The sequence below is a fragment of the Corvus cornix genome, chromosome 4 (genome assembly GCF_000738735.6).
Source record: "Corvus cornix cornix isolate S_Up_H32 chromosome 4, ASM73873v5, whole genome shotgun sequence".
NCBI classification, from domain to species: Eukaryota; Metazoa; Chordata; class Aves; order Passeriformes; family Corvidae; genus Corvus; species Corvus cornix.
This window is the reverse complement of record NC_046334.1, coordinates 14,870,153-15,014,331: the sequence shown is the minus strand read 5'-3', so window position 1 is coordinate 15,014,331 and position 144,179 is coordinate 14,870,153. Positions and strand designations below refer to the sequence as shown.

General features: G+C 42.0%; 2 protein-coding genes across 7 annotated transcripts; one reads left to right on the top strand and one right to left on the bottom strand.

The window, feature by feature from the left end:
* Positions 1–15,337: 15,337 nt before the first annotated feature.
* On the top strand, positions 15,338–24,688 carry MMAA (metabolism of cobalamin associated A). Of its 2 annotated transcripts, none has more exons than XM_039551426.1 (7): positions 15,338–15,412; positions 16,036–16,506; positions 17,549–17,671; positions 18,755–18,925; positions 19,231–19,316; positions 19,678–19,827; positions 21,110–24,688. In XM_039551426.1, exons 2-7 carry the CDS (start codon positions 16,092–16,094, stop codon positions 21,395–21,397), a joined length of 1,233 nt encoding a protein of 410 aa, XP_039407360.1. In that variant the 5' UTR covers positions 15,338–15,412; positions 16,036–16,091; the 3' UTR covers positions 21,398–24,688. The 2 variants fall into 2 exon arrangements, with proteins under 2 accessions (XP_039407360.1, XP_010410294.3); XM_010411992.4 differs by lacking the exon at positions 15,338–15,412 and adding an exon at positions 15,419–15,757.
* Positions 24,689–42,065: 17,377 nt separating this feature from the next.
* ZNF827 (zinc finger protein 827) lies at positions 42,066–142,695 on the bottom strand. 5 transcript variants are annotated; one of them, XR_005601757.1, is made up of 15 exons: positions 142,450–142,695; positions 117,617–118,627; positions 112,824–112,996; positions 102,647–103,118; positions 91,659–91,892; positions 80,315–80,563; positions 79,560–79,617; positions 74,980–75,083; positions 55,669–55,806; positions 53,981–54,152; positions 52,335–52,501; positions 49,247–49,438; positions 48,975–49,152; positions 47,534–47,678; positions 46,096–46,182 (listed from the first exon to the last, which is right to left on the bottom strand). XR_005601757.1 is itself a non-coding variant. In XM_039550850.1 (14 exons), the coding sequence occupies exons 1-14, from the start codon at positions 142,490–142,492 to the stop codon at positions 45,375–45,377; spliced, it is 3,999 nt and encodes a 1,332-aa protein (XP_039406784.1). In that variant the 5' UTR covers positions 142,493–142,695; the 3' UTR covers positions 42,066–45,374. The 5 variants fall into 5 exon arrangements, 4 of the variants coding, with proteins under 4 accessions (XP_039406784.1, XP_039406785.1, XP_019148952.3 ...); XM_039550850.1 differs by lacking the exon at positions 47,534–47,678 and having other exon boundaries at positions 42,066–46,182; XM_039550851.1 differs by lacking the exon at positions 47,534–47,678 and having other exon boundaries at positions 42,066–46,182; positions 112,824–112,990.
* Positions 142,696–144,179: the final 1,484 nt, after the last annotated feature.

The following is a 144,179-nucleotide window of genomic DNA, read 5'->3' as shown; positions in this document are numbered from 1 at the left end:
GGGAACAAGCCTGACCAGGGGCTAGGGAAACCCCATGCCTCCCCCCCAGGGCGCCTCTTCCAGGACCACATGGCAGGGGGGAAGGGACCCCGACATTTCACCTGTTTATTTTTAACAAAAAGAGATTTTAAACTTAACATTGAAAACAACTGGATAATCATAACAAGAAGAGTTTCAAAACAAAATAAGCCTCCCTCCTGAGTCTTTAAATGTCCAAACAGATTCTCTGGAACATCTTAAGGCTGACAGAAGGGAGACAGGACTCTCTGGGCATGTTTTGTGGGGAAACTGATGCAGGAGAGGGTTTAATTTCTTCCCTCCCCCTTTTCATCCCCCACTCGGCATTGGAAAGGGATTTTTGGGGAAACAATTGGCAAAGGTATGGTTTTGTGAGGGAAACCATGGATGAAAAAACAGATTGGGAATACACTGGGGGTAGTAAGATATAGGATAAAGAGGAAAGGTGGGATTAGGAAAGGGAGACTGTAGGGGGGGGGCTTATAATGGAGATACTGTTCTAACATGACTATGATTTTTAGCATATATACTGCCTTTTACAGGAGCACCATCAGGCCCAGTGACCTCTGATGCTTGTAACCCTTTTCTACCTACTACAATTTTGAACTCTACCACTTCCCCATCTCCCAAGCTTAGGATGCATTTTTCAGGGTTTGATGCGATGTTTTTATTGTGTTTTTATATGTTCTTTGTATATTCTTTGTACCCTAATGGTTCATCCCTACCTTCCCTACTTCCATTCCCTGTTGGTTTGTCCCAGATCCAAGCCGCTCCCCCGGTGTTCCCTATATGGTTGTTCTCCTCCCCTTGTTCTAGTTGGTTCCCCATCAATCACCCAAACCCCTCCCATTATTCCCGAAGATTCAGTGTCTATCACCTAAGCCCTCCCTGTTTATCCTTATAAATAAGTCCTTGTCCTTGTCAATCCCCTGAGATCTTGCCCCTTCTGATACCTCCCCTCTGGGAATCCCCTAAACCTCGAGGCCCCATTGGGGCATGTGACCCCTCTCCCTCCACCCACCGAAACCATTGGACCAAATGTGAGTCCATCCCTCCAGCATCCCTCCCTCCGAATCTGCTTATTGGTCCCTAGTTAGGTTACTCCCCTTGTTCAACCCTCCTTTATAAGGCATGGTCATGTTGCAACTGTTGCTTGTGCTCTGTGGATACCCTTCAATAAAGTTGGATTACCAACCTTGCAAGCCTCCTTGCTACTTTTTATCTCTCCCTTCGTCGAGGGCTGCTGGCTGCTACAGTGCCTGGAGCCTGTGCTCCGCAGGGTAGAGCAGAGGCTTCAGAGGAGTAGCTTTAAAGCTCCGTGCCTCCAGCTGCTCCCCACTCCTGCCGCACACCGCTGGAGCTAGCCTGGGCAGTGGACAGTAGTGGTCACTGCGACAAGGGTTATTCTTTTTAATAGCAGTTCTATGAACAAATATGTCTTGCTGGTTGTCACATCTTGTTATAAAACCATAATTTTGTTTAACATTTTACCATTTTACTATTCCTAAAACCTTAGCTACGGTGATTTTTTTCCTTTTTCTGAGTGGCTGCTCTTTTCTGTCTTGCTGTGTTTTTGCTTTCTCTTTTGCTTTTGCTTGCTCCCGCGTTGGAGCTACCGGGGCCGTTGGGGCTGCTCGTGCCTGCGCGCTCTTCCCGGGGTTGCATCTGGGGCCGTGCGGGCTGGGCCGCTCGGCTCCCCACACGCTGCTGCCTCTGCTCTCAGCTGCGCTGCCGCAGCCTGGGGCTGCACCCATCTCTCAGCTGGGCCCCCAAGCACCCCCTGCTCCAGCACACATTTCGGCCAGGTGCAACTCCACTCCGCAGCCATCGCCGCCGGCCGCCACCCATGTGCCGCCACTCTTGGTCGGGCGTTCACGGGGCTCGCTCCACCACGCGCTGCGCGGGGCCGGCCGGGTGGGCACCGCCAGGTCACGCCACTCCCACCGTGCCTCGCTCCGCTGCCGACACTGCAGCTTGCGTGGCTCCACCCACGCGTGGGAATTGCCTCGCTCCTGCTCACAGAGGGCTCGGCGCACATGGTCTGGGTCGCGTGGTCCCTGAAGCACGCTTCCCTTTGCCGAGACACAGCTGACATTGCTCAACAGTCATAATATTCACCAAAATATTCTTCCATCAGCATATATTTTGACTCAGAAATTAACTGTGTCCAAATGGTCTTCCAAAAGTCTTTGGTAAGAATTAAATCCCCAGAAATGTAGAAAAAGTTCTTAAACAACCATGCCAGGAAGTGTTTCAGTTCCTTTTGAGCTTGAATTAAGCTAAAATTTACAAATCGTTGTTCAAGAATCTTTTCAAGTTTAAGATAAATGTCCATATGCGGCTCTGAGAGCCAAGAGTCTTTCCACAGTTCCTCCATAGTTTAGAGATGGAACAGCAAAACAAAAACAAGAAGAGAAATCCAGAGTTTACTCACAAATCAGTTGCTGTCCTTAGGGATCGGGGATCGTTCTGCTTGCATTATCCACCATTTGTTACAGTGCGGATACTGCAACACGTGTATCAGACAACAAGGCCCGTGGAAAAGAAATATATATGGACCAATTCTTGATAGATGTTTCAGAGAGATGTTTATTTCTCCAGCCACATGGCTGAGGCTCTGCCGCAGAACTGCTGCAATCACGGGACCCGAGGGTCCTTGCCTGCGCAGGAGAACACAAAACAACCGATGGGGAATGAGGCTAACCAGGGGCTAGGGAAACCCTGTGTCTCCCCCCCAGGGCCCCTCTCCCAGGACCACATGGCAGGGGGGGAAGGGACCCCGACACTGGAGTATGAATGCCTCATACAAGACATCTGGAGAAGAGCTTTTCTTGAAGCTTATCAATATTCCTACACAGAATCTGCTCTCAGAGCAGCAAGACTGAAGAAGCAGTGACAGCTCTAATGGCAGGGCACTAATGACTTTGGAGAAATGGTACTTGTGTAATTGGAAATGATACAAATGGTGCCATTAAAACAGATTGTTGATGCCACCTTTATTCTTTTCATAGGCTTAGTTACAAGAATGGATTCAGTCTCAGGAGATGGTATCAGAATTTTTATGCTTTCCACAACTAGATGGATAGATCATGAGGCTTTAACATATGAAATGCTGTTTTTCCAGAACACCAGCTAAAGGGAGTGTGGATTTGAATGACTGCTTACTTTTCCTTCCCTGGAACAGGAGCACCGGGAAGGTGAAATGTCATTCTGAATGTGATTCTGAAATGTGGAGTAAGAGCTGAGAGCTCTGACTTGAGCTCTAATTTTCTTGCATTTTTTGATTTGCTGTTAGCAAAAAATTCTTTAGAGCTCAGCATATAAAATATGAGAAGCTTTTATAAAAACAAAATCAATATCCCTTCCCTTCAAGAAACATCTCATTCTGGAAGTAACTTCTATTTTAGTCCTTTGAGTCTCCACTCATTCTATCTTTTTTAGAAGTAGGTATGACAATTCAGCAGCAGAGAGGCATGGTGATGGGGAGAGACACTGCAATACAATCCTAGAATACTTTTACTGCAACACAATCAATTTTTTACTTATAATTTTCGGTTATTTTTAAGATCTAATGAGCATATCAGGCCTTCTGTCAGACCTCCACTGTTGGTGACTGCACCCTCATTGATGTACTTCGCATCTGTTTATCATATTTCAGTATCAGTCTTGTTTCATGAGGAAAAATAGCACAAGTGGCAAACAGGGACAACGGATGGTTGTGTGTGTGTGTGTGTGTGTGTGTGTATTCCAGCCTTGTATTCAGGAGTTCCCATGATCATTTTTTAATGTTTCATCCACTGACAATTTGAATAGTCTGCCTCTGGCTGAGAAGAGAGCATTCCTGGAAGTTCCTGGAAGTGAAGTATTCCTGGAAGTTTCCTTCAGAAATGGCAGAAAGTCTGAGTGTAGGCCAGACTGGAGACATGCAGATAGATACAAAACTAGAAATTTTGGACATACCTAAATACAGCTTTTGGCATCTGACTGCTGCTGTTTCTTTCCACACCACTGTGGGAAGGGCCATCTAACATGTCTGATTAGCTTAAGTCAAATAAACAGCTGGGTTTTTAATGATGAGAAACTGAAATGGAATAGCTGATGAGAAAAAAACCCCTCAGTCAGTCTACCCCATTCGCTACTAGAATTGCAAAACATCAAATAAACACAACTGAATGTGCTCTGAAAAGGATGAAGGATGCTGATGACCACAAGCTGTGTGAGCTGTGAGTACTGCAGATTTCTTGTCTTCATGCTAAACAAAAACCCAAAATCCTTTAATATTGATTAATTCAACAAGGCAACTCCTCATATGTTTCCTAGGAAGTTTTCTGTTCGTTTCCCACACTGATGCTCTAAACAGGTGTCTTAACACAGCAGCAGAATTACTGGTTAAAATGTATGTTTTGTATTTTGTTCCTGGTTTAGATGGGTAAATAAGATGACATTCCTGTGTAAGCCTTATGTTACACAGAGATCCCTGACTTGCTGCAGTGACCAGAGATAGGGAAACAGCAAAATTCTGCTGGGAAGTCAGAAACTTGCTGTAAAGGACTCCTAAACAGGGTTACAGCCACTTGCTGCTGGTCTTCTGTGAGTAATTCTCCAAACAAAACTGAGATGGAACCTGTGGGAACCGACAGCTGGACTGAAGGCCTCACAGATTTCGACTTGGACACAATCACTTTGTACCCGTGAGAATTCGGTTTGTACCCTTGAGAATTTTAGCATCAACTGGAGCAAAAATCCAAAACAACAGAAGAATGCACAGCTGTTTGCGGGAGGCTGGTTTATGGGTTTCGAATGGGTGTTAGTTGTAGGTAACCAATAATTTGTAAAGTAGTAACTTAGGAGCCAATGGACACGCAGCACAAGTGCCAAGAAAGTGTATAAAAGAGGCTTTGTAGAATTAAAGATGCTTTTTGCCTGGAGTTGTTGGTGTGGTTTGTGCGTGTCGCATCTGTCTCAACAGCGACATCTGGTGCCTCCGACGGGATACAACTCCACAGGCGGCTGCCTGTCGGGCAGCCAAGCCACAGGGGAGAACGGCCGGAGGCAGACAGGAAAAAACCCTGGTGGACGAAGGTTCGGACCGATTACAGCCTTTTAAGGTGAGCTGCTAGGGGAAAAATGGGTGCTCATGTATCCCAAGAAGAAAAGGCTATAATTTATATATGGACGCTTACGTTAGGCAAGCGCGGTATTAAGTACTATAAGCATACCTTGGAAGTCCTGTTACTATGGTGCAAGAGTCAGGGTTTGGAACCTACCTCAGCGAATACATTTAGTGTGACAGTCTGGGAGAAAGCTGGGCAACTTATTTTTGACGCTGCCTCCCGCGGTGACAAAACCACAAAGACAGTACTTACTACCTCGAGGGTGCTACTGGACACTTTGAAAACTGTGAAAAAGAAGCGGGACTTGCAGCGGCAGAATTCTGCGGATGTGGAGGGTCTGAGCGGGGTGGAGAACAAGAAGGGAGGGGTCGATGGCTCTGCACCAACACACACAGCTGAAACCGGCGGTGAACCGTGTAGTGGGGTGCCGGCCGCCCTTGTTTGTGAGCCTGGTGCAAGCTGCCCTGCCCCTCCTGACTTCACAGATCCTGTTTGTTCACCTTTGCCTGCAGACGGGTGGAGCGATAGTGAAGGCGAGCCCATGCCTATGGTTTCCCCCACTCCCAATGTTCCGGACATGCCTGCGCCACTACAGCGGCCGCCATTGCCATCAGCACCAACCCTGGCGGCGCTGCCCCACCACTGCCCGCTGGACGCGGCGATGCCTGTGCAGTTCCCAAGCGGACTCGCGTCTGTGCAGTCCTCGGGCGCCCGGAAGCGGCCGCATGGCCCCTCAGCTGCCACTCACTGTGCCGGGGCAAAAGCTTTATACACAGTTTTAGCTTCCTTTTTTGTCCCAGGAGTAGTGTCTGGAAAAGCATTGAGATTGTTAAATAAGTTAGGTTGGTTTCTTGCTAAACAGACTAATGCCACTTTGCTTGCTCCATCAGGATTGCTAACTGATGGTGATTCTATTAGACACGCCACCCTGCAAAATCGAGCAGCCATTGAGTTTTTGCTGCTGGCACATGGACACAAGTTGCGAAGAATTTGATGGCATGTGCTGCATAAATCTTTCTGACCAAGTGTAGTAGTTTGAAAACAAACCAGTGGGAGGCACCAAGTCAGAATAACAATTTAATAGTGTAATTAAAAAAAGAAAAAAAAAGGCAGAAAACACTGGGTTAAACTGACAGAGTCGGATACAACCTGACACCCTGTTAGTCAGGGTGGCGCTGGCAGTCCGATAAGATGGTGGCTGCAGTCCTCCTGAAGTGGCGGATGTGGTTCTGTTGAAGCGGTGATCCTGTAGAAGGGTCTGGTCTTCCTTGGAAGTTCCAGTGGTGGCTATGTAGCTCTTGTCCTCTGGGAATCCAGTGGAAAGGGTGTTTGTGGTGGTTGGGATCTCAGATTATATCCAGGATGGAATGCTTGGTTCCTCCCTCTGGGTGGAGCATCTCACAATGGGATGATGAGTCATGAGGCAAGGCATTGATGGGCCCATTAAGCAGTAAATAGTCTGGAGGGAGTTATCTATGAGCCATGCAGCAGGGCATTGATGGGCCAATTAACAGAAGACAGTCTGGAGGGAGGCGGCAAGGAAACACTGCCCCACCTGGGTTCAACAGCTCATGAGGATGGTAACAGAACACTGCAACCCAGGACACTGCTCTAAATCAGTGTTTGCTAATATCAAAGAATTACAAATAAGTGTTTCAAAGTTAAGAGAAGAAAATGTGTCTGGCTGGTCAAAGGCTTTGTTTTGTAATTGGCAACTTGCTAAATGGGTCAAAGACCTCATGAAAATGGGATGTTTAATTGTAATTGTTATCCTTCTTATTTTACTCCTTGTGCTGTGTTTATTATCCTTTCTGCAAAGGGCCCTGCAGAGGACCATAAATGCTGCATTTATAGTTCAGAAACAAAAAGGGGGAACTGTGGGAACCAACAGCTGGACTGAAGGTCTCACAGATTTCGACTTGGACACAATCACTTTTTACCCGTGAGAATTCAGTTTGTACCCTTGAGAATTTTAGCATCAACAGAAGCAAAAAACCAAAACAACAGAAGAAGAATGCACAGCTGTTCGCGGGAGGCTGGTTTTGGGTTTAGAATGGGTGTAGGTAACCAATAATTTGTAAAGTAGTAACTTAGGAGCCAATGGATACACAGCATGGGTGCCAAGAAAGTGTATAAAAGAGGCTTTGTAGAATTAAAGATGCTTTTTGCCTGGAGTTGTTGGTGTGGTTTGTGCCTGTCACATCTGTCTCAACAGCAACAGAACCCGTGCTCGCAGAGAGGCTTTTATATTTTACATTCTGAAGCCTCCTGAATGCACTCTCAATAAATGTTCAGTGTGTGTAAGTTCCTCAGGTAGTTAAACTCCGCCGTGGCCGAACAGGGCAGGTTTACGACGGTGAAATGAATGCTCACGTGTTCAGAATCCATCCAGGCTGTATCAACCATATAGCGCTAGCTTCCCCTTCTGGCCAGAAGAAGTAAGGGAGCCTCAAGGCAAGAATCACAGGAATTATTTCTCAATTTTATTCCTCTGCTGTTGCAGTGGGGGGGATGGTATGGTGCCGCAACCTTCCAGAAGCGCCGCCAGCAAGGGAGCCACTCGGCAGGCCACTTCACACACACAATCACACACGCATGCCAGGGAGTTTGTAATCCACAAGAGGGTTGACAACAAGGAGCAGGGAAGGGTCCTTCATATAGAGTTCCACAAGTGAGGTTTATTGGGGTCTCAAAGGGGAAGGGGTCCAGGGACGAAGAACAAAGGATAGTGGAGGGTCCAGGGGTTTTATGTGGGGCTGGATTAAGGGCGGAGACAACATCAGGGACCAATGGATGGAGGGTGCCAGGGAGGAGCATAGGCGGGTCTAAGGTCCAGGAACCAATGGGGAGACCCTGGGCGAGGAGCCATGGCACATGGGCCAATAGGGAGACAGGGAAGTGAGAGCTTTCTAGAAGGGAGACATAGAGGGTAAAAAAGGGGTAGGGAGGCCCATGAGCCAACCAGGGAGACAGAACTCTGGTACATTTACATAATTAACATAATCAATGCAAAGCCCCTTGGGAGAGTTGCCCTAACCTAAGAGAGCCCTATGGCTCATCCTTCCAGGGGGCCGTTGTGGTTCCTTCGATAGACCCACCAGCCTCCACACTCTGCACTAATGATAAACACAAATTTTCAGACAACAAATTAATGGCTAATTGCCAGTGGTGGGGAAGTGCAGGCAGAACATCTTTGATTCTTGCAACACAATATAATGGTATATCGAGATGGGGCTGCTACTTGAATCTACAGTTCTTTTCTAAACATGGACCTAGTCTGGAAAGCAATTAGATGAAACTACCAACTTCTGAACAAAAAGACTCCAAGTTACCCTTCTGGACCTCTGTTAGCTGGTCCTAGAAACAAATATTTTACTTCTTTTCATACGCTCTGTGCTAATTTTCCCCATGCAACTGCATCAGTTACGATTGTAATGGGGTTTGTTGTTTGGACTTTGGAGTTTTTTGCTTCCCTTTTTGTCTAATTTAAGGATTCTTCTTTCATCTTAATTCTGTGGTACAATATTTTGTATTGTTAGGCTAAGCTTTGTAAATGTACTTACATGAAGGTTTACTTTGTGGTGTAAAGCAATGACACAGTATGATCCAATGGGCTTTTTAACAAGCCCTTTCTAAGTTAGTCAGCCTTCTAGAATGTTGTTTTGCTGTTTTTCTGGATGGGTTGATCATACAACAATGAATCTTAGCAAAATATTCCCTTTTTGTCATTTTCATGCCCATCTGCTCCAGCTGCCTGGAAAAATGGGACATTTAGCTCGCACACAATTTTGGATTATAAGACCAAAGTCTTGCTTTTGTGGGCATGTTGGAGAGTAAGCAAGAAAACACAACGTGTATGCGCACACCTACTGTCTTAGTTTGAAAGACAGATGTCTGCCAAGGAAGGCAGGAGCCTCCCTCGAAATGGAAAATGTAACCCTCTTCCCTCCGAATTAATATAATTTTGAAATTAAGGGGCTTTCAGGCAAAGATATGAGGAATAGGAATAACAGTTCTTTACTAATACATACATATATATATATATGTATAACAAACAAACAACAGTAACTATGGCAGTAACAGCAAACAATCACAAACCCAGTCCCAGCCTTCTCGGCTGTCAGGCCCTTTCCCCTCGGGTGCAGTTCCGCTCGCAGCCGGCAGGGGCGCTGGCGGCTCCCGGTGAGCAGGGCAGGTGCGATGGTTCCCCCGCGGCTGCAGGGGGCGCTCCGGAGCGAGCTCGGGGAGCACGTGGCAATGGAAGGGATGGAAGCAAGGCTTCACAAACCCCTGGGCAGCCGATCCCAGTGTCCGGCTGGACCCTCGGGAACAGCAGGCTGGAATGGCAGGGACGAGCACAAATCCCGGGTGGCAAATGAGATGTATCCAAACTGCGGAGCTGCAGTGGGAACCCCCAGAGGTCTCAGCAGGCAGGGCATGCGGAGCTACAGTAGCGAAGGCTTGAAGCAACAGTGGGGGCAGGGCAGCCGCAGCCCGGCTCCCACTGGGGCAGGGAAAGGCTTGGGATCCCGGGGTTTCTCTCTGAGGCACACGAGCAGATGGTGAAAAGGTCCCTCTTTTAGTGAGATAGGGTGTTAGGGTCCCAGTGCAACAGCCGCTCCAGCGAGCATGCTCCACTCATGGTAGAAGGACGGCAGCCGAAAGCAGAAACTTGCAGCGGCAACGAACTCTCTCCACAATGACGGCAGCCCTCCTCTCCCTCCAAATGCTGGGAGAACAAGAGAGCTAGGGAGTGTACCCAACCCCTTTTTCCCAGTTCAAATCTCACAGCATCCCCCCCCTACACGAGAAGACCCCAGGTGAAAGAGAGTAGCCAATTGGATCCCTCCCCCTGTGGCCAGGTCTTTTGTCTCTCTCAAGTAAACAGTAATTTGTCCCCCTGGAAACATGTATGGGGAAAATTCTTTAAGAGAAAAAGAAAACAAAAGGAGAACTCCTAAAACCCCAACATCCACACAGCAGAGAAACAGAAGACTTCCAGCATGATAAACAGTAGCCTCGTGTTTAAGGCACTTGGGTGGCCTGCCAGAAACATCCTTCCCTGTTCACACCATGGGTTTGGTCCCAACTGGAAACACTCAGGTTTTCCTACATCTCAGTCTTGAATCCTGACTATCAGATTTACCATGGGCTTGGTCTTCACCTTGGCTGTGTCTTCCTGGAGCAGAAAATGTCTTGATATGTTTTGCTGCAATGTTATGTTCCTATGGATAATTCTCACCATCTCACTTCCATCAATTGTGGTTTTCACAGGCTAGTGAGGCACTCAGTGTGGAACAAAGAACTCTGAGCACCAATGCTGTTGCAGATGCAGGGAAAAACACCTGAATGTGTGGCAGTGGTGAGCGGTGGTAAGGTGCTGTGACCTTCCCAGAAGCATCCCCTGTGGAGCCGTCTAGCGAGACCTCCATACACACGCAGGACCACAAGAGTCACTCAAAGCTGGACAACTTGGTAAATCCACTGGCAGCAAAGAGATGAGAAGGGTTCTTGTATGGAGTTCCACCGGAAGGTTTATTCCACACAGGTGAAGGGGGGTCCAGGGACAAGAACCAAGAACATGTGAGGGTCCAGGATTAAATATGAGGTTGGTAGGGGCGGAGAGTGCACCAGGACCAATGGCTGGAGGGCATCGGGGCGGTACACCGGTGGTGTCAAGGCGCAGGAACCAATAGGGAAACGCAAGGGGAGTGGTGAGGGAACAAGGGCCAATGGGAGAGTAAGGAAGGGAGAACTTTCTGGATCAGGGACACATAGGGTAGAAAGGGGCAGGGAGGCCAATGGGCCAATCAGGGGAACACAACTAGGATACATTTTCATAACAGAACAGGGTATCCTGGGAGAGGCCTTTTTGGTCACTCTAACCTGGGGTATGTCTCTCCTCCTAAGGTACCTTCCTCCAAGGGGCTCTGATGTTCCCCAGTGCCACGGGCCCACTGGCTGCCACATGAATGCATGAGAGATTTATGCTTTCACTCTCAATGCTCAGATTGTCTTCAGTGGTACATGGAGTTGTGCATTCATCATTGATTCCTTGCCCCAGTGTATGCTTCACCTTGTAAACTGCAGTATCACTTATGGTGTATAAGATCATGCTCATTTCAAACTGACATAATAAACCCTTAGCACCCCGGGCTGGAGGGAAGGAGGATTGTATTTAGTCACTTGAAAGTCTCAGTCCTCTGCTCAGGACTGAGTCTTTGGCAACTACAGAACTTAAAAATTGCAGCCAATCAAGCCTTTCCGTAAGCAAAAAGTAGCTGGGAATGAGGGTGTCTCGGCAAAGTCAAGTGCCAGATTGTATTACACTTTTTATGTTTACTAATATGCTTGCTAGGGTTTCATTGCTGTATTGAAAAAAGCCAGGAAGAGGCAATTAATGATTTCCTTTTCAGCTGTGCAATAATGAACTACATGAGAAATATTTTGGTACCATGAGTCATTGGTGGCCATGGAGAAAAACATATTCTTTAAGCCAAGCTTTTAAATACATTTTTAATTGAAAGAAAAAAAAAAATTTACTGGCAAATGACTTGCTATTCCAGGTTTATAATTTTAACAATGAATCAGTCCTGGAGAACATTATTTAACTTGCTTTTACAAGCAGTAGTAGTATATGAATAATGTTCGGCGGTTTTGCCTATCTTGTCTAGTAAATGTCTTTTTTTCCTTTTGTTACAGAAAAGATAGTTGCTTTTGTAAGAAAAGATGGTTTTATCTGTTCCCTTTAAAATTATTTTACATCAGGCAGTTCATCATTAACAATTTAAAAACTTGTATTTAAGCAGTAGAAAACTCTCCTGTAATGGCTGGTGTCATTTCTCACTAATGTGCCAACAAGGAAATGTTGAAGTCACTGCTCTAAGGTTTTGTGAAAAAACTTCAGCTCCCTTGTTTATAAAAACATTACACAAATATAAACCATAGTTATTTAAGATCTTTTTTCCTCTTCTTTCTTCAGATGCTGTCTTGTAGGTCTCAGCCAAAGCTCAAGGAGCAAATATCTTTTTCCAGGTTCTGGAGCTCTAGCAGCCCTGACAACCTTATGGCTCCTCACCAGCACAAGTACGGAGAATCTGCTCAGCCATGGAGTTGTCCCCTCTGTGTAGGTGGCTGAACCTGGGAAGCTGTGGTAAGGCTGTGTTCTCCACACCTAGCCAGACAGCTGACTTGCTGCTCTGTCCCAGCCTTTGTAGTAAAACCTTGGGATGCTCACAGTCACCAAACACCTGTTGGTATAGCTGTTGGTGAGCCTTTGGGGAGATGGACTTCTTATGTGCTATGTCCTTGCTTGAGTCGCAATTGCAGATCTGAGGCCTGGGCTCAAGTTGCATTTCAACAGGCAAACTTTCAGCTGTGAATATGCTTCCTAGTGGTTTCATTTCAGCTGTCCAATTATCCATTAAGATAAGGCAGGAGGTATATTTTGTCTAGAGTGCTAAATCTGTCCTTGAAAGGCTTAGCCTTTCTTCTTGAAAGGAAGGCTGTAATCAGTGGTTACCTTGCTTCATGTTTTGCTGTAAAGAGGAGGTTGCATCAAAGTTCTTTCTCTTCTTCTGTGAAAACTGAAATGAATTGAGGGGTGTCTTCTGAAATAAAGGACAAATGGTCATTCGGTCATCAGTATAGTTTCAGTTTGTACCATGGCAGGGACTATGGTTTTGTATTGGCCTCTACAGCACACAGCTGTAAAGAAGTGTCTATGACTACATTAAGTACCGTTGTATCAATTACATGCACAAAGATTACTTTGGGGTTTCTTAAAGAGGAGGTGAACAGAGCAAGGAAATCAGTGCTGCCAGAGAAAGAAAGAATGAACTAATCCAACGAAAACTGCAAGGGGAAGCCAGTTAGGCTGAATTTAAATTTGCATGGTTGAATTTGGCAGATTCTAATGTTAATACTAATCCTGCTGTGAGAGGTTACAGAAGGGTCTTTTTCTATTCTTTTGTAATGATCTGGATTCGGCTGCACACTTTGCCTGAGTATCTGTGCCTCCCTGTACCTTCAGCTTATGGCACAGTATTTACACCACTTTACAGGATGTTTGATTGAGTATTGGCTCAGAAGGAAGACTGCCATTTCATGAGTTAACAGAAGTACCTTTTTCTTTAACACTGGGATCAATTTGCAGTAAGGAGGTTAGAACAGATAATTTTCTTAAATCCTGGACAGCTTTTCAGACTGTGATGAAATACCTATGGGGTGCACATTTTTATTCTTCTGACATCCTTGGGGAAAAGAAGAAGCAAAGAGAACAAAGAATATGAGTTTAATTTGAAATAAAAAAAACCCCAAATCCACAAACACACTCCTCCCACTCCAAATTTGAAAGACAATATGAAAAAAAAAAAGGAGAAACAGAGCCTGATGTGGAAAATTACTGAACTACCCTCCTCAATAGCTCAGCAACAATGTTAAGTAAATGAATGATGAACAGATAAAGAATACAGAAGCCAAGAGAAATCTGTATGTTGGAGACCAGAAAGCACAAATACAGTGAGTCTGACCAAAATTCATTGGGCTGTGCGTAATAGCGACAAAAAAACCCCTTTTTACCTGCATACATTAAATGACCATAGCAGGAACACAAGAGCACCGTATAGTACGGCAGGATGTAGATTAAGGAGACTGTAGATATGGTCCAGCTTCTAAGGGAGTATTTTGCTTATTTTGGATGAGGTTAGAGGAACAGAAAATCAGAGGTGGTAGAAGAGCTCTCAGTACTAGAAGACCTGTGTTACCTCTATTCCAGAATATTGAAAGAAAGGGTGTATATAATTGACAAGGCAATAGGAAGTCTTCCTCTCATTCTGGCATTTGAAGACTGTAGTCTGTGACTGGTGAAAAGCAAACTTGTTGAATAACCGAGTTGGGGGGAAAGGGGAACAAACAAGAGGTGACTTGAGCAATTTGGATTTCCAGACCTCACGAGTGTGCAAAGTCTTGAAAACAGTTCTTGCAGGAAGACAACTCTAAACCACATACATGCCTGTTGGTGGCCTTATCAGATTGGCAGTACAACTGGTGGGCTGTGTAAAAGAGCAGCAGTTTTGTTCTGAACTGCTGAGTGCACGCTTTAATCTCACTTCTATTATTCCGGTACACAAGGTTATCATAGACAGAGAACTGAACAATCCCCTCTCCTCTATAGCGTTGATGAAATGTGCAATTTTGCAAGCCTGTTCATCGAGGTCACTGAAAAAAGTATTCAAGTTGGGAGAACAGAAAGGGGCATAAACTGAACGATCAATTAAGCAGTAGTAGAATGGGGTTTTTTTTGTTTCTGCTGTTATTAAAATAATAGTGGGGATATGCTACCTAGGCGTAAGCAAACAGAGAGCCTTAGAAAGCTTGTTAATGAAGAGATACAGTGATCCACGCTAACTGTGGCAAATAAAGACCTGGTTAAACAGAAAGACCTCACAAGGCTATTTTGAAATGGGACTTCTTGTCTCTTTCTGCCGTGGTTTCATCCCATGCTGACAGGGACACAAAATGGCCTATTTTCTTAGCCCTGAACTGTTTAGTTCTCTGTGTGTCATAATCTTCTGGACTGGAATAACAGCAGTGAGACTAAATCATGCATTCAGCAGTTCAGAAGAAAACTTTTGCTATTTTACAGTCCGTCATTTTCCCTGCCCGTGTGGTGACACTGTGAAAAATTCTTTGAAGGACAGTGCAAGGCATTGGGAACAGCTCAATCAGTGGATTCTGTGCATTTACATTTGTTGTGAATAAATCTGTGTACTTTAAGAAGATGAGCAGAAAGGAGATGGCAAGATGGAGATATTAAAAAAAAAAAAGAGCGAAACAAACCCCACCCCACAATAAACAAACATTCCATGCAGGAAACTTTAAAGAGGAGGTTTAATGAGGCTGGAAATAACCGTGATTTAATAAGCACAAGTGGATATTTAAGCTTTTCTTCTCCCTTCCGAGTGAATGAAACGAAGTGGGAGGACTCGTAAATCGCCATGCACGGCTTCAGAGTGGAAATTGCTATGATTTCAGGAGAGAAACGATGATTTGAAACATCATTCACTGTAAGGGTACAGCAGGGAGACTATGACTCCATGGCCATGGAAGTTTGCGTGCTCATGGAATGGCCAGCCCTGAGCCTTGAAGCCCTCACCCCCCGCTCTGAGGGGGATGGCGGGGACACCCCGCGCCTGCCCCGCCGCTCCCTTCCCCGCCGGGCAGCGGGTTCCGGCTCAGCCTGAGGGCGTCACTTCCCGGGGCGGAGCGGGGCGGCTCCGGTAGGTGCCGGGAATGGTGGGCAGCGACCGGGAATGGCGGGGAGTGGCGGCTTTTCCCGTGCCTTCATCCCCTCAGCGACCGCCCCGGGCTGAGGCGGCGGAGCGGGAGCGGGGCTGGGGCAGCCCGGGCGCTTCGGGGAGGCCTCAGCTCCTCCAATTTATTTCTAAATGCTATTGTGTCTGAAATCCCGCCCTACCAGACCTTTTTTTCCTCTTTCTGATGAAAATAAGTGCAAATATAACCTCATCCCGAATAATTGCTTAAAAAAGCCCGTCAAACTAGAATATACCGCCATTTCCGTAGGCATAAGGATTGATTGTTCCTCGATTTGTAGTGTGCTGCAGGTGCGCTCAGAGGCTTATTTAAAAGTACTTTTTTTTTACCTGCCTATCTATAAAAATAATATTTTGATTTATGAAGTATGATAATAAAGAGGTACTGTGCTATTGATTATATAGCTTGTTTTTACTGCATCTGTTCAACGGGGAAAGGGAACTAATTTTTTTATTCATGGCAGCAGGTGCAGATAAAATAAAAGCTGATGATCATGGGTGTGCATAAATTTCATTTGAGTCCTCACAAGTGCTTTGAAGAAAGTAAAAATGTTTTGCTTTCTTTTTAGGGTGTCTGCAAACAGAAGTGAACTGACAACTCTGGTAGTTTTTAATTCCAAAAAATATGAAGATTCTCACTTTGCTGCTGAGATTCCCTCATTGTTACTTCTCCAGAAGAACTTACTTCACGAACTTTGCGTCCCGAGCAGATTTCCTGGGCATTGAATCTCTTGGGCCAGCGCACTGCTGTCGTACAAAATGGATTTGTTCATCAAATGGTTTGAGGAGAGAGCTGTGCCAGCAAGCAGCCCCTGAGCAGCAAGTAGAGAGACTTTCTGACTGGGAACAGAGACTCATAGACAGACTTTACCATGGACTAATCCAGGGTCATAGAGCTTGTTTAGCTGAAGCCATTACACTTATAGAATCAACTCAGAGTAGGAAGAAGAAAATAGCCCAGGTGCTCCTTCAGAAGGTATTATCCTATCACAGGGAACAAGAAAAGTTAAATCAAGGAAAGCCACTTGCCTTTAGAGTGGGTTAGTCCTTTTATGTCTTGTCTAGTAGTTGCTTACATGTGATTACAGTCCTCACCTTTTATCATCACTGCTGTTTGTGGTCTGTAGTCTTGTATTGTTATTCTTTTGTGGTTTATAACCAACCTAGATTACTTCTGTTGTCCAGTGGAATTATGCCTTGAGATGAAAAATGATTTGAAAATGCTTTAGAAATTAGTGTTACTTCCTGGGGGTCTGTCACTCGGAGTGTTTTTGGTAACCATTATAAGCTGAAACGTTAGTTAGTTTGCAGACTGATGCAGATGTTATCTACACTTAGGGAAAGATGTAGTCAAGCAGATGTGGTCTTTTCCCAAAGCAGGTGTTTTCTTGAATACTTCCTGAATCCCTTTTTTAGTCTGCAGAAGGAAAAGCATGCACCTTCCTGTTTTATGGCCCTCCTTTAAAGCAGCGTACTTTTCAGCTGAAGGAGACTTGAACCTGCTTCTCTTGGAAGCTGTAAAATATTTTTCCCTTACAAAGAGATGGACTGCTAACGTGTCATGCCCAGCTGTCATCTCTGCTGTCTGTACAAAGGTAGTAAGAACAAGAACTGGGGCATGGGAGCGAGAAAAGTTTGGTGCTAATCTTAGTTTGGGAGCTTTGACATGCAAATAAGTGGCCTCATTTTTTTGAAAAAACAGCTCTTCAAGGTAAGGGCTTGCTTTTGCTTTAAGAGTGTTTCTTTTATAGTAAATCTGAAAGATCCAGTTCTAGTATATAACATTTTGAAAGTTCTGAAGGATAAGTCTTATGGCATAAATAATTTTATTTGGAGGGAAGGAAATAGGTGTGGATAAACCCAGTGTTATACTGGTGTGAATAGGATGAGGAGTGATGAAGTGCTGCTATGTTGGGTGAACCAAACTACAGTTTTATAGTTTTGGCATAGCTTTTATTTGCTTTTGTTGTGATGCTGTGTTAAAGTATGAATTGTTATCAACTTAGATGTTGTTGGTATTCATGAGATGTATTACTTATTTGACTAACAAAATGCTTTTTTCTTCCTAATATGATCATTTAGGGTTGTCTGGTCCTCCTGGTGCTGGAAAATCAAGCTTCATAGAATGCTTTGGGAAAATGCTTACAGAAAGAAAACACAAAGTGTCTGTGTTGGCTGTAGACCCTTCCTCTAGTACAAGTGGTGGTGAGTGTGAATTAAAGTTTGAGTCAGGTTTCTAATACCTTGTCAGCTACAGAAGTATCTCTTTGGGCCAAGTGGAGGAAAATTTGGTGCCTATAACAGTAAAATATAAAAAAATAAATAAATCAAGTTTTCATATTTTTTTCCTATGTGATACGAAATTGGGAAACAGGTGTCAGTGTTGTAATTCTTCCAGATTTCCTCTTTTCCAGGGTTCAAATGTTGCCTTGCAATTTTATTTTTCTGAATTTGAATTTCTTCGAAGTTGTGCAGGATTACTGATTACAGGCTGTAATCTGTAACTCTCCAGTAAAAAATTATAGGGAAATTACAAGCTGACCATGCCTGATTCATGGTTTCTCTGATACTAATAATGCAATCTCGATCTTTTCATAATGGGTAGCTGCCAGGCAGCATCATTAATTTTTCCAGCTTCTGTGCTGTTAGAGGTGTGTAACTATTTATAAAGAAAACAACTAGAGCATTGCAATGGCGTGGAGCTAAGACAGACTATGTTCTTGAATGCGTGCCTTCAGGATGCATCAGTAGAATAGCAAAATGTGACAGCAAGGCTGCAGCAGTTGGAAGAATTGAGCATCCCTTATCTTTTGGGGTGTGTATCGAGTGCATAGATCTCACTGAATCTGATTTACAGTTTGTTTGAGTAGAAGGAAGGCAGGACATGTGTCAGCTCTCTTAAAACGAAAAATCCACCATCAGGGAGTGTCAGAATCATAATGTCCCTTTGGATGGGAACAGACAAGATTCAGCTGTCTGGCCCGATGTGTATAGGCCTCAAAAAGCCATTCAGGAATTCTGGAATTCTTTCTGACCTAGCACAAATTCTTCATGTTTGTTAACAGTAAGGTCTGCCTGTCAGGCCTTTCCAGCTTCTGAGAAGTGGAAGAACCAGGCAGTAACTTCTAGCCCTCAGCTAAGCCTTGAGCAACCATTACTGGGATATTCATTTGACTGACATTGCCCAAGAGATCTGTCTTTTCTCACTCTTTTATTGGTGGGGCGGGGGGAAAAGGGGAAGTTTGGCTGTGTTGCACTTTTGAAATAATTTAACGTTAAACATTCAAGGTTCTCTACTGGGGGACAAAACACGGATGACTGAGTTGTCAAGAGACATGAATGCATACATCAGGCCATCTCCAACCAGTGGGACCCTGGGAGGTGTCACAAGGACCACAAATGAAGCCATTCTGCTGTGTGAAGGAGGAGGCTATGATGTTGTTCTTGTGGAAACAGTAGGTATGTGCTTAAGGTTTTCTTTTAATTGTCCTGCTGTGACATGAAAGTAAGGTGTGCTAATAATTGCATACTTTCTGCCTTGATTTTGCCCATGTTTTCATACATGGTCACCGGTTGAACATGAATGCTCGTTCTGTCTGTTTTCTAGTCCTGTATGTCTTTTACAAAACTAATGTGTTTCCAGTTGTCTTTGTTTTGTTAATGGGATTTGTTGATGGGGCAGTGCTGGGATCTGTTGTAGTTACTTGTCATTAATGTGACTGAAAGTTTGTAGTAAATGGTAAACTCTGAATTTTATTTTTTAGGTGTGGGCCAGTCAGAATTTGCTGTGGCTGATATGGTTGATATGTTTATATTACTGCTACCACCTGCGGGTGGAGATGAATTACAGGTATTTTTTGATTTCTCTTATTGGTTACTACCTGGGACTAGAAAGAGAAACTTAAATTCAACATGTAGTATCTGAGCAGAAAGTCCATATCAATAGTATTTTGTCCATTTTACTGTTATTATTAAGTATTTTCAGTGTAATCTACTTAGTGCAGAGTTAATCTCCCTTTTCTTTTGGTTTTTAAAGTATTAGGATGTAAACTTTTGATACTCTGTGGCTTAACTTTGACATGTTTACTAGTTGCATATATTTTTGGGGCGAAAACTAGAAACTAACAAAGCCCTTTGACCTGCTTTTTGTGATGAATCAGTGTATCACACCCCCTCTGGGTACTCCTGGTTTCTTTCCCTGTTGCATTTAGGGCATCAAACGGGGCATCATTGAGATGGCAGATCTCGTTGCCATCAATAAGGCTGATGGTGATTTAGTTGTGCCTGCCCGGAGAATCCAGGCTGAGTACATCAGTGCTATGAAGCTGCTTCGCAAGCGTTCAAAGGTTTGGAGGCCAAAGGTTTGTGCACTTCGCTGTGCTTTGTGGGGCTCTTTGGGTCTGGTTTGGGTTTTGGTGGTGTGTTTGGGTTTTTTTGTATTTTTTCCTCCCAGAAAAAGTGCTGAATGAGTTAGGATTGGTTTCTTCTCATCTGGCTGTCCCAGTCTCCCTGGGCTCTTTTATAAAAATTGCAGTTGGTTGTTCAGTCTCACAGTGTGCTGGAGAGGTGATTGCTGCTGTCTGTGCTTCACCTCTGATCTCAAGGGGAGTCACATGAAACACTGCAAAGCCAGTCCTCCTCCCCAGGACTTCTGCCCTGAGCTACAATCTCTGCACTAGCAGAACTATTACTGACATCAGGAGTTTACTTTTTTCAAACTATGCATATCTAAAAATGTCTCTTAATCTACTTCTCCCTCTGTTATAACTCTGAAGCCTGTGATTATCTTTGTTCTTTCACTAGTTCATGTGTGTCCTTTACTGCTTTAATTTTTTTGTTTGTTTGTGTCTCACATAATGAAATTGTCTAGATAATTGGAATTTTCATCCTCTGGGTCTTCAGTTTTAGTGCTGTATTTTGTCTACTAAAAGGTTATGGTGGATTTTTAAGGAGAAGATTCAGTACTAATTTTTAATATGTGTATATAGAATAAGCAAACGCACACACTCTCACTTCCTTTATAAATAAACTTCTGTCTGTAAAGGAGGTTTGTTCTACCCTGGTATTGAAATTGACCCATGAAGTTGAGTTTAAATCAGCTGGGCTGACTGAGGTTTAGCCTTTCTTTTCTAAGTGTGGAAAGAGAGAGAAGCTTTTTTAAAAAAACAGGCTGTTCAATTTGAAAGACTGTGCTGGATGTCTGAAATATTATTGGCAAAATTAATTCCTGTTCTGGAAAGCAAAGGCAAAAAAATAGTCAAAATACCTCATTTCTGGCATATTTTAAGTACAAAAGAATAGCTACCAAAATACGCACTTAACTTTACATTTAAGTAAAAGAGCAATAATGTACCTTTTAGCTGAAGGACTTACTAAAAATGATTCTCATTATACAAGCTGTTGGACAAGGCCTATTTATCCCAAATACTATGGATCTTAGGATCTACTTTTAGTTAGTAGAATCCTACATTTTTTGGAGGGGAAAAGAAAAAGGCACAGAAATGCTTAGAGCCTCATGAAGTGAGTATTGAAGGAAGTTTCCCTCACACATTTCTTAATTCCCCTGCAGTCTACCTGATCCAGTAATTGAAACCTCAAGGCCAGCAGCTAACTTGGCTTTAACAATTCCTCTGGATCCGACAGGTACTGCGCATCTCTGCCAAAACCGGGGAAGGGATCTCGGATATGTGGGATAAAATGACTGAGTTCCGTGACCTCATGCTCACAAGTGGCGAGCTGGTTGCCAAACGACGCAAACAGCAGAAAGTGTGGATGTGGAACCTTATCCAAGAAAACATGCTGGAGCATTTCCGGAGTCACTTGGCAGTCAAGGATAAGATCCCACTTCTGGAAGAAAAAGTTCTTAGTGGAGTCTTGTCTCCTGGACTGGCAGCTGACCTGCTGCTGAAGGCATTCAAAGATGGTCTCTAAGCATTGTTTTCTACTCTGTTCTTGCTAAGGGCACATTTATGTAAATGTGAACATTAAATACACTTTTTCTATGTGTGGATTCAAATGTTTTACTGCAGCAGACATGAATAGAATACCTATCCAGTACTCTGCAAAAGAATTCTGTTGGATTCTGTATATGCAGCGATCATGACAAATCCAAAGGCTCACTCTCAGATTACTATACACTATATTGGAAAAAAAATTAATTTCCGAATCTCCAATTTGTACATGCCATAGATCTGTTGATGAAAACTGGATGCCCATGTAAAATGGTTGGTTTTGGGAGGGTGGGAGAGTGAGGTTTGTGGTGGTGCAAGGTTTGATTCTGGTTGTGGGGTCATCTCAGTGCAGTTGACACTGCAGCTTTCCATTCTAATATAGCAGCAGCTGTTGCCATAATGGATTGCATTTTCTTTCCTCACCTTGAGTGACAGCAAGAACATTGGACTGCCTGACAGCACCAGACCACAGCCTTAGTTTTAAATAAATTGTATACATATAAATAGAACATAGTGGTGTTTGGTCCCTCTTTGGAAGCTGTAGTTAGTTATTATACACTGTACAGTAGGAGAAGGGAATTTTAACCATCCCAGTTTCAAAATAGACGCTTTATTAAAAAGCAAAATTTAGTTAAGACTTTTTTTTACATGCAGACATCAGATGGAACAAATGTTACCCATAATGTTTTAATAGCAAATGTCTTTATACTAGAATAATTTATCTCTAAAAATAATGTTTTATGGTTTTCTGATCTGACATGTTTTTTGGATTCAAACAAAATGGCCAGGTGTGTTTGGTATTTTTTCTTTATCTCTTGCAGAAGACAGGACTGCTTCCAACCAAAAGCACTTTTATTTTTTTATTTTCCCGTGAGAAAAATCTGGGCGAAACATTTTCCTGATCTGTGTTCTAGAAAGCAGAGCTCATCTGGTACCCACTAAATGTGAAGGATAAAGTGGAAAAGTGCTGATTTTTGGAGACCTGACAGTAAAGCCAGTAACACAGGAGAATTTGGTGAGCCTGTTGGTGCTTAGATGAATTAATTTTTAAAGAAATATAATAGAAGTGATGAGTTTCTCAGTTTTGATTTTCCAGACATGTACATGAAAGGTATGGTGACTTTAGCTCAGTTTCACCTGTTTGGGCTCTGGCAACCCAGTTCTAGTATAGCACTGAATTGGGTTACTTAAATCCTCTTTTTACCTTCAGGGTGTTTTCATTCGGACTTTCTTCCCATCAATATATTTTTTTCTCTTCTTTCCCCTTGTCCCAGTTATTATATTTTGTTCCCAACTTTTTCCTGCTAGACACTGTTTGCAGTGAAATACTACAGAAGGACATTGTGGTGTTTTGGGGCTGAGGCATTTCTTAGTTAAGACATTTTGCACTGGGGTAGCTGGTATTAGTGGTTTCCACCACATAAATTGTCAGAACTTCTCTGACCACTTATTCTTGTTTCTTAATCAGTACTTTGGGATTGCTGCAATCAATCAACAAAGAAGCAGCTATAGGAATGTATGGAGTGGAATGTATGGAGAAGCACAGTGACTGTTATGACCATGCTGAGTTGTGAGAGAAATGCAGTGCTTACAGTTTCTTTTTTCTTTAAACAGCCTCTGTTGAATGTGACAGAGAGTGCCCCAAACCAAAAGCAATGTCTTGTGTCCTTGTGTCCTTTCATCTTTAAATATTGACTGTATTTTATGGTACCTTGTAGAAGAAATGACAGTCAGCTGGGAAATTAATTAATGAGAGCAGCAGCATTTTAACCAGTGAGTTCTCAACTTTTTGATAGTCCATTTGTTTCAGGTGGCAGTTTTTGAGGTGACCTCATTTGTGTTTATCTGTTAGATCAAACCCTTATTATGGTCATTACTTTGTCTTCTGTCAGGGACCACTGTTCTTGTCTGTTATACACAAGCTGCCAAGCAAGTAAAACTAAAACCTGCAGCTTTGTTTAAATGAGAACTGCTCAAGCAGATTATGTTTTACAGCTTCTTCAGTGTTTGTTTTCTGGGTGCAGATCTGCTGATCCACTCAAGCCATGGGCTATCATTATTTTCTCATTTTGTTGCTTCTTTTACAGTATTGTTAATTTACAAATGAACTCTTAGCAGAAGTGCAATGGCTTAAGCAGGTTCTTTGAACTGCATTTTCCTCTTAAAGCAGAGCATTAAATGAAAATCAGCTTTGCCTTCTTTATGTGTTCAGTTGTGCCTCATGCTTCAGTAGATGGAGAAATCCCTTCTATTCAAAAGGGTCTTTGGAAACGAAATGGTAAATGAGGGTCCCTGCTTAGTTTTTCAGTGATTCCCTACCAAACCGAAAGGCTGTACTGTGCAAACTGTGAACTGAGCCTTCCATGTGAGAATCAGATAGTTTTTTTTATAGCCTGTAAAATTTTGCTGTGATGTGTTTTGGAATCAACTGGTATTCAATTAACTGTGCAGTTTTGTTCATGCTCTCATGGGCTGGCAGATGCATTGTCCTCAGAAAGACTGCAGAGCTTCAGCTGGTAGGCTACAACTCGGTAAACAATCCAGTATGTCCCAAGATAGGGAAGAACATTTCCAGCTTGTCATTTTTAGCTCTGTGGGATTAAGTTGGCTAAAATGCATTAAAATATTGCTATACAAGTAAACAGGCTTCTGAAAAAAGATAGTAAACAAATCTGTTGAGTAGGATGTTGACATATTCTTAGTTTCTGGAGTTGTCAAGCTGCTCTCATGTTAACACTTAAACCCAGAACTATTGCAGAATAGTACGGGGAAATAATATAACTTCATGAGAATACAATAGCAAGATGAAGTTTGTAGCTGGAGGTATGATAAACTGTTAGACAAATGAGTATGGGAGGTAAAGAATAAACTCTTCAAATACACAAACTTGTTTCCTACAAAGTCTTGCAGTTGTCTGTAAGTGTGAAACTTTTCCCTAGGTCCCTGTGTAATGGATGTTGCTGGTGTTTCACAGCTGGAGAAAACAAGTGTGGTGAGATCAAGTGATTTATCCAGGACTCTGAAACAGGTCAGAGAGTGTAAGGGTTACAGTTCAGTAATCTTTACTCTGAGCCCCATGTATATTTACAGCCACGTTACTTAAGGTTGAAAAAATGCTCTTAGCAAGTTCATGCTCTTAGTGTGACTTATTCCCTTTATATCTAATCTCTCTGTTTTCAGTGACAGGACCCAGTGACCCCTTCTTGATTACTGCTCTGTTGTAATGTCCTGCTTTAAGTAATAAAAAACTTCTCTTTGATATCTAATCTGCCCTCGCCTTCTGTAAATGCATTACTTCCTGTTGTGCATGCTGCTTCAAGCCTTTATGTTCTCCTCGCATATATTGCTTTTTTGTGAAGTCTGCAATGTGTTGGCTATTTGAGATTTTTGGGAATGGGAGTTGAGTAAAGCTAAAGAATACCAAGGAACTTTTTTTTTTTTTAAACTGTATGCAGTTCCCTTCCTGAAGTTTTCTTTCTTAATATGGCAAGATTCAATTACTGACTTGCTCTGTATTGGTGTAAACACACTTATTTCCCCTTTATTTTCCTTTCTCAGAGCGCTCTATTGCTCCCCCTTGGATGCACAGTCAATAAGTAACATACTCCATGAGTTAAAATGAGAAAAACACTTTCAAGAGCTTAGTGCTTCTGTAACTATTCCTGCTGGACTATTCTAAAACATTTATAATTTGATGAATGATTAAACAGATGTTGATAAGGAGTGTATTTAAGGAAAAATTAGTATGTTCCCCTGAAACTTAAGATTTGGAGAGTCATCAGTGCACAGACTGACTAGCGACAGGATTCCTTTTCCAAAACCAGTTCAGCTACTCCACAGTCATTCTCCACACTCCACACATTCCTTACAGTTTATTTAAAAGTAACCCACCCACCCCATAATGGAACATTAACAGCATTTTAAAATTGAGAATAACAATTTCAAAAGTAAAAACTTATAAGCAATTAGAGTACATACTTAGAATGGAAGGATGACAGGCATACTCTCTTCTCTCCTGTCATACTAAAGCGTGGTTTAGATGGTGAGCAAGGAAGGAAAAGAGGAGCTGACATTCATGACAGTGTATGGAGAAGGTACATTATGGAGCAGCAAGAAGAATGCCTATTTTTTTTCTATTCTTTCCTCCCATGGGAGCATAAGAATTATCTTGGATAATTTACTGTGAAGCCACAGAAACTGTATGACCCACAGTGTTTGCCATGTGAGGCTTACAAAAATTGTAAATTCAATTCCCTTTCCTATCTTTTGGATTTGTATGTTGCATGGGACCATGTGACACTTGTCCTTTTGCACTAGGTAGGTTTGTTTGTAATTGTGCTCTAAATGGGGACTAGTTATAAGTTCTTGTAGTTTGAGTAAATGATTGTTTACTTGTAACAAGTTAAAAGCTTCACCTTTCAGAATGCATGGTAAGATTCCTGTATTTTTCCTTAAAATACTATGGCAAAGTGAGTTCCTGCTCTGTGTTGTTTATTATGTCTCCATTTCCTCTTGCAGCTCTTCCACTGGTGGAGTAGCCTATAAAAGCTTTAGTAGTGCACCTTTTAACATGACTCAAATATTCATGAAGTTAATCAGGGACTGACAACACTTTTGCTTTGTTTCTTCAATTGAAAGTGACTAGTACAACCTAAAGATTACAACATATGAGAACCCAAAGGCTATTTTACAGCTTCAGAGGCCTGGGCTGACCTGCCCTGTGCAGGCTGCAATGGCTGGGGATGCGGAATGTATGTCTAATGAGAAGATGCTGCACGGGCTCTGTGGCTCGGAGCAGTACACACTCACACTGCTAAAGGTTTTCTCCTGGCCCTGAATCTGTGATCCTGTTTGTAGTTCTCTAATTGCAACCAGCAGAAGACAAGAGGAATGTTGGTTTTTATGACGTGTTGCTTAGCAGCGTTGATCAACAAAAGTACAGCCTTTTCTTTTCCTGTAACCTCGGTGAACCCGGGCTCAGACAGAGCTCACCAGCGGAGAACAAGGGTTTCTGAAGTCATGTCAAACTCCTGTGCTGTACCTTGTTAGCAGCATCTGAGGGAAACCGTCTCTTCTTGACCTCTTGGTTACCTTTGCCCTTTACTCCTCTTTCTCTCTCTCATCAAATCTTAGAAGAAAGCAGGCACCGTCCTAGGAAGATGTGGAGGATGGGAAATACAGGGACAAGTCAACTATGCTAAGATGTATCCTGCCTCTTTTCAGAAAAAGAGCTGAGCTGGTTCCCGGACTGTGATGTCAGATCCTTCTCTCATGGAAGGAGAAACAGACTTCAGCCATCACAGTAAGGTCTATATTTAGAGAAGCTTTCCTAGTATTTTGAAGTAGGCAAAATAATCCACAGAGGAAAGGGAAATTGGGGCGCTAAGAATTTCCTGGTTTACATCTTTTAGAAGGGATTTCACAAACTGAACTAGAAGGGGTATTGAATGTGTTTGAAAATGATTAAGGATCTGCACTGAATGTGTGCTTTTATCTGATCAAATCTGGCAAAGCCTGTAAAATAAGTGCAAGGAATAAGTTGATTGTTTCACCTTAACTCTAAACTGTAAATTGTTAGTCTGACTGGACAAAGGCTCTTTAGTGACACCAGAAGCTGCAGCAATTAATGTGCCTTATGACATCTGAAGCTTAGACTAGGAGCTTTTACTGTTGCTCAGATGCTTGTCTTTTAGTCCTAGATCTGAGTAAGAAACAGCTGACTATTTGTATAGTTCTTCTGCCAGAAATGTTGTTCCTGAGTCACCTGTACATTTGTGGACATTAGGTGGAAAATAATGCCTTGTCAGTGTGCTGGTTTTCTCCTTTCCCCCGTGTCACCTCCACCACTGACTCCTCCCCTCTATTCATTGGTAGCTTTTCAGAGCACTACAGGTCACTGTATTGAAAGGTCAGCATGTGTTTCACAAGCCTGTTATGCTCTGGTGTCCCTTCTGTTTTGAAGTTTAAAGAGAAACTCTGCTGTTCAGCTATCCCAATCTTGTAAAATTCATGTAGAGGATTAATATTGCTGTAATTGCTTAATTGTCATCAGATAGATCAGATATTCATTCCAGAACAGGCAGCTGCATAGGAAACTGGCTTCTGCCCTACATGCCATGTCAAAAGCATGGCAAGTGCATGGCATCTGGCAGAGCTCAATCAAGTAAAATAATCAGCAAATGGGAATGTGAATTATTTTGCAAATATTGTTCTTTTTTTTTAGATTGCATAAATCTTAACGAAATGATCTACCTCGAAATCCTGACTGCTATCTGAGGCTGAGAGGAATGACTTTTTGTGCCCTTGCTTGCTGAATAGAGCAAATTGTGTTCACCCAAACAGATTTCTTTATTTTGAGCTGCGAGTACAATTTGTCTGTCTTCACTGAACAGCAGCTGCTAATACTTGATACCTGTGGGACTCAAAACAAGTGGCTGAAGCCGTGTTCTTGTGATTTACAGGAGAAGTTGAGAACTCTGAACAAGATCAATAAGCTTTCAAAAACAGTTTCAGTAAAAGTAAAAAAACCTTTTTTGTTGAGTGCTATGATACAGCACTTACAACCTGACTGGTTCTTTCTGCATGCAGTGGCAATATAAACTGATTAGATTTGAAAATTAATGTCTCAGACTTCAATTCAAATATTGTTATCCTTCACTTTTCCTTTTCACTATGCATTGGAATGTGACATTCTTAGAAATGAAAATGTCTTTAATGTGGGACTCTTTAGTACTGTCATTTCCACACCTGCAACAATGGAGCAGACCACGGCCACTGTACAGTGCCAGTACAACTAAAAGCCACTGAATGCTTTATTTCTGTACTGACATAAAACAGTTATTTTGAATTACGATGTGTTGAAAGTCCCAGTTGCATGTTTTGCATGATGCACATGGCTTTCAGTTTAGCTGGAGACACTGCTCCAGACACTCATTTTCACCACACACAATTCTTTCCATGTTAGAAATGCTGCTGATTCTCCACACCCTGAGGTCAGGAGAAGTCAGAGAAGTCAGCATTGGAGCATGTGCCTACACGTGATGGAATAAGGTCCTAGAATAAAGGCTGCCTTAGGTTTGTCCTGCTAGGAGGGTCAGTTTTCCATTTTTGGGGTGGTATACTTCATATGCAATGAGACAGGAAATTTCAGAGGGAAACTGGGATAATTAAAATAATCTTGTTTGGCCCACTGCAAATTCTTTCATCTCAGAAAACATTACTGTGGAGACAGGCACAGATCCTGTAAATTAGTCTAGTCTGAATAGCTCTCATCTAACATTTTTGAACATTGAACCTTAGTGAACATCTAAAATGCAAGGGCATTTCTGTGGGACAGTTCGAATACTTTTGGTTTCCTAATTAATTTTTTTTTCTTTATTGGCTGTTCCTTGAGATTAAGGCTGGACTAAGTGGATCTTCAGGTTAGTGTGGTATTTCCTCATGTAGATTGCATCACAAAACCACTCCAGAAGAAGATATTTTCATAAGCAAGACTTGTGTAAATTAAGAAGAGAAAAAAATGTGCCTGGAAAAGCTGAAATAGAGATTTAAATATTGCACAAGCTGGATCGAATTAAAGCTACTCTTGTTTCTCAGCTAAATCTAGAAGCCGTAACATTTTCTTCTCCTGTGCTTAATCTAGAGTGTTTGTAATAAACCACCTTGTCTGCATGCCAAGAGATCACCACAGAGAGAAACAAATTGCTGCTGCTAACAGAAGTAGATATTGTTAGTCTGAAAATTATTCCTCAGGCAGCTTCTCGGTAACTTTGTTTTCCAGATGATTCCTGATGAATCAGTGGCATCGACTCCCAGAGGAAACAGTTGCTCAGAGAATTCTGCTGCGGTGACACTGGTGTAAGGGCAGGGAGTGTGCCTGGGAGCCTGGCAGCTGGCTGGGAGCATCCACAGGCCAGTCCATAGGTCTCCTTCCATACATCCCCTCAGCAGTACTTATGGAGAGCCCTTAGATGGTGCTGTATGGCAGCGCTTGGCCCGTCGGCACCTCCGCTGCCTTAGGGATGCCTGTGCCCCACCTCAGGGCTAAAATTTGGCTATTATCAGTCTAAAGAAAAAGCAGGTTCTGGGCACTGTTAATTAGGATGAGTAAATGAAATCTGTCAGTAGATACATATTAAATATTAAATTCAAACGCAGATTTTAATAGCTGCCGTAATTTAATTCTTAAAAACTTGAATCATGTCATGCTTGAACATCCATGCCAAATGTATTGCTCTCTTTGAAACAAAGGGCTTTTAAATAATAGTTGAGGAGTTTTTGAGGGCATTTGACAATCATCCTGATGGAAGAATAGTGTTCACCCTGGAAAATTCCTCATGTAAATATGGGTGTGGTGGTGTGGCTTTCAGGTTAAGTCTTCCATGCTGTGAAACTCACTTCATTTGTGAAGAATTAGAGATGCAGATTTAGGAATTTGAGCTGTGCTGTCAATTACAAAGGAATTGAAATGGAATTTCCTCTAGCAGGATGAGTTTCAAGCCACAAAGTGAATTTTATTTGGAAACTGTTGGTTAAATTATTAAAGAGAGTTATTGGACAACTCTCAAATACTGATAGTATCTTTTGTAACAACACAGGAGAGAAGTGAGGTGTTGAAAACAAATTGATCGCAGCCCCTTGGAAAAGAGTTATGTGACTGGTTTTTCCCAAGTTGGGAATATAGCCTTCCTATAGTTTTGCTGCGTGCTTATGCATGTTCCTGTATTTTTTAAGTGTTTTCCACCTGTTCCTGCAACTTGAGGGGGTTAAGCCTGGGAATATTCTGCCAAAGCAAATGAAATATGCACATGAAATAGTTCATGTTTTCAGAATGACTTCATTTAGTCATGACTTTTATTTATTTATTTAGAGAGAGAGAGAGAAAGAGCTGGTGTTTTTACAGTCTCTGCTTTCTCTGCTCTATTTTTTAATCTCTGAAACTTCCTATAACTCTTTTTTTTTTTTGACATTTGAAATGTCCCAGGCTGCATAAACTGAGTATCCTCTATGCCTTCCTCTTGTCCCAGTAGTTCTCATCCTGTGGTCCCTGCATGCTGTTATTTTAGGTGTACCCTTTACCATTATGTGTGTTGCTAACATTACCCTAAATTCTGCTGCCATGTAGGTGGGACCAAGAACTGAGATTTTCTTTCTTGTGAGTTGAGAAAGAAACTAGCTTGAAAACACTGACAAGTTAAATGTTACTGGGTGGTGATTTGTAGCCTAAAGCTGGTGGCTATAAATTCTCACCTGTGAAAAGAGAATCTTGTAGCTCTGCACAATATGTTCTTCCAGCTGCAGCTGAATTTCTGCTCTGTTAATATCCTTAAGCAGCTGCAGCAATGTGTCACACTGATCTGGCATTTTGCATCCCCACAGCTCTGCTCAAATATTTGAACTTAGTAAGGCACTCCGCTGAGCCGAGAGGGAGGCGAATGTTGCTACGACTTTACAGAAAAAGAAACAGCACCTGGGAGGTTAAAGCAACTTTCCCTCACCATGCAGCAAGTCAATGGTGGAGCTGGAATTACAGCTCAGGAGGTTCCTGGCTCATGCTACACCACGCTGTGGAGAAAGGTCATTTCCCAAAATAGTGCAGAAGGTTTGTTATTGATAATAGGGCAACAAAGGGCTCTAGATGTATTAATAGGTCACTGTGTGCTGTCCTTAGTGATACATAATTCAGCAACCTTGCAAAACGGGCTACATCATATTTTTCTGCAGCAGTATCAATTTCACAGTTGGTTTTGTCTGCTATACTCTTGATAGGTATTTTTGTTTTGGCTTTTCTAACACAGTTTTATTTAAGGTAAGTAGGGACATTTACTAAGTAGGCATGAAAAGCCTCCTGGTTAGCGGCCACATTAAACTGCAATATCCAGCTCACCTTTTAGGTCAGCACAGCTCCTCTGCCACTTGGAATCCACTGAGCAGAGCTCTGCCTGCCTGAGGAGAACACAGAGGTGACAGAGGATTTTGGTGACAATCATGCCTGGCAGTGCAGGAGCTGAGCTGCAAAGATGGGAGCCCACAGAGCTGCCAGGTTTGGTGATGGCCTAAGGCCTCCCGGGGAGGAAGGCAAACTTCATCCCCACCCAGTGGGACTGAGTAGAGGGTGCTGGTACTTGTGAAGGGGTTTTCATTGAGATTTGGTCCCAGCTGTTCCTCAAATCACCTTGGGCAAGGGGTATTTGGTAGCTATTGTTGGAGCTTGCAGATTTTTATTTCAATCTGCCTTTTATAAAATGCTGTTGATCCCCTTCAAACTTTTTTACTTTGGCAATGCACTTACTGAAGGATTTTGTTTCTTCTCAAAATGAATTATTTGACCTGCTAGGTTATTCAGCAAATTCAAAAGTACTGAGTACGAAATAAGTTAATTTTTTCACTAAGCACACAGATCTATGCATCTGCAATTGAAAGAACAAAATGGTGTTTTGCCTTCGCCAGGTCTGAAGAATTGCAGTGAATAATGGTGGGAAGAATGACATTCAAAAGCAAATTTATTCAGTCTCATTATGGTTTGAGTTTGGGTGAAGAGTCTCCAACAGGGAACACCTGGGGAGAAAATGTGGAAGCCAAAATGTGTAAGGAAAGTTACGCAGAGCACATACAGCATACAGAGATGGCAAGGGAGCTGTTCTCTCATCTTCATTTCTGTGCATATATGTATTTGAATTAATGAAGCAATGTGAGCTTTATGTGCTGCATTTGCTTTTTAATGCATGTTGGTTGAAGTAATTGGATCTATTGTTGTGGGCACTGGGAATGCTCTTACGGTCACTGACTTGTGAACATGACCTTCTGGAGGTCAAAACACTGGAGAGCTTGCTCTGTTTCATTCTCAGAGGTACCAGTCGTAACAGTTAGTGCTTTGAAAAAGCAATGTAGATGTTCCCTGCCTTTATCTAGTTTGTTGTTTGTACTGAACTGTGGTGTGTTTTTCCTAGTGTTTTGTTTTGGGTTTGTTTTACTAATTCATCTCTTTAACTATCTTCTAGTGAATTCAGAGTTTTTGAAGTTTGGTTGCCTTTTTTTTCCCCCTTTGTGTGTGTTTTGGTTTGTTTTTTTCCAGCCACAGTTGAGTTTTCACAACTGAAACTGGTTGATAAGAGATTGAATTGTAAATGTTAGTGGTTTTTAGTGATGTTTGGTGATGTTTACTTGACTGGGCATCCTGCTTTCATTCTTCCTGATGATCAAGTCAACCAGATGTAGTTAAACAATCCCACATAGGAAAAACAGGGTACTTTCAGGCAGAGGCAAAAAACCCCTCTTGCGATTGATGCCAAATGATTCATGGCAAATGCTAATGGATACGTAATTTCAGCATTGACTGCATCTGCCTTCCCTACTAGGGAACTCAAGAGAGACCTGAATAAAACATCCTATAAAAAAAATAGACAAATGGTCTCTCTAAAGAGTGTTTCAGTTCATCCTCCTGGTCTGGGCAGTGCAAAGCTTGAGTCCTTGTGGCAGAAAGGGAGGTTTCAAGGTCTGTGTGGTTTGTATTTTCTGGCATCAGATGGCTTTGTGGTTCTTCATGGTATGAATCCTTTCCAGGAGCTCGGGGAGCTGCTGTCAGTCCTCAACTTTCCTCATACAAACCTGTCCAAATATACAGGATTAAAGCACCAAGCATGGCATGAAACAACCAATAGATTTTGTGCCCATTACTGGATCTGCTGGACTTAGAGCAAAGCAATCATGGTACTGGTGATTAGATTGCCTACCATAAAATTCCTGGATGGCTCACATGGGGATAGTTGTGCTTCCTCAGAATCTCTTTATTTCTCCGTAAAAGCTCACCAGGATATAAATATCATGTTGTCCCTGTCAAAGATTCAGTTTTATCTGATTTGAATATGTTTTTTCCCAGTCTTTAGCCTTCTTGCACCACACTGCTCCTTAAAAATGCTCCCATTACCAGCTGCAATCTGCATCTGCTATAGGGATTCTGTTTGGGGTCTTGGGTAGGCTTACTCTGTCTAGGTAGTGGTATTGTTTTTCCTGGGAGTTAGGAGAGTTTAGACCTCCTTAAAACTGAACTCCTGCTTACAACAGATTTGAGTATTTTTATGTCTTGCTAGAGAGCCTTATTTTTTTTTGTGCTGCTCTGTGGCTTGATCGGGGCAAGCAGCATGTTGTATATCTGCCTGCACTTGTTTGGAATTGATGGTGTGCCCTGGGTGTTGTGCTCAGATTTACAGCTGAGGTAAAAAGAACAACCACTTGTTGCCATCTTTTTTTCCCCCTCTTCAATGTGTCAAACTGCTCCATGGTCCTTTGGAAGCATATTGGGCTGCTTAGAACCTGGGAAAATGTGCTAAACAAAGTGGTGAGCAGAGTCCTAAATCAATTGTCTCAGGTCTCATTTCCTTCAGGGTTCTGCATTTCTGACTCTTTGGCAAGGGTTTTTTCACTGCTTTGCAACAGGCAAGAGCTACTGAGGATATAAAATGTTTTGTAGCTGGAGAAGAAGCAGGGCTGGGAAAATCAGGAGTCCCAGCTGTTGCGTAAATAGCTTTAAGGGCACAACTTCTTTGAAAAGGCCTGTTTGTGGTTAAGTCATTCAAGGCATTGCTCTTAGTCAGGAAACCTGTTTTCTGTAGCCCAAACAGATTAAAATCCATTTGGATCATCCCACACACACTTTTTTTTTTTGCCTTGATATCTTTTGTTTATGTGGTATGGCCTTGCTAAAACTAGCCATCCCTCAAAGATTCCTTCTGCTCATACTTTTAGATTCTCATGAAGGTGTATTGTATAATTCACACAGTGAATTGTATTGTGTATTGTTCTCCTTTTCCTTATTTGTAGATTGAAAGCTGCTAGGGCTGGGGTGAAATCCATGCTACCTTTAATTACTGAGGGCAAAGTTCCACTTTTGCAAAGCACGTTTCTTTCATTTCTTTCCAATCTGTGTCTTTGCATCTCTGTCTTCTGACTTGTTTGGCAAAGGCTGACAGACCCCTCTCTAGCCTGAGAGGGCAGTGCTGGCAGAGGCACCTCACAGGTGCAGCCCTCTTCACCAGTGTAAGATAAGGGAAAATGCATTTTTCAGCTGGAGTTAGAAAATTATCCACACTATAGTCCCTTGCCCAAAATCCTGGCTGTTTCTCTTCAAGAGATGCTGAGCTTATATCATGCATCTGACTGGCTGATGCCACAGTATAGAGCCTTTATTTATAGATGTGTATAAATAAAATCAATCTTCCTCTACAAACTGTCAAATTGTATTTCCCAGAAGCTGAGGAATCTGCAGTCCATTAAATCTGGAGGTAATGAATAAGCCCACTCTCTAGAAAGAGCACCTTTTGTTCAGAAAGACTGGTTTGTTTTAATCTGGCTGCTGAGTTGTCTGCAGTTTCTTCCTGCAGCAAAAAATGAAAATATTGGTTTGATGTTTAAAAAAGTTGCTGCACTGTGGTATTTAGTGTAATTAGGTTAATTTACGTTTTGAGTTAAAGAGATCCTGAATAGTTAAGGGGGTCTATTATATGAGCACAGACAAACCAAGATGTGCAGACAGGGGATGAGGAAGGATAATTACTTAAAGAAGGTGTTCCTATTCTGACATTACTTGTGCAGGGGAGAGGGTAGATCATTGGCAGCAGGTGCCCTGAGCACTTGGTATGGCTGGCTGCTGATCACCTTTTCAGGATGTGGGTTTGAATTACAGTGTTCTGTTTGATCATCATCAGGAAAAAAGAACATTTTGAACTGAAGTAGCTTGAGGTTAACTTCCATGCCTTATAAATTAAGAAAAAAACAGTTGCTTGTCTTTGTGGCCAGCCTATGAGACATGAAGGATGCATTACCCATTTCCAAGTTAAGCTGCATTAGTCTGTTTTCTGACACCTCTCATATCCAAATAACCTCCTGGCTCTGTCAGGGCACAGCCATGTTGAGCTTGCTGATGAGAAAGGGTTGGTTTCAGGACCTTCCTACAGGTCTTTGATTAGAGTCTCAAACTCCTGCCTCTCCATTCCTGGAGAGTTTTTTTGCCAATCTCAGGTCCTCCCTGTAATGAGCCGAAGACTGGATTGGCTTTGTCACATTCTTGATGTTCCATTAGCAAGAGAAACTGTGCTAATTGCCAAGAACCCCACAAGATACATTGGGCTGTGCCCAATCGATGGATGGTGTGAGGACAGGCTGCTGTCTTCTCGTGCCTGTGCCCAGTGTCCCAGATTGCCTGCTGGAGTTGAAGAGGGTGAGACTTTTCCCCTGCACTTAGCAGCAGTCTCAGTCTGTGGCTGGAAGGTTTCACTCTGTTCACTCACCTTCCTGGGAGATCTTTCAAAGACCTTTGAAAGAGGTGGGACAGTATCTCTCCTTGAGGGTAGCTTCTTCCTGGCTGTTCTCTTTATAGCCAGGAAGGAAAGGGTAAACAAGGACACCATCAGCATTCGAGTTGAATGGATCCTTGGGATGGTGTAAGATATCCGATTTCACTTGGCTTGACTGACAGTATTGATTGTGTTGGGTGTTGGAAGTGCTTTTTCCTTTTTTGTTTACAGGAAAGAAGTCTTCAGAAAGTCCCTTGCAGAAAGCTTGTGATGAGATGATGTGAGGGACTTGGCAGTCTTACATTGGAAGCAAGATAATTGGTCTGAGTTTTTTATGACCCTGCAACATGTTACTACGAGCAGTCCACCCTCTGCAAGAGTAGAGCAAGAGGAGATCAGGTATGTGCACTTCTGCTGGGGTGGAAGTTCTCTGGCTTTCAGCATTTGCACAGTAAATTCAGTGTCAACAAACCTACAGACAGCAGATCTCAGAGGAGTCAGAGGTAAATAGCCTGGCTTTTTTGAGGTTACTAGAAAGAGCTGCAGAGCTAAGGGATTTCTTCCGAGTTTTTGGCCTGTCATGAATTGGCAGATGACTGGGGAGGAGGTAGTCCCTGGTCATTTGGCAGTGCCAAGAGCAAGCTTTGAACCATGCAAGCTTCTGGCAGGTTAGGAAACATTCCCACTAGACATTTCAGAGTCCTGGCCTCTTGGCTGCCAGTGACAGTTTTGGGTGATCTTTTTTATTTGTATCTGGTCACTACCTCAGTTCCTCTCTTAGACTAGCCCAGGAAACAAAAAAAGTTCAATGGGAAACAGATTTTTCTGAACAGTACAAAACCATACCCCATCCGTTTTCTTCTGGCTCTCTAAATGTGGAGGATTCTTGAAATCTCTACCACCAAATAAGAGCCTGGATCCTTAACAAGCTATTGATTAGGTGGCAGAAAATACTAATGACAACACTCATGTGACTTGGGCTGCCAGTGGCCAATACAAAAGTTGAGGAACTGGCTATTAAAATGACAATCAGAAATCCTGATGGAGAGTGTCTAGTTTCTAAAGAATGCCCAGGAAAAATGCTCTGTGTACAGGATTTTGGGAACCAGATCCAAAGGCAGTCAGTCAGAACATAGCCAGTAGCCAGTTTGTCAGGAACCACAAAATCTGCTCCAGAGCAAATTCCTAGGTCTTTTAAAACTTGTCTGACAGCAAAACATTCCGCTGGAAGAAACCTCTGAGCAATCCCAGTTTATGGACTTTAATTTTTTAATTCTGCTTTCTTCTGAAGTTTAGTCAGTAGCATTTACCTGGAGAGCAGGATACTGGCTGGAAATGAGAAATGGAAGGGCTGATCTAGCAAGGTCAAAACCCCTTTACCACCTGTGGAAGTGAATTGTGAGCAGAATGAGCTTTTCATGAAAGGCCTAGAGGAAGGTAACAGCAATGTTCACAAGTACGAAGTGGTTGTAAAGCAGAGCTGCTCAGCCAAGTAAAAGCAGGTGCTTGGGAGAGCTTTAGATGGTGGTACACACATGCAGATGTGCACAAGAACCTTTTGCAGTGCACATGGCATTGTTTTCCTGTTAAAATTAACTGTGAATAAATATTTAATATGCAGTTGTTACCTTTAATAGACTTGCCACGGAAAAGTAACAATGTGAAAATGGGGAAGAAGACTGGCCTGGCTGAATAGGGAGGTTTTGGTGAACTCAGGGAAGAAAAAGAATTTCTGACCTTTGGAAGAAGGGGCAGGCAACTCGGGAAAAGTACAAGGATGTCATTAGGTCATGAAGACAGAAAATTAGAAAGGTGAAAGCTCAGCTACATCTCAACCTGGTCACCTCTGTGAAAGATAATAAATAAGTGTCTTTACTAATTCATTAATAACAGGGGGGCCTTGGAGGTCTTGTCCAAACAATGATTCTATGATTCTGTAAAGTACATTTATCCATAAAATATGATAGCCCAACTTCTGTGAAGTGCTTAAATTCACCCTTAATATTTTCCTGGTTTGAGTTGCTGGCTCTGTCTTAGAGAAATCTGTCACTTTGAGTAGGAATGAAACTTGACTGATGCAATCTTATCACAGTATCACCATATAAATGGATCTTATTTATTTTTAATTGAAATGTCAACTTAAAAGATGCAGTGCATATTTTTAAATCACACTGACATTATATTTAGATCTTTTCATTAAGTTCTGGGTATGCAGTCCCATTAAAAATAGGGAGCTAAGTATAAAAACATGAAGTCTTAATGCTTACTTACTAAATATTCTGAGTGCAAGTGGGCATTGCTCTGGTAACACCTGTGAATAGAGCTATTCTGGTACATTTTAAAAGTGTCATTGGCATGAGTGACAGCCACCAATGTATTAATATTATTTCAGAATCCTGCTGATGGAAGGAGCTTTCCTGCAACTATTTATCTTTACTTGCAATCCCATCCCATTTAAAATGTTTTTCCTGAGTTTCAGGAAAGAAAGAGCCAGTGATTTTTATTGCTAAAACAAGCACTGCTTGTAACTGTGCTGGAATGCAATTGCACACTACGTACTCAAAGTCTAGATACCAGGGAAGTGTTAATCCCTGCAGTCGAGGAATACCAGATGGGGATAGTTCATCTTAATTTATTTTGCTGGTTCTAGCCCTGAGCAGGGCCTAGCCCGGGCTCGTGTGGCAATTTGTGGCAACTCGAGGCAGTGAGAGCAAACTGGGAGAAACCTGCTCCTGTTCACTGATGCATACTTGCACCTATGGCTCCGAAGTCCTACTCACCCATGTGTGAGCACCTTAGTCACAGCTTTGACCCTCCCAACTGGCTTCCTGTTCAATCTCTTAAAAAACAAATTCTTCGGCCTGGCATGTGAATGAACATTCCAGGCTTAAATAGCAGGGAAAGAATCAAGAAGGTATTTGTTGCTTTGTTGACCAGCCAGGAAGCAAGGCCTATTTTTGGTTTTGGTCACTTTAGGCAGTGCTGCGAACATTGGCATGAAGGTCTAGGGCTCAGCGAGAGAACATTTTTCTCTTCTTTATTTAAACAGGCACATTGCCAGAAGAGTAACAATCCAAAGTTTACACTTGCAGTGAAATGCTGTCTGAGAAGTGCTGGAAAAAGAAAGGTGTGTGATAGAAAGTAGAGGTCCTAAAAGTAAAGCAGAGCAGAACTAAATGCAAACAGAAGAGGAACTTCTGCTACAGAAACTTGAAGCATTTTTTAATTAACTATAGCCTAAATTGGAAAAAAAAAGGGGGACGGGGAGCAGGTTGACTTTTTTTTTTTTCAGTTGTGCCATATGTTGGTTTTAATCATGGTTAAGGTGGAGGAAAATGAAATGATTAAAAAAAACCCAAATGAAAACAAAGCAAAACCAAGCATGGAAAGCCCTTCCCCATTTTAAGCAGGGAAATAGGCTGCCAGAGGCTGCAAAAATAGTGCCATACTATCACTTGATGCTCTGCTCTTCTCCTGTACAGTTGTTGGGTTTTTGGGGGGGTTGCTTTCTTTTTCTTTTTTTCTTTTTAACTTAATAAAACATTTCCAATCAGTACATTCCCCTACTCCTGCTACTGCTCAGCTCCAGCTCTAACTTTCCTTTCTCTGTCATATATGTAAATCAAGCCACTGCCAGGTTGGTCAAAGACAGGTGTGGAAGCCGAACAGCTGCATTTCCAGTGTAGTGCCTGGCATCCAGCAACTGGATGGCTTTCTATGGTATGTTCCCAAGAGCTCTGCAAAGAGCCCAGCAGCCAGGTACAATCCTGGTCTTTGGTTCAGATGGAACCTGTGATCTCAGCCAAGGTCTGCCCCCACCCTTTTCCCAAGGGCTCCGGCTGGACACTGAGGCATCGGCTGCCCCATGTTCAAGGTAAGCTGTCACTTCAGGCATTTTTTCATTGCTTCTCTGGGAGTTTCTAAAACTTTGGTGCAAGAGAAGATGCCTTTTTCTTTTGCAGACTCCTTGAGTGCCCTGTGCTGGGCAGATGAGGTACCATTTGCTGCAGCTCCACAGACATCATGGTGGCTGACAGACTCCAGGCAGGAGTGATTGCCCTGGTGTTTTATTAGCTCCCAGAAAATATACAGCAGGGAAAGAGGCCATGCAGGCTCCAGCACCGTCTGTCTGAGCTCTGACCCCTCGGGCAAGAGGCTACATTGCTTTTACAGCCAGCACTTAACCTTGCTGCTTAGACTTGTCAACAAGGAGGCCAATTAGCAGCAGATAAGATGGTGGATGATATAATGCAGATGTCTGTCTGTTAGGAGCATAACTGGTGTATTTTTAACACAACAAGGATCTGAAAACACGACTCTGCATAAATGATGCTGTCCCCTCCACTGTAGAGAAGCACTCGCTACAGTAAAGTGTTACAGAAAATTGTAGGTTTGTTGGTTTGGCTTTTTCCCCCCACCCCAAAATTCTCTCTTAAAGCCTTGTTCTGCTGGGCTCATGATGACTGTGGCATGTGTAGGATAGTAAGAAATAACTGCTTGAAAAAATGCCAATTTTATTTTTTAAAACATATATTAAAAATGTACATAGATTCAGAATGAAAACAGGGCACTTCTTGTTTTGCTGAAAGGGTCAGTACACAACTGGAGCTGTTTTCTATAATCACACATGGAAATTGGAATATCAGAAAACACAGACTAGGGAAGGTTGAGTTAATTGATTAAAATCATGCAGGTCTACAAGCATGTTATAGCCACCTGCTGCAAAGGACTGGGGCTACTTATCACATCTCAGCATGTCACACTAATACCCCTAATTTGGATGCACACTGGGGTTTTCTGTCAGACTAAAGCTACAGAGGCTGATTGCAGGCAGTTTATGTTTTGGTTGAGACTGGGCCTGATCTTTTAAACAAAAGCTTATCACATATGGCTCAAGGGCTGAAGCTACTACAAGACTTGCACTTAACTGCTAGCTGACTACTTAGGCAGTCAGGATAATTCAGTAGGATAATTCATCCCCCTCCCAGCTTAGTTTAAGTAATTCTGCAGTCTGGTTTTGGTGATTTAGAACTTACTTAAACAATTAAGCCACTTCTGCAGAGAATCACAGAATGGTTTGCATTGGAAGGGACCTTAAAGTCATCCAGTTCCAACCCTCCAGCCACGAACAGGGACACCTTCCACTAGACCAGATTGCTCAGAGTCCCCTTCAGGCTGGCCTTGAACATTTACAGGGATGGGGCTGCTCTGAGCATGATTTGCATGATTGCCTTTTAATTGCTAGGATAACTATTTATGTCTAGTGCAAAAAACTCCACAGAGAATATCACTGTATATTTTCTATTACAGATACAGTGTGGGAGGGAAGAGAAAGAGAGACACCACCTCCTCTTGAGAGACACCATGACTTACCAACTCTGTCAAAGCTTTTCTTTCAGCTAAGGAGTCAGCAGCAGAAGAGGAGCAGTGAATTCCAACACCCAGCCTGTTAACATCAACATGTACAAGGTACTGTTAAAGACCCTGAAAATTAGTATCCACACCTCAGTAGAAGTAACTGTAAGAAGTTTTTTCAGTTGATTAGACCTTAACACTGCTCTGAGGGAAAAAGGCAGTCCACATGTATTTAATGTTAACATTCATATAGGTGAGGATAATTCTTACCTAATGAACACCCAGATCTTTTCTTTCCTTGGTTAGTGTGTAAGTAGTCTAATTCCTTTTAGGATGTTGAGCATCTTTCCTTGTTCAGTTGAGTCAATAGTACCTTTGCTTCCTGGAAATTTGTCTGCCCTTAGGGTTTCTTTCTTTAGTGCCCTCTGTGCATTTTAATTATTCCAATAATTTCTGGTTAGAAACCCAGGTTTTTCAAAAATGCTGGTAAAATGAGGACACAATATTTTTACAATTAAAAAAAAATTATTTTCATGACAATGTTTTAGTGCACTGTGTTCTTTTATTCACTGCTTAGCTCATCTTTAAGGAAGTTTCCCTGAGTTCCTTTGGGCTACTTCCAAGCAAGAGCAAGTCCACCAAACTACTGCTTAAGGAGCTGATTTTTTTGAAATGCATGACTGAGCAGAGTGCATGGAAGAGGAATTATCCCCATTGCAGAACTGACCTGGAAGGTTGCTACAAGCACAGAGCCCACCGAGTAAAGTCCTGCAGCTGTCTTAGGGACTATTTGCTGTATTTCTTCATCAGGAGTGAGAGCCAGAGCTTTCCTTTTCAATTTCTAATTGAATTGAAGATTTGATTTTTATTGGTAAGAAGAAAAAAGGGAGGATGTTATCTTCTTGTCTTGTAAGAGAACCCTTTCCCTTCCCCCTCCAAATCAACTCTAGCTATATTTAAGGTGAAAAAAAGAGAGGAAGGAAAACCAAAAAGAAACCAGAATATAGCCAACCTTTTTAATTAGAGTATATTGTACTTCCAAACTGGATACACTAGAAATTGGCAATGCAACATAAGATGCAAAGAAATATACCAGTTACTGTCAAAATGACCCTGTACAGCCTTATAATGCAAAAAGCTTTATACAATACAAATTTTTTATTAATGTACACAAACCTTGACAGAATGATATTTGAACATAATACAACAAATAAAAAAAAAAAAAAAAAAGGAAAGAAAAAAGTGCTGAGAACTTCAACTGAATTACTGAATGGAAAAACACGCTAGTTTCATTAAAGAATGCATAGTGAAAACCAGTATGAAATTACCTTTATGGTGGGGGGGAATTTATCAGAACTGTTGGTCATTAATCAGTAGGGAGAACCTCTGAAGAACATTTCCTGTCTTTAGTCTTGAACTGCAAACCAATCATTTTAATATGCAAGAGCTCTGATAAATAGTGTATTTTTTTTTTCTTAAAAAAATAAAAACCTCCTAACACACTTTTCCTTACAGAGAAAACTTCTGTAACTTGCCAGAAAGAATGAATTTATCCTTTCCAAAGTGCTAAACAAATTTCCCAGGTACACTAAACATTGCCAGGTCAGATACTGGTGCAGTGGAACATGGTTGAAACATGTGGCGGTCGCATGCGTGCAGTTCATTCTTGGAAGTTCCAGCCCTATTTAAATTGCCATTTGGTTTAGATACAGTGGCCTACAATAATATTCCTACTACTTCTTCCTCCTGGACAGCTGTACTTTACCTGTAGTTGGTGTGAAAAATAAGCTTTTTGATTTGGGAGTGTTTGGTTTTCTGTGGTGTGGTCAGAGATGCGTGTGTGGAGTGTTTTACAGAACTGGTAGAGCTGCTGGATACAGATTACAGATTTCATGCTGTCGAGATAGTAACTATTTTATGCTCTGAGTACTTACCAACACAGTATTTTCTATTTTGTCTGTACTCCCAGGGAGGCGTGCCCAGGAGTTCTGATGGAGTAAAGCATGGTGAGCAGGGCCCTGAGTTAGGTAAGTTTACAAAGGTTTACACACAGTTTGGAGCAGATGGGTTTTCTTCACTGCAAAGACAGAACCGCCACGTGCTCGCTAGAACCAAAACTGTCTGCTGGAATGTAAACAAATGGTGACACTTTTCTGTCCTGTAATTAATAATGCCAAATGATAACCTGCTATGATTTTGGGTATTTCCCCCTTGTAACTAGCTTCCAGTATGTTAACAGGAGTGCAGAGATTAGGATGTCCTCCCCGAACAGGAAGAATTTGGTCATGACAGTGGAGAATGTTTGGCCATCTCTGTACAAAACAAATGTAGGAATCTTGCAAATAGGTTAAAGTGATGCAAGTTTTGCATCCAAAAAGTCTTTCTACACAAGCTTCATTTAAGAACTAATGAAGACTGAGTTACATTTCTAGTTGTCCATATGGCTAAGAGCCCTTGTGGACAAGAAATGCCTTCCTGAACTCGGTCGTTGCTTTCCTGCTGTCACGAACAAGGGGTGGTTGGATGCCCCCATCCCACAACAACCTGCAGAGGAAGTTCCTTCAGGACAGCACGAGGGTGGGTGGGTAGATAGCATGAAAGATGTGACTCAGGGCACCTTCTACAGTGGCTTGGCCAAGGGACAGGGATGGGACTGTGGCAAAAGCTAGGTCAGACACTTCTAATAGCTGGTGAAAGACAGCCAGATCCAAATCCAAGAGACACCATGGAAAACAATAATTCAGTATGAAGGCATTCCTGTACATCACATGATCATTTGGAAATGCTTCACATTTTATACTTCCAATTGTAGAACAGTGTTTTTAATCCCAATCTTTCTTCCCGCATATTAAGTTGTCTAAGGAACAGAAATCAATTAACAGTCAGTTAGCTTCTCTTACATTAGGATCACTCTTGGCATTTTGAGATTAACAAAGATACAACCAATCTGCATTTGCTTCTTCCTGCAATAAAGTGCTACATATAACATGTCATTTTAATGACCACGAGTAGGAGCATTAAATAAGTACAAAATTAGCTTCCTAGCAGGACACACTCTATCTGCCATCAACAGAAAGGAATAAAGTATTACTGATGACATGGAGGGGAGGGAGAGGACTGTCAAATTTGCAAGTACAGTTGAAATACTGAGGGTATAAAAGAGAACTGGATGGTTCCAAAAGCATTTTTTTATAGCTTTATATTTCAAAGAAGTTACTGGTACCTTTTCAAATAAACAGTCTTAATAACTTCAGCCCACAATTAGTTTTTTTCTTTTTTTTTTTTGCAAGTGAGAAACAAACTAGTGCAAGACTAAAGCACTGTGCAAAACTGCCTTTTTTTTTTTTTAGTCTGAGTATTTATACCCAGAATTTATCCATACCCTTTTTTAAATCCCCTTGTTGGATTTTTTTTTCCACCATAGAATTCTAGTTATACAAGTTGTTCCTGCAAACTAAAAGGTAACCACTGCATAATACAGTATATATATAATATTTATATGCCCTTTTAAAACAAAAGATGTATGCTGTGGCCCAGAGGCAGGTGTTTGTCACACCTGTGTAAGAGCTGAGAATTGGGCCTGCTGTGTGGGTGTGTGGGCTGCACACACTGCTTGTGTGTGTGGACTGACACACACTTTTCATTGTCATGCTCTCATCCTGCAGTGCTGAAAGCAACTTTTTTCCTCATCAGTTCTACCCCAAATTCTCAAACCTTGACAACTGAGTACAAGGCATCAAACAACTAAAGGAAGCTGCAAACAGCACTGAAATAATACACCAGTCCTCCCCCTGCCCTGCCCCAAACATGGCTCCTTCTACAGCTCCACAGTCCAGGGGGAGGCAGGGGGAAGGCAGGGAGCGAGTGTGTGAAAAGGGGAAAAGAAGAATGATTAAATAAGCCAGTCCAAGGGATGTGCAAAAGCAATGTCATGGCACACTACAGGCAGACTCTCTTCCACACACCCGCACGCACACAAAGCCCAAAAATAAAATGCATCAATATGTCATCTTACAAGTGCTGATTGCCAATAAGGACACTCTTCTTTTTTCAGCTTAACAAGACAAAATAGTTTCTTAGATAAGAGTACTGGGAACATGCCTCTGAAGGTAGAAGTATGCAGTAGATCACCTCTTGGAGATTTAATAAAGCAGCTTTCATGTCAATGCAATAAGTATACACACAGAGCCATTTGCTAAACCTTACTAATGATATAGTACAAGTGTTCGTTACCTCTTGGGGCTACGTTTTGCAGCAATATGTAACCTGCTGGGTTTGTTGGGGGATTTTTGGTACAGAATGCAACTGCCCTCAGACAGTTTCTGCCCTTTCTGTTAGTCCAAGGTAGGCAAGGAAGGAGTGTTTAGGTGAAGAGGCACCTCCCGGTGCAGTCTGAGGTCTGGGTGGATGGAATGTGAGATCGTAGTGGTTTTTGGGGAAAAACATTGTTAAAGGAATAAGGTGGGCAAACTCTGAGTTCCAGTATTTATCAAAGCACAGGGAAGTGCCGTTGATGGCCAAGGCTTTCACTGCCAGGTTTGGCTCTGCCCCACTGCCGTGTGCGGCTGACATAGCTACTGTTTGCAGAGCCTGGGAGGCAGACATAACTGAGAGGGGTGACAGAAGGTTCCTGGAGCTGTTCACTGGTAGGAGTGGACTGGCTTCCTTGGAGGTTGAATACTGGCCCTTCTTCTCCTCTTCGGAGCAGTCCCCATTCTGGTGCTTCTTCACGTGGCGGCTGAAGACAAAAGGGTGGGTAGTCTTGAACAGGCACTCGTCGCAGCTGAAGGTCTGGCGTGGAGCGTGCTTCAGTTTCTTGTGCAAGTTGAGATTGTCTTTGCGTTTGCAGCTGTAGCTGCACTGGTCACAGTGAAAAGGGCGCTCGCCGGTGTGGACACGCACGTGCTCGATCAGCTTGTTGGCCGTCTTGGACAGGTAGCCACACTGGTCGCACTTGTAATGGTTGCCAAGGCGGTGCTCACGGATGTGCATCTCCAGCTCCAGCTGGTTGGCTTTCACTGTCTGGCAGATCCGACACTTGTACTCCATCTTGTAGTGAGTCTTCAGGTGGCACTCCATGGCTGCGGGGCGGTTCGTGGAGTAGATGCAGAACGGGCACCTGGTAACACAGCAAGGAAGGGCAGGGACAAAGAAAAGAGGAGTTACTCAGCTGGCAGACCTGCATTCCTGCTTTAACCCTGTCACTCACCCCTTTCTGACCTACTAAGGAAGAGAAAAAGGCACTCAGTTCTCCCTGTGAAGCCTCTTTCCAATATTTGCTTCACCTTGACACATCTCTGTTTAGAGGAGGTTTGCCCATTTAATGGCATTCCTAGGGAAACACTGATTCACTCTGAAGAAACATCCCTTTAACCTTCTGGCTTACCTTGATGGGGTCTTCCCCCAAAGCAGGCTGGGGAGTGCAGGGTGGGTGACTGATGCACAGGTACCTTGTGTAACGATTCCTAGTGTTTGCATGAAGTCACTTTGGCCATTTTTTCCATTAAGAAGTGGTTTAAAGTGAGTGTTTACAAATGAGTATGAAAGCAGCTGTTTAAGTAAAGATGGAATAAACTTGTAATACCACATGTACAGTGAAGGCTTAGGAAATCCCTTTTATGCGACCTTGAACAACAAGCTCGCTGGGTATCCTGCTACAGGAACAGCTGAAAGCCAGGCTGTTAGGATGATTTGTAGGGACTTCCATTTCTGGGAGATGAGCTAGCCATGCTGAAAGGGGTGTGTGCCTGGCAGTGTTTGCCTACAGCCGCCTCTGCCATGGCAGGAATGGCTCCTGTGTAGGAACAGGATGTGGGTTCTGCTTACTCACAGCAGCAAGCATCCGGCCCAGGGTGGACACGGCAAAGGGCCTCACCCCAGTTCCTGAGTCAGGAGGGGCTGAGAAGGGTAGAGGAGGGAATCATGGAAGCTTGGAAAGAAGCCTGAGCTGCACGCTGAACAAGCCTGGACACACCCGCTGTTGCTTGGTGCAGCTGAGAGGAAGTTGGTGGGGACAGCTCCCTGCCAGGGATCTCTGCTGTACTGAAGCAAGCATACAGCCTTCCACGTGGAATTGGTGAGCTCAGAGAGCAGGGCTGGATAAAAACTTACAACTAAGGAACCTGGCTACTGTCTTCCAACATCCCAGCTGCCACGCATCTGCATTCACTGTTTAGCAGGTCTGCTAATTGTGTTCTGTCATTTTGGAAAATTTCTAAGCAGAGATCCACTCTATGTGTGTTTTCCTTGCTACATTTGGGTGCACATACAGGTTTAATATTAATCTACAAGCTAATCAAGAGATTTTTTAGGAAAGTGAGTAATAACAGGAGGACAAAGAGATACTAAAACACCTGGACAGTTCTCCTGATGCACATCAAGCACTCTGATCCAGAGAGGGAGCCTGTCACTGAGGTTTCTAATATGATTATCTCTTGCACCAGAGGACTTGGCTGTCAATGCACACATACCTCTCCTGGGCTGGGTGCTCTCTGGATCAGAATCTCAGATTTTGACCTGGAGCTGGAAGAATCATGTTTTTTTTCTCTTCCCCCACAGCAAACAGGAGACAGAAAAATACAATTTACTTAGATCTCTTCAGGCTCTTCTGGATGCCTTAAAAAAAAATAAATCAGAGCTTTTTCTTAGATGCAGCTTTCAAGGTACCTAATTATCACTTGAGTTGGGCAGGAATACAGACTGAGAAACCCATTCTGTCAGGAAGACTTGAGTCATAGGTCATGGTTTTTCCTTGGTAAATAGAAGAGATTTTATGCAGCTTAAACCAAATGTGCATTAGACAACTGGTCTGTATGTCCAAGGCAGACATCTCATCGTTCTGGCACACTATTTGTTTCTCAATCTGGTCTTCTTCCCAGATTCAGTCATCTCATCTCAAGTGACCACAGATCCCAGTCTGTGGAACTACTGAGCTGGAGACCAGAGGCTGCCTGGCAAACAGGACCAGTTTTCCAAAGCTGCAGGGCAAACCAAGGGAGCTGTGCGCGGTAACATTGAACGTGGCGCGCTCCTCATGTCCCAGCCACAGTGCACTGAAAACATCAGCTGCTCAGCAAGAGCAACAGAAGCTGGGAGCCCTGTGCTGAACCCTAGCTGGGCTCCAAGTGGTTCCAGCTTTTTTTCCTGCAGCAGCTAGAACAAACAGAGACCATGGCCGTGCCTCTTTCATAACGTCACACTGCCTGCCCAGAGAGCAAGCATATGGCCCCAGCAATCCCTCCTTCCCCTCAGGGGTCTGACTTTGACATGAGGGCATTCTCTAGAAACACTGCTCTGCACCAAAAGACCTTAAAGGACACCACCACAGCCAAAACCAAAGGGCTTTTTTTCTTAAAAGACTGTATTACTCATTACATGTTAATTTATACAGTAGTGATTATTGTGGGGCATGCAAACAAAGCAGAAAGCATCCAAGTTCTTCATTCTTGGAGAGAAATGACTTTGCATTTGAGTACACAAAGGCTATAACCTTTAAGGTTGTAACTTCATACCTAGTTGCAGAGGCTGTACAGGATTTAGTTTCTTTGAGCCAGGTGCAAAACAGAGCCTGTGCTGGGTGCTTCTTTTTTGCTTCGATGCTTTGAAAAAAACCCCTTAGTCTGCCTAAAGCTCTTTGTAGTGCTGCCTCATTCTCTGTAGGACCCATCACACACTGTCTCCTCTTTGACTTGAAAACGGGAAGGACCATAGTTTGTTACAGCTCCTCTGCTGCTAGTTTACCAATCTGCTGTAATGATGCAAGCCTGACAGGCCTTGGGTCATCTAAATACAAGGAAGCCCCAAATCTGGATTCTTAATTAACCAACCCTTTCTGACTGACTTCCTTTTGTCCTATTCCCACAGTATTAAGGTGCTTAACACAGTAAAAGTTTGTGTACTTGCTTTCCTTACTTGAGCCCACCGGTGGGGACAGTATGGCATTTCTTGTGCTCCAGTAATTGCTCAGGTGTCTTCATGAACTTGTGGCACACATCACACTCAAACATTCGTGTGATCAGGTGGATTTGCAGGTGACGTTCAAACATGTTTTTTGTTTTGCAGACAAAGTTACAGAAAACACATTCAAAGCCTGAAAAATAGAACAGGGAAACTCAGTCCTTACACTGTGGCCAGGTCAACTGCATAGAGAGTGAAAGCCTGTATTTGTTAAAGAGTGTTTTTACCTTTCTCTGACTTCTCTTCAGTGTTCACTGAGGTCTGACTACCAGGCACTACAGAAATGACCAGCAGGTTGTTTGACCCCTTGTTTTTTGGGGTTATATCTGCATCTTCTTTGCTGTTGGCAGAGTCGCTTAGTGCTGACAGCGAAGATGAAGATGGACTGTTAGATTCACTGGGTGTCTTCCTCTCTTCAGCTGTAAAACAAAGAGCAAATAACTAATTCAGCAGATTAGATGGAGTCTCCATGATTCTGTTTTAAATTTCAGGAAGACTTACCTTTAAAGTTAATTCAAAACAGGTCTGAAATTAATTGAAATGATTAAAAAAAACATTGTTGGGCCTCCTTCCTTTATATTAGTGTTTAACCACAGTACATCTCTCAGTTTATCCTGCAATTGAGTGTTTCTGTGATGGTAGTGGGAAGGGATCATGCAATTCTACCTTATTACTGGACTGAGAAAAACGTCAAGAAAACACTTTGACTACTATAGTTCAAAAACTATGAAAACTTGTCACTTAGGAAACAGAATTTCTGTAGGTTTGGGGTGCAAAAACCTACCAATCCAAGCTAAACTTCCCCCACCTTTCCATTTATGTGGGTCCAGTGGGTAAATCTGGGATGAAGGGTGAAGGAGAATAATCTCAGTCATTGTACTGAAGAGCATCCTCAGTAATCATTGCAGAGGTTACAGCATGGTCTCAAGATTCATGTGTTTTTATTAGGATCTCCTTCTAAAGATAATTGAAAAGCATGTTATTTAACTGGACCTAGAGATAAAGGTTCATTATGAAAGAAAGCATCAGAGCTTCCTTATGTGTGCAATAAATGTATGAAGTCTAAGTCCCAAACCCTATCACACACTAAAACTGAGCAAGAGGGAGAGTTCCCATATGAGAACTGCCATGAGCCAAAGAGGCAATGATGGGCAAATTATTCCCTCCCACCCGTGTCCTGGTTCAATCAGAGCTGTGTTAAAAGGAGACTTCACTAAAACTTCAAATTCTCCATGTGATACAGATCGAGGCCTCTGCAAACACCAGCACCTGTGTACTTAACTTTAAACTGACGAGTGGCACCTTTAAGATAAAAACCTAGGAATGCACTAATGAAATCTGATGACCTGAGCTGCCAATAGGGAGGATGACTGGATATCATACAGAAAGATTCACTGACTTTGGGGACCAGAGTAATAGAAATGGAATGAAATTTAATAGCACAGAGGACAAGGTTATGACCTAAAGGACCAGTAACAAGAACTTTTGCTACAAATGAGAAGTGCTTAAGATGGAAACAGTCCAGGAAAACAAAAGTAGAATTTGAGCAGAACACGGGATGAACATGAACAATCAGTGTTGGGGAGCTTTCAAGGAAGGTAAATGTGATCACAGAAAGTTATTGTGTGACCTATTCCCAGTAGCTGCTGTTGGTTTGCACTGCCACCACTGCTTATTTCATTTCACCATGTACAGCTGTGATTGCATATGTCCAGAGCAGGCATTCCAACAAGAACATATGCAGTGAGGGATTGGTACAGCAGGAAAACTGTGTTCTGTATAGGAAAAGGCTCAGTGTACATTTAGAGGGGAGAGTGGTGCTCTCCAGAAATGTACGAAGGGAATAAATACTGTGGAAGGAAGGATGAAAGGTGGACTGCTGTTTCAGATAAAGGGCAGTTCTGGCGCAAGAACAACGTACGTGTATTCTGATTATCACTAAGACACACACTGGAAATTTTAAAAAGGTCCCTAATCTTTAATGCAAGAAAGTCTACAGCTGCCTGGCTCTAGTTTTTTAAAACAATGATACTTCTTAGAAGGCATATGTCATATCCTCACAAACAGTCCCTTTATGACCTGGTAACATCACAGGGTAAGGAACTGGAGTCAAGTGACCCAGAAAACCCATTCTATTTTTTACTCTGTATTTGCCATATGTGTGAGCATTTGGCTGAATCACCAGCTGAGTGGCTCAGTTGGGCAGGGTGAAGGAAGAACAAGGGGGTTTTGCCTATCTTCAAAAGACAAGTAGCAGTTTCAATCTTTTTGCCACAACAGGAAAATACAGCAGAGCACAGCTCACTTTTGAGCTCTGAGGCTTTTTGCATAGCTATGGGTGGTGTTTCTCATTTGCCTTGAACTCCTCTTTATGAAATGAAGTAGTGCTGAGAGCTATACTGGCATAAAATCCCTTGAGAGCTTTCCAGTAGTTCATATGTCTGTAGTTACATTTAAATTATATATCTGTGAACACAACCAATTGTATTCTTCTTCCCCTTCTTCATCCCTCCTGTTTTCCCAATTTTATTCCTGGTAGGACAGGAAAAGCAATTTAGCGATGGAAAAGTTGTGCTGGATGCAATTCAGGTTCTGTATTGTAAACACAACAGTGAGTAGTTTGTGGCAGAAAAATGCTTCTACCTGGTCTTATAAGAGAAATTAATTAAAAGGATTCCCATTTTCTTCTCCTTTAATTATGCCAGACTTCATTAGTTGGACTAAGCATATGGACCTTGTTTGAAACATCCTTGGCTATTAAGTGAGCAGGACCAGGGAGCGAGCACGACCTGTTCTGCTGTTTAATATACAGTTACATTTATGGTATTGCTGAATCACAGTGTCAACTAAACATCAGCATGAAATTCCAAACTGATGGGACTGTGGGGGCAAACACAGCGAAGAGCAAACGCTCAAAATAATGTTTATTTCAGACTTACAGCCAGGTATGCACAATTAGGCCCTCAAAGTCACCTTACCATCGCTGAAGTCAAAGCAGGATTTTGATGAAATAGTAAACCAGTCAGAAAAACACATGAAATATGCTGACTCCAACAGGGGAGGAGATTTGGGGGATAAGAAGAATAGGAAGAAGAAGGGCTAAGTAGTCCTTCATTTATTTCACTCAGCTTGAAAATTGATCTGCACTACCAGATTATTTGCCTGGCTGGAGTCCAATTCACTTCAACTTTGAGAGATCAGGCCTTAATTAGCAAGCATTTCAGTGAAAGTAGAGTGCTAATGGGAAGTGTGAAGGTTGCACCTAAAAAGCAAGGAAGAGAGAGATCACTGCAGCTAGGAGAGAGGGATCATCACCTGTGTGCTTGTTGTTGACATGAGCCTTCATATCTGCCTCTTCCATAGTGACAAAATCGCATGCCGTGCAGCAAATGGAGAACATCCACTGCTCCTTATCCACGTGGAGGGACATATGACTGACAAACTGGACATTCATCTCTGTCTCAAACCCACACACATGGCAGCTGCAGGCAGAAGAGAATTCAAGAGTCAGAAACATTAAAAAAGAAACCACAAACAGAAGCCTATTGCCTTTCCCCAAATTTGCAAGAGGAAACTCATGACACAGTTTTCCGCTCTTCCTCGCTGCTCAATGTTCACTGCAAAATTCTTTTGTCTGCTGAACTGCCTTTGAACTGATAGCCATGCCAATGTGATTAAGGGCAGGCACAATGCAACAATCCTGTACGTGCTATAATGATGCTAAATAATCATAAAGTTAATTAAAAACTACAGATTCCAGATGCTGTGCATCACCTAACCGATTCCTTTGGGCAATAAGAGGCACTGCAGCTTTGCCAAGATGTTTAGTACAGCTGATACACTGACACACAGAGAGCTTGCTGCACACTCCAGGAATGATTTTTGAGCCCTGGAATGGTTCCCATGCCAAACTGGGATCTTGTGCAAAACTGCCTGGCAGTTCCAGTGTAAGCAAGTAAAAATGGGTTCAAACATTTCTTATGCTTGACTGGAAAACAGCAGTCTTCAGCTATGCGAATAATTAGCAGGGATACAGATTTTGCAGCCAGCACATAAACAGAGTGATACTGAGAGGCAGTGGAAAGGACCCTTTAATTTAACTTTCTTTGCAGCGTCCTCCTCTTGCTTTGATTAGGCCATTAACACTTAAAACAAGCCAGAAAGATTGGAAAAGGCATATACTCCAGGGCACTATTTTGCTTTCCCACGGCGAAGGACTAGATAATCTAATCCAGCAGGTCTCATTTATTTCTTACTTCTATGATTTTGTAATTAAATCTGCTCTTGGCACTTTGACTAAAAGTGAGAGTGATTTGGTAATCTGCTTGGCCACTAGAGTGCACATCACAGTTTGCAGAGTGCACAACAGTGCATACAACAAGAAGAATGTCTGAATATCCATTTTATCTGGGCAGTTCCTTTCAATTTTTCAGGCAAGTTCTCATTAAGGTTTTCTTTCTTTGATCATGTTGTTCACAGAATGTATAAACCTCTAGCAAACAGAGGAAATGTGTAGACTGATTTAACAAGTCTTGATACAGTTTTGGACTATTTGATTTCACGGATTTGGCTGAAGACAAGGGAACTATTGGAGGCAACTGGAAGAACAGGGCTTTAGATTTGCTATGAATCCGTGTACATGACGGGATGTTTCCAAACACAAAACTTAAAGGAACACTGCTTAAAAAGTTAGAGAGGCTTCTAAGAGCACAGCTGCCTCACAAAGCCATTTAAAAAAACCAACCCCACAGCAAACCCCTGAGTCCTTCCCAATGGCCAGCCAAGTCAAACAGCACACGGCAGCCAGCCGGGGTTCACTGCTCAGCCTAAGCCAGATACGGGCAAGACAAATACTTCAATCAAGGCTCCAACCCTGCAGCACCAGAAGCGTGGCCCTGTCACATGTCCTCAGCAGGCACACGAGACAGTACGTAGTGCACAGCCCTCGTCTGAGTGCTCACCTGTAGTAATAAGGGTGCTTCTTTCCATCGCTGCCCTCGGCCGTGACGGCGCTGACGATGTCCTCGGTGTCAGTGCTCACCAGCTTCACAGAGTGCACAGTCAGGTGCTGGTTCAGGTTAGCACGGCACTTAGCAGCATAGGGGCACAAGTGGCATTTGTATTTTCTCTCTTCTGAAAAAAGGAGCAGAGAGATGTGAGTGTGTACCTCAGTCTGAAGCCAGCTTCTTTGAAAGCTGCCAGTAACCAAGCGTGCGTTCCTTTGGGTTTCTCCAAGCGGCTTTCAGGATGAGGTACTTGGGAAGCTCGACATTTTAGAAGTTTATAGGAGTTCACAGCAATTACTAAAAAAAAAAAACCCAGATAAAAATAAAAACCCAAACTATTTGAAGATAGTTTAGGACAAGCTTTTTTAATTTGTTCTACCACTTATAGTCAGATAATATAAAGCCTTTATAAACTGGAAAACTGGGACAACTGCTGTTCTGGGAGCTGCAGCAAAGCCAGTAGAGAAACAGGTCAATAGTCTACAACTACCTCCTTTACCCAGCATCTTCTATTTGATTTTTGGGCTTGTTGAGGTTGCCCATATGACCACTTGCAGAGAGCTGGTAGTTGATGATTTTATATTAAAATCTGAGAGTAGAAGGAAGTGGAACATTGTATGTCGTTAGTCCAGTTCCAAAAATAAACTAATGAAAAAGCTCATTCAAAGAGCAGTTGAAAGAAATAAACTAATTCCTTGTGAGTTTCTGATGCTTTACAATTTTTAATATTCCTCCTTTTTATTTTAAATTAAACATTTTTAGATCCTGGCAGCACAGTTTTGTGTGCATGCCAGGCTGCATTTTGGGAAGGGTTGATTAAAATAACCAAACATTACATCAGCTTTTACAACCTTTTCTTTGAGGACCTGCTGCTCTAAAATTGAAATATAATGCTACAAAGCAGCTTAGGACTAAGGAAACCCCACTAGACCATGGAGCATCCTGAGCCTTTTCAGGATGGCTCTGCTGGATGGCTCAACATACAGTGGCATTATACCAACAGGATTTCTCAGCACTACATGGGAAATTCTTGCTTCCAAGTGTTATTTTGTGCAGTGCACCTCAGCAGGCTGACAGAGTGCATCTTCCATATAAAAACTCTGTTTGTGTCAGCTGATTTGAAGCTGATTTGCTTTAAGAAAGTTGATATGTTGTTGAACAACTCCTGTTCCTCTCAGCACTGTATGATGAGAGCAAAGATGAATGAGTTATTCAATCCTTTCAGTTTCACAAATCTGAAACACCAAGGCCAAATCTTCTGTTGTTCAGTGACATTTAAAAAGTTCATCAGGTGAACGATGTTTTTGTCCAAAAAACCCCTAAATCCATCCAAAAAAAAGGCTGTGCCTTCTCTTCAGAACTCCATTATCAAGCTTGGTTACCAGTTGGTGTCTGCAGTCTGGTGTGCTGGAACCCGGACAAACTTGAATTTGTAAGGAGAAATTTCACGTAGGCTGCGAAGAAATAAAACATTACCTCCCTGATGCTGCTCTGACATTGTGTCCTGTTCCTGCGCTTGGCTCTGCTCCAGGTGAGCCAGGGATGGCTCACACATTCCTCTCCTTACCATCTTGTTCCTCCCTAAAACAAACCCCACGGAATTCCTGAGTGCTGTAACAACCACCCAGCAAGCCCTGCCTTACCTGTGTGCAGCGAGAGATGCCGGGACAGAGTCTGCTGGCGACCAAACACTTTTCCACACACATCACAGGGAAACAGCTGGTCGTTAAATTTCCAAGGTGGCAATCCATTTCCCACCTCCAGCCCCAGCTTTTCTGTTTCTATGCCAAAAAACACAAAGTCATCTTAAGAACTCTGAAGACTTGCAGATTTCATTCAGTAGAGCCCTGTAGGCGTCATATAAAATGCAGCACTTCGGGTGCACGCTGTGTGATCTGGCACATGAGTCCATTTAAAAAGGAAACTCCCAATGCTGGAAGGAAATGAATCTTTCATACAGCATCTCTCATACACGCTCTAAAGCAGAACACTGAGCCAAAGTGTTCTGGACATAGGCACAGCCAAAGGCTTAAACCAGGTCATATACAGAGAGAAAGTCAAGAGTGAGCAGGGCAAGCATTAATCTCCAATTATGGTTTTGTGGAACAACCACTTCTTTGGCTTTTTCAGTCACCCACCTCTGTCTGGTGCATGAAGAAGCCTGGTCTGAGATGGTGGTCTGTCTAACACTGGATTATTATTCAGGGCTGAAGAAAGATTTCCAGATAGTTTCTTTTCTACCGAGGCAGGAATTTTTGTTACATAGAATCATTTAGGTTGGAAAAGACCTCTAAGATCCAGCGCACCCATTAACCTAACACTGCCAGGTCCATCACTAAAGCCATGTTCTAAAGTGCAAATCTACACACACATGGGTAGTCTGACTCTGAACACCAGAAGACTGCTCAGACAAACATTAAAACAAAAGGACACAGCACCCCAGAATGTGGCTGGCATCCAAGGTAAGCTCTACCCAGCACTACTGTCCTCTGGCATCAAAATCCCCAGCAGCTTAGAGGGCCATCCATTGAAAAACTGTGACCCAAAGTGAACTATTATCTTTTAATAAGTGGTTTGAATTGTTTCAGGAACAGAGAATACAGAAATACAGACAAAAAGAAATCCCACAGAGCATAGAGCACAGATATGAAGGCACTTTGTAAGGAAGTTGAGAGAAAGGGACTGGGAATAAGGAAGAGGAAAAAACGTACACAATGCTTCAAGAAGTTGAAAGCATGGCCGGTTTTGATTTGGACAGAATGGAGCAAAAAGCAGGTACTTTGGGGAGAGCAGTGTACTACTTAAATCAGCAAGAGAAAGAGCATCAGCAAGTCTTGAGTAAAAAAATACTCTGTGCAAGGGTCCTGTTCCCTGAGAAGGGACTGCTTTTGTAAGAGGTGCACAGAACTACCAGGGTACTCTGCAGGTCTCTAAACACAGCAGCCAGCAGTGAGGGGGCTTGCTGTAATTCTTCTAGTTCCACTGGAATGAAAGATGCCACAGGCAGAGCACCCTTTCCCAAACCGCCACCGCCTCTGGGATTGCTGCCCAGAACAAGCTCCACCACTGCATGTGAACATGCCCTGATGGAGGAAAACCACTTGGCTGGGATTTCCAGGTAAATGGGAGGGGAGGAGCTGGGGACAGGAGTTCAAAAACGTAGTGAGTGTAAGTTAACATTGTGGAGTTTGGCACAAACAGCAAAATCCTCATCCCATGAAGCACTGAGGAATAAACACCCCCCCCTCTTGTACTAGCAGCCCCTCACTGACAGTCACCTACCACTGCAGATGTGACTGCCATGGCTGAGAGAGTCTCTCCTTCAGAGAGAACTTTTCAGACAACTCCACTGTGGTTTAGGCAAAGAGCTGTCAAATACTGTATTTAATTTAAGCAATAATAAAAACAATGCCTCATTTGAGGCAGAGAATCCACATAGAAATCTCAGCAAATTTAGGGCTGGCCATACTTGCCAGTCCCCTCTCCACTGTACGTTCTCCTGTGACCCTGTAATATGTACAATATTCACACCAGAGGAATTCTGAGCCACCTCTGAGTGCTACCATCCAACAACACATTTTTCTTAAAAGAATTTCTAATTAGAAAACAAGGTCTGCCTATTCAAAATAGTCATTTTGTGAAATTAAAAAGGAAGACAACCCCCCCCATCCCCTAAGGGCTGTAAGTGACCCATAACCTCCAAGAACTTCAATAAAGAAGGATTCTTTTTATTGCTATCCTTGAGTTCCAAACAATAGAAAAATCTGACTCCGTGGAAGTGCTACAGATGTTTCAGCAGAGCTTTTTGAGTACATAACCAAAACAGTGCTTCAAATGAGGATAATAGTAATAATTATAAGAGAAGGTCACAAGGGTGTAGGTTACTTCAGTATGGTCACAACAAAAATGAATTAATTGGGACACATACCAAACAAGCAGGCTCAATTAAGTAAATAAGTCTCTTAACAATTCACTTCAGCATTAGTCATCAGCCCTCTTTTATCTCTGAAGAAAAAGAAATATAGTATCATCTTCCCTATGAAGGACTGTCCTGGGAAGCTCACGGGAAGCTGGAAAAACAGCAGCTTTCTGATTATCTCAAGCTGGTGACAGCCAGTCAGTCCCTTGCAAAGGAGCTGCATATTTTCCATTGATGCAAAGGAGAACGCTGAGGTGTTTTGGAAGTATTTCTGTTTACTTTAAGGGTGTCTTTCTGGACTCCTTACTACAGTGCTTCTTTCTTCTCTTTTGACTGAATCTTCTCTCTGCAGCAAAGTGCTTTTTCTGTTCAGCAGCTTCTTAGCTTGCTCATGGCAAACCAGAACTGGTCTCTTGCAACAGAAGCCTCAACACTTTGTGAAAGATTTCTCAGCTCCAAGGAAAACCACCTACGTCCACCCATCTCACCCTCTGGGCAAGTTTTGACTGCATCCTGAAAACTGGAGCTCTGTGTCCATACAAGGGTCCAGAAATCTTCCCAGAACATGCCCAGCACCTGACCTCACCAGTGACCTGAAAAGTCATGTGAATCAACTTCCACACTCAATCCTTGGGCTCTGGCTCTAATTAATGCCAAAGAATGGTGTTTTCTGGGAAGTGAGTACAGGCCCAGCGACTCCAAGGCCAGAACACTGGGCTGCGTACAGCATTCTCTGTGCATCCCTAAGCTCTGATCCAAGGCAGTCAGAATTGTCAGCCTTTAAGAACACCTTACACGCTGGCCAGGAAGAAGATGGACTGAGACCAAGTAAATGTTAAATAATAAATCACTGTTGTGAAAAGTGTCTCACAGAAATCCATCTTTCACCATGACACCCCCTATACTAAAACGAAGAGGAAAACAAAAAGAGAAAAAAAAAATGAAGGACTTGATACAAGATTTCTACTTTAAATGAATAATCCATAGCAAATTCCCGAACTCCTATGTTAGGAAATCATAATGACAAAATTGAAATTATTAAGCAACAGACTGTATTTCTGTGTGGGTTTTGGAATTTAAAACAAAATACGCTCAATAAAGTGAAGGGCCTCCAAGTTCTCCAGTACAACATTAAAAAGAAACAGAAGGATTAAGACTCAGGATATTACAGGCTAGTGATAAAAATATTTTGAAATAATTTTGCATAGAATTCTTAAGTGCTAAGAATCTTATGTAAAGGTAAAACAATTAAATATAGTGAAATACATCTTTCTGGACACCTGTACATCTTTATGGACACCTTTCCTGCCCTCCTGCATAACCTGGTATCACTCCCCTTCTAGCCACAAGTCAACTTCATAATGAGTAGCTGTGTAAAGCTGATCATCTAAGAAGGGGTTAGGAACTGCCACCATCTGTATTTTCTCTGAGGTGAGGACAACTGCGGAAACATTGTTCTGTGCCTCCTCTTCTCCCTCCAAACAGATTTCATTTCTGGCAAACAAAGCACTGCAGCTTGGAAGAGTCACCATTTAACCCTTTCCTGAGGTGTTGGGCATAGTTCTGCACAAGTATGTATTTTCAGTTTTCACATTTAGGGATTAATCTTTTCCTCTCCAACTGGTGATATCAATACAGAGAGTGTATTAACCTTCTGAAAAGTCTTTACCCTGCCTTTTGTCAGGATATGCTTGGAGAGAGGACACCGTATCTGGTGGAAGCTGTAACTGAAGAAGAGGATGAGGCGTGACCTGAATACATAAGTGACTGTCTAGAGTCACCCAATCAGCCTTGTGACTGCTGGTGTCTGTTGGGCACAGGAACTTCCCAGGGACTGGCTTTGGACTCTGATACTTTGATTACTTATTTTCTTTTACTTTGATGTATTTGTCAATTACTGCTTCACAGTGTTTTATGCTACATTATGTTTTAATATGCTGTCCAGTGCCATGCCCAACTTTAGATCTTTATACAAACAATGGAAAGAATGAAACCACTATTTAAGTGAAAAAGACAAACCTAAGGAAACAAACAAAGTGTGCTGAAGTGTCATTCAAAGAAGATAAATTCATGTTTATAACCTTTGCTGGTTTACTGTCTGCTCTCACATCCTGTAACTCATATCAGCAGCTGCTTCTCTTTTTTATCTTTGCAGCTCCATAGACCTCGGAAGCAAACAAATCCACAAGGGCAGATCCTCATGGTCAGATGGAATCCCATGGATATAAATTAAATAGATTGTTCTTTGCAATAAGTATTCCTTAATGAGATGGAAGTGAGAGGTGCTGGTAAGTTTTAACAAAGAAGGTCAAAATTCATTTTCTCTCCATTCTTCTGGAAGTGTGTGCCGTAGTTAGTTATGTTTTGGGTTATTCAGACAGTTTGACACCACAAAAAATGGTCAAGGAGAAACCAGGTAAGTAATTTTGAAAATAAAATGAACAAAAATCCTGTGAAAATAGAGAGTGGTGGTTACATTATTTTCAATAAATGCTGCTTGCAAGCTGAATGCCATGAAGGAAACAAGTCAGAGGTCCAGAAGGTCTGGAGACAGAAGAGCCACCCAGGGTGAGGCTGAGAGCTAAGAGGGACAGCCAACCAAACTCTGGACAGGAGGTGACATGGGAAAAGGTAGATGATACAGAAGAAAAGGAAAGAAAGCATGTGGTACCTCCCTCCTCCCACTCCAGGGGATAAAACCTGATGTAAAAAAGACAAGATGCAGAAGGAAGCTCCTATGGAAGAGTGCATCTAAAAAATTCCACCAAACCAGAAAATTAATAAACTGACTAAGAAACAGTGCTGGACAAGGTAACCAGGGTTCTGTGAGCTCATGGCAAGAGGATGAACACTCCTGTGCAGATGTCCAACAGCAAGGCATCTCACTTTGCTGTGTAAGACTTGGGACATTAAACAGTCATCAGGTAACTTTTGGCTGCTCCCAGCCTGAGGTGAATTGCAGCTTTTTCCCTTGAGATCTGTCAAGTACCCCACCTTCACCCAAGAGGTAAATGCACTGCATGCAGCCCTACAGAAACGTCACAAAAGCTTGCTCCATTTGTAAGGTTATTTCTGTTTGGTTATGTCTAAATAACAAAAACTTCAAGAAATTATTTATTCAGAAACAAGGTATTAAGGTCAGGTAGTCATGCAAACATTGCTTTAAAAACATTTATTTGCTCAAAGAAATTTTCTTTCATTCTTCTGTCTGCATCTATCTTATTATACTGTCTTACTACTTTCTGCAGTGTTTCCATCATCAAAGATGCATTTTATTGCTTTGGAGTCTTCCCCTTAACATGTTCATCTATCACCTCTGGCAGGCACACTGTATTTAAAAATTGAGAACTCCTTTTATGAAATATGTAATTAAGGCTCTGTTGCAAGCTTGTTTGCCAAAAGCCTGTGAAAGGTTCCCAAGCTCAAAAATATATTGACTATACAAAATTGCAGTGCTCCAGACACTATATCTCTTACTCCCTTTCCAACTTGCTTCCACAAAGGTTTTATTTGTAGGACCAGAAATCTTATTTCTAGTAAGTCAGTTAAAATAAATAGTGGGATCCTTCCAGGTACTGTAGCTCCTGAGGAAGGTATGTCTCTCCACGTCGATATCAGCAATCCTGACTGGTCCTGCAATCTTCATCTGTCACCCCCTGCATCACAGGATCCTGTCTGGTCTTGATTCAGGGTGTATCTTTTACTATGAGCAGACTCATCCACTATTAACTGAGATAAGCAATTGCTTTCTACGCATAGAATTTTCCCATATTCCCCACAAAAATCCAAAGAAGATAGAAAATTCTAGTTCCACTTGTGAGGGGGTCATGTCCTTTTTGTTTCATAAGCCCCAAAAATCTGCACATAATCAATCTGAATGACAGAACAAATGCACAGAGGAAGCAGGAAAAGTCTCCTTTCCAAATAAAAAACTTTACCAATTAATGCTCTTATTTTTTTCCCCTCAAAGGCTTTGCAAATGTTTAACGTTACTATGGAGTGTGGTAAAAAGCAGTAATGTTATGATAATTTAAAATCCTTTAAAATTCCTTTAAAATATGGAAAAGGGTAGAACCCAAGTGGTTTTATGTATCAGTAGCACAGTACTTAAACTGCTCTTTCTGAAAACAACAACAATCAAAGTTGGGAATACTTCAATAAAGTGCTTGCACAGCCCACCAAAAGAAACATTAATATTGTGCACAAAAGTATTCCAAGTGCACAACAATCGACAGCAGCACTTGAAAAGGTCACTGAGAAACAATAAAGATGTCAGGGTTTGGGAAAGATTAAAAAATAGGTAAAAGATGAACTTTAAAGCTGACTCCATAGAAGAACATGGAAAAAAAAGTGAAGCCCCCTTCACTGCTAAGACCAAGCCCATTGCTCAAAAACGGACAAATCAGAAGCAGGGTGAGAAAGTCAGGGCAAAGACAAGGTTGGGACAACACTGACTTTAAAACACAAAGCCACTTCCACCTTTGCATCAAAACTCACACCTATTTTCACTTTGTGATAACCTTCAGTTGCATTATAAAGCTCTGGGATTTGCATTTATTCTCTGCATTAAGATCAAAACTTAAGAAACAACCAAGAAGAGAGAAAAAAATCCAGTAAATTCTGTGCAAGGTGGCTGAAGTCGCAGATTTTTAAGGTACTCTAAAGCTGCAATAATGTTGCAGTCATTTCTTGAAAACTATTTTTACAACATGTACATTATGACCTCAATTAGAGGATAGTGATGGACAACAGCCTCTATTTCCCCCAGCTTGTATTACCACTGTCTTGCTTGCTTTAGCATAAAGCATAAACAGGACTGTCTTGTGGTAACTGCATCCCTTACACAACAAGAAAGAAAAGAACAATGTAAAATTCACAACAGATGCAAAATCAGGCCCTCCCCAAGCTGTGAATTTGGTGGCCAAGAAGCAGCAGTTGTGGAAGAGTCCCTTTATCTCACTGCACCGGCATCAGTTACCACAGGGAAGACCAGCTGGATTTCATGGCTGCAGATGAAGCAATGCAATATGGCCTAGAGGGGAAATGACATACTTTTTCTTTCACTGAGGGTGCTGAGACATTTCAAGAAAGGCAAAGGAAGCACCAACAAATCCCAAAAAGTGTTTTTAAAAGCTTTACCATATCACTGTTGGCCAAGAACAGCTGATCCTTTCAGTAGCAAAGGGCTCTATCACCATTACTACTTTTTTTTTTTTTCTTGTTTAGAAATAACAGCTAAAGTCTGCATCTATTGTCAGAGAAAAACCTGGTAATGTGCTCTCTCTTATCTTTGCATAATATATTTCACTTCATTTCCTCCTGAAAATATCCTCATGACAACAGTAAAATGTGCCACAATAAACTCACGTAAGTTTCTTCTAACTCACTCCCAAGCAGGTGGCCCTCACATCTACCTCATCTATATTTACACTGCTTGTAACATTTATTTTGGGTGCTACAACACTGAGTTCATATGAACTAGTGAAAGTATAATTTGCTCCTATTGCTGTTTTTAAACCAAAATTAATTCATTTCCATAGTGCCAATAGGTTTCTACCTTTTAATTTCTTTCATACAATTCTGCTTAAGACACACTTCTAAGAAACCCTTTGAAAAAATCACTCAAACATTGTGCACATTAGGACCATTATGGGGCACACAAATTTTCCTTTTTTTCTTTGGTTTTTGTCAATGTGACAACTTCTGCTTGCAAGTCCACACGAAACAGGGGTTTTTCTTTCCTTAAGAGAAGGTAGTAAACATACCTAGGGTGCTTTGCAGAGGCTAACACTAGTAGTACCCATCCAGCATTCAGACACAAATAAAGAAATATTTGCCTTTAGATTATATTTTTCTTTTCAGCTTTCTGCCTCTTTTTGGGTGAAGCAAAATCTGTACTTGGAAGAAGCTGGTGACCAGAAACCTCAATGGGGGAATGCAAAACCCAAATGAAGGTTGGGTTCCTGAGCTGACTGAACTAAAACAAAATAATCAACACTGGATGAAAAAGTAACTACAAATATTTGGCCAGAGCCACCTTTCCCAAGGTGCTTGTGATTGCTGCTGTACAAGAAAATGTTCTTGCTGCTTTTATTGCAGATTCCCCAAGTGATAAGCACTGAATCTGCCATTTCCTTGAGGCCTTTAACTCGCTCTTTTTAAGATATTCACATCTCTCCCTGCTCTCTCTTCTATCACCAGCACAGGCATCTGCCTGTAAACCATCCCCTCCTTCTGCATAATTCTCCCATCTGCCTTCTGCTCGGACTGTAGTGAGCACCACAACGGCCCCAAACTCAACTAAAACACCCTGCAACAAATTAGGGCAAATTTGTACTTGGATTGAAATCATGCTGTGGAAGTAAAAACTCCAAACTTGTCCTCAGCTTTGCTTAGATTATTTTTAAACAATAGTCTTTATGTCTATCTAGCCATCTGTCCAAACAGCTGATGAATTCTACATTTAATTTACTCTTAGGCAGACAAATGTTGTAGAAGACAAACTTGTATAAGGTAAGATAGGTGAGGACTGGAGAGTCCCAAGGTAACTAAAAAGAAATGTCAGAAATGATGTGTTCCAATTCCTTTTGCAGAGCTAGAAAACTGATTTTAAAACCTGTCTTTCTATTTCATGTTGAGCTTGTATTTGGAAAAGTTTCATCTTCAGGAAACATTCTGACTCAGTGCTGATGCTTACATTTACAGGAGGTTCTGATATTAGGAAAGACAAAAGAAGATATGAAACTAGAGATAGGTTTGAATGAGATGCAGATTCTAAACTACAGCATGCTGAGTATCTGTAAGACAAATGCCTCATCTATCAAATCTCTTTCAGGAGGTTGTTCAGTCACCACCATGGCTTTGTTACTGAATTTATATCCCAGAATTAGAGCTGGAAGGGGCCCCAGGAGCCAGCTTGTCTCTCCCTCACCCAGAGGCACATCAGCCACTCACCAAACTTATCCATCAGTCCCAACAGATGCTTTTCTTACTTATTTTTTTAAAAAACCCTCCTGTGACAGAGGCTCCAGAGGCTCCTCTGACAGTTGTGCCAGTGCAAAAACACCCCACTGCTAGAAAGTTTTACTTCAGTCTTGGAGTTTAGCTTCAATCTCCTCCGCTGTCATTTAAGCCTGTTATTTCTTATTCTGCTCACATGAACATGGGCAAGGTTTATTATTTTACTCTCAAAGCTGTCATTCTACATATCTGAATGCCATTATCATATCTCCCCTCTTTTCTTCTCCAGACTAAATAAATAGGTAAAATTCTTCAATCTTCATGCACAGCTCATGTGTTCTAAACCTCTGACCACCTCTGTCTCCTCCACATTGTTCTTGGATTACGGAGCTCAAAATTGAATTCAGGGCTCCAGCTGCAGAGCAGAATTACTACATGTGCCTTACAGACAACATTCCCAACACCTCAGCCAGATATTTGTCCTTTCTGCAATGCCAGCTCTACACACAGTGTCTGACCAACCCTAATCCAGATCCCCGCCTTAAGCTGCACTGCCTGGATGTTCATGCCTCCTCTTTCTTCGTGGCACTCACCATTCCCCCAGGCACAGAACTTTGATCTCACTGCACTGGTTGCTAGTTTTCACACAGTTTCTTCAATTCCTCAAGGTAAGACTGAACTCTGTTGTTCTGTCCTCCCAAGTGCTTATGGCACCTCCTTGCAAGGTGTGCCCCAGACATTTAATATACATCCTTTCTCCTCCATCATTCACAATGTTAATAAAAGGACTGATGAATACCAGAGCAAGCACAGCCTCTTGCAGACCCCATGTGGTCCCTGGGGTTTGACAGCTGCACCTCACCACTTAATTAGAGCTGTACCTACCCTGGGTTTCCCTTCTTACTATGGGTATATTGTGGGAGGACACATCAGAAGCTTCACTCAAGCCCAGAGGTCATTAACTGTTGTTAGGCTTCTTTCCATATGCATCTCCAAGTTGGTTCCAGTTATCCTTCCTGAAGCCAACAGGGGTTATTTTGCTGTTTTCCCTTCTTCCTTTCCCAAACCCAACATTCTACAACTTTGTGGTCATTCTCCCCCAAGCTGTCTTCTATTACCTGCATCAAAAGCTCCCAGGAACTTGCTGGGCAGCCCTGTGTTGTCCCAAATTCACTTCCCAGAATAATACATGGTAGTATTAGCAAATAAAAGTCCCACATTTCTCACTAAGTACTTCCAATGATTGTAGCTGCTCAGAAAACCCTTCTCAAATTTGACCTCCACTTGTGTTACCTAGTTAAGAATATTTATGGCAACAGTGATTTTACTTTTTCAAAAATCACTTGCTATTGAGTAACTATTACTCAGCAAACTTATTATGATAAGTTAAATAATAAGAGCTGCCAAAATAATATGAGATGTCAAAACCTGCCCTGCTTGAAAGGGTAAAAAAATCCAAATGCTAAGTTTTATTTTTCCATGCAGGATAAAACTGTTCAATTTGGCCATTTTTGCTCTGGATTTGAAGCTGTTGATATTTCTTAACAGTTTTTGGTTTGCTGGGTTTAATGATTGTGATCTAGTTTGGGTTTATTCTAAATGAAACCAGAAGGTATTTGTTCCGAGTGAAATTACTTTGCTTTTCTATCCTTTACCATAAGTTGATTGTGCTCTAGAAGGAGCAAACATAAAAGAGAAATGAAATTTAAAAAGTGAATATTTTTGCCTGCAAGAGAACACTGCACTGTATGAGAGGGAAATAAAATTTACCCTGTATAAAGGCAGCCCATAGTAAAACAAGAAACACAAGTTTTCAGATAGATGTCAAATGCCTTCCAAGACAGTCATTAGACATGGACCTGAACTCTTTCTGCTTGTTTTAGTTAACACCTTTCATCTTGAAGGTCCTGTAAACAATTGGCAAAATTATCAGTGCGGTGACTTCACAGGGAAAAGAAGCTAACTCTATGTGCCCACAGCAATTTGTGCCAAGTCCTGCTATTTAGCCTGTAGTGAAAGATTCACCAGGAGTTTCATGGGATGCTCAGAAAGACATGATCACATTCCCTGCCCAATAAATACTGACAGTTAAGAAAAACTAAGTCATGTACAATGATGCACGTGCTGCACATCTCACTTGTCCTGCTTCAGCCAGAGAACACACCGTACCTGCTTGAGCAAGAGGCCAATTTGCTGTTTTGAAATGGTTTGTTCTGCATAATAATGAAATTTTCAGCTCTGAAAGGGACTCTGCTATTTATGAAAACTGTGTGGCTGCTCAGGACACAGCCTCTATTGCTGCACTACAGATCTGCACCACACGTGCAGGAGATGCAAACCTGCTTGGCAGCAGACCCAGAAGATGCTGCAATGAGTTGAAGCTGCCTTGGTTAAGATCCCATGGAATGAACCAGAAACGTGGCAGTCTCTGCTCAATGGCTGTGGTGCAAAGTGGTTGTCAAGGCAGCTGGGTGCACAGGGAGAGAAGGCTGCACGCAGGCAGACGGTCATGGGAATCTGAAGACAGGATGCGATAGATGGAAAACGTGCCAGAGCCACTATCAGGCAGTTTAGCACTGAATTATGTTGAACAAATTCTGCAAAATCTGTCTTGCTTTGGATAACTATGCCAAGCACAGCCCACTTCTACAGCAGTTCAACTATCTCACCTTCCTAGAATCCCTTGCCACAAGTCGCCAGCTATCTGCCTCCTGCTATCAGACTGCAGAGAGCCACCTCGGTGGCTGACAGTCCCTGGCCTTCCAGAGAGCTCATACCAGTCACTCGTACCCACAAGACATTCTTTTTGTGGGAAGAATTAGCATGTTGGAGATAAGGAACTAAAATCGGTTACTAAAAATCAATCTGCCACTCTGTCAAAAAGAAAACTTTCCTACCATCTATGAAGCTGTCACACAGGCTGGATTTGTCAGAGGGACACCGCTCCAGTATACTTATTCATGCACCTGTGTTGATTTTTACACAACCATACACATGCACACCCCATGTGTACACACACACACACAAAGAAGAGTATCTGGCTGAATCTTACTCCCAGACAGGTACCAGAAGAAAAAGAAAATTAAAAGGGTGCTTTTGAGGACTGAGAGAAGCAGACTTTGCACAGCTTAGGGAGTACCTACAATTGTGCCCTGCAGGTGGCAATGACTGTGTGGCATCTGCTTCCACTTTTCCCAAGCACATTTCACAGGAATCCTACGACAGAAATGAACAGCAGGACCAAATGCCTGATGGAACATGCCTTGGTAGTGAATTAAGTGCCACTCTCACTTTTCTGCCCTGACAGGAAGCCAATAGGGGTCAGGGACTCTCATCACCAGGAAACTGAAGGGGGTTATCCAATGTCTTGGATATGCAGAGCTCATAACTCAGACCAAAACTGAAAGCAGATAAAATGATCATAAGCACTAATAATGGGATAAAGCAAGGGGGGAAAGAAGCACTACATAAGTCAATTCACATGCATGTGCATTCCCCCTCTGCAATTACATTGGCAATAAAAATTGCTGTTCCATCACAGGGACAGAAACAGCTGCCAGGATCTTGAAATATTCTTTTAGACTGTCAAAAAAAGTCTGAAGTCCGGCAAACATGATTAAGGGAATGGAGTATCTGTCACAGAAGGGGAGCCTGAGAGAGCAAGGACTATTCAGCCTGGAAAAAAGGTGACTTGGTGGGATCTTTCCAACCTGGAAAAATACCTGATAGGGGGAAGTAAGAAGATGAAGTCAGGCTCTTCTTAGTGATGCCAGTGGAGAGGAGGTAAGGGCACAAATTAAAACACAGGAAAATCCATTTAAGCATAAGAAAACAGTTTTTCTTATGGTGAGCAAGGTCAAACACTGGCACCTGTTGCTCAGAGATTGCCCAGAGTCTCCAGTCCTGGAGATATTCAGAACCTGACTGGACATAGCCTTGAGCAACAAGATGACTCTGCTCTGGGGAAGGGTGTGGAATTAGACTTCATACCTCAACCATCCTGTGATTCTCTTAAAAATAATAACCCACAGGTTCTGCTGTCTTGAATGAATTAAAAATCAATTGCTTGTAATCACACTCTTAAGCCCTGGCTTTCATTTACAAATTCTAACATTTAAACATTTGAAGAAAGCCTTCCTACAGTAAATAGGATTGCCCACAATGTGGAGTTAGAGGCTTTTTGGCAGATGTAAGCAAACAACTGTAAGAAGGTGTGAATCATTCTAATTAACTCCATGGGTACATAGCTGGGAAGCTACACAAGGGCAATTTAAATGCCAACATTTCACTGCTGGTCACTTCAGTGGAAATCCTCAGGGTTTCACAGTCCCCTAAGGCCTAAAGACATTTTCCAGGGTGACACAAGCAGCAATGGTCCCCTACACAGAAATCGAACCCTCAAGGTGTCCCTTCATTTCTGCAGTGTGCTTATAGTGGTCTCAGGGACAATGCAGGGTAAGTTAAAAGGAGAAAGTCTGGCAGCATAAAAGAGACCAAGAAGGGAAACTGTCACCAGCAGCTCTTGAGGAAATGAAAGCCATAGCCAGATTCACTCTAATCTCATATTCAAACTAATAAAGTCATAACTTTCTTAACTAACCTAGTGATGACCCAAAATTCAGAGCTGGTTGCTGTAGATGGTTGCAGAAGTTTAGTTTGCTGCAGAGCACAGGAAAACAGAATGAAGCACAAATACTGCCAGAAAGTAGTGGATATGAATTAGCACCTCTGCAGGTTGGACCAAAAGAGCTCTTGCTATCTACTTTCTAGATGCTTGGAGTCACAGAAAATGACAACACCAAGAGCTATAGTGACCTTAAAGCATGCTTAAAAAGGAATTAGGCAGGAAGACACATGCAAACTCATACAAAAGAATGTGGTATCTGCACAACACCACCAGCTTGATTATTTATCACATTCAAGCTAAAATTCTAAACCCTCAGCAGGTATTTTCCAGCTACAGTAACAGAAGAAAGTGAACAAGATTAAGTGTGCTCATGGGCATGCCAGTCTCACACAAATGCTGAAATTTCACATGGTCGAAGGATACAGCCTCCCTTCACCCTGCTCACATCCCACCATTCCCACAAACCATTGGGAAAAAAAAGGAGATTAGTTCACTACTTCCCCTGATGTGGCCACACAGGTGTTGGTACTGCTGTGTAGCAGAATATGCAAAGATGAGGCCCTGGGAGCAGGCAGGTTTTCACCTTTTAGTGTATTGAAGTTACAGTGGAATTACTGCTTTAGAGAAAAGGAGGACAGTGTGAGTATGAAGAGTGACAGGAGAAACCTGTACATCTGCAGAATAGTCCTGGAGTTCCAAACATACTGGAATCTGTTACACATATTACCTTACATCAAGAAACATAAACATGGGATGATCCCACTAATTACATCGTCAATAAAAGAACAACTGACACTGCCAAAATATAAAGTTTTTGCACTGTGTTTCCAAATTTCTACTGAACTAAGCACCATGCAACTGATTCTGGACAATCCTGAAGAGGAGGCACTGCCTGTCTGTCATCTTACAGGTCAGTACAGAGTGTGGACACACATGGCAGAAGAGGCTCTGATGCATTTCAAAAAGGTACTGGAGCACAGAAGCTTTACTGGCTTTATTTCACTGAAACAAACCAACAACCAGTAAATTTAGCTGTGGCAAAATTTAAAAAGACAGGGCTATTCCTGGCCTACAACTCCCTCAGACCTACATCCTCCAGTTCCAAAAGTTTATTTTAGCCATGTGAAAGTCATTTACCACGATCAGAATTACACTGTTGCAAGTAGTACTAAAGTCTCACAAAAAGATACATTTTAAAAAAAATTTGATCCTCTAGAGATGGGATTCTTTCAATATTTGGCACTGTCAATGCAAATGAAGGAGAATACCACACCCTTGGTGAACAGGAGAGAAAATAATGAAATATTATTATACTACAGACAGATATACATGGAGAAAAAAATACTACCAAAAAGCCATGGCTGGTGTTTTCACCAATATCAATGAAACATCCAGAAAAGGAATAGTGAATATCACTCATCTGGCTTCCATGAAGGCAGGTCTGATTTACAGAAGGAGTCAATGAGATGGTGGAAAACTATTAAAGCACATTAAAGACTAAGGGTCAGGAACAGCAGCATACAATCAAGTTTTTAATTTATCCAGTGATCTGAACTGAACTATATAATCTGACATAAAACTAAACTATTCTGTCAAAAGAAGAATCTTAAACAGAAGATGAAAATGTCCTCTTTTAAAGTGACTGAAATAAAAACTTTAATTTCTTCTCCCTACCTTTTGCTAGATTAAAAGAGGCTACATTCTCATAGGGGGCAGTTGAAATTATTGAATTTTTTTGGATATGACTTTGTTTTAGATATTACTTTGATACCATGGTAATTTTTGAGCGAAGTGTGTTTGGTTGATGTGGGCATCAAAACTATTTTATTTCCATTTTTGAGTAAAAATGAAGTTATTTGGACAGTAAGACTAATACAGAAAAGTGCAATACAATAATATGGTTATTAACATAAAAAATACCTTAAAAAGTAAGAAAAGCAATTCTCCAAAAATAACCAGTAAATTTGAACTATACACTCTAGGAAACTCCTGTCTTCCCTTCTCAGAGTATTAGGAATTCACCATAGATTATCAGGGAGATACCATGACTTCTGTGGGTCTGATGAGTCCCTTTCTGACAGCTGTTGGAGATTTCATTGTTATTTCCTTGGATACTGAAATTAAAAGCTTCCACACGAGAATCAACTCTCCTGTCTTGATACTGCTGCTGATCAGGAACACTCCACCCTTTTTTCAGACCAAATCCATCACAATACCATTATTTATTTAGGGTTTTTTCCCCCTCCACTGAATGCCCTGATCAGTGCATTGATTTCACACATCTTTTAATATTCTTTCCTAATTATTTCATACTCCTTGGGGATCTTATCTACTCAATGCCCTACAGAGAGTGCTCTTCCACTTATATACCTGATTTTGCAGTTTTCTTATAAACTGGCTATAAAGTGAAGTGGTTTGCACTGAGGGGGCCACGAAGCCTAAGTCTCAAGGACTGAACTTTGGACCCGTTGTACTTAAAAATCCTCTTTAACAGCTTCAACACACACACACAAAAGCCCACAAACAAACCAGAATTGCATTAATGAAAGCAATATCAATATGCAGAAATTTCAGAGTACTAAAGAAATTATCTTGAGAGCTAGAATAACAAGTGAAACAATTCAAATTACAAGGTCATATGCCTAAGAGTGTAGGAACAAGAATTTCTGTTGCATGCTGAAATCACCAGCTGAAATTATAAAGGAAAAGAAAAACAAGTTACTATTTGACTAGCAAGAGAGACACCAGCATGTTCTAGTTACAAAGGCTGTGATTAATCAGGAGAGGCATTTCCAACATGGACTCAGAAGATTGCAGGCTGCTGAAAAAGTCAGGGGCAAAGCCTCCTATAAAAGAGCACATATAGTTCTGACTACTCATATTTGCAGAAATTAATGCCCCTAAACAGAGGCAGAAGAAGGCTAGGAAATGGAAACCCTATTGTACTAAAAGAGACTAAAAGACACTGGCTGGCTCACTTTTCCAAAATGAGAGGCAGGATTAGAGGAATGTAAGATGGCACATCAGATGGTGAACATCACAAGGGAGAAGAATTACTGAAGTTGAAGGACTGCACTTGTGAAACAACAAAAGTAGAACTTGCTGTGAATAAATTCAGGATAGAAAGAGAGTGGTCCCAATTCTTCAAAAGGGATGAGCTTCTGAAACAGCATCCTCATACAAATAATGATGATGATGATGATGGGGTTTAAGATAACGAATAAGGTAACGAATAAGATTGCATAATGTTACCTAGTATAGAAAAGAATTGAATTTGACACACGAAATATCTTACTGTCCTATGTTCCTGTCACTTTTCCCAATTCCTCTGCAGCTAGGGTGCCAAAAAGTCTGCAGACAGAAAGTTGGCAGGAGTCTGGGGACGCAGCCACCCGTTTTGGTGCTCACTTGAAAAGAGGCAACTGCATACATGGGGTCCCACCAGGGCCCTGGACTGGGAATTCCCTATCATTTTCTCATGTTTCTCTTTTCTACTTCTTACTGTCCTGTTTCAGGGATAGAGTAACCCAAACCAAATCTCAAGTGAAAGCATTTTTATGTGGGAGACCACATATGCATTTCCATAGCGTTTTCTGTAACACTTTCTGTAGGCCTTCCACAATGGTTTGTTTCTATCCCTTCAAAGAGCAGCATAAAGGAACAAAGTGTTTTCAGAGCTATCCATAGCACTACATAGGATATTTCTTCTTGCAAGGTTGAAACTAGTTAAGAAATTTACCTGTGGGCATTCTGCTGGTTTTTACATGAATATAATATCTGTAATTGATTACAAATTTAAATCACATTCTTGGTGCTACTGTGAAGTTGCACTTCAGGCCCAAGAATTTGTTATGAAGCTGAGAAAAAAACCAACATATTTGGAATGATAAGAGTTGTTCCAAAAATAAAAACACAGCAGAAACTGGCATTTTAAAATTTTAGTAGTATATGTGCTACTATTATATATAAGAGTCTTATAACCACAGAGCAATATGTATTATAATACACAGAGCAATCAAGGTTCCACAAAACAGATCACAGAGCAGCACAAACATACAAAAACCCAGTTCCCTCAGAAGCCATTCTAACCCTATAGGATGACCTAACCCACTTCTAGTGGCCTCACCCACACTTCTAGTGGCCTCACTTAAAGAGAAGTCTTAGAGAGAATTAAAATTCTTATGCATTTATCTTGGTGTGATGTAAGTGTCTTGCTGCTAGAGGCTGTGTCCTCTGAGGTATCGAGCCCTGCCTGAGGAGTCTGTGAATTCCCATCTTTCATCTGGGCATATGAATATTCCATGTTATGCCAAGGTCAAAAGCCAGGATTGAGAGTACTAACCTCGTTTACATTTTAACACTTAAAAGCACCACACCTGATCTGGTTCTCCTCACCCAGAGGTACAGAATCCACTGCTTCCTTGCAGAAGTGTGTCTGTGCCCAGCTGTGGAGACCCTTGTCCTTATGCTACAATTTTTTTCCTTCTTGCTATGCATATTTACCCTTAGACAGCATCTAGCTCTTACCCTCATCTGCCACTTCACAAGCTGTCAAATGACTATTCAAGCATTAAAAAAAATGAAGGGTCTGTTAAGTTGTAAATTAAATGACAGTCTATAGCTGAAAATTAGCAGTAACGTGCCCAAAAGTTTATTGATTGCTAAGAAAAGGTGAACAACCCCCCCTACAGCTGACTGTGTAATTACTGACCTTTAGAACCCCAGAGCTATTAATTTAAGAACAGATAGAGTGAACTAGCAAACGAGTTATTTTGCAGCAGGACAGTGAAGGTACATATCAAGTTTTTGCATGTGTTCAGTGCGACCTTGAATAGTGTTATTACATGCCTGTATTTTCCATTTTAATGCAGAATATAACCCAAGCTATATCTGGACATAAAATGCCTGTCAACTAGTTCAGAAAATCAGTGGGAAGGCACCTGCAGCTACTGAGGCCTTTCAGTACATTTGAAGAACTCCACAGCCTTCCAGAAAGGTTCTAAAGTACTGTTAAAGGCAGGAAAATTGTATTGCCAAGCTCAGACAGCCGGTACATGTTCTGCAAACATTTCATCTGTACTCCAGGAGATGGAGATGGAAACAGCCAGGAACAGGGCAACAGCAGACAGTAATTCAGCATCAGTACAGTGGCAGGCACACACACACAAAAAACCCCCTCACCTCTCTTCATATTGCTAAATTTCATCTGCTGTAGACTATTGCACAATTCATAGAAATAGCAGCCTAAAGACTATTAACACAAATGCTTCAGCAGTATTTAACTTTTCTCTTTTTCTTCTAAATAATAAGCACTTATTATAATGGAGAAATAGCTGCCTTTTGATGAAGCAAACAATATTTCAAGAGGTCACGTGGTGGAGTTTACAGTAAGAAAAATTTTTAAAATATCTATTAGCTGGAAATAGTGAAAGAAAAAAGGTATCTGACCTGGTGCAGACGTCCTTCCATGAAGAGTAGTTTCATTGGGCAGGAGATCTTTTGAGTTAGAAGTGAATGGTGATTGTCTAAATGTGTCTTCAGAAAAGAAAGGGCTACAGGAAAAAACAAGATGCCTTTTTTAAAGGAAAAGAGCAGTTAACAGAAGAAGAAGTAAATACGAATTTTGACCCCAACATCTGAATATTGTAAGAAATACCATCTTATTAAGAAACCTGTTTCACTTACAGAATTCATGCTGGAAAATAGACAGACCATGAGGCAGCACGCTTTGGTAAAATTGCATTTCAGAGTAAAAACTGAAGACCTCAGAAAAGGCTTTTACCTACATTTCAACATCTTACATTTGCTACATCACAATACAATATGGATCATTAAAATTAACACTTCAAAAATGTATATTCTATGGTCATATCTGGAGAAGGCAATCAGGAAAGGTAAAAAATATTATTATTTAATAATCTGAAGCATACAGTAGTTATCGTTAACTTTTCAAATATTAGGTTAAGATGCTGACTAGTTCTATTCTGACATGGCCTTTCATGAATAAAGTTAACTCCACAAATTTGATTTTTAAAGCAGGAAACAATTCATAAATTGAGCGGGTGCATCCCAAAGAGTATTAAGCACAAAAATTATCAGCTACATGATTCCAAAAAGAATATTTTGCTTTAATTAACAGGCAGAAAAAAGTCAATTTCAATAGTGAAATGGCATCTCTGTCAAAGTATTTGTTTTCTGCTCAGTTAAAGATCATAACAGGAACAAGCATTCCTTGACATACAGACAGATATCAGCAAGAGGTACATAAGAAAATTCAAAATGGAAAACTACAGTCTTGCTTGGAAAAGTGTTTTCTAAGGAAATGTATTCCATCTGCATACAAACTATCAATTTCTTCTAAGCAAAGTGAGAATTACTTTAAATCTGATCTCTCCCAGATTGAGAATCCTTAACAGGCTGGTGTGCAGTAGGTGTTTTAAAGGTCCAGGACAGGAGGCCAGACCATTTCTGCAGCCTGTTCTTAACCAGTAATAAAATCCACAAATCTTTTCAGGATAAAGGACCTGCTATGAGGTCTTACAAGGTGTTGCACAGTGGGTAGTCCAGACTCCAAGTATATATCAGCTGCACCAAGCTGACCTCACCAGTCCAGATACCCAAAGTTTCTGTCCAAAAGACATCACTTGCCTGAGTTTTCCCTCGTGCAGTTTTTCTGCAGAGAGTGAACCAGGTGTCTCCACCAAGTCACTTGTATTCTTAGTCAGATCTCTTCTGCCTCAGGGAAACTTGTTGATAATTAGTTAACGTGATTGTGAAACTCTTTTGGCAACCACATTGTTTTACTTTCCTATTAGACATTATTCATTCTGTGCTGTTCCATATGTGACAGTTAATGGGATATTTTGGTATTTCTACAAAAGTTTGAACACATCCATAAGCAGTCAACATTAGGGTGTGCTGAAGGGGAAGGCGTGAATTTGCCCCAAACCTGAGCAGTTTGGTGAATGCCAATAGCTGAACAATGCAGGATACTCCAGAAAACAAGTGACCAGGATAAACCAAAACAGCTCCAACCCACATGTGTGAAACTTAACTTCTTCCAAGACTCACACTCCCACTCAGGGGTGACATAATACGAAACAGACTGACACTGTATAAAAATACGGCACGATTTATTGCAACATTCCTCTCACTGGTTTAATAATGATTTGAAAGAAAAACGTCAATAAAAAATGTTTTAGTACTATTGTAATTCTTCAAAATCTTGTAATCCACTCGGGTTTCCATGTTGGCCTTCCTGTTTGTGCCTCAGATTCAGTCACTGGGACACTGCTCTTTGCTGGTTCTAAGCAAAACGGATGGTGCAGAGCTTATCTGTTTCGGGTTAGGCCATAGATCACGAGCAGGGTGCTGTTGAGGGCCGCATCATATCATATCCCAAGGATTTCCCTCTCCACCACTGGCCTCTGTGAATTGCAGAACCATCCTTGGATACATCTTTTCTGCCTTCCTCTAGAATGGCAGCTGAGTCTCTTCAGTGGTGGCCCTATTACTTCTATTTCAGCAGGTACGTCCTCCGATTCCCAGTGCAAAATACAGAGGGAGGAGCTCCTGCTTCATAGTAAGAAATGACACACATTGTCCTCAATCACTGTGCAAAGTCCTTTCTGATGAAGATTAAGCTTTAGGATATCTTTTATTTTTCCTCTGGCTGCACTTTTCCAGTTTCATGGCTACACAGTTCTCTAGATGAAAGAAACTTATCTTGGCATCTTACGCTGGCGTACTCACTTCCAGATCACTCGCTTCTCCACTTTCTGTCTTCTTATCACAGATGGCAGGCTCTACCATCTCACTCAGCCAGTGAACTGTGAGGAATCCTTGCCAGTTCCAGCTGCTTAAGCAAAGTCATATGGAAGTATATGCTGGCAAAGTCCAGGAATACTCACAGGAGGAACAGCAACAGAGAGGTGACAGTTAGAAATGTTAATAAGGAATAAGAGAGCAAAAAGTGCTTGTGTACCCCATCTTGCTGGGGTTTGCTGATTTCAGCCTCACCAGTGACACAGCTAAATCTTTGTGCTCCCCAGCTGCTCACAGGTGGACAACACTGACCTCACCTTGGCTCTCTGCAGCTGTCAGCACATTTCACACAGCAATTGTGATTCAAATGCCTTTCTGTCATTACTCCAGATGTGGGCTGGTGAGCCAAACTGCAACACCACATGTTTTCTTAATGCAGTCCAAGTGCCTCTATCCTCCACTGGCTGCTCCATCACATTCTATTTTTGAGAAGGCGTCATACCTTACCAGTAAAGGCTTCCAGCTGTTTATTTAGTTTGGGGTGGGTTAGGTTTTTTTTGGCAAGGTTTTCAAGTGGCTTGAACTCACAGGATTTAGTAGACTGACTCACTTCCCCTCTTAAGAAGCTCTCCTTATTCATGTCTTCTTCTGTTGATAAATAGGCAAGATAAGAAAAGCACCCAGAAAAACTGAACCAGGCACTCAGCATTTCATGCCCGGATGGGTGGCAGCCACTCTAAGGACATCTCAGTAAAGCTCAACACAAGTTTGACAACAGCCAACTGCGCTACCCTCTTAAAAGTTGGCAGTCAGAAAAAGGGCAAGTTATCTTTGAACTGTCCTCAACCTTTCCAATTGGAATTATCTTTGATAGATCCAAAAGTAGCTCTGGATTCTCACACCAGTCCTGCTGGTAACATTATGAGACACTGAAATCTATTTTCAACTATTTGCCAGCCCCTCCCTGCAGTGCACCCTGGATGGTTAATGAGTAGTTGGACAATATGTGCATTGATCTCTGTTTGTATCTCAGGCTTATGTGCTTTAAGTAGCACAGAAAGGCGTGCAGGCTGCATATCCGACAAATTCCCGCACTAGCAAATATGGGAAGCATTCACTGTAACCAGAAGCTAAAAGCTCAATTGAATTATCTTTCAACTTGTAACATTAAAAAGTCCCTAATGTACATTTACTGAGCTGGTCAGTTTATTAAAAACAAGTTATTTATTGCAGCTACCATGAATGAGTAGGACAGGCCTAGAAATTTAAGTACAATATATTTTAGAAATGTTTTCTTTGCAACTGAAATGCTTTTCCATTCTGTCTGGGCAAAGCTGTTTTAATTTAGCACCAAGAACTTCTGTAAAGGGGCTGCAGAGGCAAGAAGCTCTTACTGTATCTTTGAACGAACTCTTCATCACTTCAGTGTGCTCAGTCTCCAACCCACCCACAATAACTTTCAGGTAGGGAATAAATGTATCCTCAACAGTTCCTGCCTACTCCTCCTACCCTACCAAGGGCTCCTAAGTCTTTACCAATTACAGCTACCAGCACTTAACTGTCTAAGATCTTTAAATCTTCCCACAGGGACACCTCACCTTGCTGCTCATGGATATGTAAACACCTTGTGGGCTTGCTCCCAACCCCAGAACTGTAAAGTGCACATTTCTTTAACAGCACAGGCTACAATAGGATGACGTTTTTAATTCCTGGCTAATTTAAATTATCATCATAACGTAACTGTAATCTTTAACAAATGTTTTGTTAGCACTGTCCTACAGTCTGACTTTTAAAAATTCATCTCTAGAATGTATTGAGATGACAGAAATACTAGACTGAATTTTTTTCTAAGGAAATCTAGTTTGACAGAAGACAATAGAAATCACCTCTTCTTACATTGGTCCATGTCTTAAAATCCCGTTGGCAGCCTGGTCTTCCCTCAAGCAAGCACTGCATGTACCGTGCAGTTTAAGTTTCATTTTTTGTTGAAAAAAAATAGAATAAGTAATTCTTAAAATGATGTGTGAATACTTGATCAGAGGAGAACAGTCATTTTGGCCCAAAAGGTTTTTGTCTTACAAACCCTAAGCAATCAAATCCATATTTGTAGCTTTTCAGACATGGGCTCCATTACTCATGGAAATATCTTACATTTGTACTATCAGGTCACATTTGCAGGACATAGGCAGGTTTGAGTTCACAAGGCAAGAGGAAGCAATGCTATTTACAGTGCAGTTTTGCAGGTAACCATGGGCTGTACTTACCTGGCTGTAGTTCTGATGGTGTTATCTTTATTGTGGTTGTGCTCTTTGCTCACCTTTTCTGCAGAGGAACACACGCGGGTTTTTGTGATTAGCATATGTCATATGATGTCTATCAGATTTTATTCAGCAAAACTATTTTAATGCTTTCAGGTAACAGCATAAGCCAGGGTAATTTAGGGTAAATGGTTCCAGCATGATTAGAGAATGGGCATGACTTTATTTAAACTGACACCCAACAAGTTTTTTCAGCTCCACACGTCAGTGCTCCATGCAGAGTGTGCAGTGCAAGTGTTCATTGAACAGTGCTGGTTCCAGTGCCTTTGTATGAATGACAGATGAGGTTCACCTCCTTTGCCAAGGGAAGTGGGCAGTGCAACCCCAGGAGTGCTGCATCCTGCAGCCACTGGCCACTTAGGCCAGGAACTGCCATCTGCAGATTCCCCTCTACAGGGATCAAACCAGTCGTCACAAATTATTTAATTAGCTTTCAAAAATACAGGAGCTGAACTCTGGCTTTTCCAACTCAGTTGAAATACTGTGAACCTGACCTGGCTGCCACAGTGCTTTAAAGCATATGCAAACTATGGGAGACATTTGGCAAGGCCTCTGTGTTTCAAGTGTGAGGGTAGGAAGGTTCTAACTCCTATTATTTTTCAGCCCTGGTGATCTCACAGTTTCATAGAACTTTGGGGTTATACAAAAAAATCTCATTTTGTTCTTTAACTCCAGCTATGGAGCAATTGCACTGGATTTACCTGATAGCTGGAAGAGCAGTTCAGACGCCATCTTCACTGATATGTCCTGGCTGAAGAGATTTCTCTCTGGGAGCACACGGCCTTCAGGTGCCTTCTGGATGCGCTCGCTGATGTCTCGCCCCAATAAAGTGCTGTAGCCAACATTTTGGCTGGGCTGGCTGGGTGACACCGAAGCCTGCGAGTCATGGATGTCAACCTCCATCGGTTCTTCCTTTATCTTTACCGTCTGGTTTTCCTTGAAACTCTCAGCTGCAAATATGTATTTTAAAAAAAAATAAACAAGCACCATAATTATTTAATTAGGCTGCAATTTTTCAGAGTGCTCAAAGCAGAAATCACAATTACCAAGTTATAATTTGTGTACCGCATCCCTGCAAATGGGAAGGAAATCAAGCAGCTGACAGCCTCAGTATTCTTCTGGCTGTCATAAATAGAAGCATGCTCTTGAAAATAATTTTTCAAACTAGAGAGCAGAAAACAGTTGCATATTTGCAAATATGAGAGTTACATCACTTTCTATGAATACTGAATGTGTGATAACACACCAGTAAGCGAAGCTTTGTTTCTATTTAGTAAATGGAGTTGAAGCTACACTTCAGCTCTCCTAAGGTGGGCACTGAAGGTCTCTCACAACTCGAAGTTACTCTGTATCAGCAGAAGTACCAGCACCAACAGTCAGAATTATCAGCATGGGGATAGGGGCAAAGGAGGAAACCTCATCTTTTCCTCTTCCACTCTCTTTGGCTTTTGTGGAAAATTCCAGACAACCGTATGAAGAACCTGCTTGTTACACCTGCACAAGCTTTCAGGATGAGAGGAGTATTCTGGGGCTCATGTTTTTCTCAAGGCTGACAGATATTCCCTCATACATTACAAGGTCCATTAACCTTGATGACCAGTTTTGTCAAGTCCATATCCTCCCCTCCTTGCCTTCCTCTCCAGCATTACAGGTCTAGCAAACAAAACCATAGTCTAGAAGCCAATTGCTAGTTCATTTTCTACACTTGGGATTCCTTGGAAGCTGCTGAATGCTTTGGTTTGGCTGCAAGGTAAGTGATAATTTTTTCCTCAGAAAAAATGCCCTGAAATCTCAAAATCAAGGCTCCAAGGTAATTTGTTTACCACACTCCACATACCTATACAGCCCTTTTGTTTCAGACTTTCTGCTATGAAAAGAGAAGTTGAAGACCTGTAGAATTTATTCTCAATTTCATTTCAGAGAAAGATGATTTTTTTTTCCCCTGATGAATTTTCATTCAGAGCACTCCTGAAAGGGCATTGGTATCATGGCAGAGCTGCCCAATGAGGTGTTGCTCCTGCTGGCTGGATGCTGACCAGAAACTCCAGAAACAGGCAGCCTAAAAAAGGCAATATGCCTGGAGAACCAAGAATATAAATAAATGCATGAACAGAGTTAAATACCAGAAGGGACACCCAGGTAAGGAATTGGTGCAACAAAATGTTTTGCTGCTCTCTCTGTTTTCCCCATCCTCTGTAACTCACGTGTGAGTGTGTCGTCTTCACCGATTTTATTCCAAGTGGAAAAGTTTCAGGCCTTCTGTTTTCAATTACCCAATATTACAGTGGATCTCAGAAGCACCAAAACATGGTTTGGTTATCCCCAGAAATGTTTTCAACCTCCTCAGCTGTTTGGTGTCATGCTGTTGTCTCCCGCAAAAGATTAACAGAATCCCTTTATTGTGAAGGCATAAGCATTCTGCCTAAAATTAAACTGGTATGTGTCACCAAGTCCTTTTTCATTACCTTGGGTTTTCCCTCTCTCCACATTCCTGGAGTAGAGAAAAAGTGGCTTTACTTCCTACAGCTCTTAAAAAAAAAAAAAATTGAAGCCAGGAGATAAAAGCCACTTGGATATGTTCCAGAAACAATTTACATGAAGTGCTTTCAATCTTTTCTTATGACATTTCTTGACCTTTAAAAGACACATATAAACATTGATAAAAATCTTTACCATCTACTACCCACAGATACATCTCAGACTTCAGAAGTTTTTATAGTGAATTCTCAGCTGAAGACTGGTTAGAAATATCATAATGCCTTTCTTTTTTGTCCTGTTAAGAAGATTTTTCTTTTTTTTTTTTTGTTTAAAGCTTCCATTACTCTCTTATTATAAAACCACAGAACCTTGCATCTGTGTTTAAAAGTGTAAAAATAGCATGCTGTGCATTGAAAGTGAACACAGAGCAGCAAAGGAACGCATCAGGTAACACTGTCAATCAAAAGCTTGCTCAGGTAATTCCGCAAACAAATGACTTCTTCAGATGTCTGACAGACTGAGCACTGCACCCAGCTGCCAAATTTAGGTGCAGAGTCAGGCTGACCTTTGCTGCTCTCTCTGCTTTTAAAATATTCTTTCTATTTCTGTTCCTGCTCCACACAGTTTAATTCCCTGTCCTGCAAATGCTTTTGTATCAGAGAAACTGATAGGACCCCAACTAACGCAAGAGTCAAGCAATACCAGTGACCTTCTCTCCCTCACCATCAGCAAGCACTCCAATTGCCCTAACTAAATCTACATATTTGATCATTTCCTTTGACCTTTATCTTCCCAGCTGCACACTTTTGATCTGACAGAATGTCCCTGCCAAATGTGAATTCTGTCATACTCTAAATCCCCAAAGCAAACACACAAAGAGAAGACTGAAGGAGGGTTTCTGATAATTTTACAAGAGCTAATGAAAGGGAAACACAGTCACAGTCTGTCCCACAAGCAGCAATCACAGGCATAAAACCCCGCTGTGCTAGATCTTGTACTGGCAAAACACTGCAATTAAGGTTATGCCCATACCTGTCTCACCACATAGGCAGTCAAACTCCAGCTTCTTGAAGATTATTTTCCCTTCTGTGCTGTTCATTGCAGAGCAAGGTGATAGCCCTTATTTCTTTACATAGGTATCTCACACAGTTATAGTGCAGCTAAAGCTTTTCAAGTCAAGTACAGGTACACAAAAAGGTCTCCCGGTTCAAATAATGAAAATCATTTTATCTTTGACTTTTATAGCAGACCTAGTAGATGAGCTGGTTAAATAATCTGCAATGTATCAGAATATGAAGTTAATACGAGAGTCACGTTTTTTTCTTCAGGTCAGATTTTTATAATAGTACAACAAAAATCCGTGGGCTAAAAAGACTCAAGTAGCTCAGAAGTATCCAGACTGTGATCTCCAAAATATGGCCTGCTATTCATTCAAAGCTAACCTGGGTGAGGCTCCGAATAACAGCACAGCAGTGCTGAGACACATGTGGCAAAAGATGAACTAAGTCACCTAATATGTCTTTTTCTGCCATTAACTTTGTGATACAGAAACACCTTAACAAAATAAGAGAAAACAGGGAAAATTATTTTACACATGGATGTACTTTATCAACCAACAGAGATGCTGTTTCTTTACAGAGCAGTGTAACTTTTAATCATCTAATCTATGAAAGCCTTAATTAATGTCATCCCATTCACATAGAGTGAGACGATTTTCCACATCAGATATGAGAAATAGAGTACTGGACAGGCTTGTTCCAGGAGGAAGCAATTTCTTCCAGTTTTCAGGTTCTCTGGCATTCACAAGTGCAAAGAACCACGAAGTAGTGATATGTGCTAAAAAAAGCCCCCCAAACCTAGAATAGCAGAAACATACAACAATACTTGTGCTACCTAAAAGCTCAGGGTACAACATTTACCCCTGAAGGCCTGACAGTGTCACCTCAATAAGATGTAGTAGTAAGAGTACTTCTGAAATTTAGCCTTAGGCAACACCTCTCTCCAGCCTAGGACAGAGGCTGGCAAGTTCTAGAAAGACCATATTCAATCTCTGAAAATTGAGGCTATCGCAATCCAGTCCCCACTGAGCACAAGTCAGCAAAATGCCCTTGTGGCATCCCAGGCCAACCATATTTTGGGCCACTTTATCAGATCTGCAGCCATCAGGCAGAGGGAGGAGATTCTTACCCTCTGTTCTGCATTTACGAGGCTGCATTTAGGGTATTGTGCCCTATCTGGGGCTCCCCAGTACAGGACAGACACTGACATCCCAGAGCACATTCAGAAGGCAACCAAGGCTGTCAGAGGGCTGCTACAAGACAGAAGAGGAGAACAGCTGCAAAAACTGGATTTGTTCAGCCTCAAGAAAACAACACTAAGGGGACACTTTGTTGCTGTTGACAGCTCTCTAAGGAATAAAGGGAAGGTGTAGAGAAGCTAAAGTCAGACTTCTCTCAGAAATACACAGTGATGAGTCAACAGACAAGTTGGAACATGGGGAATTCTGTTTATACATACAGGAAAAAGTATTCCCATCAGGATGGTGAAATACTGACACACGTTGCTGAGAGAGGTTCGGTTTTCCATCCCTGAATACATTCAAAACTTGGTGAGACCCTCAGCAGCCTGCCCTTATTGGATCTGCTTTGAGCAAAGGTCTGGAATAAATGACCCTGGAGGTTCCCTCCAAACAAAATTATTTCCTGAACCTTCGGCACCAGGCCAGCTGTGGGTTTATCTTGCAAAACTTTCAAAAGGAAGGGAACACTTGTTCTAATGCAGCACTAGAAATTTTTCTTAGTGTCTACTCCAAACTTCCCAAGCTGCAGCTGGCACCCCTTCCTTTACCATCTGCCACCAGGGAGAAGAGGCTAACTCCACCACTTTCCCAAGTTTCCTTCAAGTAGGTGCAGGCTGCAATTAGATCGGCCTTCAGTTCCCCTGTGCCAGACTGAACAGGCTCAGTTCCCTTGATGCCTCTCAGCAGAGGGAAGCCATGACCTGATGGACCTGATCAGAAGATTTGGAACACTCTCCCTGTGGAGACAGGCCGACAGAGCTGGGCTTGTTCAGCCTGGAGAAGGGAATGGTCCAGGGAAACCTTACAGCAACCTTTCATTACTCAAAGCTGATTTGTAAGGTGAGGACAGACTGTTTAGCCTGTTGTGATACGACAAGAGGCAGTGGTTGTAAATTAAAAGAGGGTACATTCAGACTATATATAAGGGAAGACTTTTTTTACAATATGAGTGGTGAAACATGGGAACAGGTTGCCCAGAGAGGTGGTAAATGGCCCATTCCTGGAAATGTTCAAGGTCAGGGGCTCTGAGCAACCTGAGTGTGTTGAAGATGTCCCTGGTCATTGCTGAGGGGCTGGACTGGATGACCTTTAAAGGTCCCTTCCATCCCAGACCACTTTGTGATTCCAGGCAGCACTCACATGCTCTGGAGGGGACACTGAACATACCCTTCCTAATGCAGCACACTCTGCTTTTCCCCTTATTTGAGATAGAAGTCAAAGGTAAGTGGATATATTTCATAAAAAACACAAGTCATGAAGTAATTATTGCTTTTGCTGATACAACAGCTGTCCAATAACCTTGCATTGCCAAAATCAAATGAACACTTGTTAAATCATTCATGTTTCTTCCCACCATTTTCTTTAAAACTCCACTCTGTGACTAAAATTCTAAGTTGCTCATATTTGCTGAAATGTCCATCAGCTTTACAAATCAACTTTATGAATCAACTTAGAAAAGAAAGCCTTTCCCATATGTCTCATAAATTGGACTGATGTACCAGTCTCCCCAGTGAAGCAGACAGGGGTAACTAGTGGGTCAACTTGTACCAACTTCAAAAGCTTTCAGCACAGAGAATCAGGCGTTTTGTTATGCTAATTGTTCTGATTTGCTAGAAATAAACATGCCCTAAAACAGCTTAAATAAAACCTCAGAGGTAGGGAACAGTTGGCGAGCCCTGAAGGTTCTGCTACAGAGACACAACAAGAACATCTGATGTTCCCCAGGGCACTGTGCTTGATGCTTTATTTTGCTAGTACTTTTTACAAACTGCTGTTTTATATAAGACAACGTCAATGAATCAATGTAACAGGATCCTGCATTAAAAAAAAAAATCATGAAATGGCTCATATTTTTAAAAGTGGAACCTCTGAACTCCCATGTTACAGAATTTTGCAACTACAAGCTGCTTCACAGAAATGAGAGCCAAGGAAAAGAAATGGAGCAAATTAAAGCAACAGACTAATTAGAGTTGTGATAGACATCTGCTGCTCCTTCCATTTAAATGGCAGGATGGTGGTGCTTACCTGCAAGACCCTGCTTGAAGAACCTGGTTAAAATAAAAACCCAAAACACCCACTTGGCTAGTAGCGGGGTATAATCTGGCTATGTGACTTGCCGTGGTTTGCCATTTCTCTAGTTCCCACAAAGTCTTATTTCAGATCACACACTTCACCACTTACGTTCTGGGCTCCTACAGAAGCACCAAGGAACAACAGACTTCCCTGTATTTTGCCTCCTCTGCCCTTTATCAAGGCCTTGACAGCTCTCCTGCAATCAGTCCAGGTGCAGGGACTCTCACGAGGTACCAGCAACAGGGATCTCCAAAGAGCAGCCTAACTCCACACAGGCACTACCCAAAGCAGTCCACAATGTTGTGGAAAAGAAATATGCAGCAAGGTTAGTTCTGGCCTTTACCATATGCTAGAATTGTACTATCAGTCTTTTCCCCTCGTTTTACTCTTTTAAAATTGTTGTTCTAACCCATGTGATTTCAATTAAACGTATAATACAGTGTCAAAAAAATTAACTACAAGGCACGATATACAAAATTACCATAAACATTTCTAAGTGGATAAAGGCTTCATCAAAAAATGCCAAAAAACCCATCACACCCCTCCCCTGTAATAACCAGTTGTTCCAAAAGAGGAACTATCATATAATTAGGTGACAATAAATGGAGTTGATCAGGAATGCTTTTGGAACAGAGCAACACCTCACTTTGTGTGCTGAGGTCATGAAGTATGCACTAATTGCATGTGCAGATAACCCAAAATTAAGACACTTTGTTGGTACTGGTGTGTTACAAGAGAACACTGTGTGACCCGAGGATTGAAGAATAAAAAATCCAAAGGAACCAAACAGCACAAAGGTCACACATTTGCTTGGGATAACAAGGAGGTGTGCAGTACATGGGGAACTGACCCACTGAAAAAGAGAGGAGGAAAACACCCTCAGTTACTGCTGACATCCAAAATGAACACATTTCAAGAAGAGGATACATCTGAAATAAAGGTAAATGTGATTCAGACAACATTTCTAGGACATACTAATATCCCTGGGTAAAACATTACTTGAAAAGTGCTAGTAGCTGGGATAGAAATTATACTCCTCCACCTATGCATTCATTTTCAGACAAGAAGCCAGAACACTGTATGCTTCTAAAAGCTAATATGTGCCCCAAACATATCAGCAGCACGACTATTTCAGCAGAAAATGAGTTTTTCAGCTCTAAAATTGGCATGTAAATGCAAATATTTATTTTCAATTTCAATCTTCTCTGAAACCTACCTTTCAATTTATAAGACTGAGTGTATGAAACTGATCAGGAATCATTGAGGGCACCACTTAATTAAATATTTTGAGAAATAAATTAGCTTTTCCACAAAAGAGAACTTGTAAGAATGTAAAAAACAGTTATTCTAACTGATTTTGTGCAATATTGAATGGGAATGTAAAATCTTGCAGGGATGGCACCCTTCCAAACAGAGATGACAGCAGTTTGCCCCACTCCACTATCTCCTCAAATCTGTTTGCTCACCACTGGATCTAGTCTCAGTCAAAACTTAGCAATGGACAGAATTCCCACCTCACCTTTGTGCACTCATACATATCATGGCGCGAATTTTATTTTCTTCTGTAAACTGGAGGTTGAAAGTCTGCTTGAACTTTGCCTGGTAACTCCCAAGCACCATTTCTTTCAAATGGGCATTTGATTTATTCTGAAATAGCAGTTTGATTGTTAGGAAGATTTGTCCTCACCATTTGGATGGAAGTGGGTTCTGCCTAGACAGGCCCAAGAGACATGAGCCCTCTTAGCCTGGATAATCCTTTGGAAGAAGAGTGAGTAGGTATCACGCCTATGAACTGAATCCCAGGGGAACATGGGAGAGAGAGAACTGGTGTAAAAGGTCCAGTTCCACCAAAGTCATGTGTGGGCCTGATCTCACACTGGTCTTGTTGCTAGAAGCAAGCGTCCCAGCAGCCCGCCAGCTTGAAAGAGAGAGCCTTGTCTTGTAGAACTAAAGTAGCTGTGTGTGATTTTCTCTTGTTTCTGTCCATCTGCTTCTACAATGGCAACTAACAAACGTTCTGTTAATGTTCTACCACAGCAGAAGATGTTTATTATTCTAACTTTTCCTAGCTCTAGAGCCATTTCTGAGTGGCTGACAAATGGGGCCTGACAAGGGGCTGGTGATTTGGAGTAAACCTACCTTACAGTGCGTACCAGACCAAACCAGGCTCCAGAGCTGGAAAGGCCTTCCACTACCCTGTACAGCTAAGAGCTGGCAACATTAGCACCTCGTTTTGGGAAAAGAGGTTTCCCAGTGAAAAATATAAACCAGTTTATCCTTCACATGGAAGGAGATAGCAAGGTCTATGCCCAAATCCCAAGAGGCTCCCACCCACGAGGCTGAAACAATCAGCAATATTCTTGCTCAGGATAACAGCAGCACGTATGTCAGGAATGCAGGGAGCACAATACTATTATGTTGGAAATCCCTTGCTGAATTTGTATGTGGTGCAGGTTTTGGTGATTAGTATTACGCAGAAGAAAGGGAAAATAACAAAGCAAGAACACAATCCATTCAGTCCTAACCAAGAATATAAAGAGTCTGGAAGGACTTGACTCAAACCCAATAATAAAATATATCAAATCTAACAAGGGCACTTGACTGACGATTTCCCACAAAGAGTAAAACATCAAGATATACTCATTCCATTTTTTTTGTTTCTTTCCAGTAGCATGAAAAAGGAGGAAGTTTGTTCTTGTTTTCCCTTTAATCTGAAGAAGTAGCTCAGGAAGAAATGTGGATGCCCCATCCCTAGAAGTGTTCAAGGCCATATTGAATGAAGCTCTGAGCAATGTGTTCTAGTGGAAGATGTCCCTGCCCATGGCAGAGGGGCTGGAACCAGTTGATTGTAATCTATAACTCCCTGAAAGGAGGTTGTAGCCGGGGAAGTCTCTTCTCCTAAGCAACCAGCAACAGGACAAGAGGAAATGGCCTCAAGCTGCAGGAGGGGAGGTTCGGGCTGGACATCAGGAAGAATTCCTTCACAGAAAGGGTTGCCAAGCATTGGCACGGGCTGCCCAGGGAGGTGGTGAAGTCACCATCCCTAGAGGTGTTCAAGAAATGACTGGACGTGGCACACAGTGCTGTGGCCCAGGACAAGGTGGTGATCAGTCAATGGTTGAAGCCAATGATCTTGGTGGTCTTTTCCAGCCTAAATGATTCTGTCACCTTTAAGGTCCCTTCTATGATTCTATGAAGAAGTGGCTTAATTGTTTAAGTAAGGTCTAAGTCACCAAAACCAGGCTACAGAATTGCTTACAGTAGGTTGGGAAGTCCCAGTGATCTGGGAGTATTCTACCAGATAAAGATTAAAAAAAACCCCAAAAACCCACTAAAGAAGCCATTCATCTTAAATCTTCCCCTTGTAGTTGTCCTATATTAAACCGTATCTCAGTTTTCCTCTAGTGTTTTCCTCTACAGTTTCTGCCTTAGATGGTAATTCAGGGAAGTGCAAGTTGAAAACTGTCTGTGACAAACTGGGTGTAACCCCACCCCCTGGCTGATGACAGAATACTGACGGCAGGAACACCGACTTCATAAATCCTAGTCACTCTTCACCTCCTAATCTATGGATTAGCCAAAAAGACCACTGTCAGCAAAAACTGCTCAGTTCCTAAGAGCTTGTAAGAGAAATGTTACACTGGTATATTTCTTACTACAGTCTTTAAAGCCTGGGAGGTCCCAACACAAGCTGAAGACTTGACGAAGATTTTATACATGAAGGATTTCTCTCATATAAACAGGTATTTAAGGCACAAATATTCTAACATAATAGTCAGCAATAAAACAATTTAAAAACATCCTGCTTGTGCTGAGCTCCAGACTGACAATCCAGACCACTTGTGTCTCTGAAGTACTTGACAAAACATTAAATTACGGAGCTCTTTCCTTATAGTTACATAAATTTATATGTACCAAGAAAAATAGTCACAGCTTAGCATTCATTAGGCTGCAAACTTTTGCTACCAAAACACCCCACTCAAACCAGTTACCAGCAGTAACAGTGAACTACACCAATAACCAAATATTTAGTATTTGGGAGTCTGGGAAAAATCTGGAAACTGCTGCTCTGATCAGCTTTTGTACTTGGAAAGCACTTTTTACACCACTAACATGGAAGGCTTGCAAATCAATGATTCAAATTCTTCTGCAATTATAGTGTGGAGGCATGAACAGGAGTGAATTAATTACATGTTTTATGGGGGAAATCCTAGTCAACTCAAGTCTTTCAGGTACAAATCTGAGCTCAAATTCAAGGTTGAGAGCATCCAATCGACAAATGATTGCAGGTAGGTTTGACAGGGATCTCAGAAGTTACTAAACTTTAAGTATTCCCACCAGCACTTCTTGCATGACTTTGGCATAATTAAAAAAAAGTCTTGTCCAGTTTTGGAGAAGACTTAAAATCTATCAGATCCAGTTCAGGTACAGAAGTACAAAACCCAGCCTGCCACACTGACTTTCATGTCTTGATCCTAAAATTGGTCTGTTAGAAGTTCAAAGCCTTTTCATCATTTACTTCACCTGATCCCAGTGGGAAGAATTCAACCCTTTTACTTTCTCTTAAACCTCAATTCTGACAGGTAGCCAAATCATAATTAGCAGAATATACATTTTTATTTGACTCCCTTCAGCTTTAACATTACCTGTGTGTGTACACTGTCTCCTTGTCTGGCAGAAGAATCTATCATTGAATCAATGTAGGCAAGTTCAAGTGGTCTTGCTAAATGCAGAAAGCTGGCTGAGTTTAGATAATTTTTTTTACCAGTGTATCTTGAAATTTTGAATACAATATATTGTCAGAAAAAAACAAAAGGCTTTAAAAGCCATATTTTATAAAGCTATGTCAGATGCAGTAAAGTACAGACACTTTCTTATGATGTTAATAAAGTGACACGTGAATAAATTGGTATTAACGTGGTTTTGTACATTTTCAAAATTATGGCACCTCAAAGCTTTAAGGCATCATTTCTTTTGACTTATTCCATAGTTATTGATATGAAAATCAGAGCAGAGATAATTAGATACTGTGGCTACAGGCCAAACGGAGATGTTCCATGTACACGACACTGTGCAGACAGGCCTTTTCAGTTGTTCTTTAGCTTACTACTAAAGCTGAACTTACCTTCTGCAAGGCAACCCTGCCAGCATACACAAAAAAATAATTAAGAAATTCAATATTATTAAATATCTACCTGAGAGCTTCATGAGGAGCTCAGATGCTGCCTTGACTGACATGTCCTGCCTCATCACATTTGCCTGTGCTTCTTGTGGCTTGAGTTTCTCTTCGGGGATGTTTGGAGCTGAGGCTTCAGATTCTTGGCTGAACACATAGCTGGACTGAGACACAGCTGAACTTGCAGCTTCTTCATCCTTAGGCTCCTCCTTCACTTTAAAATTAGGAGTCAAGGGCTCTTTTTGATTTGCAGCTGTCAAGAGAAGGAAAGAAGTAAGACTTAGTGTAATATATAATCCTGGAGCAGCTAGTAACAGGAAGAAACCATAACCTGAGAAATGCTAGAGCAGGTACTGGAAGCAGACACATCACACTGTGCTCAAAGGTGCTTCAAGTGGCAAACAAACTTCTGCACCTTTTCTACAAAGGGAGTTTTGAAACATAAAAAATGCATGTACCAAAGCTCAAGAGAAGATCCTCTCACTTTTTTTCCTCTACTCCTCCTAAAAGCACTTCCCTGGTCATTGGTTTGTAGGTCTTCTATAAGCTTGGTGGAAGTTTAAAACACCATTTCATGTAAGGGCAAATTTGGCAAAGCCCATGGATACGACATGTGAAGTTTTTAGAGCATGGTAGAGAGACAAGAGATGAGGAATAGGAAGATAGAAAACCTAAAGCGGAGTAAAAGGGAAAATGTAGCAAATTCTTAGGTCCTAAAAGTTGGTATGTTAAGAATGAGAACTGAGGGATTTTCAGAAAACAGCTCTGCACTGTTCCAAGTGCTATATCCATAGAAAGAAAGAGTAAGTTTAAAATATTCCTTTCAAATACTCCATCTAAGCAGCTGTACAGCCTCAGAGGAAAGTAAGGAGACTTTGGGGGGCTGCTTAAAATTTACACACTGAGCAGCGCTGTTCTTGAAGGGTCTTTCTGATACCCTTTGACAGTAGTAGATCCTCTGCACTGTGTTTGATTAAAAGGATAAAACCGGAGCAGCTCTTAAACAATACTTCCAAGCCCAGCCAACATAAATTCATGGGCAGATGCATGACAAGCAGAAGGCTAAAGAAGTTGCATTATTTTTCAAGTAAATATTCTTATAACTTTTTTTATGTTTAACCATGAAGAGATACTTCCTTCCCTGCCTCGAGACCTTTTCTTGACTGAAACGTCACTTCAAATTCCCAGTAACACACAGCAGATGATTCCTTGAGTGCCTTTAACTTTGGCGAGTTTACATCTTTCCCACCTCCCTAAACTTCTGTCTTTGCAAACACAAAAGACAGAGCATTGTCCCCAACAAAATCTGGCAACATTTACTGCTTAAAGTCTTGGTCTACTTTCTCCTCCATAGCTTCTTACTTCTTACTCTCAAGGCCCCTCACTTTTCTGGCTTTTTTCCTCAGATACTCTCCTTCTCAGCAATTCCCCCAAAATTCCTAGAGAAACCAAATTCCTGATCCCACCATGGAGTGCTCACCATCTCCCAGAGACCCAAACTCTAAAATATGAGGTACAATTGCCGTCTTTATCAGAACTCGACACTTAAATTTGCTACTTTGAGCCTTTGTTCATTTCCACACAGTTCAATTTTTGTTTTGTGTTTGTCTTTGGGGGTGTTCTAATAATTTTTCAAGCTACTGTATTACCCTGTACCACAACACATCTTTTCAATTTCTATTTCAGAGTTGTTTGATTTTCCTCCTTGTTGGTTGGCAAGCCGTTACCAAAGAACAGGACTAAGGCAAGTGGTATAATGAGTGCACACATAAGCAATGTGCACATACACATTAGTGCTACTCACTTCAGAAATTGCCTTACCTTATATCTAATTTTTAACATGACCTATAGACACTTCTACCAGCACAAGGAATTGCTTTTATTCTTTTTTTCTTAAGAAAAGACAAAGCAGAAATATGAAACGTTAAAACTCTCAAGCCAGTCTTAACTTTACCTAGGTACTAACAAAAAAATTCTATCTATCTTTTTTATCCTGGCCTCAGTCTATTCTGGGGTTTGACCTGGGGTGATGAATGGTCACCAAAAAAAAAAAAAAAAATCCAAACCTTCTCTGCTGAATTACCTTCTGCTGTCCTTTGCTTTTACAACATGCCACTCCACCTGCTATGCTGATATGAAAAATAACTCCACCAGGATCTGAGTGCAACCGAGAGAGAGCAGTCTGCCTGAACTTTCAGAGAACATTGAGGAAAGAAAAAGTCTTTTAAATTTATTCATTTCAAAAAGGTAATAATTCAAATTTGTCCCAGAAAATAAAGGAAGCATGAGTCTGAGTAAAGAGGTAAAGATGACCCACTGAGAACAACCATTAACCTGTGGACCCAGCCTTGTCTCTGCCATGAACCAGAGCACAAAACGAGCCAGGTAGAGGAAGCACTACAGGCTGGGTGAGCCTACACACTTTCACCATTTAAAATAGAGGTGATATTTAACTCACATGGATCAGTGTAAGTTTGCAACCATACACCATGGCAAAAGCATCCATAAACAAACAGAATCTCTGTAACAGAATTCATGTAATATCACAGACTTAAACAAGGAACTTACTTCAAGAGTTAGGTGCTATGGTATGCAGTGGCAGATGCTTATTGGATCATCCTACCACAAGAAAAAGGATCAAAAGGAGGGCTTTTGGAAGAAATTAGCATTTTTTTAAAATCCTCTTATCACCAAGCCAAAAGTCAGCAGTCAGTTTGACCAAATCCAAGGGCAGGTGTAAGGTGGTGCCTCTATGCTCTTCATTCCAGGGCATCCTCAAACCCTACTAAGAGAAGACAAGTTCTAATAGCTCAGAGGACCAGAAAATTCGAGGTAGATCATGTCAAAGTTTAAATAGTTTAGTGGTAGTCCAGTTCTTGGCCCCTCAATTCAGGAAGAAAACTGAGGGGCTGGAGTGAGTCCAGAGAAGGCAACAGAGCTGCTGAATGGTCTGGAGCACAAGTTTTATAAGTGGCTGAGGGAGCTTGTTGGGGGTGTTCAGCATGGAGAAAAGGAGGCTCAGGGGTCACTATCACTCTCTACAACTCCCTGACAGGAGGCTGTAGCCATGTGGGGGTCAGTCTCCTGTCCCTGGCAGCCAGCGACAGGACAAGAGGAAATACTCCCAAACTACGCCAAGGGAAGTTCAGGTTGGTCATCAAGAAGAATTTCTTCCAGAAAGAGTGATTAGACATTGGAATGGGCTGCCCAGGGAGGTGGTGGAGTCACAATCCCTGAAGGTGTTAAGGAAGACTGGACGTGGCACTCAGTGCTGTGGCCTGGTTGATAAGGGGGTGTTTGGTCATGGATTGGACTCAATGATCTCAAACATCTTTTCCAACATGACTGAGCCTATGAAGTGACAGATCCAGAACGAATTGAGTTCCCCTCCTTTCTTCTGTCCACCTTTCCCTTTCTCTCCCTACCCCATATGAGCTCACCCTCAGTGACAGCACATGCTGCTAGGAGCCACTGCCTCCTCACCCTTCTGAGCCATCATCCAGGCTAACAGTGATAACCAAAACCATGTTGGTAACAGGTCAACCAGCACAGCATCAGCCATAATCTAAATGAGCTCTTCATGAGATATGCATAATCTGTGTGTTTACAATGCCTCACCTATGAGAAATATAAAACATAGTCAGGGTCCCCCAACCCAGAGGAAGGCCTGAAGGTGTGCCTTTGGCAGGATTACACGAAGGAAAAGAATCCCAGACTGTTGTTCTTACCTCAGTCACTGATTCTGCCTACTCTAGCTGCTTTGTTTTGGACAGAAGAGGGAATTAATAAATTAGGACAGAAGTAGAGTCTTATTTCTTTAATTAACTGGCAGCACATTCCTTGACCGATGTTTTCTAAAAAACAAATGTCTAAACTGTAGATAAATCACAAAAATAGAAGAGTTATTTGCCTTACTTTTCTTCCGCCAGAAAACAAAAACAAAATCAGACAACTACTGGGTCAGTTTCAAGCCAATTACTCCAATTAATAGGGTTTTTACTCTTTCTTGAAATAAGCAGATTCTAATGTAAATGAAGCCTAAAACAGAAGGACAAATAAAAACGGGGTGGTTGTCTCATCTATCAGATCCATACATTAAAGCTAGAGGGGGAAAAAAACCCACAGCATAAAAAAGACCCCCTAAACAACAAAAGTCCCCACCACTCTTGCCTCTGTCCCATCTTGGATCCACAACTATGGACAAAATTGGTAACACATGGGAAATAGCAAGTATAATGCATCCACTAGCCCTTTTAGGGAAAACAATAAACAGATGTAATAAAAAAACATTGCAAATAAGGGAAATAAAAGTTTACTATGACCAGTTTTTAAAAATCCCATGACTGAGGATTCCTAAAAAAATTCGAACTAGACAAGAATTAAAAAGAGTATGTTGAAGATCATTAAAGTATATTTGAACAACAAAATTATTACTCCCCAGAAGGAAGAGTATCTTCCACCTACATACAAAAATAGATACACACACATCTCCTTAATTTGTATTTAATTTACATTCATTCTGAACAGCAGTGAGAACAGAATGAAGGATGTGTTGTCTGCAGACTGAATAAAAAAACCCCCAGCAATTTAATTTTGAAATACACAGCGAGGAAACAAAACAAACCCACATAGCAAATGAAACCAACAGGCAGAAATCTCTCAAGCATGGTGGATAATGCTCCATTTGTTCCATTCCATATCCAGAAAAAACACAGATCAAAGAATATTCCAGACTGCTGATTTTATCTTCCCGGCAACTGGAATCATTTGAGCCATTTGGCAAAAGTAGATGATGAAAGTTGTAACACTTTCCTGAAACTGCCAAATGCCACAAGAAAAGCTTTGGGTATCTGCCACTAATCTGAAATGCTCTGGTAGAAGCTGCTAACTCCATCAGTCCACTTAAGAGGATTTCTAAATGCCCAAAATGTTTATAACTGAAAGAGGAAAAATGGGCTGATTACTTCCAAGCCAAGCTCAATATTACAAGTCACAATCAGCAAGAAGTTGGTCACAGTTCCATCTGTCTGAAAGAAGATGAGGAAGAAAACAGAATCCACAACAAAAATTCTGCCATGAAAAGGCCATGAGAAAAAGCATCCACGGAGTCTGGGTTGAAGGGAACCGTGATGACAATGACACAGTACATCACTACACCTTCGTATAATTTTATCAGTGATGCCAGACTACAGCTACAGAGATTAGAGACCAGTCATGGCTGAGGAAAAAGCTAACTATCCTGATCATCTTTAAAGCTGCTCTGTGTTTAGGGAGCTGGAGTCAAGCAAAATGAGAGACAGCAAAGGAGAATGACCAGGCCTGCTGCTGTGCCCTCAAAATTTCACCATGTTCTAATCCAGGTGGAATGGAGGAATTAGGCAAATTGCTAAGGCAGGTGTAGAACCACACATCTCTCCCAATGCCCCAAGATGTCTGCTATGCAGCCAAAGTCCCACAGGCTGAAAAAGGCTGTAGCATCAGCCAAGACCATCTCCTCCTTTCCAGGTAAAAACCAAAACAGCAGCAGAACAGGTAAGGTTGTGAGGAAGCTGGAGAAAAGTGAGAGAGGAGTGAAAGGAGCAAGGAGGAATTTGTTGCTGATAAGAAAGAATTACTTGCAGTATGGGAATGTCTTCTCTCTACAAAGGAGCAAAAACAGAGGAGGAGAAACACCACCAGACCGACCTTTGTATTTATTTAAGAAAACAAAAAACAAACCAAACAATCAGAGATGATTGAACTAACAGTGTTTTCAAATCCCATTTTGGATGGATGTGAGAGAAAGGCTCATGAGCTCGGACTTCTGCCCAGAGTAATGGTGTATTCAGGGAAGCAAAAGAGCCATCAGCCTAGTCCAGTCCTATACTCCAAATGTGAGAGCTTGTGTAGATGTTAAACCTAAATTGTAAGCACAAACTTGGTCCAGAATCATATTGCTGGCTTCTTTTAAGTTGTATTGGACTGAGTGCACAAAAAAAGGGAGTTTCTTATTCTGCATTTTTAATTGCTGAATTAAAACAGAGACTACACTGTTTTATCTTGCTAAATTCTATATATTCCTTCAAGCTGTAAAACATGACGGGTGGGATTTTAAGGATGCTGGGAAATTGTGGTTGCAAGACTAGAAATTGCTGCAAAGAGATTAAAAGGGTGATGATACATCAGTAGCAAAAACTAGAACAAGATTTTATTTGCCTAAGTTTTAAGTAGATGTGCTATTGCCCCTTCACAATTTTATTTCAAACAAAAGGTCTATATGGAAACTAGGAAAACGCAAATCTGGAGAGACTTCAAAGAGAGAACATGATAACGTCAGGGGTATTTACACTGACAGCAGCATTATGGGATTCACAGTATTTTTAAATTAAGGACATGGCTCAATAATTGCCAGTCCTGTGCACTTACATATTCTAATTGAAATTTTACATTCTGACATAAACTACAAATCCTAAATATAGACAGTGTGGTCTTTTCTTTGGAACTTGCTACTCAAATACATCAATTATGGCAATTTAATTGGACATGCTTTTATTTTATTAAAAATAGCTGTTCGAAGACTTCAAGCCAGCCAGTTCAGTACTGTCAATGGCAAATGATAAAACATTTCAAATTACTTGTGTTACCTTTAAGGAATGCAGTAATTTTCGAGAGCCAAACAGAACATATAATCTAAGTGATTACTTAGCTTATCTACTAAAACACTGTACATAGCTGTCTGATGATTTACTCTTTCATTATTCCATTAATGGAATCAGCTAATAAAACATGAACGCGGAGCCCAAATATTTTGGACAGTCACCAAAGTCCCATGGCGGCTTTATTTCCCAAAATAAAGACTTGACTCCTTGCACGACAGCAGATATGACTTAAACTGGGAGAAAAGAGTTTCTAATTGATTTAACACGGCCAGCCCCAAACCCTCAGCATTTTTGCTCCTTCCTCCTGTCTTTTTTAAAGTTGTTTCATGCAGGTAACTCGGGGAACATAAAAAGAACAGCAGAAGCAAGGCACACTTGATACCACTCCACAAGATGAAGAGACCTGCTTGCTGGAGCAATGCACTTGTTTAAACACAGAGAGGTGGGGAGAGAGGCCAGCAATGAAGGATGTGTACCAATTATGTTTCCACACAGAATCCCACTGAGAGCAATAGTGCAAGAATCCCATTCATTTTGTTGGGATTCATTTATTTCCGAATGTTAAAAGTTACTGCAGCACATAATGTAGCCACAGTAATAGCATCACTAGGGTCCACTGGCCATTGTAGTTTGGATCATTGTGAAAGACATTTTTTATTACCAAAAAAACCCCCAACAAAACCCAAGCCTCAAAAGTGGGTGGAAGGACACCAGTATTTAAAGAGATGTGCTGTATAATGTCTGCCACTGAAACCCTTGAAACAGGAAAACCAAAAACTCTTCAAATTAAGATACGAATGCTGTTAGAAAGTTTCAAAATGGAATTAATGGACTGGGGGAGGAAAACATTCTGGCAAAGCACTGATACAGCAAAACACTGGGAAAACTTAAAGTGTACAAGCAAGCCTCCTGAAATCAGAGGGGGGAAGATTTGAAGGTAAAGACATGCCCATGCTTAAATACTCCTCTGTTAATGTGTTAAGAGTCATCTGCTAATTGTTTTTACAAATAAATCTGAATGAAATTTCAGAGAACCCTTTTAAATTTCTTGTGAATTTAAAAGCCTCCCCTACCTTATACTAGGGCCTAGAGAATAGAATCTGGAAAGAAAATTTCAAAATTTGTTCTAATTTTTAGATTTACATTTGGTGATTTGTGTTAAGCATTATTTCATAAAACACATAACTGAAGATCTTTCTAGCAAGCAATGGCACAGAATTGGGGATGAAGTGGTCTCCAAAAGGTCCACACCAGTATTTCTCAATCTCTTTAAATCTAAAGCTCCCCTGAGCCTCTCTGAAAAAAAAACGAGTGGCTGTTTTGAGCAGTGTCACCATAACTCATCTCTGGCCCACTCCAAATCAGGTCTGTCTTTGAACATCTTTATTTTTTTCCCCAATTTGCATCTCTACATCTTGCTGCTTGTTTTTGTTTGGATGACATTTCTTGCCACTGCTTATGACATCCCATGGTCCACTGATTGAGATACACAGATTTAGTCCATCTTACTGCCTAATATGTGACCAGCCATAAACAGGCAGCTGTTTTTACATTTCTCCAGCGGCAGAGATGCCACAATCTCTCCAGCCAAACTATCACAGAGGTACAAATACCTCAGCTTGGGAAAGATTTTCCTAATGCTAACTTAAACCTTACAGCAATACGGTCCTGTTACTTTTTGTCCTAATTACAATGATTTTATGATTATTTACTATAATCTCCATTCTCCTGAAAACTGTGCGAAGGCACATGGAAAACAAAGAGGTGATTGGTGAGAGCCAGCGTGGCTTCACCAGGGGCAAATCATGCCTGGCCAATTTCGGTGGCTTTCCCTGGTGGACAGGGGCACCTTGTCTACCTGGACTAGCGCCAAGCATTTGGCACTGTCACATGTGACACCCCTGTCTCTGGAGAGACATGGATATGATGGATGAACTTCAGCAGGTTTCCCATGCAACTGGAAGTATACAAACTGACACCAAGCAAAAAGAGGAGCAATAAACATTGGCAAGCAAAAATAAATGTTCATTTAGAACATCAATATTCAATAAGAATAAATGCCAAATTCTAGAAGTCTTTACATCTATCTACTGCTTCCTTCTTAGCCACAAGGCCTGTCAGAGAAGAAAATTAGATTGTTTTGACATAATTTGGTCTCGAAAAATCTGTGTTAGCTCTTACAACTGGCATATACAATTTGAGATGTCAAAAGATTTATATCATTGGAAAGGTAGGGCAAATAATTGAAGCTCTGATGGGCCTAACAAGACTGCTGTAATAAAGAAATCACTCAAAGGAACTCCGTTCAGCAGAGCAAGCCGTCAAAGCTGCAGCTAATACTCAGCCAACTTGCTAAAAGAGAATTACTTCTACTCCAAATTTATGCACTCGGTATTGAGGAAAGCATGAACTAAATGTATGGAACACAATATAAATCTCAGAAGAAAAGAAATTCCCTTCCTTCCGACGTTGCTCTTTTGGTGTAGCAAATTTGGTGACTGGCAGTACGTTTTAATCCAAATACGCGCACTTCCGAAATTACAGATACATCTCGCTCCCCCAGCGACTTTATAACATGTTGCTAGGTAACAGTGCATACAAGTCAGGTTTCAAGACCTTTAGTAAGTCACCATAAAATAACTGCATAGGCCTTTTGCATGAATAATGTACACTTGTATCTTTTCTCTGATGCCAATAGATCAGACACTGAAAACATGACCGTCCGCCAAACTGGGAACAGTTTCCCATCAACTGCTACATGAAAAGCTGCACACCAAATTGTTGCATGTTCTCTCAGTGTCCAGGCTTTCCCCACTCTCCTGCACTCTGCTCTCATTGCTGCTACACGCAGCCATCATGAGCACCACCCTCCCCAGGCCAGCCCTGATGACGCGCAGAGCCTCTTCATGCACAGCAACCCAAATTTAAGATCGACATCGGAACAACAACATGTGTGGGACAGCTGTTTGACAGTGCAAGATGGATTTCATATCAAGTCCAAATTTGAAACTCAAGTACAGAAATGTACAAGCAAATCAAAACAGACTCATCCTGCCCGCTTTTTGTCAGTCAGAGCAATAATTTATATTGACAGATTATTTAATTTTTTTTCAGGGGTAAGTCCTGTGGCTTCTTCCAACCAACACAGCAAACCATCTGTGCCAGCCCAATTCACCTCCTGCTTGCCCTCAGCTGTTTTCTCTTTTTCTGGCTGGCTTCATGAAGCCTCAGTCTTGATTTCTTGTATTAATCCATTCTATTCCATTCCTCACTGAACTGTGATCCCAAAGGTAGAAAGATCTGGGAAGATGAGGAGAGAAGGATTTTCCTAAACAAATGGCTGTGTTTTCACCAAGGCTGGGCATTAAGACAGAGCTATTTTCTTAGTTTACCTGACAACAAAATTTGCTCAAATATAACTTACTTTCCATTTAAAGAAGAAAGCTGACATTATTTTCTATTGAAAAGGTTACCTTCTGTCTCCAATGTCTAAAACTTCCCATAAGGATTGAGATCTCCTTGTGAAACAGAAGTTTCTTGCGTGACATTTTTCCTGACTTCTTTCTCTTCAAAAATTCAAGGCCAATTTTGAAAACATTTGGCATAGAACACCTCCCCAGCATATCAACTGTTCTGAACTATTCAGTCAAATCAATAAAAGAGCACATAAAATATAACAGATCCACCCTAAACACATCCTACACTTCAGTCTCACATATGAATACCATTCTTAAAGCAATAATCTAACAGTGAGAAAACACTAAACACATGCTTGGCATTAGATATGGAGTTCAATTAAAATAATAATAATAATAATTAAAAAAAGAAAAGCTGTACATGAATCTCTAGGACAACTCTTCTTTTAAAAGTGTTAACAACAAAACCCAAAAGCAGTAACATTCACACTTCACATGTATTTACTACATAGACCTCAAATACTATTTGGAAAGGAAGGTGACCAATACTTTATTGGTCCTTTTTAACAGATGGGTAAAGGCAGAGAACTTAAGAACTGAATTTTTGAACATGCTGGACACCTTGGTGACCCTCAGTGATTTCAGACTAGAACTACAGGTATTCAGCATGCCTGGAAAACACACCACAAGAGATTTGCCAAGGTAAACGCTAATGAACATGAAAGCCTGGATAAACAGTTCTCACTCCTAATCCCAGCAATTAAACAGCAAACCCCCTCTCTTCTCACTGCTTCCCCTCTGCCCTCCACCATACACCTCTTCTATCAAAAGAAACAAGGAATTATAAGTTAAGAAGGTACAATTTTTTCTCCTTGCAATTCCATGACTTAACAAACCCAAGACAAAGTGTCTCTTAGCTCCTAAAGGAGCAGTCAATGCTGCTGCTCAATTACCTGACAGCTTCATAAGAAAATCTGATGCCATCTTGACAGAGATATCTTGGCTGAATAGTGCTGATGCTGTATTGGCCACAAAGTCAGAGGAGTCTTTCAGCTTTGTGTTGTTGGGGGCTCTGTCAACAGTGCTAAGAGCAAAAGGTGCAGCTGAGGCGCCAGTGTCATCTTTGGGCTCTTCTTTCACCAGCAAAGGTGGAACCCCCCCACCAGGCTGCCCAGCCACATCAGGTGTTTTGGATACAGTGAGGTCAGGCCCTGCTCCTTCCCTCTGTGGTCCCGGGCAGGAGTCACTGTTTAGCTGTGGTGACCCCTTCACCTCAGTTTCTGGCATTTCCTCCTTCACTTTAGACTCTGTCCTGAGGAAATGTTGATGGCAACGCATGTGGAGTTTCAGGCTGAAGTGGCGGGAGGACGTAAAAGGGCATAGCTGGCATTGGAAGGTCTCACCCCTGTCTTGGTGCTGATGAACCTGGTTCAAGAGGTGAAAGATAAAAGCATATATTAAGCCAAGCAGATTAATAGCATTGTAGAAATCTCAACTCTGCATTTCTCACACCATTTAAAAAAAAAGAAAATATTAACTAATGAGTGAACTCTTCATTCTGAGCACTTGGAAAGTGGTCGGACACCAAGAACAGTAGGATTCTTTCACACAAGTTAAAGAACATAAACATCAGACTCAAGTGAAAACAAAAAAATCAGGAACATCTGTTTCTGCAGCTTGGAAATCATGAAGTCTGCTTTGGATCAAACATCCCTTACAACCAGATCCTGATGACCTGTCAGTGCATAAAGACTTCCAAGCTATAACTAATAGCTTCCTTGATTAAAAAACAAACATAACTCTGTGCAACCTAACTAATAAAAATTGTTCAGAGCAACCCAGCAAAAAAAAAAAAACAACCCAACCAGTACAGCAATGTCCATCATTGATTTATGTATCATTAGAGTAAAAACACAGCACCTGGCAATACTGAGGAGCTATTGAAACAGTTTGCTGCAAATTAATTCTGCCAGAAAATAAACAGCTCTTCTATGATAAAATGGAAGCACGAGAGATGGTGTCTGCCATCTCTCTCTGTCTAGTTTATCAGTCAATTAAGGATCACAGTTAATCTTACTGCCCTCATATTTTGACTACAGGCTCTTTGTCACAGAGCCTGCATGCTCCAGTATGAATACAATGCCTGGTATCCTCAGGCTTGATCCTGATTACCTTTTAAAGGGAACTCCATCCATCTGTATGTAATGGCTCACATATTATATGAACAGACACACTCATTAAACTATATAAGCTATATACATATAATTACACAATGTCTTGCTTCATACAGTACTCATTAAAGGGAAGGAACAACTGAGCCCAGCATAATAACAGCAGGGCTGTTGAAAAATCTTTTCGCTATGGCTTTACAAATAAATTTTAAATCCTGACAGCAGCACTCCAGGCTACTCCCGGCAAAAAAGCTGGCAAATGCATACATTTGTTCCTTACTAATAGATGAACATGTGATCAGGGCACACTGGCACCAGCTGAGCTCCACACATTCGCTTTCACTTGTGACTCAAGTTGGTTGGAAACATTTCAGTGAGACAGATTTTTGTTGGAAAATGGCAATTTGTTGAATGCAAAATATTTCACCTGAAACATGGAGAGGTTTGATGAACTCTTGGCAGACAAGGTGTGATTCCCCTACCCTACTGAATGGCACTCTTCCTTCTCCCTGCTACCTGGGCTTGGCTCAGAAGCAGCCAGCTGTGCCAGGGATCCAAGGCTTCCTGCTACAGCCTGGGAGTCCAAAAGCCCTGAGGGCAGCAGATCTACTGAGGGAACTTGGAAAACCTAGCTTTAGCTAAGGCTTTCAGCACCTTCCAGTCTCCTGCAGAGCTGAGATCTAGATCCTGAGGGCCCTGGTGCAGACACTGCAGAGCTCCGGGGTAACGGCAGCATCTCCCAAACAGGGCTCTGGAAGAATTCAGGCTGGACTCTCCTGTGGCTGTAGACTTGGCCTGATTCATTTCCTATATAGTAAGAAGAATTCAGTCACAAGCTCAGATCCAGGATTTCCAGCTCTACACAATCCCTCAACTCAGGTCTGCTAAAATGTGAAGCTGGGAGATGTCCCTCTTTTTGTACATTTTGCATTCAGTGAAGACACATTTCACCAGTGCTGTGTAGCTTTTCATTCAGTGGTTCTTTGGGGGCTCTGGAGGTGCTAGACAGATAGCAAGAGAGAATTTCTCTTGACCAGAATGAAATTCTCAATACTGTATAAGCATGACATTTACACACAAAGCAATTCTGGAATCTTATAATTGCACCTGACAATGACCAAAAAAAAAAAAACGAAAGTAGCTAATGCTAACCTAACACAGATTTAAAGTAATCTTGCAGAAGAATAGCAGCACAATAAATTCTAAATATTAGTAGCAGTTTACAATGAAAATGCCAAGCAGATTGCCTTTCTACACTACTGGAAGTAGGACGGTCTGTGAGCACAGCAGTGTGTAAGCACTCTTCACAGAGAACACCAAGATGTACTCAGGGCAGCGAGCACCCTCACCATGGCAACTTTATCTCTTACACCCACAGATTCTGTGTGCCAGGGTTTCTCTCCAGGATCCCCTTCAATCAACATGTCCCTGCCTATGTATTTAACCACATCTTCCAGAGGCCCCTATCACATCCATCAATACGATGCCTTCAGAAGGCTGTCACTGCTGCAGGCGGGTGACAAAGCCTGTGTGGGAGCCCACCTTCTCTCCCTGGGAGTATGGCACGCCACCCCTACAATATCTTTTGAGAATGGATGAAAATAGGAGCCACTGATTCATCTGATTTGGATTTTTTTCTCCTGCCCAAAGACAGTAAATTCATCACCAATGGATTTCTCATAAAATAAAGAACGTTTATAACTCATAGCCAAGAAATGACAGAGTTCAAACCCAAACATTTTGGGTATTGAAAGGAAAAATTTTAGATCTAGAAAAAGAAAAAAAACCCATTAAGCCAAATATTTACCCCCAAATGTCCAGAGTCTATTCCCACCAGAAGATTTTAACTTCTATTTTCAAAAATAAATAATAATAATTTAAAAATCTGAACACTAGAGCAATTTCAGCTTTGCTTTAAAGGAAAAGCTGTCCCTTATTTGCCCATTCAACAGCAGCTAAAAAAGCCAAGAATTGCCACTCTTTGCCATTTGGGGGGAAAAGTCAAGGCAGCAACTACTTGCTGCTGAATAAAAAACAAGAAACCCTGTAGAGCTACACAGAAAACCACAGGGGAGATTCAGGCCACGCAGAGTTACAGTCCAAAAAAGCTGCCTGCTCCCTCCAAGAGGCAGAGAATGGCTCTTACACTGTGTTAATGCTACCCAAACCATCAGATGTCTTCTTTAGACTCAAACAGGCTCTTCCTGCAAGAACCACAGGCAGGAGGAGACAAGAGGGCAGCTGGCAGGTTTTCCCCAAAGTGCCAGTCTGAGCCCAGCTGCTGCCAGATTTGGATGTCTCTGAATTACGTTGCAACAAACCACAGTGCACAACCTGCTCATACACAATGCTTCTTTCAAAATCCCATAAAACTACTGTTTGACTTATGCCAGAACCACTTAAGGGCTTCTGGCTTCAGAGTTTATTTCCTTTAACCACGGATGTTCTCTTTGACTTACCAAAGTACTTGTATCGTCTTTATTTTAACCCTACAGCCTGCCCAGTCTCAAATGATATTTTGTGGTTCTGCAGTTTTTTCAGTGTGTGCTTGCTATGACACATGCAGTAATTTTCAACAACTATAGTGTCCTCACGAACTTTATGCCCTGTTTGAGGACTTGGGTACAAGTTATCTATTAGTCAAAAAATTTTAATTTTTGTTTCTCTCAGTTTCTCTTGCTGCCTCCTCATTCTCATGTTACAAGAAAGAAAAAAAGAGGCCGTTCAGTTTATCTTCTCTATCAAACATTATTCTGATCACACATCTCTCACCCTCCTGGCAGTCCCATTCTTTTCAGCTTCTTTCTCCAAAGGGAGTCCTTTCTTGCCATCCCACTAATAATTTTCACTGCCAGCTTTTAAAGCCCCTTCCATTCCCATATCTTTTTTGATGCAGTGACCAGGAGTGGCAGCATACCATATGCTAATAGTAACATTGTTACATTTTCAGTGTTATTTCTGTTTTATTCTCCAGACACTCAAATATCTAATGTGCCAAGAAAAGGTTTTCATTGAACTGTCTACAACAATATCCAGATATTTTTCCTGAGCAGTTACAGTTCATTATATCTGACAGCCAGGTGCATTATTAGACTCTGGTTTCCAAGGTACAGTACCTTCTATTTGTCAACAATAACTTCATTTGCCCCCTTGTTTATCAGCCAGCCAGCCTCCTTTTGTTCCCTTTCAAGATTTGCTTTTCTTAATCTCAATTCATGCACATAAGGTTGTACCATCTATAATTCTCTTACCCACAGTCATCACTGTGTGTAGATCACATTTGCTAAAATATGCACAATTCCACTTTTAGTAATGGAACACCCCTCTGTTAGCCTTTTGTCATGCTTAAAATTGCTAATTCCTTCCTACCCTTTGTTTTACCATCTCTTGGTGAATTTCTAATTTGCCATAGTACATCACACTGCTTAATTTATTTGGCAGCTTCTCTGTGAGAAGCTTTGCCAAAGGCTTTTTTCATAGACCACATAAATTTCCACTGATTCTTAAGTCCGTGATTTTCCTGACATGCTCAAAACATCTTAGTAGAGGAACACACAATTTTCTTTTACAGAAACCACATGTCCCTATCCTATCACATCATTTGTATCACTGTGCTGGGTTTTCTGTTACTTGTTTTTTTTGTGGACCTTGTAACTTTCCTGGTATCATAAGCCACTTCTTAAATCATCTTTTCATACTTAAAAGCAACATCCCTGCTGATTTACCAGCCATACAGATGTGGCACAGTTACAAATATATGTGATCACACCCAAGAGGGTAAAACAGGAGTAGGGGTGAGGAAAAGGGTGACACAGGCACATCCTGCAAGTTTTGTAGTGCTGCTAAAGTTGATCTTTTCCCTTCCCTAAAGATGGGTAATGCTTTGCACAGACTCTCCTTTCTGGTGATGAGACACAGGCATTCACATTTCATTTGTGGGATTTAACTAGGGTTTTTTGCTATTATTTTAAAAATTGACTACACTTTCCATTTTACATCTATCAGGTGCCCTCTTTTCATTTCATGCTCTTTTCTAACAAATTCCCTCATTTTTAAAATATTGCATTTTCAAAAGTTGAGTGCTACGGTGCTAGTTTTGATATGATCCTTCCCCTCAGGACACATGTTATTAATATAGTATTTTCTTTTTTAGACTATTTCCTTGCTTTGCTTGAGAACAAAGGGGGGAAAAAAGCCTCTCTGCAGGGCTGGACTGGACGAGGTGTTAAAAAAATTATTTTTTGAAAATATTTAAGGTAGCAATGCATATCCTGTCTTATCCTTGTCTCATATGCAAAAAGTGCAACTAAAAGGTAGATACTTTAAGTCACTTGTGGTACCTGTCTGAGACTCTGGGCACAGATCTCGTGTGTTGAAAAGCTGTGCAAGTTTGCATTACCTCCCCTCAGCTGATGGGGAGGTCATGGAATCACAGGTGCCTCCCAGGGCTCCTAAAGTTTAACTTAAAAATAAACAAAACCCTCTCCCATAAAACACAGCCAGCCTCCCTCTCCCAAGAAGGTGAAGATGCTTTAAAAAGAACCAGTCCCATACTTCACACCAAAGTGGATTAGGAAAGCTTATTCAGTTGTCTGACAGTAGCTGAGGAAGAAAGAGGGAAAAGCAAATCACCAATGGGCACTGAGCACCTGGCCACATTCCTCAGGACCTTTCCTGGTTCCCACTATCACATAATTAATAGCCTCTCCCTAATTGCGAGGCTGATTATAACCGTCTTTGTATTAGACAGGAACATTAATCTGGATCTTACTGAGATAGCTCCTCTTCACAAGCAGGAAAACCCTGCGGTTGAGCATCACATGACCTGCCTACCACTGCATTGAACTTTCCTGTTAAGCTTCATCTTCTCTTCCCTCATTTTCTATCATACATGTTTCAGTGTGTGTTCACAATGCCAAACTTCTTTTCCACTGCTACAACAGCTAGCTCACCTACTTCTGCCTTGTGTCTATACAGCAGCACAAGGAACATTTATAGATATTGGTTTTGGCCATATGCTCCTCTTCCTCACTCCCCCTTCCAAGGGCTCAGGCTAATATCCTGTTGCTTTCTTGGAACGTATCTGTATGATCTCACAGCCTATCTGTCCACCAATTGCTGAGCAAGATATGTGCATGATCCAAAGGCACCAATTGGCCAAAGTCTGACTGATGCTTGTGGTATTGCCCTGAGGAAAATGTAATCCCGACCACAAAAAACAGAAAAGCCTGACTACATCTTGCTGAATTACACCACAACTTTCCATTGCTTTCTGCAGAAGGAGTACATAAGATACTCCCTCAAGAAGAAAACATATTCCAACTGAATATGTATTTTGAGAGAGAAGGACTCAAGCATAATACTTGCTGCCTGCTTGGACAAGACACCGCTCTCAGTTACTCATTCATTTTGTCCAGCTTCATTTTCAGTTCAGTACTCTAAGCATCCGTGGAAACCATGCTATGGTACCAGAACCAGCTGCTGAGATGCTCCCCTCAGATTCCTGGGAATAAGAGCCCAAACTTGTGGTTATGCATGCACTACAATTTGCCTCCAAAAAAGACTAATAAAATTCGGTACTGTGTCTATTTTAGGAGTTCTCTAAGGTGTCTATCGCTGTGGAATCTAAACACAATATAACAATTACAGTCAACATTGAGTGCCTTAAAAGGCAGGCTACTCAGCTCCCCTTGTTTGTTGTGTGTCTGTGTGGAAACTTTCCTTCTGTTTCGCTTCTTGCGCCTTTCACTTCCTCGCCTCCAGTTGTGAGTTGGCCCTGGCAAAGTGCCCCTAGTGGAAGCAAGCTTCATCCATGTGGTGGGTAGCACATGCAGCTCTGAATATAGGTCAGGGCTGAAATCATTCCAGCTCTCTATTAAGATTTTCTCCATAGCAGGGGATGAGACACCAAAAATGTTGGCAACGTTGTGTTCTGGGTCAGTCACTTAGACGTGATAATTATCATAAAATTACACAGTATATATATTATATAGTTATTGGTCATTAGCCTAAAGACACACACAGTAAGGAAGGCCCACACGGACACACAGACGACTCATGCAAATTAAATCTCCAAATAATCAGTTTCAACGGAGAATGCCTACAAGAACCTAGGGAAAAAAATAAGGCGGTTCAAGCTCATGGTTAGGTTGCCTAGGAGGAAGCAAAGACAAAACAATCAGAGTTTGAGGACTGCAGCTAGACAAAACACCTCAACACATTTTGCCTGTTATCAATAGAGAGAAAAAACTGAAAACCAAAGAGCAGCATAAAGGAAAAAAGCTTGGTTTGCTACAGCATCCTGGAATAAAAGTTGGCCTGTAGTGAATGACAAACACCAGCCCAGTACCTCAGTTCTGAGTGGTTTTATTTGGTTTTGAAAAATGAGTCTTCACCTGTAGCCACAGCTGACACATAGGGAGAAAGGGGTGGAGAGTTAGAAGCAGCTCTACCTTCATGGGCTGCCTGCCAGGAAGGCAGTAAGGCCAGCTAGCTCCCAAAGGATACTAAGACAGTAAGAAAACCCAAACACCCAACCAGCATAACCAGAACACTGCATCCCAAGTAGCTCCCAGCTGTACTGTACCATTTTTGGTGTGTATTCAGTCCATCTTGAATGCTGTTGGCTTATATACGTGCCAGTTATTACAGTATCATATACACAGATTTAAAGGCAGCACTGTTTTATAATAAGAAAAGAAATCTGGTATTTTTTATTTTTAATCTTGTTATCGATTTACACTTCCACAAAAAGGAATTCAAATTATGTCTAACACTTTTGGACACAAGACTAACATGCCCCTTCCTCGTTCACCTGTTTCAATTTTGATGTGATAGAAAATATTTTTATTCATGGTCTAGCCAACTGAGGAAAGCCTATGAAACTGATTGAAACAAAACTATCTTTCAGACTGTTGTGCTTGTGATTCTTTACATCTATCTGTAAGACCAAAAAACAAATGCAAACGGCCTGGTTTTGTAAGACAATTGCTTTCACCTCAAATAGGGACAGTTTTACCAGCGAAGATGCCCAAGTCCATTGTGACCTGCATGACTGGCCTGCAGCGATTGAGGACACTTCAGATCCGGCCTCCACAGTAAGGCTGAAGGTGGCTGTAATCTCTCACATCGAGTCAAGCAGGCCTGACTCTGACCTCAGTGATTTCTAACTGAGCATTACCTGGCCATAATCACCATATTACCAAACAATTACCACTACACGCTACATGACTGTACAAGGAAGTATGTTTTAAGTAGATGCAGACTCAGATAATGAAAGCATTAATGCTGGGAGGAGAACAGAAAAGAGCACAAAGGCCTCAGACAGCCATCACTTTGAGAACACACAGTGAAAAAGTCCCTGATGTTCTCCAACATCCTACCTGTGCCCACCTGCAGAAATCACCATGCCAAAAAGGAAGGGACAGATCCTCAACCTTCAAGTAACAATTTTTGCCAGTAAGGCAAAAAAATGCAGAGAACAATTATCTCTGTAGGGAATAATAGGGATGTCCTTTACAAAGCAGGGGACAACAACAGGTCTTTGCCAGGGAGAGGTAAGCGTCTAGGTGATGCAGGCTTCTGTGCAGGCTGTCAACATCTGAAAACAAACAAACTAAAAGCCCCACACTTCCTCTCCATGCTGTGTTCCCATTTTATCTATTCATCCTCTGCTTAGGATGGCCATCTGTGCCCTCTAGTCAACATGGAACACCAAGTCCTAAAAGAGAGAGATAAACACTGAGCTTACTCGATAAGGATTAGAAGGATACACTGAGGATGCCTGGGAAGAGTGCATTGATCTACAGTAGAAGTGTTAAGGAATGAGCCTTCAGAGAGAGATTCTTCTTTAGAGAGATTATTTCAGACCTAGCAACAACTTAAACCATGGCAAGATCTGATGCTGTGACCACAGGAATCTGAATTATTTACACAAAAGGGAACAGTTACTTGACTGTAAGCAAGGCCGTGCTGTTGTCCAGTAAGCTCAGATTCTGTGACAGCATACATGAAACCTGAACAGGCTTTTCTGTCCCCCCTCACACCAGTCTGATACAGTTACACACATTCATCTAAAACAGACAAAATGGGAACTATAATAAAATATTTCACTAGTATTATAAAACTCAACTGCATTAACAAGGGGGATTTTTTCACTTCAGCTTCTTCATCAAAGGGCTAAGAGGACAGGCACCATTTTTACTTCATCAAGAATATTCTACAGCTTGCAAGACATGGCACTTTGTGTTGCAACAACATAGTACTTCAGCTAAGCAGACATTGAGTTTCTTCACACTTATATATTTTCCTGTGTCAACACAGATGTTGCTTCCTTCAAAAGGTCATCTTCAGCTTGAGCCCAAAACTTAGGCTGAGTTAAAAACACACTTTAAACTTAATGGAGACATTATACTGTAATGTTTTGGTTTCAAATGTGTAATTCATTTTGGTGTGGATGATTCACTGCTGAAGTACCCGCAGTTAAAAGCTACAAAAAGAAAAAAGTTAAAACTGCAGGCCTAGCTGTAGAAAGCAATGGAGAGAACCCTGCTAGAGCTGACCAAGTTGGTTTGGCCACCTAATGTGAGACACTGGCATGCAGGGTTATTAGCTGGCATCCTGGAGAGCACCACTGATAGGATTGTGTGGTGTCAGCCCAACCAACATCCCTGCTTCTTGTGCTTCTGGGTCTGGAACTGAACCAGTCACAGACAGCTTGTGCTGCACCAAATTAACATAACCCAAGGCAGTTTCCACATTGCATAAAATGGAAAGGCAAGCAATGGAATAAAAGTTATTTCTTTCTCTTTTTATGGTCTCTTTACTTAAGTACAGGCATCATTCGTAGTACCACTAGGGAGATTTTGCTCTTGCAAATAAAAATGAAATAGCTTTGCTATACTATCAGTTTTTGACTGATGATTTGAGTATTTTGATTGTCAGTAAAGACTGCGCTTACCTTCATGTGTGATTTGAGATTGTCCTTGCGTGCACAGCGGAAAGGACAGAGTGGGCACTGATGGCTCTTCAAGCCTGTGTGAATCACCATGTGCCGTTTCCAGTAACTCTTCCTCTTGATAACCAAACCACAGATGGGACACTGGAAAGGTTTTCCCCCTTCTTCTTCTGAGGCTTAGCAGAAGGGGGAAGAAAAAGAGAAGACCCTTTACAGCCACTTGTCAAATACTCTCCCCTTGTAAACATACTCAAGATATCATTTCTCAATGCTAGAGTTTCATCTGTAAAGAGACACATCAGTTAAACAACAACAGGTACCAGAAGTTTCAGTTCCTCCTCTGTATGTATACCTTTTCCCCTGGATCTAGTTATTATCCCTCTGAGAAAGGTCACCATAATTTTTAAAGGTTAATGCCCCAAACTTCCTTTCGCTAATCAGTAGAGGATGCTACTCTCTCTCTCACCTGGTCCTAATGTTCCTTATAATTTAACTGCACTGAGATGAATGCCTCTCATAATCATCACTTTTCAGCTTCATTTCCTATCAAAGGCTGGTTGTAGCAGAGTATGGAAAATATGCTTAACGGTTAAAAAATGATCCATTTCCACATCTGATGGTTAGCCAGCAGGGAAGCAGGATATAAACAGAAGAATCTGCAACTTAACTGAAAAGCATGCTGGTATTGCATACCAGATACATTTAACACCAGAAGTGAAAGACTTCAGAAGTCTGGCTGCTGAAATTGTTTAGTTATGGCTCAAGCAGATATGCTGCAGCATCAGCCATCAAAGGTCTTCAGGTCACAGGTTTCCTTCTGCTCCTCTAATTGCCAGGGCTTTAAATCTGCTGCCTTCCTAAATGCCTGCACCCTGCTTTACTGCCCAATTCACCTAAAAAAAGGATTTGGCGGCTTCGATCTTCCAAGTGCCAAACCATCACAAGGTTGAAGGAAAGAGAAATTCCTTGCTGCTGACTTTGCACAACTAACCATCCATCCAACCTCTCACAACAATTTTCTCTCATTATTATAAAGAAAGGCCTACTATTACAGTGGAACTGGATGTTCTTTTCCTCACTGTAAAACACAGGACTGTTTTCAAATATCCAGAGCTCAGCAATGTGCATCTTGCTATTCAAAAATTCCCTCAGACTATTTAATCTCATTACTATCACTTATAAGGATATAGCAAACATCAAATTCCCTTGATGAGGAACTAACTGATAAAAACCTCCAGAAAGATTTGTCATGTCCTAAAATACAATTCTTGCTATTAAGTAGGAAACAAAACCACTGTAATTCAACTGATCAGGCAGTCATTATGTAAGTACAGAAAGGGACATAATGCCAAAGCATGTACTACTGCAAGCTCAGAAATTCTCCTTGTAAAATATTCTATCACACTTAAAATATCAAATCTCTGCATCTCTAAAGAGGAAGCCAAAACTAAAGTCGTAACTGCTTATGCTTGTTTTAAAACATTTTTACTTTTTTTCTTCACAAAAGGCAGGGAAAAGACAAACCACAGAAAAAAATACATGGGTAGCTTTTTTACCTATCACTTCTTTTCCTTTTATCACATCTTTTCTCCAGCCTCTGGTTATCATCCAGAAGAGAAATGTGTAACAAGTTATTACCTATTTTTGATCCCCTTAAAAATAAATCTGCAGTCAAGATGAAGCAATGGAGATTTAGCACATTACAAAATATACAAACAAGTAGGATGAATGCATGTGACTTCACCAGTAACAGCGACAATTAGCGTTACTCAAGAATTGTGCCAGTGTGCTCCAAAGCTGAGCCACATTAGCTCTATACTATACTGCATGAAGCTCAGAATAAAAAGAAAATAATGGGTTTCAGCTTTCCTTCATTCATGTTGATGCCTGTTTTACACCACAATGTTACTCCAGTGAGGAGAGAATCAGCCAGTGCTTCCCCAAAGCACTTTTTGGGAACAAAATTGCAAGCATCACAGGCATTAAGTTACACCAAATAAGTATTTAGTCAGTAAAAGAAAGGTCCGTCATCCACACTCTTTCAAAACTATCAGAACTTAACAGCTATTCCAGGCTTCCTTTTAAACTTCACTCCAAATACGTGAGCAGTTTATAAAATTTGCAATATTAACAGATTGATAGAAAAGTTGGTCTTTGTACCACTTTACTATAAAAAAAAGCAAGTAATGATTAGGTTGACCAAACCTGACATGCCATTTCAGAGGCAACTACACTCTGGATAAGCCATGACTCCAGCTTCTTGCCTGAAATAATTCTGAGCAAATAGCTCAACGTGGTGGACAAAAGAGCGGCAGGCATACTCTTACTATTAACTTACTCCTCTTTAAATAGCCTCCATCTTTGCTGCTCCTTACTTACATCTAATTAATCTCACTGAGTACTGATCTCATAACCAAAGGTACCTGTTGCTGGTGGGGAAGCGAATCAGACTCATGACAGCAAAGCAAACTCATCAGTGCATTAAATGTTCAAAGTATGAGAGGGGGGAAAAAGACCTCTCAAGCTATACCTACTGAGAAAAGATGCTTCTCTCTGGGAACAAGACAAAAAAAGTCTCAAGGAGCAACCAGACAGACACAAAAAGATAAATCATTATAAGTTTTGGCTTTTTTTTTTAGTGCCATAAGGTTCTATTCACAAAAGGAATTAGGTATGTGTGACATTTATTTTTATAGCAAATACACATGTTCAGGAGGGTCATGCAGCTTTACTCAACTTTTACAGAAGAGAAGTCTTCGATCAAATGTCACTAAATGTGACCTCTTCTCACAAGCTGTATTTCTCCATGGCTGAAGGCATAAAAGAGTCTGGCTTTCCATAATCAACACACAGATATGCTAACCAACGCTTTGCTTCTTAACTTCAGTTCACTATTCAGAGAGGAAAAACTTCATAGCATATCAGTAAATGTTATGGACATTACACTAAAGTTTGCTTGGATGCCAACTGGTGTCGGCCCAGTGTGCATGAAGTGGAAGGAAACACCCTTCTTCTGGGGATACTGGTCCCGTGTAGAATAAAAAATGAAGAGTTGTTCCTTAGTTACCAAGGACTTGAGGCAGTCAGCCCCCATTGTTACCTTTTAGCAGTATAGTGTGCTTGGGCCTTCAGCAAAGAGAATACTTGCTAGGAATTTGCTGCATCAGAGCTAGTTTATAAAGTGCCAGTACTACCAGCACACTGGTACAGAGCACTCCTCTAATACAAACTGCACAGACAAATCCCCCAGTTTCTTGGTCAAACACAGAACCTGGATTTTACTACAACCACATACTTTTTCCCCAGTGGTGTGAACAGCTTTTTCCCCAGTAGGAAATAAACCAAGAACTTCAACTAAATTTTAACCCTACTTCCTTTCTATGCATTGCTGCCTTTCTTTCATGAAGGCCAGTCCTCATGGGGAGAGTTAAATTAATGCCCACATTCACACTGGTGTAGCCATTGTGGGTACTCCTATTCCCAAATGAAAGGATCTTTTCCTGGTTTAGCTTATGTTAGTCCAAGAAGGACTTCATCTAAACTAATGAAAACTTTAGGCCAGGCCCATGCCAAGAACAGTTTGCCACTTTAATTGCCTTGGCAAAATACAGCAGTTAAGTGTTGATAGAACACATGTATAACACAGAGCAAAAACTGGTACTGGCTGCAACTCATTGCATCCCTCTCCCTCCTCTTCCAAGGGAGGGATAAGCATTGCTGTCCATCCAATAGCTTCTACCCTATGAGTTTTGACCAGACCTCATAATACCCCTAAACAAAGAGGTTAGGCCAGAAAAAACAGCAGTGCAATTACACAACATCCATGTCAGGCTTCATATCTGTACACTGGCTTGCTACACCTGTGCAGCCAGGCTAGTATTCCTGATAAAACTCAGCCTGATAAAGCTGGAATATACTAAACCACTTTGTGCATCTCGTGAAGATACCTGCCATGCTTCCTTTTCCTTTGCAACAGGACACTGATGACACCTGAAGCCGTATGTTCCACCAGAAATATGAATCCATGATGTGAACTTTTTATAGAAAGAGATGAAAGAAATTATTTATCCTTATTTCGAAGATGGATCATTTAAATTCCCCTGCATGGCTTGCCAGTTCTTTAAAGCTTTTGTTACCCAGACAGCTTCTTCTTCTTCCCTGTAACCCTGAATCCTTGATTGTCAACAGCTGGAACTGACAGAGGAAAGTCAGACGTGTAAAATGGTTCTTGCTGAGCAAATTAGAGAAATGCAGTTTAGTTGGATTTTTTTTTTGTTAACAACAAAGGATTGTAAAAAAATTTTAATGAAAAGTGGCAACATAATAATATACTCTGGTAAATTAGGACAGGGTAGTAAGCCATTATACAAAAGTCCATTTGTGACAGAGACAGCAGGAGGGAGAATTCTCCCTTGTCCAATATTTCAAAAGCACTAGTCTTGTACATGCTCACTGATACTGTGAGCTCCCTAACAGGGATTCTTTGATCTTCTCCATTAAATATTTTTGTGGACACATTCTAAACTTGGTAAGAGAGGAAAATACTATTGTATGGAATAAAAGGGAAAAAAAAAGTACCAAACTGTACACTTATACCTTTAAAATAGGGAAACATTTGTGATGGCTTGGTCTCAAAGTGGTACTTCAAAAAGCTTTTCTATTGTTCACCTAAAGTATCTATTTCTTATTTTCATAAGACACAGAATCAAACCAAATCCAGACCCACTGAAGAGATCTTATATAAGCCTGTAGCAAAACAAATACATTCTACTTAGTGGTTCAAATTGTATCCATACCTGTACTAGTGGGTTTGGATGCTCTTCCCTTAGGGACTGGTAGTAGCAGTAATTCCAAAGACTGCGGTGGAGTTGCTTTCTCTTGTTTCATCTCTGAAAGCTGCAGGGGATCCTCAGGAACCAGTGATTTCTTCTTTTCAGCCAGGAGGGTGCCTGCAGCCCTTGCAGCAACCTCCTTGAGAAGGGCAGCTGAGGAGGTCATGGAAGCCAGGGAAAGGAAAGAGCTGGCTGGAGGCGGGTGCTCCTGCCCAGGAGTCATGCTTCTTTCGCTCACTTTCTTAGATAAAGCTGCTAACGTGGAGCTGGCAGACTGAGAGCTAAAAGGCGAGGAAAAGGATTCAAATCTTATCGTGTCCTCAGTCCTGGAAAAAGATTTGTCCTGCAGAACGGCATTGGCTGCAGCTTTCAGCTTCAGGATAGCTGAATCAGGGGACAAACCACAGGTGGTGGTTGAGTTTGGCAACCACTTACCTTGATTCCATATAAAGTGACTGCCTGCATTGTATTGGTCACTTTGTTCCTGTTTCTCAGCAAGCTTTCTGGCAAGCACACTCAGCTGCTGGGCATGGTGAGCAGGTGGAGAGAAGGAGATGTTTGAGCCAAGATTTACGGGGGACTCAACTCTGCCATTGACTGTAACAGCAGCATCCAGCTTGAGGGAGCCAGCCTCTAGGAGCCGCCTAAGGTTACTGCTCAGTGGCTTGTTTGGACCAGGAGGTTCCTCTTCACCCAGAGAGGACACATCTGGAGTAAGGTGCTCCTTGCTCTGCAGCGTGTCTCTTAGTGCCTCATTTTCAATGGATCCCAGCTCCGCTGCGTTGCTGCTCGGTGTTGCGCTTCCCAAAGAGGTATCGGGAGAGGTGGACTGCTCTTGGATTCTGTCCTCAAGAGACAACTTAAAGTTCTCCTGGACTTCTCCATACGATGCTTCCGAAGGAGTTTCTGAAGAATTCCCAAACCAGCGTTCTTCTTCACTGAGTTCACCTTCCACTTCTTCCTGTCTGGTACCATCTGTGTGGAACCATGAACAACAGCATTATTCCCAAATCTGCGTAAAGCTGTTTCATAGCATGAAGCATGACTGACCTCTGCACAACCCTCCTGAACAGTCCCCTAACACGCGTCCCCTAAAGTGCATGGGCTTGCAATCAGCCTGGATTCAGTGACCAGAAAAAAAAGAGCTTTTCAAAATGAATAAATCTTTCTTAGAAGACAAAATGATGACAAACCTGTCATCTTTCAGTCTGTGTAACTACAACAGACAGAACTGCAACAATACATATGAATATAATAGATATTCATATATTGCAAACAATTCTTTATTGGCATAGTCTGTACATCCTGCAAAATACTATGAACTCTCTGGTAAAAGGCAGGGATTTAACAGACCAGAAATTACTGGATACTTGTGTATTTGTACAGCCAGCACATGTGTGCCTTCACAAAAGCAGATCAGATGTGTAGTTACTCAAATCTCAGACAAATCCTGCAGTGACCCCTATCTAAAATAAAATAAAATAAAATAAAATAAAATTTGCACTGATATTTCACAATTCTTTCCTGAAGAGCAGCAATGACTAATACATGAATGCAGGCTAAAGCTCTCATCTCTCCAACTACTTGGGAAAGGAGTATCATCCACAGAGTGTTGTCTTATACAGACACTAGTTGTTCTTATTTATTTGTCACTGTTTAATAAAGTCTTAAAGATCACCCTAAACTGAACTTAGCTTAGCTGAAGAGGGAAAAAAAAAAGAACTGTGTTGGTCTCACTGCAGTTAAGTTACATTTTCTCTTCTCTGGTAACTGCAACACACCTGAGTCTCTCCTGAGACCTAACTGCCAGTGTTTAAAGCACTGTGACCCTGGATTGTTCCTCTTCCTGACAGAGATTCAAAGTCATACAGATGTGACCAAAACTTTTTTTTTTTTTTGCAGATCTCCCTGCCCAATCAGAACACAGAAAAGAACAATAGCAATGCTAGAATTAAACTCATTATCTTCTCTTGCCAGACACCTCTCACATTTCTTGCTTTTATACTCAATGTCGCAAGCTGCACAAGTATCTTTGTAATCACACTACAGCAAAACAAAAGTATTTAATATAACCCTCCACTGACATTTGGAAATAAGCCTGCATGATATGCATTGTGTCTATGATCATGTATTATTCCCAGGTTCCCAATTTAATTCCAGCAAATTACAAAACTTGGAGAGAAGTTAATGAATAAAAACTTAGATTTCTATTATTGCTTTGACTGCTTTGCTTCTTTGCAAAGAATTTAAGGAGGAAAACCCCAGACAAATGTATCATGACTACAGAGATATAAACCTACACACTGAAAGCAAGGATTTTTTTTTTCTTTCATGTTATACAGAATATGAGGAATAGTCTCTCACAGGAAGTTTCTTTCATTCAAAACCCTTTGGAAAAAAAGGCACTGGTACTTTAGAAGCCTGCAATAAACACACTCAGTTACCTTAGATTAGTAATTCAAGCAGAAGAGGTCTAGCATATTCCCTTTTCAAAACAAACAGAAGCCAAACAAGCTCTTAGCTAGAATTATTTTGGTATTGTCCAAGTTAACATCACAGGCTCAGCAACAACGTGCATAAAGGCCACTACCATGCACATTCAAATAAAGGAGAGAGATGCTAATCAGTTGAACCAGCACTTATGCAGGTTAAAGGAGAACTGAATGTATTCACTTTTCACCCCGTGAACATTAAAAAAGTAACTTGAGCATGTCTGTACAGCTGGGTGCGCTCAGATGAGTGCTGCATTCACTCATCCCAGATGCAAACAAGTTCTGGAGTGGAAGCCAAAAAAGCATCTTACTGGCACTTTTTCTGAAGTGATACACCAAGTGCAGGGCACATCCTCTGGGACACAGCCTGGAGCTGACACCACTACACAGCTCTGCAGCCTGAGCTAGCCTACTTCCTACCACTTACACTTGTCTGTTTAAACAACCTCTCCCCTGCAAACTCCACTCTCTCTGTCTCTGTACTTCCCATCCATTCATAGGGAGGGAGAATTGCATTTCCCTTCACCCAGAAAGCCATTCAAACATTACAGTCTGAAGCATATTTAAGTGTAAATGGATCCAAGAGGGATTGGATTTTTGTTTTAGAGAAATCTGCAGCTTACTAAACCCCCAAACTTCTCTGTTCCATGCCATGTACCTCAATTTCTTTCTTTTTCCAGACATGCACATTCCACATTGGTCTTGCCGATACGGAAGGGCAGCCACCACCATGTTATTGACAGGGAGCAGCATGAGAGCAGGACTCTTCATTTAAAGGCTTGCTCCCAAGCCCAGGATTTCCCTCCTCTTTAGGTAACGCACTGAGAGCTCCCTCTCCTGTTGCTAATCTACCTGTGACCACTCAAGCCCTCTCAAAGCTCCATGCAGCCTCTATAATAAAGGGCAAATTTCCTCTGCAGCCTCACTATCCCAAAAGCCAGCAGGATACCTTTTTTTCCCACCAGTGCAGCTTTTTTCTGTAGCCAGAAATCAGACCTCTAACTGCTGACACTGTTCTAATTTTCCTCTTCTCAGTAATTCCCAGCTGCTGCAGCACCAAGCCCACTGCATTTGAAGGCTGTGAGGTTAATGCTGAAAAAACCAGCATCAGTGCCTTATCATGAGCTCAGTCAAGCCTCCCTTTAAACACCAGTGAATTGGTTTAGAAGCAGAACAGTGAAGCCTGGCAACTTCATTTCTAAGCAAAGTTGCCTTTCAAGGCCTTCGGGCAGAATTTTAATTCACATTGACTTGTGAGCCTGAGAATTTGAACAAGCTTGAGAACTCCAGGAGAAATCAACCCAATCCAACAACTTCTTGATAATTTCAAATAATATAAAACCTTCCTTCAGAACCCAGGGGGTTCACAGGTCACCCAGACCAAGTTTGTCTGAAACAGGAGCCAACCTCCATGTGTCTGTCAAGATATTTCAGCTGTATTTCACATCTGTGGCAGAAATCTGCATTACATGTTTCTCCCTTCTCTCACAACACAGTTATGGAGCTCTTCTAAGCACGATTCAAGAGTCAAGACCTGTTAATACCGCTTCTTCCTGACTTCCAGAGCAATTCTGAAATGAGAACTGCTTCCCAAACCTTTTGCCACTGGCAGAGGCTAATGGAAATTACAGACATCCTGCATGTTTCAGGACTATCACATCACAGCACCCAGGAGCCTCAAAAAAATATTTTCCACTCCTGTCACCAATGACAAAAGGCACCAAAGTACTGCTGGGTGACTGCTGCCACTGATGTAGCCCATGTATCCATCTCTGGCAAAGCCATAAATGTGTGCAGAAAGCACTGTTTGAAGAAGTGCCAGTTTCCCTCGCTCGCCAACTCATCTGCTTGTTTTCAAATACAGAGAAGTTCATTTTCCTCTTCAAGAGATCAGTTTGACAGACAAATCTTATTGATCCCAAAGAGTGTTATTTCACTTTGTGACCATCTGCCCTTTTTTTTTTGAGTGCTGATTAGAATCTGACCCTGGTGCCAATAGAAATGTAAATATTCACTTGCTCAAACTACTTATATTTGAAAACTGAAAAAGACAAACATGTTTGTTGATTTATACTCTGAGCCACTTGGTTCAAATGCTGGAAACTTTCACTGTACCCAGTGCAATGTACACATGCCACTCCTGAAAGTGGCAAGTGTGAGGTGATCCACAGCTCCACTTTGTAGGACTTGGAGGGGAGAAATATCAATGATATTTCAGTTAGATCTACAGGAAAGGGAAGAGTCTCAAAGTTGTGTTACTGAGCAACAGATATGGGCAACGAGAACATGACAGAAAGAACACCATTTGAAACACTAGAAATTATCTGAGAAGAGGCTACAGCTAAGGAACCCACCCCAGAAACTGATTTTTCATGCTAAGGACAAAATTCCACTTTGATCATTCACTGTAATGAGTAAATTACAGAACTTCCATACAAAAGCCCATACGCTACAGTGATATGAAACATATGGAAATTGTAATGATGGGATTACAGAATGAAAATTAAAGCAAACACAAAAGTAGACAGAAGTCAAATAATTTCAAAGAAATGCATACAGGAAATTTGTTGATGAGATAAATTAATCAAAATTGCCCTTTTTTCAGCACTTACATTTCAAGGAAAAACTGGGAACCTACAGAACCAGGATTTAAAGACATAGGAGAGCCAAACCTCATCTTTATAATCTTGCTATCAATTATCCTGATCTATATAAGGATTTCAGATATGATCATTCAAGTTTGTGTCAATCTAAATAAAGTTACAATTGCATTTGTTGTCCATTTGACACCCCGATCATCTTCCTAATTTTCTGCTCCAACAACTCCATCATTTCATCTCTAGCACCTACCATAAACCATCTTTTGGATTATTTTACACTGAGCACTGTGCCTAGGCCTACTGAAAGAGCTGGGATTAAGTGATAGCTTTACACTAGGGAACTGAGGAGCTCTGCAAAGATACCTAAAGAATTTAAAAGAACGCATTAAACTTAAATGAAGCAGGAAGCCATCCAAAAGGAGTTCTGCGGAAACACCGACTGGCTCGGCTGAGCAATCAGTTTAAGGCCAAGTAAATAGGCAGATGCATCAAAAATAAGGCAGAGACAATACCTCAGCAAGCTAGGACTTAGCCTTGGGTGACTTTTATCAGCAATAGCAAGAAAAGTGGAATGAATGAAGAGAAGCAACTACTGACAACCAAGAAGGCAAGGACAACTGTAAAGGCCTTTAACCAGTCATGGACAAGGAGAGGTGAGACAGATAGCGAACTGGTAGGCTCATATCTAGCCTCCAGGATGGTAGTCTTGTTCTATTCCTTCCTGAATGCTTTCTTAGAACCCTCAAATAAGGACAAAGGAATGAGGCCACAGGCCAGAATTCACTGTCCTGGCAGTCCAGTTCAGGATACCCTCTACTGCTGTAACCCAGGTTCCATCTCGATTGTTACCATCACATCCAAATAAGACACATTTTCCCATCACACGGTGGCTGTTAATTCAAGATCAGCACAGGCTGCCCATGTCTCCACTTTACCTCTGCAGACCAGATAATATAGAGGAGAAAAGAATGAAGGAGCTAAGCACGAAATACAACAGATCCCTTTAGGTTAACTGTGTAAGCGCATCACTTTAGCCACAGTAAAGAATAATTACAATAGACCACTTGCTAATATCACATCACTTTCTAATTCACATTTTCTCTGGGTGTCAGCTGCACATAAGCCCTTGCTGATTTCACAATCAGGTACTATAGAAACCAGAAGGCACAGACCTAAAAATGACAGTCATATCTGGAAAGTCTATTCTATGGTATCCTACATAAATTGCTCAGTCTAGCTGCCTGCCTACAAACTACCCTTTTGACATTCAGGCTGATTTTTAAGCATTTCAAATTTAAAAAAAAAAAAAAAAAAAAAAAGTGAATGTAATGTCTTTGGACTGATCAACTTTTATGGGTTTCCACACCCACCAAACCATGCAAATGTGTGTGCTGTAAGACTAACTCCAAGAAGCTGGGCACACTGTGCACCAACACCCCATAGTCTCCACCTCTATAAAGCACTTACAGCCCCATCTGATGAGGCTATATATCCAGAGCAGCAGCTGTGTTGATTTTCCTATAGGCATGCTTGCTAGAAAATCATGATTTTAATAAAAACGCAAAGGCAGAATATATCTACAGCAGCAAATAAGACATAAAAGCCACAGTTACATAAATAGTCGTGCTAGAGTGCCCTTGGTCCCCCATTTTCCCCTCACGATTTCTGTGACCTATAACAGGTAAGCAGCACAGGAAGTCACCATCCTCTTTGAATGGAATTTCTGGCTCACTCCTTATCAACAGGATGATTATTCAACTCTTGACCTCCTCACAAAATGGTTTAGTAGTGTTGCTGGTGCTTGAACCAAATTTCTCTACTGCAGGCTGACCTAGAGAGAGCAGCACAGCTGCAAGAAGGATTTGCCAAAAAGCCACAGCTCTTCTGTTTGGTCCTTCTCCCCTGTGTTTAGGTTATGTGAAAAAACTCACACAATTAGACAGGGAAAGAAGCTCTAGGTAGGACTCTGTATTTCATCTCCACATCTTCCAAGATAATGATTTTCCTAACTGGAGGGAAGGAGAAGAGGGGAAATGGAAGGCACAGCTTTTAAAGACAGGGCATATATTCCCTACTTTCATCCCTAACTTAAAGTGACTTTGAAAAAATCCACATACAAGAAAAACCCCAGAATATTCACCTAACAATTTCTCTAGTACAGCTTTTTAGAAAAAGGACTCAAAGGAAAAAAAGATTAGAGAATATTAATTATTTTGCAGTAACTAGAACTCTTCAAGATACTTTGCCTATACACACAAACAACAGAATGTGCCCAAGTATTACATACTCAGGTTTGCAAACTGCTAGACAGCCATAGAATATCAAAATGCATGTACAACACCTCAGTTTCCTCTCAAAGGCACAATCCAGGTGTGATGGACTCTTCCAAGGAAAAACAGAATCAGGACAGATTACTGAAAAAGCTTGTCACAGACAACATAAAATTGCCTTTATTTCCTGTCCCTCAAAGGAGAGGAAAGTTGTGGTAGATGGGAAAGAGAGGCAGTGGCCTTCTACCTTCAGCTGCAAGCCCCAGAATAAATGTGCCAAGAGCGTTTCATTACCTGCCAAAAAGATCCATCTTTTGTCAGCAAGTATCCATGGAAGGGGACAGAAATACATGGTTTCTCCTGAGGAGAGCTGTCACTATTCGTTGAAGGTTCCCAGGGCTGGTTGACAGACCACAAGATAGGACCTTACAAAGACAAGTCTGATCTCCCCCAAAAGCAAGTTCAAAAGAGAACTTGAATGATGGATGTTTGACATCTTGCCTCCAAGAAAGATTAGCTATTCTTCTGTTCTAGGCAGGAGGTTATAGTTAGTGGCTTCGAGATTAGTGTTTGAGGAGTGTTGCTTCTACTAGGAGTCAGATATTTTAAGCAACAAAGGAACAGGCACCACCTTACAATGCAGTGAGGTGACAAAAGCTCAAGACCAACAGAAGTGGTGGTCCTGTGCCCTCCCTTAGATTTGCTCTGTTGTTTGACTGCTTCATGAGCCAATTTCAACTCACTAAGCTGGCAGAAAACTACTCTGTCAAGAAATCAGGAAAAAAATGGATGCAAGGGAGACAGGAATGAGAAAACAGGTGGAGTCAATAATCTGAGCCACTTATCTCCTCTGGTCCTCTAGGGTGCAAAGTATATCACATCTTGCCAGTGAAAAACCAACAGAGGATTTTCTCTCCCATCCCAATCCTCAACAACATCCTACACCCCTCAGGAAGAGCTGGCCTGTGCACTCAGGGTGGCCACAGCAGTCAATATCATGCAGACCGATTTAGAAGCCTAATCTGGGACATCTGGAGCTGGGTTGGCCACCATATACTCTGATCCTAATTAAAAAAAACCATCTTCTCTAGAACTGGTAGGCAGCATCTTCCCAAGAAGAAAAGTTCTAAAGACCCAGAAATAATATCTTAACAGTGAGGCACAGCAATCAGCAACCATGAAAGGAGGAGGGCAGAGCAGTGTGTCTTACAAGGTAATAAATAATGTTACATATAAACAGTACACGTGTATAATAACACATGTATAATATTTTCTTACTATAATTTAGAATTAGTTGATTCTAGCCGGATTTTGCCAGTATTTCAGGCTCAGTGAGCTGAAGTACTTGAGGTGTGCACATGAAACAGAACAGAGCACACATGGCCTTAGAGGAGGGAAATGTTTTTGAAGACCACCTCTCAAGAGGTGTGCCACAAAATTACAGCCTACACAAAAAGCTTCCATCAGCTGACTTGACCCAACTTGATCACCAGGGAGGTGATCCTGGCTTCTCTACTCAGGCCTGGTGAGGCACATCTGGAGTGCCGTGTTTGGTTCTGGCCTCCTCGGTACAAGAGAGACGTGGGGCTCCGGCCCAGCAGAGAGCTACAAAGACATTTAAGGGACTGGAGCATCTTTCTTACAAGAACAGGCCAAGAAAGTTGGACCCATTCAGCCTTGAGTAGAGACAACTGAGAAGGGATCATCAATGTATAAAAGTATCTAAAGTAGGGGGTGCCAAGAGGATGGATCCAGGCTCTGCTCAGTGGTGCCAAGCAACAAGACAAGAGGGAATGGGCAGAAACTGATGCCCAGGAAGTTCCACCTGAACACAAGGAAGAACTTCCTTACTGTGCAGTGACCACACACTGGAACAGATTGGCCAGAGAGGAGTCTCCCCTGCTGGAGATATTCAAGAACCATATGGATACAATCCTGTGCCAGGTGCTCTGGGATCACCCTGCTTGAGCAGGGAGGTTGGACCAGATGAACCCCTGTGGTCCCCTCCAACCTGACCCATTCTGTGGTTCTGTGATCAACACACAGAATAACTGGAGACAAGGTATACAAAGACAGTTGATTTTTATGATGGAGGTTTTCAGAAGAAGCAAATATTTCTGAGGCCAGTTTATGCTGCAAAGGCTGCCTAGTAGCCCCAAGACAGGTTCATAAAACACATGAAGTGTCAGTAAAACAATAGAGAATCATGTTCCTTACAAAAGCTATTTTATGTTACCAATGTTCTTGCAACAGTTTTATGGAGACAGAGCAAAATACCACAGTCAGACTTACTGAAAGTTTCTTCCACGGGCCCTTACAAGAATCCTGTAATAACCTACAGTTGAGGCTGGGCACATGTTTCATAAAGCACAAGATAATGACCAGACTGACCTATACACTATAGGAATGTGGCCAACAGAAAACGTGGAGTCAGTATATCAACATATCAAAGGAATTCACCTCTTCTTCCCAATGTAAACAGAGAAGATGATAAACCATTTTCTATAAAACCAAACAATTTTTTAGGAAGCAATTTCTGAGCCACATTAAAGTCCCTTATCAGGAATTTCAGGCTTCCCTGTGTTTTTTAAAACCAGCTATGATCTCAGTTTATGACTCTGACAGATTATTATAAAGTTGAGGAAAAACTGTATGTGCAAGAGTTCTACTGTTATTGCCACAGCTCTGCTGGAAACGTGAAACAGTGTTAAGAATCTGTGGCTCATGTGCAAGTCTATCCAGAGACATTCCCTGCACCTGGAATGGCTCTGTACCATTGACATCAGCGCACATTTGCCACTTACACGTAAAGTTCAGCACAGCAATTAAAAATTCTACCTTTTGTTAGTTATAAAGAAGCTTAAAAACTCCTTAAAATTGTTTCTAGTTAGCCAAAATTTACTTTGCTTGTTCATTTGTTTTGCTCTAGATAGATGTCTAAGCCAATAAGCTGCTGCAGTGAGAAAATATCAAATACCAAACGATAATAGGGATGCTGGCACCTCCAAAATAAGAAGAGTTAAAGATTATTTTCAAGACTTCTCTTATCCTTAGACCAAAGACAAGGCCTATCATGTCAGCCTACCTCATAAAGAAGGGAAAATATTCTAAAATTTCATAAAATGGGAAAGGAAACCTCAAACAATTCTAGCAAACAATTTGGAAAAGCTGGCTACAACTAGAAAAGTCCCTAAAGGAGGAATTTTAGTTTCCACCCTAGATCAAATTATTGTGGGAGAATCACACAAATGCCAAATATTCAATATAGAAATCCATAATATCTTAAAGCCATCCTCCAATAACATCTAACTCCATGAATAAGATTTTATATCCTTTGGCATATAATGAAGCCTTCTTTAAGAAGTTGCTTGTGGAACACAGAACTAGTGTCTCTATTAGGAAATTCTAAGCAGAAACACAAAACTACCTTATCTTAAGCATAGTATAGCTGCAAACCAGAGGCTCAGTTACTCATTTCCAAATGGCTACATGCGTTGTGGTAGCTCCGTTCTCAGTCACAGAAGCCTCCACACCAAAACTGAAGTAATTATGAATACTACAGTTTCTTAGGTCACATTTTGTATCCTCTAGGTGCCAAGAAAAGAAAACAACCAACCCCACAGGAAAGCTCTGCTTTCTAGTCTTCATTTACCCTGGTAACAAATAAAATTGGTGGTCTGCTCTATTTTGCATACCCATGTACTCTGGTCTTAAGCACATCTACAAACTGCCTACTCTTACTGAGTGCCTTCATCAGCCAACAATTCATCTCAATTAAGGGCCGCCCCTGACCTGCCACCTCCCCAGAACTGGCTGCAGTGATAGCTGTCTCAACTCTTTACTGCGACAAAATGCATCTTCATTGCCTGAAATGCACTGCAAACCTCAGCAGCCACAACCCCAACAGTTAAAAGGAGGAGGCACAGGAATTCTCAAATATTCCTCTCAATTTACAGCAGCCAAGAACAAGTGATCTGTTTGCGGTACAGATTATTGCACTGCTGATTAACTCTCAATAGGTGTGACTCATTTTAGTGTGGCTTGTCATTTAAAACTGACAGGGTCACCACAGCAACAGTCGCCCTTACAGGTGGAAAGGAAGCAGAAGAGAAGTTGCAAGCATCAATGCAGCTGGCAAAAAAAGTGAGAAAAGAGTTCAAACATACCACTTTGTCACATACAGACAGTTTGCAATGAAAATAAACAATTCCCTGATCACAACTGCAATTTGGCATTATGGCCTGGGAATGGCCATAAGTTTACAAAAGTTCTCACATTACCTGAAAGACTAAAATCGATTTAAAAGCTCCATGAAAAAGGTGTAAATCACCTGTGTTCTGAGCTGTGCATAGCAATCCCCAACTTTCCTAAGAGACAAGCCATTGACCAAAGGCCTAATTGAGGCACCAAAACCACGCTGGCTGATTACCTGCTCCTTCACCCATTCATTCCGAGGAGTTGCCCTCATGTGTTGTACACACCATATAGGATCGTGCCCTTAAGCAATCCAGAGTAAATTTACCATAGCCACCACGATGTATCAGAAAAAATTGTCTGCTAAGGTTCATAAATCAGTCAATTACCTGCTTCTTTGACTTTTATTCTTGTGTAAATGTTTTCAACCTGACATTAGCAATACCTATAAGAAGACGACCTGCACATTGCCAAAACCAACTATTTAAATTACTAGTAAATCCTTAATTACCATAAACAAGATTACAACAGGCTTATTTTAAAAAGGTTTCTAAATACCAAAGTGATAGCGCCAGAAAATAAAGCTCCCTTGCTGTCATTATTTGAGGCTGCTGTTTCCACATTAACTCTGGCTCTGTGTAGGACCTTCAGAGCTCCCTCAGCCCACCTGGACACCACAGCAAGAGCACCCGCTGTCTCTCCATCACTACTCCTTGCCCGGCTGAGTACAAACACAGGAGGTTCCCAGTCTCTTCTCAATTCCTCCTATGAGGTCTAAACCACCTTCCTCCCCAAGCCACGCACTGTGCTCACGTCTATAAAATAGGGAGAAATCATTAACATACAGAGGAAGGTAAAGACAAGCAATTATTACTGAGGCACTGCAGCTACTGATTTCATCTTCAAGGCAGGGCTGCTTCAATGCCCCTGGTGGGAATCTAAAGAACAGTCCAATTCTCACAGGTGGCATAAGAGAGTCAAAAAATCACAGGCCATCATCCTTGCCAGTGAGCTGATTTGGGCTAAAAATGGAATATTAAACCTATGGCAAGGCAGATGCACATGATCTCAGGTAAAATTTCCCTTTCCATACCTCCTTTCTCACTAGTTATAACAAGAGATTCCCAGAACAGGAGAACAGAAAATAGCTAATGCACAGATGCTGAAACCAAAAGAATAATTATATATTTCATCCTTCTTCCTCCACACACGTTAAGTTATTAAATACAATGGACTGTGCAATAGAACTGGTTTCCTGTATCTCTTCAAAGGCACAGCCAAGTTTTGAAATTGAGAGGTGACAAACTCTCACCAGGGTTTGTACAGGGACAGACTGATGTAAGCCTAGCACAGCTCCCATACTTGAGGAAAACTCTGTTAGAAGTTTTCAGCAGCACTGCAGAACATACAGCAGCATCCAGAACACATCTGGTCATTTAAAGGAGAATGCTCTCCAACTTTTTCCCCCACTGACCTCTGAGGGACAACTGCTCTACAGATGCACAACCTCAATGACTTAGCTCAACTTCCCCAAGAAACTACTAAGTGTATCTTTCCTACATGACTTAAGTAGAATAGAGGCTTTCTTTTAGGCTGAAACTATTTTTTTTGTTTGGTCATATGTGCCTAGAACAGGAGGTTAACTCCCTGGCTTGTACTCCTATGCACTATACATGGAGGAGGAAACAGTATTTCCTTGTCTCTCATGCACAAGGTAATCTTGGAGAGCACTTTCTGATGTCTTACTGCTACCACAGAAAACAGAAATTCAGGAGACAATCGGCTGAAAGCGCAATCAGAAGTCCTACAGAAGAACATGGTATTTCTGATCTGCCTTCTCCACGGCTACTGTCTCTAATTTCCTAAGCCAGGACAAAAATGTCAGGGATGATACAAATAGCAACTTTTACTTTTCCCTCCAAGGCTTATAGGCATGTTGTATCTTCTCTTGAACCAATTCCAAATAACTTCTCTTTCTATTAACTTCTGAAACCGCCAATGGCATTCAGGGTGTGACACTGATAAAGTACTGCTATTGCCAAAATGAAAAATGGCTATTTCTCTCTCTACTTTCCTACCTTTTCCTGACCAATCTTCTTCAGCTGGCACAGAAAACTTATCATAAATACTGACTGGAAAAGGGTAAAAAAGAGAAGAAGTATCAGTGATAAAAGCAGTGATTATACCACAATTGGTTTTGAAGAAAGAGAAGAAGAAGAAAAATAGATCTCATTGGTGTAGTATTACTATACAAGGATGAAAGCTGAAAAAAGCTGTGTGTGAAGCTCTGCCAATAGGTGTGAAGACTCTAAAGAAAACTTCCTGTTGAGCCACAAGGAAAAAAAAACCCAACCAAAAAAGCACTCAAAAGGAGAGAGATCTAATGTCTGCATACTATCCTGCTGAGCCTCCAAACATCCCCCCAGTCATCATATACCCCAACAGCTCTGTCATTACAATCTAGAACTCTTGGACCCAAAAACTCTTTAAGGAACACAGTTACAGCTTACAGTACCAAGGGAAAACAGCAAGGGAAAAATTCTTGCTTGCCAAAGGGAGGTTTTCATCTCCCAGGCACAAGGCTGACCCAGGTAGCTTCTGGGGAAGGAAGAACAACATATTCCCTCTGTCTCTATTGCTGCAGGTGTCTGGCTGTCTGCTCTTCATAGAAAGGACATACTGGAGTTTGAAAAATTGTCAAAGAACTGGTTGTGTTTGCCTACCTTGATGAGATGATGTGCTGTTGTACATCCTGACCTATGCCTACTTGGACTTTTTCGGTTAGCTCGTTATTTCCTTCTCTGAGCATGAATAAGACACCTCAGCTTCCCAACAAATCCAGTGGCATCCTGGTAAAAGCAGTTCATTCCACTTGAGTCAGAAGAATCGCTACTGCTCCATATTCAATAGTCCCAACTCTTCCATCCGATTTACGCGCAGGGCTGGGTTCTCTCCTGTGAGATACCTGGGTATTTTGCAGAGGAAAAACACAGCAAGAGCTCTGATTGTCCCTTGTGTTCGCTAACCCAGCCTCAGCCTGGAGACCAGCTTATCAGCAGCAGCTGGAAATGGCTCTTAACTAGCAATAAGGAGATTAGAATGCATTCCAGCTGTGGCTCCATCTCTAACCCTTCCCATCTCTGATTCACAGCATATTCCAAGCTGCAGTGATATGAAGATGTATGAAATAACAGAATTATTTCTCTCCTTCAAATATCCCCATGCAATAAGAATCCCCAACTGAGGACCAAGGCAACTTCCATAATATTTGCACCGCCCTAGGGAGGCTCAAAGGAAGGCTGCAAAGATGGCCCATGCCTGATAATAAAGTTCAATTTTAAAAATAATGTTAAGGGAACTCACTGAAGTCAAATTATTCTAAATATTGAAGTCAGAAAGGTAGTGGCAGCAAATACTGTGAACTTTCTTCCCTTTTATTAACATACAGAAGAGAAAAACCCACACTAAGCACTCAAAGCATTGACTCTTAGAGAAGGACTTTTAAAATATATAAAATTGTTGCTTTAGAACACATTTATTAAAGACGTTCCAGGGATCAATAAAGTAAGAGAAACAACAAAGTCAACTAGAAATCCCTGTCATCTTAATATGCAGGTGGCAACAAACAGAACATGGGAAGTCTCAGATCAAGGTGCTACAGTGCCCACAACCCCTATAAAGGGGTCACAAAGCAAAGGGAGGAGCTCACAAACTGTGTGGATGGCAATATTCAACCACAGTAGGTGACAACAACCAGAGTACCTGCTTTAACAAAGACCTCTTTTGGTTTTGACTAGTTTCTGTTTATTTTTGCTATAAGTAACTTTTCTTGCTCTATTTCTGATATATAATGGGCTCCTCACCATTTTCCTCTGCCCCATTACTCATCTGAGGTGTTTTGTTCTCATTAGCTTTCCAACTGGTTCAGAAACCAAAGGTTGAGGTTTCAGATACTGAAATTATTCCCTCCTGTACATGTCACAGGAATCTAGTTGTCTATAATTTAATCTTTTCCTCTCTCCCAATGTGAGATTAAAACATGGCAAATTATATTCCCTGTGTTTCTAATTCCTCCTGCAAGGATGATATTGTGGTAACATATCTAAGAGAAGCTTCAAGAAGTGTTTGTTTTGTCGTGCTGTGCTTGCTACCAAAGACAGCTGCTTTCTCAGTCCCTGAGAGGATTGCTTGGGGTTAACAAGCAAAGCCAAATAAGAGAGGATTAGGAAGCTACTCATAGTGGTAGGAGAGCACACAGCAGCGGACCATGTGGAATAGGCACTGCTCACTCCCAGACACGTGGTTTTAGGCACTACACCTCAGCTTTCACCCTTAAGAAGTCAGACGTCACATAATTAATGTGCAAGCACTCAATTAGAAGTGGACATTCCTCAAACCTTATCTTAAAGAAATTTAAGATTCTGTGCCAAGCTCCCAGTACAAGAAACTACTGCTATGGCTACTTAGGGCACAGACACAGCAGAAATGACAACAACCTGTTTTGACATTCTGCCTAAAAATCCACCTAAAATTTAGATGCAGAGGAATAGCCAGAAGTGAAGAAGAAGTTTCACGTTCATGTCCAATCCATTCCTGCTGAACAAACAAACAAGTGTGACAATGGTCATGGGATTTGATTTTATTTTTCTGAAGTGCATTTCTCGGCTGAGAATTCCGTGGGCTTTACCAAGAACTTTTATGCAGGCCAGTAAATGCCTTCAAAGACAACAACTCTGATTCTCCTGAGAGTGTGTCCATACTAAATAACACAGTGCTATGTGGTGATATCTGAGGCAGCTGGAGTATACCCACAAGTAGTAGAGCTGAATTAACCTGGGCACACTGCTGTGATAACGGCCTCTTGTACACAAGGCAGCTTATTTAGAGCTTGCTTCGTTATCTCAGCATGGCACAGCACTGTGCAGGAAGACAATATAAACAATTATGATGAAGCCTATTTAGGCCTTATGGGCAATGTTCAAGTACCTCAAGGTGGGCAGAAGAGCCCCCTTCAGAGTTATTCGCTGTGCAAAGAACTCCCTTTGGCAATGGAGAACTGACGAAAGGATTATGTCAGCCTTTCCTTTCCAGAACAAGGAGCAGGGTGAGAGCCTGGGGGCAGCAGAAATTAGAGCAGCTCTAGGCTGTTATGCTTACTCTGGTGCCTGAGAAGGGCTTCTCGTGGGCTTGAAGTGCCAGAAACACAGAGGTGGGTAAGAGGAAGTTCTGCTCCAAACACAGAAAGAAATGGGTCCTCAGTCATTAGTTGCCAGGTCTAGATTTGGCACCGTGGTTTATAAAGGGAGAGACTCTGGCTGTGCTTCAGGAAAGCACGCAAACACAGCTACACCACCAGCTGCTATCTAAATACACTTGTCTGCCACCCTCTCTTAGTTCCTTAGTTTTCACTTCAGATAATGATCAGCTAGTTGGGGAAGATCTGTTCGTATTTTAATTTTTGAGATGAGCAATTATTTGTCCTACTACACAAATCAAAGTGAAGTCTAGAAGCTTGCAAAGAATTTGTGTTCATTAAAGTCACACATGGGGATTATTCAGTAAGTTAAATACATACTTAGTAAAACCAGCAGTTCTTTTAATCCATTTTTCTAAAAGTTACTTGCCCTGATACAGCATCTTACAAAAGTCTAGCAGGCACCAAGATTCAGAACATGTCCAACACATTCATTCAAAATAAGAAGTTGTAATTTTAAAGCAAGCTTGTGACAAATCTTTTCCCTTTCAGAAACTTTCAGATAAAACTTGAGACCATGAAGGAAAGAATTCTTTGCATATGCATAGAAAGCCCCGGCAACAGAGGAAAACCACATCCAAGCTACAAACCCCAGATGAGGGCCAGCAGAGTTACAAACTATTCCTGAGGACGGAAATCCTCAGAGTAGGGCCATGCAGAATTCAAAGGGATGATGACAGTAGCTTGGCTTTGAGTTGCTTCAAAAATGTTACTTCTACCCTAGTGAGAGCACCCCAAAATAAAAGAAACAAAACAGTGCAGATGTTTGGAACCTAATTTCATCAGCTGAAACTGCTGATTATACCACTCATTACAAAAGCGCTACCACTTGGTAACCCTTTAATTTTTAATGGGATTTATTCTAAACAGCAACTAAATCATCAGTCTCGCATGCAATCTCCCCTCTCGGTCTGCTGTGCTATCAGCACTAGTCCCTCTTTCTCCTCTGCTTCCAGTCCTGTTATCTAAGTACTGAGAAAAATGAGCGAAAGGACTATTCATGCAGCCCAGTTTTTCTCTCTCTACTTAATGTTTCTCAGAGAAAAAAAACGTCCAAGCACGAATTTTGTGTCATTCCAAATTACCCAAATTCAGACCCTGTGAATTCTTAACCTGCAAAGTGGAACAGGCTTGTCTTAATGTTAGGCTTAACTTGGAACTCCACTACTCAGTATAATTACACCACAAACAAGGAAATCCCTTGAAAGGCACGAGAAATTTAAAGAACAGAGCTAACTCCTAAGCTGTCGGGTTTAGACAGGACATTCAAAATATTTGGTGTCTAGACCAAGACGGATACTAGGCAATGGAAAGAGAAACTGTCTTTGGGAGCATAACACTACCATAAAGGTGACTCGAAGTTAGTCTGCAAAAAAGGAAACCTGAAAGACAAGCTTTCATGTGAGCTTATGGGTACAAATTGCTGAATTGTTCGCTACAGTAGCCACAATGCAGTGTGTAACTGCAGCACTGATGCTGTCTGTACCCTAGAGCATGTATCCCTTCAAATGAAGTATGGGTCAAGTCTCAGTGTTATTACTTAACTACATTTAAAAAAGAAAATCCCTGGAGAAAGGGATATTATCCACCTTTTTGAAGGTTTTTTTTTTTCCCTCAGCCCAATTTACTATTCTTCATGCCCATATCAATACTTAGCATGTATTGTTCGGAGAATACATTTAAGTAGATCAAAAAAAAGTTTTACTTTGGGGGGCAGAGAGAAAGAGGAAGAAAACTGCCCCCATCCCCATGAAAACTGGATTCTATTACACACCACTGGCTACTTTGCAGTCCAGATATTTAGCATATTATTGTTATTTTTGAAAAGCATATGATACTTTAGCCTCCAAACATCCTGGAGGGATTTGCACGCGTAAACCCAAATGATACAAATCATGTACGATGAACAGCAAACTAGGCAACAAAAAATGCTATACTAGGAAACAAAACAAAATGTTATTTAGAAGATATACTCTTAAAGAACTCCAGGATCATGCTTGAAAAACTGCAATAGTAAAAAGATTCCAGACACAGTCCGTATCAGCTCTCCCTAACGATCTGAACTCATGCCCATATTATGATTTCTTTGCAATGTGAAAGGAGAAAAAAAGTCCTCTATACAGTGCTTCATGACAAATCACATGCCTTGTGAAGCTTCATGTTAGAAACCCTTTTAACTTCCAAAAAGTCCTCTTTTGTAGGTCATGCTCTCATTATCTTGCCCTGGGATCTGGTCTGATTAAATTATAGGAAATTACTAATACTTCACTTTGAACAGCCAGCTCCTCCTGGCTCCTCTTCTTCCTTCTTTTTTTTCTAAACTTAATTCCTCCTACTCCTGCCTTCTTACATATGAAAAAGACAACAATCACTCTGCTACAAAGATTAAGTCATACTCATTCTTCATCTTTTTTTAAAAGTAAAAATTCTGTCTGCATGCTCTTATGTTTCCCATTCCACTGCTCTCCCTGCTGGTTCTCCTGTTTGGCAAACTATGAAGTTTGCAGTTTTGTTCTAAACATTGGGCACCCCTACCCCCTATAAAATCTCACTCATAAGATTCTAAAGACTTCACTAGCTTAATGAGCACAACACTGACTCTTCAGCAGCCCAATCTATACTCCAGTGTGATTTATCTGTATTTTGTACCATCAGACAACACTAAGACATCACCTACCATTGATGTGCTTTAGACACTTATCACTGAATCATCTTGTAAAAGTGACTTAGTTCACACAACAACAACAAAAAAAATCAGCATACAAATTTAAAGAGAAAGACTTTACATGTCAGAAGGGACCTCCATAAAGGGAGAAGGTATTTTTGAAAAGTCTGTGAGGACTCCACTAGCACAAGAGGGACAAAATGAGAGAAGTGTTTTCGGATAGAGTAATGGGGTTGTTACTCAATCCACCAAAAGGCTGCTGTTCATTTGAGAGGTTCATTACAGTACCACCACGACAACCATAATGAGAGCATTGAAATTATTAACCTAATCATACCAAGAATAATAATTTTCCCTATGTGGATCCTCTTGTGGACTATGTGCTATATCAAGATCCCCACAGTGGTAAGAGGTCAAAAACAGTAAGCATGTTAGAAGAATAAATAAAACATGCTAGAAGAATAAATAAAAGCTTCCCCTTATACATGCCATGTTTGCTAGCAAAGTAATAAACTCATTTGAAAGAGAAAGATTCCTGTTCCTGGCAAAAGTGTTTTGTCTTGGAGGCAACTCTTAAATACTAAATGACAGTAAAGGTGCTCCTGACATTGGGAAGTCTTTTGAAAAACCTATCCAATGCATCCTTTCTTGCTATCAGAAAGTATCAGATGAAGCGAGCTGCAGAAATAAAAAATGAAGGAAGCTCTAAATCACTGTTAATTTACTTGCTTGACAGCATTTTTTTGTCCTCTGATGATATAATTGAGCAATAAAAACACAATATAATAAAAAGCTTCACAGAGTTCAAGTGGTTTTTTAGTGTATAGAAATAGCTGAACACGTCAACAAAGTCTGGAACATCCAACACTGTACCTGACCATGAAAGCCAGAAGAGTTACACGCCCTCATAATAGGATATCCAGCTTTTGATATTGAAACTAATATTGTATCAATGCCGCATCTCCTCCTTTAACAAAACAAAACTAACAGAAACTGCCACTACCGTTTGTCCTGCACTGAAAACATGCCTCAGAAGCTAGCAGCAGTTCAGACTTCTCAATGTAACATTTAATTCTGCCTGAGACTCTGTAATAAATGCAAGCTTTGAAAAAATGGAATTGTGACATTCATTCGCAAATTGCATTACTGACAATCCTCTGAGACAGAATCAAACCCCAAGGAGTATTGATTGCTGCACTTAAGGCAATGTAGTGCTCTAGATCTTAAACATTTACTCGAGTGCCTAAAGACTTCCCAAAACTTTTACTTTTCAGGCTGAGCTCTTCCAAGTTGTATCGAGCAATTCAGAGGTAGCAGACTTTCAAGAAACCTTAGTAAAGAAAATAATAGCCTGAGGTAGGATGGAAAGCGAGGCAACAAGGAGAAGAAAGACAGAGTTGTGTTTATACATATCTTTTTAAAGATTCTTATGCTGGGTAAATGAGAAACAAATATCTAACTGCTAAAGTAGCTGAAAGGGAAAACAAACCCTAACGCACATACACACAGGAACGAGCAAAATTCCTTAAAACATTCCAGTGAAATTGAATTGACTTGTCCAAGTTAGCCACATCCAAATGTAATCATAAGACACGCATGTACTGGGCAAAATTTTAGTTATAGACTTAATTCTGCCATTGTAAACCGAGTCTACACTGCCACAGTATTTAGTTTGGGTATGAATGAGCCATTGTCTATCCAGGACTCCAAAAGCCCTTTCCTCATTCATTTGTATCTTAAATTGAAGGATGCACTTTCTTTTGTGTTTCACAGAGTATCACCGAAGACATTCTGCTGGCATCTGTGACTAACCAGTTCTCCAAACCTGACTTCCTTGGACACAAAAACTCCACTTTACAATACATGTAAATACTGGAGTCTCAAAGGGCCCATCCATCTGACTGAACCCTGAGGTTCATCCTGCTTTGAGCAGGGGGCTAGGCCAGATGACCTCCAAAGGACCCTTCCAAACTAAATTACGTTGTAAACAACTCCAGTGACTGAAAGCTCGACCTTAACTCTGCCCTTTTAAGCAGATGCCACCAAAACACACTATTATTGCATCTAATAATATCAATCCTTCTCTTCCTTCAAACACTGAGGCGTCAGTAGCTCGCAACTCCCTTGGAACTGAATTAAACTCTTGCAGCAGCCTTGTACATGTCGAGCAAACTCTTGTACAGAGAACTTCTTCACCATGGCATGATTTTTTGGCAGTGCAGTCTTCTCAAGCGAAACTACCTCTAAATGTAGGTGAGGGCTGTCCAGTGGAGTCAGTGGGCAGAAGTATAAAATCAGAGTGCTAGTCAGCAGTGACAGCAATCCTCAGGTGCACTGCAGGATACATAACAACTTATAAGGAATTAATTAAGGCCTAGAAACCCTGAGAACACAGCTTCCTACCCAAACTGTACTACATTCGACAAGGATTTGCCAGACTAAGTTACATCTGCTCAGTTACAATGTAACACCCAAATTATTCTGTGTATCAACATCTGACTATTTATTTCCCAAACAATTGCAACAGAATCCAAAATATCCCAGGGAGGTTCAGTAAGATGCTAGATCACTTCGGTGTCCTGGAGAGCATTCACGCACCAGCAGCAACCTGTAACATGACTTGGGAGTGAATCACAGCGTGATGCCCTCAGTGGGGCAGAGTCAAGGTTGAGCACAGCAGCTGACAGCTTCTTTTGGGATGAACGTGGGGCACTTTACATTCTTCTACCACCACTAACATCTCGAAATACACCCTCTGTCCCGCTAAGAAATGTGTTGCTAAAACCAGTGAGAATCAGAGAATAAAAATGTCTTTTACACTGAGTACCCATTAAAGCAACATGTTGCTTACAAATCACAAACCAAAAAAGCCACCCAAACCAAATCACTATTTACAGCATCTGCACACTGAATTCCAAGGTATTTTCTGAATCTAGAACAGTACTGTTCTGAGTTATCTAAAGTATTATTGCTATTGTCAGTAATAGCTTTTGATCCATTGCAATATAGTTGCAAAATAAACTAAAATAAATAAATCCCACTGAATTGTAGCATTCGTGTGGGACATATGGCGGGTGTGCCTTTTGCACATCAGGAGAAAAAAAACTCCTCCCATGAACTGAACTAAAAAATTAATCCGAAAGAAGTACAAATTAGGCCGTGTATTTTAAAACAAACAAACAAAAAAATCTAAAAATATCAAAATAATAACACACGCCGAACTCTATCCGCACAATGAAGGCAATTGTTCCCCGGCCCAGAAAAAGCCGTGACTTCCTCCGGCGCGGCGGTCAGGAGGTCGGGGCCGCGGGCGGCCTCAGCCGCAACCCAGAGGCGGGGGCAGCGCAGGGCCGGGCCCGGCGGAGCCGCGCCGAGCCGAGCCCCTGCGGCCGCGCTCGGCAGCGCCCGGCCGAGCTAAGATGGAGCCCAGGTTTGATGTCAGCCCCAGGGGCGGGCGGAGGGCAGCGCGCCGGGGCGGGGGGAGGGCAAGGTCAGCCGCCAGCCCGGCGCGGCCCCGCCGCCTCCGCCCGCCCCGGGAGCCCCGCGGGGCTTCTGCCGAGCCGGGCCCCCCGCGGCCGCCCCCGGAACGCCCCTGCGCGCCCGGACTTGGCCCCTGCTCCCGCCCGCCGCGCCGGGCCGGGGCGCTGCAGAGGCGGGCGCCGCGCTCCCGCCGGCCCCCGAGCCGAGCCCGGCCAAAGCGAGCCGAGCCGAGCCGTGCCAGCTGCGCTTGCAGGAGAAACCGGGGCTGCCGGCTCGGCTCCTCCGGCGGGCGGACCGCCAAGGGGCTACGCGGGGGCAAACGGCAAGAGGAGGGGAAGGGGGGGGGAAAAAAACCCAAAACCAATCTCAAGCATCAAACCCCCCCTCCCCCCAAAGCAAAGCCCACCACAACTCAAGCCCTTGCCTCGAGTCGGCAGGAAAAGAAAAAGGGAGACAAATCTTTGCGGGGCTGCAAGTGCCGCCCCCTCGCCCCCAGCGCCCACATCCCCCATCCCGACCCGTGTGTCGGTACGGGAAGGGCGCGGGGAGTGCTGCCCCAGCCCCTCTGCCCGCAGAGCGGAGCGGGGGCCGGGCCGCGCTCCGCCCGCAGCGGCGCCCCGCGGGCAGGGGCAGGAGCCGCCCCGGTGAACTCCCGGTGACCGAGCCCGGCTCCGGCATCGGCGGCTCAGCTCTCGCCCTGCCCTGAGCTCGGCGTGCAGGGGCTGCAGGCACACTCCGAGCAGATGTGTCGGGGACAGATAAATGACCCCTCCATCCACCCCGCTCTCTCCTAAAACCAGCCCTGGGGCCATGCAGGGGCACGGTATTTTTAGGTCCCTTCCCCTCCTCTCCGCCTCCCTCTCAATAGCTGCCGAGCGCTGAATACAAGGAGAGGGGGAGAGGGAGCGGGAGAAAAGTTAACTGTTTTGCAAAGAGGGGAGAAAACAGGCAGCGAGGGGGGAGGGAGCGATCAGGAGCAGGGCAGGGTGAGCCGTGTCAGGGGATGTGTGTGTGTGTGTGTGTATGTGTGTGTGTGCGAGCGCAAGGGGTGCCCGCGGGCGGAGGATCGGATGCACTTTAGCCCTGTGCTCTGCTGCTCTCGTCTGGGCAGCGCCGCCGAAGCCTGAGTCTCGCCTGGCTCGCCTGACCCTTCATTTCACTGCGGCCAGGAGGAGCCCGGAGCCCGCCGCCGCCTCCTCTCCTGCTCTGCAGGGACCTCGCCTGCCACGGTCTGCCTCCCCGCCGCCCCCTCCCACGCCGCCGCCGGCGGCCACAGCCCCCTCCGGGGTGGCCCTGGGGTCGGTGTGGGGTGCCCCGCCGGCCCCCGCCGCGGCCGCTGCCCGCCTACCCCCCGCTCCCGGGCCGCCCAGCCCCGCCGCAACCTTTAGCCGGGGACGGACCTCTCGGCTGGTTCCGCACAAGACGCCAGCAGCCGCTTCCCCTCTCGCCGCCCTCCCCTCCCGTGCTTAGCCCCCTCCCCACCCGAATAAAACAGACCCCCTCCCTCCGGCCCCAAAGAGAAACCCACACCGCCCCCCCCCTCCACCCCCTTAGCACAAATGCACAATCACGGGCGAGGGGAGGGAGAGGGAGGAAAGGGCGAGAGACGCGAAGAAAGAAGGGGGGAAAGGAGAGAGAGGAAAAATTAAAAGGGCACAAGGCTGTTCATCACCAACATGGCTGCCTTAGCTCAGACCTAAAAGAGGAATAACCCAGGCTGTGTCTTTGTCAGTTTCACCTCTGTAACCCTAAACTAATGCACGAAACGACGGAGGCGGCTGCAGAGGGGAAGGAGACGGGGAGAGGAGGAAGGAGAAAATGGCAAAAAGAGGGGGCACTTACGTGAAGAGAGGCGCTTGGGCTGCTCCTGCTTCCTCCTGGGCATTTTCCCCCTTTTTTCACATTCTCCTCCTTGGTTTAACGGGAGATCAAATAAGACCGGGAGGGGGGGCACGGACAGGCACAAAGCCGGGGCCCCCGGGGGAGCTGCTAACCGGGGCGGGTTTTCCCTCTTCGCCGGGGGAAAGGGGGCTTGAAGCCGGTTTTCTCGGAGCCACCGCGAAGGGCTCCCTCTCCCCTCTCTCTTTCTTTTCCTCTCCCCCACCCCCACCCCCACCCCCCCGCAACCCGGTCGTGCACCTGGCTTGTCCCCGGTCGCAGTATCCCTCAGCGGCCGGGGATGTGTTCCCGGCGGGCGGGCGCGCCGGGCGCCGTGCCGGGGCGAGGGCTGGCGCGGCGGTGCCGAGGGCTGCGCCCCGCGCTCCTCCCGGCCCCTAACTAACACTAACGCCGGGATCAAAGGGCAGCGGCGCGCGGCGGCGCTCCCGGCGCGCCCGCGGGCGGGCAGGGACACCGCACACACCCCCGCACAGCCCGGCGGGCGGGCACACGCACAGACACACGCACAGACACGCGCGCCCCGCCGGAGCACAGGGGACGGTGCCCCCGCTCCCCGCGGGCTCCGGGCGCGGCGCTGCGCGGCGGCGGAGGATGCGCTGCCCCGGTCCTGCACCCGCTGCTAATCCGCTCTTAAAAAAAAAAAAAATATATATATATACACACACATATATATAGAAATTTTAAAAATTTTAAAAAAACAAAACAAAAAAAAAGGTGTGTGTTTGAATTTGTGGGTCTCGACCATTCGCACTGTAATCCCCTCGTTTGTGGTGGGAAGGAAAATAATAATATCAACCCTTTTTTTTGTTGTTTTTTTTTAATTAAGGCGTTTTGTCTTCCTGTGTTAGAAAACAAAAATTAATTGTGGTGGTGCAAAGCTGACCCCATAGAATTTCTTGGATGGGGTCAGCTATCCCTTCACAAAGCACAGGGGCCGAAGGGGCTTTCTACAGCCGAACTTCAGTGTGGGAGGGAGAGGCTGCTTTATACACAGCTCTCTCCAGGCCAAAACAAGCACCCAAAATAAGCCAGAAAGAAAGGTGGGCAAGTTGGTATTCTGACAATTTCTAGTGCAAGTTTTAAAATGTGGAAAGAATACAGGCAGCATGAAAATCACAACTCCCTGAGTGTGTGTGTGTGTGTGTGTGGAGGGGGGAGGAAATCAAGATTAGGTCACCCCTAATGGTTGATTTAACTGCTACATGATACTTCTACAGTGCATAGAGCAATCTGGACTTCTGAAATTTACTTTTTTTTTTTCCCCTGCTGTAATGCAGGTATATGAAGCTTTATCCTGAAGTAATTCCAGTGTGCATTATGAAGCCAGGATAGCAGCTTTCATTAACTGATACATACTCTCATTACTTCACAAATCACACATCTTTCTTCAAAGACAGACATGAAGGTGGGGAAAAAAAAATAGAAGAGCGATTGGGTCTCACTAAAGCACAAAAGGTACTCCGTGAAAGAGAAGTGCTCTCTTTGTGACTTACAGTCATTTGGATAAAAGTTCACACAGAGGTTGTTAATGATTTAAACTCCAAAACCTGTTACTACAATTGAAGTAAAATTATTTGAAGCATGGTTGTTTCATATAGCTCTCTTTGTGTAAGAAAACTTTGAACTTAGCAGAATACATAATCAAAATCGTGAGTCAGATGTTGCAAAAATAA

Bases quoted from the DNA above. Each gene is read 5' to 3' on its own strand.
- MMAA (XM_039551426.1), top strand. From the start codon at position 16,092: ATGAAGATTCTCACTTTGCTGCTGAGATTCCCTCATTGTTACTTCTCC. The intron at 17,672-18,754 runs GTGAGTGTGAAT...TAAACATTCAAG, and splicing joins TTCCTCTAGTACAAGTGGTG to GTTCTCTACTGGGGGACAAA. The intron at 18,926-19,230 runs GTATGTGCTTAA...TTTATTTTTTAG, and splicing joins TGTTCTTGTGGAAACAGTAG to GTGTGGGCCAGTCAGAATTT.
- ZNF827 (XM_039550850.1), bottom strand. From the start codon at position 142,492: ATGCCCAGGAGGAAGCAGGAGCAGCCCAAGCGCCTCTCTTCAC. The intron at 118,628-142,449 runs GTAAGTGCCCCC...GGTTCCACACAG, and splicing joins GCCCAAGCGCCTCTCTTCAC to ATGGTACCAGACAGGAAGAA. The intron at 49,439-52,334 runs GTGATGATCCCT...TTTGTTTTACAG, and splicing joins TGTCAACAACAAGCACACAG to CTGAAGAGAGGAAGACACCC.